The 120,583-nt window shown below is 42.0% G+C and overlaps 3 protein-coding genes across 7 annotated transcripts; 1 reads left to right on the top strand and 2 right to left on the bottom strand.

Moving 5' to 3' along the window:
- Nucleotides 1-1,769: 1,769 nt before the first annotated feature.
- Nucleotides 1,770-64,715, bottom strand: ATP10B (ATPase phospholipid transporting 10B (putative)). Of its 4 annotated transcripts, none has more exons than XM_033139804.1 (23): nucleotides 64,512-64,715; nucleotides 57,116-57,227; nucleotides 54,839-55,134; nucleotides 52,920-53,114; nucleotides 37,856-38,093; nucleotides 36,485-36,570; nucleotides 35,817-35,923; nucleotides 30,094-30,225; nucleotides 28,575-28,702; nucleotides 25,137-25,389; nucleotides 23,895-24,124; nucleotides 19,063-19,242; nucleotides 17,162-17,765; nucleotides 15,871-15,977; nucleotides 14,556-14,682; nucleotides 10,700-10,884; nucleotides 8,570-8,885; nucleotides 7,527-7,603; nucleotides 6,687-6,812; nucleotides 4,492-4,692; nucleotides 3,711-3,791; nucleotides 3,519-3,623; nucleotides 1,770-3,052 (listed from the first exon to the last, which is right to left on the bottom strand). In XM_033139804.1, exons 3-23 carry the CDS (start codon nucleotides 55,114-55,116, stop codon nucleotides 2,828-2,830), a joined length of 3,981 nt encoding a protein of 1,326 aa, XP_032995695.1. In that variant the 5' UTR covers nucleotides 55,117-55,134; nucleotides 57,116-57,227; nucleotides 64,512-64,715; the 3' UTR covers nucleotides 1,770-2,827. The 4 variants fall into 4 exon arrangements, with proteins under 4 accessions (XP_032995695.1, XP_032995697.1, XP_032995696.1 ...); XM_033139806.1 differs by having other exon boundaries at nucleotides 1,771-3,052; nucleotides 37,856-38,060; nucleotides 64,512-64,714; XM_033139805.1 differs by lacking the exons at nucleotides 54,839-55,134; nucleotides 57,116-57,227; nucleotides 64,512-64,715 and adding an exon at nucleotides 49,684-50,469 and having other exon boundaries at nucleotides 1,772-3,052; nucleotides 52,920-53,043.
- Nucleotides 64,716-101,866: 37,151 nt separating this feature from the next.
- PTTG1 (PTTG1 regulator of sister chromatid separation, securin) lies at nucleotides 101,867-104,831 on the bottom strand. Its single transcript, XM_033139803.1, has 5 exons — nucleotides 104,695-104,831; nucleotides 103,857-104,026; nucleotides 103,061-103,151; nucleotides 102,294-102,443; nucleotides 101,867-102,027 (listed from the first exon to the last, which is right to left on the bottom strand). The coding sequence occupies exons 1-5, from the start codon at nucleotides 104,783-104,785 to the stop codon at nucleotides 101,954-101,956; spliced, it is 576 nt and encodes a 191-aa protein (XP_032995694.1). The 5' UTR covers nucleotides 104,786-104,831; the 3' UTR covers nucleotides 101,867-101,953.
- A 2,146-nt stretch (nucleotides 104,832-106,977) lies between these two features.
- Nucleotides 106,978-119,858, top strand: SLU7 (SLU7 homolog, splicing factor). Of its 2 annotated transcripts, none has more exons than XM_033139801.1 (16): nucleotides 106,978-107,076; nucleotides 108,703-108,876; nucleotides 109,711-109,864; nucleotides 110,215-110,295; nucleotides 110,477-110,641; nucleotides 111,275-111,343; nucleotides 111,776-111,823; nucleotides 112,501-112,632; nucleotides 112,950-113,047; nucleotides 114,249-114,316; nucleotides 115,152-115,291; nucleotides 115,978-116,139; nucleotides 117,022-117,126; nucleotides 117,240-117,311; nucleotides 118,112-118,222; nucleotides 118,584-119,858. In XM_033139801.1, exons 2-16 carry the CDS (start codon nucleotides 108,713-108,715, stop codon nucleotides 118,761-118,763), a joined length of 1,749 nt encoding a protein of 582 aa, XP_032995692.1. In that variant the 5' UTR covers nucleotides 106,978-107,076; nucleotides 108,703-108,712; the 3' UTR covers nucleotides 118,764-119,858. The 2 variants fall into 2 exon arrangements, with proteins under 2 accessions (XP_032995692.1, XP_032995693.1); XM_033139802.1 differs by lacking the exon at nucleotides 106,978-107,076 and adding an exon at nucleotides 107,121-107,194 and having other exon boundaries at nucleotides 108,710-108,876.
- The last annotated feature ends 725 nt before the right edge of the window (nucleotides 119,859-120,583 follow it).

The following is a 120,583-nucleotide window of genomic DNA, read 5'->3' as shown; positions in this document are numbered from 1 at the left end:
GCTGCCCTGTGCATATTGCATGGAAGAGGGCTGTGGGGCAAGGCTCAGGAGCTAAGGTATGCTAAGGTAGCTTTGATGGGGTGGATGAGGGCCCAGGAATTGAGACTGAATCCTGACAAGGCAGAGTGCTATGGTTTGGGAACGATTTATTTAATTAGTCATTAAGAAATGGATATACTGTCCTTTGTCAAAAGGCCGCAGGGTGGTTTGCAACATAAAAATAACATAAGCAACACAAAAACATAAGAAACAATTATATCAGTACAATGCACAATAAAAACGGCAACATCCAACTATTCATAAAATACTGCAGTTATAATTCCCCCTCATCCAAAAGCCTCCTGGAAGCAGTGTTTCTTAGGGCAAACAATGATAGTAAACCACTGCTTTTGATGGGGCTACACTCCACTTGAAAGAACAAGTACATAGTCTGGGAATATTCCAAGATCCATCTTTGTCATGGGAGATCTTAGGAACCAAGTGGACTATAAATATGTCAAAAGAAATAAACAAACTGGTGACTGATTCCACGGGGCCATTTTTGGGTGGAGGTAATTAGTTGAGTGGGAATATCTTTTTCCTTTCTTTCCATGTAGTGAACAGCAGGAAAAAGTACAGGTTGTATCTTGTTTTGGCACTGTCGTTCAACACCAGCAAGCTAAGCAGAAAGTGACAATGCTTATTAGTTTTGCAGCTCTGGGTCATATTTGTAAATCATCGTATGGTGCTAACAGCCTTATGAACTAGTTTTCAGCACAGATTGACCAGGCCTGTGGGCAGAGCTAAATCCTTTTAGGAATGTAACATTATTTGCTTACACGCATGTGGCTGGCTGATCTGTGTAAAAATCAATTCCTAAGATAGTTCTCAGATTCTGCCTTGGCTTGTCTTGTTTAGATTGTAAACTCCCCATGGGAGAGAATTTAGCACCCTCTGCTCACATGGCTTCTAGCCTTATTGCAATCCCTTCTTGGTTTGCCTGATTGCCACTAGTGTAAGAATAACTAGGTACAGAAAGTTCCAAGCCAAAGTGGGACACAATCCAGCTCTACATAGAGGGAGTAGAATAACACCATCCTGCCAAGCTCCAGAGAATTAGAGTTCAGTTCTCATCTTTTCCTGCTCCACTTTGCAGGAGAAGACAAAATTTGAATGTGAGAAAAGCCCACCATGCCTGATCTTCTTCCTCCTGTTTTCCCCTTGGGAAGTGATAATAGAGTTCTGATCCCTTACAACCCCTATGCTGCAGACTAAATCAAATAATCAAATAAAAGGAGGGACTCCCAGCTCAGGGGTTGCTATTTAGCTCCTGCTTAAGATCAGGGTGGTATGTGCCACCATCACATTTCCTCATTACCTGGGGAAATGACAGGTTGGAAAGATGGATCATGCCAAAGTCCCTGGTAAGATCTTTGTATACATTCATTGGCTGAAGTTGGATGTGGTGATAAACTATGGTTCATTATTGCATGAATGAGCCTTGTCCTTTTGTGACACGGTCCTCACCTCCTTTGGTGCAGCCATGAAGAAGTTAGAAGTCTTCACTTCCAATTTTTATAAACTGCAGTTTAGTGCTATGGGCTGCCTGAGTCTAGCTCCTCTCCCAGGAGAGAAGATGACATGAACCACACCAGGAAACCTCTGTTGCTGTGACTGCCAGCATGTTTTCACCCCTGCTCCCACAGTGGGGACAAAGAGAGCCTCCTAACATAAATGAGGACCTGGATTTAGTGAACCCTAAACTGTGGTCAATCATAGATTTAAATATAGTTTACTGAAATAAGTCAATTCCATAAACCTCTGTTTGTTCAGATTTAGACATAATGATAAACTGTAGTTAGTTGGGTTTTTTTAAAATTAAAAACTTCCGATCTCCTCATGGGTCTGCTGGAGTATGGCAGTCCAAGGCTTTCTCAAGCTCATTCAAGTAACAATGAACCAACGTTTATGATTATGTCTGAATGCAGCCATTTGCTCTAAACTCCATCCTCATACAGGTGGCACTTGGGAGTGCATCGCTGACAGACAACTGTGGCAGGGCTCACACGGTTTATGTATGGCAGCTTTTTAACCTTCAGACTGCAGGGACCCTTGTGAAACTCCAGCCTGAATAATTATTTCACAATAGAGGAGCCGATTTCTTCTTTAAGAGAAAAACAAAACCCAAAGGAGCAGAATGCTATGGAAACAAGCTTTAATGTTCTCCTTCTGAATCTGCCCTCAAATCAATGTGTGTTTATAGTGAGTGAATAAAATAGGAAAGATGAAGAACAAGATTTCCAAATCAAATGAGCAGAAGATTCTGCTTCTACATGCTTTGCTTTCTCTGTCTCCTTTTCTCTCTCTTTCTGTATAGCAGTGGTGGTGAAGCAAACACTGTACATTTGTGCTAGTTCTAAGGCCTCGTTGACAGCTGGGGAAAAGTTTTGAGACCTGACAGTTAACTAGATCCATATTCGAGTGCTGAAGAGGAAAGCACCAGAAAAGCAGTTTCCCCCTCTACTTTGAAATGCTCAAAGGTTGCATCTCAAAGAACTCCATTACACAGCACAACCACAAAGCCTTTATGTTCCAGCCAAGGTACACAGACTTGATGCCTCCCGAACTCCAGAAAGAGGTTGTGACAGCACGAAAGGTAAACAGGCTGTCATGGGTTTTAAGCCTCTCTTCCAGAGACCATCAGAAATCAGAAGAAAGTAGCTGATCAGAGGCACAGCAGGTGATAGGGAGACAAGAAACAGCACACTAAGTCTGTTGGAATCCATTCTTAAAGCCCCTTCCCGCCATTACCCAGGAACTAGGTTGTTGCTGACCAGGACATGGAATTCTACCCAACAGTTACAAAAAGAAGCATATGTTCAAACCTTGGAAGAAGTGCTATGACTGGAGTAATGATGGATATGAAATAAAAGCTCGCCTGCGACATCTCAAACTCCATAATCCAGTAGGGATTGGTGGGAGGGTTGCAGTTGACACATGTAGCATTGTAAATGGTTGAGAAAATGAAGTACAGAAGAATGCTCACAGTGATCGTAACTCCATGGGACAAAGTCTGTGGACAAGAGGGGAGGGAAAGAACCATTATGGCAGCAAGTTTGGTCACCAGGATTCCAGTACAGGAGAAAAGGCAACAACTGCAAATGTTCATGTAGAAGCAGCCAGATATAGATGTGTGCATACATACATACATACATACATATTTATATATACAGTATTGATGTGATTAACAAACTAGAGTATTTTTCATTTATGTGGCAAAACATTTCAGCTTCCGAAACGAGGAAAACTCCATTGTGCAAGTGGAAGTCCTTCCACAGGGCTTCCATTAATGGGACTCCTTAGCTGAATCCTGATCTCTGTTTTGTTAATCACAATAGCATGTATATTATTTTGGAGACTAGCCAAATCTTAAAAGGGATGCAGAACAAGCTAGCACAGGGTACATAAGTTATGATAATCATTTCTAAAAGCAGGCAATCAGAAAGCTATAATAGTTACTGAAGGGTTTATATACATACCCATGTTTGAATTTCTAAAGCTTGGTGAAACAGAATAGTAAGGAGAGCGACTGTATTGATTGTTGTTCCAAAGCTGAAAATGTCAATATCGGAATCAAGATATGCCTGGAAAACAGAAATAGTTGTAGGCTTATTGACTGACACAATTTTTGTTTCATTAAGAGTCGCTTAGAGAGTGCCTTAAATACTTACTAGATAAGGGACAAAGAAGCAGATAAGGCTCTGATAAAAAGATTCCAAAATGGCAACCCAGAATGTCAGAGGCTTGTAAACCTGCAGCAAATCATAACACAAAGAGAAACACTTGATTTTTCAGTCAGAGGTAGTTTTTTGTTTGTTTGTCTTTAAGGTTGCAGTTGAGTCCTCTGTGAAAAAAGAGAGTCAAAACTGTCCAGTTTCCCCCTCCTTGGGGAAGCCATCTGGGAGGAGAATAACCAGACTGAAAGCTTTCCTTTTACAGCACGGGGCTGTAGAAGCACCCATTCAGGCATAAACTGTGTGGGATGGCCTTCAGCAAGACACAATCCCCCAATTTATGTACAATGGGGCAATTGTGAGGATAAATGAGATATGGATGGTAAATAACTTTCAATACAAATAGTACCATGCACATTAAAAATAATAAATAACCTAAAGTTTCAGAATAAAACAGAATCCTATTGAGATACTTTATAAAACCAGGGAATAGGGTACAGAACATTATGTTTTCTAAAATGCTTCTGAAAATTCTTATTCTTCACATTGCATTTCTTTTCCCAGTGCAAGAGAAGTCACCTTAAGTGACTGTAGACTGTTGCCAAAGTTCAAGTTGTACATTACAGTTTAGGTGGAGGAAGACTGCACAGAGGGAGGCTGCTTAACCCTCCCCGCCTTAAAATTGCCCTCCCCAAACTGCTTTTTCAACCCACTACGTTGAAGGATATGTGAAAAGCTATAGGGACTTGTGAGGCTTCATTGAGCAAGAAAGGTGTACCTCTGAGTTTTGTCCGCTCTTATAAAGACCAGGCAAGCTCAACAGAGTTCCTGCAGAAACATCTTTATCCAGGATTCCGGAAAGTATTGGAGGCACAGAAGTGAAAAACAAGTTGAAGAAGATCATTTGCCAGTAGTCTATCATGGCGGCCCCAGAGAATGCACAGAAGAACTGGTACCAGAACAGCAGGTTGACGTAGGTCTGGTGGGAAAATGTTTAAAAGGCAAAATACATTAGCTGTTTGTGCTATTCAAGATATTTCCACGCACACTTTCTTACATGTGTATGGACGATAAGCTCCTAGAACACGTTACAGCCTGCGCTGTGACTCAGTTAATGCTTAAGTACTTTGATTTAAGGCAATTCAGTCCAAATGACTTCAAAAAATCCAAGTATTTGATCTTAATCAGGTTTTTGATCAGTCTGAGAAGCTAACTACAACTGAGCTCTGAAATTATTTTTAAAAGAGAAAAAGTTGCATTGGGAGTGGGGAATTTAAATAAAAAGGCAGTGAGGGAAAGGGTGCTTGACCGATATTTCTGCATGATATTATTGCCTCCTTTTTCTTCTCTCTAAATCGTCCCCAAGTTGCTATTCCTATCATGAACTTCTAAAAGTGTGTTTGCACTAGGTTTTGGACTACCATAGACAGAAATTGCTGCCCGGGAAATTTAGAATGGGGAAGCAGCTGGTGGGTAAAAGGTTTGAGAACCTTTTGCACTAACGCACCCACTTTCTCCTGAAGCTCCAGGGACAATGTTGTTGTTGTTCAGTCGTTCAGTCGTGTCCGACTCTTCGTGACCCCATGGACCAGAGCACTCCAGGCACGCCTATCCTTCACTGCCTCTCGCAGTTTGGCCAAACTCATGTTAGTAGCTTCGAGAACGCTGTCCAACCAGGGACAATGCACCAACCTAATTGCCTCCAGCAAGTGGATCTTGGGGTGTGTGTGTTACACTTGCTTTCTTAGTAGCGAACATCTGTATGCAGTTAGCCTCATGCGCTGATGGCCAGGAACTATTTATTTGCTATTCAAAGGTTGTTTTCACAAATTTAAACTCTGCTCTTGGAACAGCTCTTCAGTTTAAACATGTTCAACACCTTTTTGAATAGAATACAGAAGTGAGAAAATGGAAAAAGGAGAGAATATCTAGTGTGTGAGAGACCAAACTGCAGGTGGAAAGCCCCCAGTGCAAAAACAAACAAACAAACAAACAACCCTCATGGATCTAGTTGGCAAAGAAGGCAAACTACAACCCAAATATTGCTGTTCCAGTTGACATATTCCTGTTCACAGGAATGGGAAATCTCATAGAGAAGGGTGAGTTCATGTAATACCTACCACCAGATCATTTGAATAGGGTGGGTGGGGCTGCATTAGACACAACCTTAACTGCATAGAAAAATAGTATCAAAAGGGAAAATGGAATCCATGGTGGATGAGAGGAGGGGAAATGTGGGCTTTTGAAAAGGAAGTGATGGGAAAGGAAGACTCATGAAATGAGTTTATTAATGTGATACAGCTCTGACAGTTCCCATGGAAGACTTGCTTCTCTTCCACTCCTTCTCGAACCTTAGCTTTGGATCTCCAAAATGTGTTACCTCCTTATGGAAATATATGACTTGAAAATGGAGGTGTGGTGTGTGTGTGCGTGTGTGTGCAACAGAGCTTTCCCATTACGTTGGTAAAGCTGATTACTGTTGTTGCTAATTGCTAGCATGTGGCTTTCATAAAATTAAGTGTATTGGCAGGCTTTTCAGCCTAATACAGAGCCAAGTCCCATTCTGAGTAGATATAATTTACTATTCTGTATGCAGAAACATAGCCAGGATGATACCTATGGTTGTCGGAACATCTTTTTTGTTAAATCATTATTATTTAAGGAAGGGGATTATGACTTAGAAGTGTCTCCTTCTCATCTTTTGTGGAAAAAATGGGAATGAGCCTCTGTAGTCAACTTAAGGGCCAATCTGTTTTTATTGTGCCTTTTTATTGGATGGTTATTCATCATTTCAGGCTCTGAATGTGATTTTTAAATGGAATGTTCTGTGTGGTATTTTTGGAGCTTGTAAGCTGCCTGGCATGGTTCCTTAATCAGTACAAATATGAACCTTCATTGTCATCATCATCTGTGGCTATGAGAAGAAAGCATTCGCAGCTGGCACAGAGGCAACTGAAGATGCCTGAAACTTACCACGTTTTTATAGAAAAAGTATATCACCAGCTTGCCTAAGCGGGAATAGCACCAATGTCCATGAACTAGAAGCAACTTCTTCAAGTGCTTGAATTGAGATATGGCAAAATCACTGGCCATGACAGCCTGAAACAGAAATGAAAAGAAGCGATTTATTTCCTTCTCTTTATCTGACCCCAAAACAAACCAAAGACAGGCAAACACCAACCAGCTGGGCAAAAGCAACGACTGGGAGGAAGTGCAAAATGTTTCGAGTTTGGCTTAATTTCAAAACTGGCTATGGTTTCATTATGAAACTGCAAGTGCTTGCCTTTCCAAGTCTGTCACAAGAACGTAATCACATAGAAGATGATCCTATTCCAATAAGAGGATAGGAGCAATTTTGGATGAGATTGCCTGAAGTACTAGACACTTGGGGAAAGTGCTCAAGGATTACTATTTAATTCACCAGTTTTCTACAGGCAGTGGAATCCTGTGTGGAGGCTGCCGGACATGGTAAGGTTTAAATCGCAACCTGCCTCTGGGTTTCCAGTGACTCAGCATCACTTCTCTGCATTATTGGGATAACAAGCAAGGCAGGGGACTGTTTCTAGCCCTGGACATTAGCATGAGGGGACAGCAATATATTAAGTCAAGGCAAGCACATAAGCACTTTGATTAATTGTTAAGACAGGACATTTCACCTTGGTTTATTAGCATATTATGTCAGATAGCCATAATGATAGCTTACGTTCATGTTATACACAGAATACACCCTTCTATAAATTCTGAACACTGATGACAAATGCCCCAGCAGTAGCTGCCAAAGACAAAGGAATACACTTCAGTTATTATGTATACCTGCATCCCTTCTTGTCCTGAAATACCGATTCCAACATCAGCTGCCTGAATCATACTTACATCATTGGCACCATCACCTAAAAAAGTGGGAAACAGCAATAGCTGAAACAAATTGTAAGTTAATGCAAAGGGCTGTATTCAACATAGCAGTAAGTTGCAGGTTCCATATGCAAGGATTTCTTCTTGCACAAATGCATGTTCTTCTGCTAAATTTGTTCTGGGTCCGTCCCCCCCAACCCTCTGTGGCAGGCTTGGGGATGGTGCAAGGTGAGGAGAAGGGGAGGGCATCCCATTGCACTAGTGGTAATACTTACACATGTGTTGAATACCACCCTTGATGTCAAATGATTAAGAAGGCAACTTGGGTTCACACAAGAGGCTAGTTTCAGCCTGGTGGAATTATTGACTCACCCCCTTTTGAACAGCTGGATGCCCCCTTACCACAATGCCATGCCAGTAGCTGCTTTTAAAACTCTGTTTGGCTTCAAATGCGCCTTGTCAAATGGCTTGGGGTCTACTGCTTGAATAAATTAACCATATAAAGCCTCTTGAGCTCATGAGTCGAGTTCCTCAATTCTTTGGAACGTGGCTAAAATGCCTCTATAAAGTTGTGGTGTTACAGCAATACCTCAGAGCTGCGATCAGTTAAATATTATGAGTAAGCCAGTTACACTCACACCTGACACCACATTTCAAACAATCTGGTATTGCTGAAGGCTGATTTACACATGCCCGCACATCACTCGACAATTTGCGCTTAGACATGCAAACAGCTGCTATTGACAATAAATGTGCATGATGGTAGATGAGGCGATATTTAACAGTTGGTGTTAGATCTGTGATGGTGTTAGATCTGTGATGGATGCAAGTTAGTACATAATGCGTCACTGGTTCCTCTGAGTAAATGGACATTAAACGAAGTGTGGCAGAGCAGGACATATTTGCCCCTCTGGTGTAGGATACGAGATGGCTTTAGCACCCACATTTCAAGCTAAATAGCAGCCAAGTCATGAGATCATGATGCACAAATGGCAACTACTCACCTATTGCCAACGTCATAACTTTTAGCTGACCCCGTACAAGTTTGACCACCATGCTTTTCTGCAAGGGGGTACAGCGGCAGCATAAAACTGAACGGCAGTACTTGGTTAGTTCCAGAAACTTATGCTCAAGTTGTCCCTGGAAAATGGTATTCAGAGTTCTTCCATCAACCACCAGACCAATTGCAGGATCTGCAGTCACAGTGGTGGACATAGAAAATGGCAGCTTGATGCCAAAAACAGTCCAAGCTATCCCTTGAATGCTTTGTGCCTTCTTCACTTCTTCCAATGTGATATCCAACAGTGATTCACATGTTTCCTATGAAAAGAGAGTTGTGTAAAGTTTTATTCTCCATTGCACTATAAGCAGGACTTGTTCCATTATTAGAAAGTTTTGTGCTAACCTTAAAAAAAGAAAGAAGAAGAAGAAGAAGAAGCCCACAGCCTTTCATTTTGTTTGAGTATCCCAAAGACTGGTGAATCTAAACCAAGTGTTGACTTACCAAAGCCTTCCAACAAGTCACTTTATCAAACATTTGGTAATGGTAATTTCAATTTTCTTCTAATACCCTTTTTGAACTTGACTAAGTCATGACTTATCAATGCATCCATAATTTGTAGCTAATTTGTATTATACTAATTATTAGCTTATTTATTTATTTATTAAGAAAAATATTTACAGTATATACTTCCATAAAACATAAAGCACCAATAATAAAAAGTACAGATTTTCATTAAGGTGACTCTCTAATCAAAAATATGAATTAAACAGCTGCAAAGGCCCATTGGCATGCCCTTGTTTTACAATTTGAGAATTGCCTTGTTCATTTATTGTTCATAGGATATGCTATCCTCAGGGAATACACAGAAGTAATTTTAGTAAGTTGATAGCAAATGCATTCAGACTGATATCATTGCATGTATCTGAATAGACCATTCTACTGTATATAAATGTAGCAGCATAGCTGTTTTACGGTCTGATGATTAAAATGATTTTGCTGGAATTGGTGCTCAAAGTATTAGGTGATAAAGATCCCATATCATATCAGTGCATTCCTTGTTTAGGGGCCCAATCCCAGTACTAGAAATAGATGGATAACTCTATTTCTGGTCTGTGTTAATTTTGGATGAATTCATTCATTCATGTCTGCTCTGTCCTGCTTCCACATTCATCTGCCTTTCTTTGTGTTTTAAATCTCCCTAAAAGCTAGTATATAAACACACATTTCAATATGCATTTTATCCCTACATGGTATTTAAATAAACATTTTATCTCACATTTCTAAATGTATTCCATCATAAACTACATTTTAAATACATCTGGTATGCTTTTAAAGTTGAGAAGTGTACTGCACCCGCTGGATAAGAGTAAAATCTGAAGGGTAGGCATGTTTTGGTCTGCAAATTAGTCTGGGAGCTTTGATCAAGTCAGAAATTGAATTTTCAGCACCTCTGATAGCTCTGCCCTGAACTCTACAACATGTGACCAGCCAATCAACAGGTGCCTGGCACTGGGGGGGATGTTAAGCCCACAGGTGCTAGATACCCCCCTCCCCAGATTTCTGCAGTCAAAGGCAGACAGCACAAACCTGTGGTTTACTGAGTTGTTGTTGGTCCATCAGATTTGGCTGCTGGGCTACATTTGACTTGGTGGGTCACTAGTTGTGCAAGCTTGCCAATGCCATAAGCATCCCCTGCAGAAATGAATTAATTGGAACAGGGTAAAGGCAACATTTCCAGTTTAATTGTTGCCAGTGAAATGTTATCTAGCAAGTAGGCTTGCCACACGCTCTTATTTCATAGAACAGTTACTTATTTCGTAATACAAATTTAGCAAGGGACAGATAGCAAGCCTTCTAGCTAGCAAAACCTCAACGCTATTTGGAGACAAGGCTTTTTGCAAATTGCCAAATAAGTGTGAAATATTAAAGCCAAATATTTGTCTTCCATGCCTATAAGATCTTCCTGAATTCTGGTAATACAGCATAGTGCAGCTTCAAAAGGATCATTTCCCCAAATAACAGTCTGACCCATGTTTTTCCACTTTAATGCTGCATTAAAGATGAAGGAAGCTTGCATGGCAGATCATTAAACAATTCGTCATAGAGTCCCTTGCAGGCCATTTGGACTCACCTTACTTTCAGTATTAATGGTAAAGACTGTGTCTCTTTGGTCCAGAAGTTTGCAAGAATATGCAATGTTGACTGCTGTTTCCTGCTTATCTCCAGTCAGCACCCAAGTCTGGATCCCTGCCTCTCTGAAAGCAGCAATGGCATCAGGCACGCCATCTTGCAGACGATCTTCAATACCAGTTGCTCCTGGTGAAAAGGAAGAATGGGGAACCAAGCTTTGACTGAGCATGCAGAGTGCACTTTGCATACAAAACTACGTGACACTGTTACAAACCTGTCTGTTTATTCACCTACAGCAACAGTTGCTAAATGCTGGCTGTTTTCCTTTAATGCTTTTGGATTTACTGATAATCTATGCACCCCCCAAACAACAACAACACCCCAGCAATTTAAGATATAGGAAAGTAAGTTTATGCAGTTTTTCCTGCTGCATTTCCCCTCAAAGGTTCTTCAAGGCTAGAAATCCTCAAAGGGGCAGACTCTGTCACAGAATCATTGTGGGTGGTGATACCGGGCCCCAAGAGTAATTTAGTACTGAGGATGTGCTATCATCCCCCTGATCAAAATGCTCAGGGAGATCTTGAGATGAAGAACAAAATCAAGAAAGCATCCAAAAGAGGAGACGTTGTAGAAATGGGTGACTTCAACTACGCTCACATAGAATGTCAACATATGTGTTCTAGTCATGACAAAGAGGTACAATTTTGAGATGCCCTACAAGACTGTAGCCTACAACAGTTGGCATTGGAACTGACCAGAGTGGGGCAACCCTGGTCTCATTACTGAGTGGCTCCCAGGACCTGCTTCAAGAGGTAGGCATTGCATGTCAATATCCTGACCCCTCCCATGATAAATAAAACACAAGACACCATAAGTAAGGTTAAATGGGCAAGAAAAGGCCACAACTTTATTGGTTATGGATGTTGAGCGGTATTGGCTTTAGGCATTGGACCTAACTGTAACTGACTATATCCAAATCCAGTACGTCGTGCTGGCAGTCCGGGAAGGGTTAACCACTGATGGGAGAGCCCTGCTGCTGCACATCAGCTAGGAACTCACCCTGTGATCACCGATATGGGGCGTGCTTTAGGCCCTCACCTTCCACGGCTCCGGACACAGCCACGCCCCCCGGACTCCTTTAGCGAAGTACCCTTCAGCATTTGGGGGAGGTTATGGCCCAACCTCCCCCCCCACTTCTAACCTTCCTGAGATATTCCAATGCCTAACCACCAAAACCAAAGTTGTGACGAATTGCTATGAGGTAGGCGAAAACCACCAGGTGGAGCCAATTTGCCAAGTGGGAAAATTCCTACCAGGCCCCTCAACGGCGACCAACCGAGGTCCATAGCAAGGTCAAGAAGAAAACTCAGCCTAAAGGGTGGGTGGGCAGGGGAAAAACTGGATCAGCTAGGAGCCCAGGAGAAGAGGCCGAGCTCTGGTCGCGCTCCCACTTAAATGCAGTGGGCACGCCCCTGCCGACCGCGCCGGTTGGCCAGTTGGGCAAGAACCTCGACCAGAGCTCGGCCAATAGTGCCAGGGGATGAAGCCATCCCCTGTGCACGTGGAGGGCTTGTGCTAACTGCAACCCCCCCTCCTTTCTAAGGGCGGAAGGGGCATTGTTGAGCCAATTGGGAGCAGTGATCCTTCTCTGTTTATGGGAACAGGTTTTAGCATGCAGAGTTAGTTAATTTGCTCCTACAACAGCCTTTGAATGTGAGGAAAATAGAGAATCTGCTCTGTGTACAGAACTAAGTTTTGATTCAGCCCATCATACACATAATTTGTGCCAGCACTTAAGCATCAGTGCACAGAACTGCACAGGTGGTATCTTTTTGTTTTTTCCACCCACTCATAATCACCAGATCATAACCTATGTCTTTAAAGATGTCATAGCATCACAAGAAAGATACAAAACTGAACTGAACATTGACCCTTTTAATTCACTAAACAGATCAGTTCCTTGTCACATTAAAGAAAGGAGGGAGGTTATATTACATTTCTTTGTTTGAGATGCTCAAAAACCAAGGTAAGAAGGCTAAATGAATGCTAAAGGTAATTAATGACTGAGAGAGTAATAGCATCTCTCCTGCCAGAGGTCAGAATTAGGTTATTTGCAGTGATAAATGAGAGCTGAGATAGGTCTGCCTTTTTCATGTGCTTTATTACAACTAACTTAACTCCAAATGAAGTTGCCCTTTCCTGAAGACATCATCTAGCCAGGGAAATCTGAGAGTTCTTCTGGTAACAGATATCTGAGTGAATATTGCCACAATTTGTATGTTTGCCTGAGGTCAGGAATGGAAATCAATACAATAAGTATTGAATAGTAAAAAGCAATTTATTGCTTAAAGCATGGATGGCTAAAAGGTGGCAGAGGCAGTAGAGATTTATACAGGTGCAAGGGCCTTGCATTGTCTGGTCTGTACTCCTACTTGTTTTTCTGATAATGTAATGCTTCCTAAATTCTTCTTTCTGTAGTATAGAGACAAAGGCATCAAGGCATGATGTGCAGCACATATGCACTGTAGCATGCACTCAAATGACACTGTTTCACACTGTGGGCATTTGGGGAACAATGACCCAGAAGATCGGCTATTGCTGACTTAAAGCAAACTAACAAAATTTGGGTAGTTAAACTACGTCATTAACTGTACTTCTAAAGGACATGGTTATTTATAACTCTAAAGCTCTGCTTAGAATACTCTCTGTTCCAGTGGCACATAGATTACATTTTCTAGTTCATACATCACATAGAAGTGGAGAAGGAAGAAGCTCCAGCAGCAGGGTCTGTCCAAGACATTTTGCTACCTGAGGCAGATGACAAGTGGACACCCTTCTCCAATCCTATGCAAAGAAACTGATGGGACTGGTAGTTGGGACGGTATCCTCTACTGCACCTGTGGACAACAGGCTGGGAGGTGTGTTGTAGTGCAGGCCACATGGCACACACTCTGTTCTCTGTTCTGTTCTGTGCTCTGTTCTCCAGCATATTGCTGCTGCTCCCCATCCCTATCCCCTGCTGCCTGAAGTAACTGCTTTGCTCTGCCTAATGATAGGGCTGGCTCTGACCAGCAACATCACTTAGAACTGTAAGTACGTAAGTTCTGTGAACCTCACTTTGTACATTACAATTAAAGTAATAAATTACTTCTGCAAAGCACACAAAATGTTCTAATTTTACAATGCATAACTGAGGAAAAAACTTATAGTGTAATATTAAGACTGTGCAACTGTATGGGTTTAAATGTATACAACATGCATACTTATACAGAGGAAATGGATCAGATAAGATAATCTTAACTGTAGGAAATGCTATTGCATTTCAAAACTCAAGCTCAAAACAGCAAAACAGTGATTGAAATAGGACAAGGTTCACCTAAGATGATTGCTGTTTTGCCTATAGGCAAGATAATATATTCATGGATCAAGCATTTATTTCACATCATGAACTCACTGGTAAGCTTGCAGATACTGTTTCTATCTACATACATAAGTATAGGTGTGCTTTGTATGTTGTTACATCAGGGTTGAGAAACCAGTGGCATTCCAGATATTGCTTGATTATAACTCCCATCATCCCTGATCATTGGTTGGGCTGATGGGAGTTGGCATCCAGTAACATCGTGAGGGCAACAGGTGTTCCACACCTGCCTTATTTAATTTGCAGGAAGATATTAAAGTTGAAATTTGCCATCGATTGCAATGTTAGCTTCATTTCAAAGGCTGAGGCTAGTTTTTAAATTGTGACTCACTTCCAAGTAAATATACTTATGATTGGATATAGGCAATTCATCCCCTTAAGTTGCCAAGGATATAACATTACACTCTAGTTTGTAATGAATTGTCTTAAAAGTTACCTAGTAATGTGAGTTTTGTCTCCAGATGTTGCGCTGTTTGCATGAGTAGCTCATCTCTGTTGTCAATAGCTGTTTCTGCCTCACGACGAAAGTTGGCCCATATCTGAAAGTCATCTTCACTTAGGACCTAGTACAACACATGCTCACAATTACAGATGGCAAAGACATTAGGTTCCCGTTGTGTGTTGGATTGTTTGAAGTAAATGTTTCAAACACAAATGTTTCTATCTGACATTTAGCTTAGTCAATAGACCGGAGTGTTCTGGATTGGCTGAAGGTGCAGTGCCACACAGCACCACAGCCAACAAGCAATACAAAGACAACCAACATGATATAGGATTGCAGTTTAAGGTTCAAGCACATTTCCTTGGGAGTAGATCTCATTAAACTCAGCATGTTTACTAAGAAGTGTGCCTCAGTGAGTAAATTGCAATCCTGTATCCATCTGGAGGTTGGCCCCAATGAACACGATGAGACTTATTTGGCTTGGGATGTTGTTCTGGCATCCAGAGAATGTGGGAGAAAAAGAAAGCTGCACAGACTTGTGGGAATATGTTGGGAATGCAAATAATGGTTTCAAGTCTGAACTATAGTTACTGCAAATCATGGTTTAACGCAGTGTTTTTCAACCTTTTTTGGGCAAAGGCACACTTGTTTCATGAAAAAAATCACGAGGCACACCACCATTAGAAAATGTTAAAAAAATTAACTCTGTGCCTATATTGACTATATATAAAGTAATTCTCTTGAATTTTTCAATTTTTCCCACGGCACACCAGGCAACATCTTGCGGCACACTAGTGTGCCACGGAACAGTGGTTGAAAAACACTGGTTTAACGCAATGCCTGAAATAATTCTAAGAATGAGATGCAAATTGACTTCTGTGTCATGATGAGCAGCTTCTCCTCCCCCCACCAAACACCCATTTCAAGATAATGTGAAATGTTAAGAGGAACATTAAAACCTAAACAACCCTTCCCTTCTTCCAGCTCATTGGCTCCAGACCATAATCCACAAATGATGATCTCTAGAGCAGCCTTGGAATGCTTACACAAGCGGTGATGGGAATTCTTCACTGCTACTCTAATAAAGCAGAAAGAAGTTGCAGGTTTCAGGCCATTTATATCATGATTAATCAGCATAGGAGGAGTACAGAAAGCTACATGAAAGAGAATATTTATTTGATTAGGGATTTATAAAAGCAGTCTGGAAAGAGTCATAAGAAGAGCAGAAGCAGAACACTGGTCCTTTAGAGTATTGGCCCTTTTAGTAAGATTGTTCAGATGAAGGAAATAAAAAAAATCTTCTGCTTACCTTCTTAGCTATGCATAGAGTTCTCAGGCCATCTCGTGCATAGAAATCTAAATGTTTCTGCGTTTGATCTCTGACTTTTCTTATTTTCTTTTCCAGGGCTAGGTTAGCTGTGAAACACAAGCAGATTGCTGCTTATTACAGTTACAGATTATGCCAAATCACCATCTCACACCTGTAAAAGCATGTTAATATTACAAGGATCTCTTCCAAGCCCATAAATGTGAAGTGTGTTGTCTCTGGTGCATAAATGTCATGTATTGTTAGAGCAGCAGAGCTGCTTTAGAAGCCCCCCTACTGTGCTCAACCCAAATATCACTTTTCTCTTAGGATCCAGTTCTTAGAAGACACACACACACACACACACACACACACACCTTGTGAAACTTTAAAATAAGCAAATATTACAGCAGGGATGCAACACTCCATATGTTGTCAGACTCCAAATCCCATCAGCCCCTGCCAGCATGGCCAATGGTCAGGGATGATGGGAGTTGTAGTCTATGAAAACCTGGAGGACCCCAAGCTCCCAATTTCTATCTTACAACCTGCATGAATCATAGGGGGAAATGCAAGGCTAAGAGCTAGAACATGCTCCAGGGAGATCCCTCAGGATCTCTTCCACACTACAATTCTATGATTCCATAGAATGCAGCATTAAGTCCTATTGAAATCACCCTTTCAGCACTTAATTGTAGAGGGACTTTAGTGTACTTGATTTTCTCTAGCCTGGGACCACTATAGTTGATATCTCACTGCTACATAGGACTTTTTCAAACCTTTGCTTGTCCCATCACTAGAAAGCATGGGTCTGAGTAGTTTTCCACTTGTCCATGCTTTCTAGGCATGGATCCAAGCAGCTCTGCCCTTGCCCCACTGCTTTCCCCAGGAAAACCCACTCTTTAAGTCAATCTTGAGAAAACCCAATCTGGAGTGAAAGTCAATCTGGAGAAAACCCGATTGACATTTGCTCCAGTGCAGCAGTAAAGAACTGGTTTCTCGGGGGGGGGGGAGCTGCAGGGCAAGGGCAAGTCTGGATGTCACTGCCTATCTGTCCCAATAGTTAGAGCATCACAGTGTGCAAGATAATTGTGGTATTATTGCAGATCTCATAAAGCCTATTCATTTTGGCTTCCTAATTACGCTGCTCTACATGTTATACACTCTCTCTGCACTACGACTTGCATGGTTAACACTTCTACTTCCACTGTAATTCTGTAGATGGGATCTATATTTCATGCAACCTAGGCTACACATTCTCAATAGTTTCTTGGTGAATGCAAAAAAAAATTACCCCTGGAAGGTTCTTCCAATAAGTCCATTATGACAGAGTCAGCCCCTTTGGTGTAGACAATTATCTCGCCAGTATGGGGATGCCTCACCACCACCGACATTCTTTTTCTGTTGGAGTCAAATCCCAAAGTGAACAAGAGGTCAAAGGTCAGGAGGGTGCCCTCTGGCAGCCTCACAGTCACTTGTTCAGCAGTCCTGGACACTAATGTAAACTGGTAAGCCCGGGCTGCATGGACAAGGGCAGCTTCATCTGGGCTTTCAGCCTCATAACAAAACTCTACTTGGGAAGCTCCCTGGTTAGCTGCCCCACAGATCTCTGCTGGAGTGGGATCGCTGTCCCCAAAGGTGTCTTTCCCAGTGATTGAATCTCTTCTAAAACTGTAATCATCTGCTAAAGTGGAACAGCTTCGAGAAGAAAAATAATCTTTTGTTTCGGAATCAGCACAGACTCTGGTGGTTTCTGTAGTCAAACTTTCTCCTAAGTCTGAATTTGACTGAGCTGATGAAAGAGACTGGCTGAGGCTTGCCAGCTTTAGACGCTGGAACAGCTGGTGAATTTTCTCCAGGGACAGTCCTGATGGTTTCATCGGTGACGGAATGGTAACCTTGAAAGAAAAGAGGGAATCAGGATTAATTATAGCTGAAATTATATACTACAACACAACGGGGGCATTTTCTAACCAGTAGAACACTGCTATCACCATACGACACAAATGTATGCGTCAGGTGATGTCTCTAGTTACAATGAGGGGCTCCTTAAGGGAGCATCTAGATTTAAGAGGGGTTTTGTTTGTTTGGTTGGTTGGTTTATATTCTTAGTATCAGAGAAGGAGATGAAGATTGAAACTCCTTACAATGAGCAAAGGTACAGAGATAATTAAACAGCCACATGTACCTTTGAGAATCCTGTCATATACAAAAACAAGACTGTCAACCAAAGTACTGTATTTCAAATCAGTGAATTACCTCACTTTTAATAGTTCCTCAGTTAATTAATCAATTTGCATATATTAATAGTGCTTTTTCTGGTGATCCTAAATGAAGGCGACAGCTTTTCTTCCATTATGTGTTCACAAAGAATTTAAGAAAAGAAAAGAAGCAAAAGGCTCCCATTCGTTGGGCTGGATTCTGAGCTGGGGGTGTGTAACGAGGCTGGAGGAAGCTGACGTTCCTTTCCTGTTATCCTCATGGCAGCCCCCAGTCCCCAAAGGCTACACTGAGGCTTAGGGGACCCTGCGGAAAGTCCTGGGGTTGTGTGTTTAAACTAGTGATTTCTGAGTTATGTTTATCCAGCCACCCTGTGCCCTTCAGGAATAATTTAAAACATAACATGGCCTTCTAATGGGTATCTATAGCTTATTCATAACACTCAGAACCTCCTTTTGCAAGGCATGGAAACAAGTGGGTGGCACTGGGGTTATTTGGAGTAGGAGGAGGTTGAGCTCCATTCGCCTTGGCTCAAGCAAGAGTGTTTTTTCAGAAGCTCATAACAAAAAATAAAATCTGTTTTACAAAGGAAGCAGCTACCCTGATGAACTGGAATGCATTTAGAAGCTGCAATTAAGGCTTTAATCATTTAATCATGCCAATTAATCAATTGATGTTTGCAGCCATAATCAAGAAATATAGGGGAATACTATTTCACTTTCAAATTAGCATATTCCTTAGGGACATGAGGATAAGTTGTTAGGCAGGAAATACGAAGGGAGACAGAGAGGATTCTGCAGAATTATTGCAGACTAAAGGGGAAACCCCCCTACCCTTAAGCAGCCTTTTTTTTTAACCTTCCCCTCAAAAGCAGACTTTTTTTTACCTCCTCAAGTAAGTTGTCATCATAAAGCTCTCAAGTCTTTTATTAAATTCAACTCATTTCCTAAAAGAGACGCTAAAGTGAGAGATTACCCTTTGTCTTGGATCGGTTGCTGTAGAGACCACAACAGTGTTGCAGAGGGTCAGAGCAAGAAAAAAGTCTGTGATGGAGGAGGTGGTCTTTGCAAACATAAATGGTGTCAAAGATTCAATCTGGCACGATGCATTTCTCACTTTCATCAGCAGCCTGTTATCTGGGGTCACGTCCTTCTCCTGGAATACATGTTACTCAGTTTTTTTAATATAAAAAAAACCTTCACATTGTTAGGATTGTGCGAAAAGCAACCTTCTGCTGGGTGTTCTAGAGTTTCAAAGAACATTGCGCGTACAGAACCACAGCATTATTATCAGCTTCAAAACCAGCGGGTACTAAAGCATCAGAGAAATGGCAGGGATTGTGAGAAGGAAGTTAGGCCCATGGCCAACCCAAGGCATTTGGACGCCTGAGGCAAAGGATAAGATGCCCCCTCCCCAATTCCCTAAAGAGGATGTCCAGACCAGCTAGTCAATCTCATGGCAACCTCCACCACCACACCTGAGGGCAGCACAGGCTACCTTAGGGTAGTCAGGGCAGGTTGAATGATGCATATAATGTCAAAACTTTGCTTCTGTTTACCATATCCTAGCCTTTGCTGCCTGGCGGTGACGCCTCCCTCTGGTTAGGGTTGCTGGCAGCAGCACTGGTGCCTCACTGCCACTCATCTGGCTCTGACAGCTAGAAGATCCTGTCAGCCTTGGTGTGTCAAAACGTTAGCAGATGTCTGACGACACTGACCCCTGGCCTGGCAGAAGTCCTTATAAGTACTAGGGCCAGAAGGGGAACCACAGCAGTGGCGACTGGCATCCTTGTCAACCAAGGTGAACGTAAGCACGTCTTGACTTGTGGATTGTGGCCAATTTGGGAAGCTCCTTTGAGCAGGCACGGGAGAGTTCAGTTTGAATACATGCAAGGGTCATTTCTCTCACTTTTTCAATTCCCAACACAAGTGAGCTTTGAAAATATCTTATGGCAAGGATGGAGAGCCAGTGTGGTGGTTAAGAGCGGTAGACTCGTAATCTGGGGAACCGGGTTCGCGTCTCCGCTCCTCCACATGCAGCTGCTGAGTGACCTTGGGCTAGTCACACTTCTCTGAAGTCTCTCAGCCCCACTCACCTCACAGGGTGTTTGTTGTGGGGGAGGAAGGGTAAGGAGAATGTTAGCCGCTTTGAGACTCCTTCGGGTAGTGAAAAGCGGGATATCAAATCCAAACTCTTCTTCTTCAGTGACAGTGAGAAAGAGGGGGTCACAATTGCCTGTGCAGATCTGCCCACAAGCATCTGGGTCAGGATTGTTGCCTCAAAGTTTTTCTTTTAAAAAGTCTGGATTTAATTTTGGTGATTCCTTTGACAGCTGCTAGTGCAAACGCTTTCTATTAAACCTCAACATCGGATGTGCTGGTTTGCCGCTTATCAGATTTCTTGGCAATAGACTTAAGAGGCAGGTGTTTGCAGGAGATGTTGTCCTGACCTTTAGTCAGGAACTACTGCATCTTTTCAGCAGTGTTAAATTCTTCCATTGTCATTCTACCTGAGGCTACCACTTTTTATGCCTTGCACATAGCGTTACGAAACCTGACATTTAGTAAGCAAAACCCATAAACTGTACTGCATGAACCTTTGGGGGGGGGGGTAATGAACGTGGTGTCTTTTAGTATGAATCAATGTTTTGCTTAGTATTTATAGAAACCATGACGTACATTTGAACGCAGCCTGTACAATCTGCCAGTGTGCATTTTTTTAAAAAAGAACCACACACCACAAAGGAAAACTGGTTACTGCTGTTAATGCTTTAAAATATTTAGTCTGTTGTTGTGTGTGTATTTTAGCAGGAGCTTAGGGCTTATTCACACTTCCTCTTGTCTTGCTGCTTCTCCGCTGGGGAAACTGCTCTTTAGCACTCAATTGGAGCAAAAGGCAATAAGGGTTTTCTCCAGATTGCCATTTGTTCTGATATATTGCTAAAGAAGCTGGTTTTCCCTTGGAAAGGAACAAAGCAAGGGAAAACCACTTGGACCTGTGCTTTCTAGGCACAGCACAAGCAGAAATGTGGATGAGCTTTTCGACTGCACTATGGCATTCCCAAGCTCAGCCCAGGAACATGTTTCCTACAATTTATTTTCACCCAGAATCATACTGTTTGATGCTCCCCACTCTCCAACATGATACAAAGTTCCAGCTCTGAAAGCTTTGAAAAAGGGATAGATAGATAGATAGATAGATAGATAGATAGATAGATAGATAGATAGATAGACAGATGTTAGTGAGGGTTTGTCCACACTTGAGTTCAATGTGTTTATGAAGCTGTTTGTGGTCCCATTCATATAGCCCCATCCACATGACACCCTAAAGAAGAAGAGGATTTTGGATTTGATATCCTGCTTTATCACTACCCAAAGGAGTCTCAAAGCAGCTAACATCCTCCTTTCCCTTCCTCCTCCACAACAAACACTCTGTGAGGTGACTGGGGCTGAGAGACTTCAAAGAAGTGTGACTAGCCCAAGGTCACCTAGCAGCTGCATGTGGAGGAGCAGAGACACGAACCCGGTACCCCAGATCACAGGTCTACCACTCTTACCCACTACACCACACTGGCTCTTAAATAGTTCCCTCCTTGTAAATGTGGATTTTCCCAATCGAGGCTTAATATGGTAAGATTTTATGATGTTTTATTCTGTTTTTAATCTGTTTGGAGACGCCCAGGGTGGCTGGGGAAACCCAGCCAGATGGAAATGGTATAAATAATAATAATAATAATAATAATAATAATAATAATAATAATGAAACCCCAAACTGCTCCACTCGAGGCAGTGGATGCATTGCTTCCATTTTTTTTTCAGGTGGTGGATCAAGCATCTATTACTCCCCTTTCCATGCTGGCTACATCTCTCTAACACCAGCTCCATAGGCGTTAACAAGAAATAATAAATAAAAACTAGAATTTGTGCAACAGAGAAAATCTTTAAAATGTTGATTTCTCCAGATCTTTCTGTATCATTCCCTCGTCACTGATTTCACTGTATGTTACTGTATTGATTTGTCCCACAATAATCTGCACCCCCCCATGCCAGTTCCATGGTGCCTCTTTCCAATGAGCTCCAGAAAGGACAACTGTATTGATTTATCCTCCTGTTTTAGAATTGGAACCTGCTGGCCCTGCTGTCGTTTTTTCTGTTTACCTGCCTTTTCTGATAACAAAAGAATTGATAGCAAGAAGGATGGTTGTGTTTAGTTTTGCATATTGTTAAGGAAAGTGCAAATTAGATTATGGTTACCAGATTTGTTCCAAAGAATCCGAGTACACATTATTTTTTTTTTTTGGAAGCTGAGTAGCAACAGGAAGTCAGTAGTGGGGATGGTGAGGCAAAAGACCCTGGGCCCAAACACACATGCATATTGTATAAATGGAATGCAAAGCCATTCTTTCGCACCCTGTGAAACATAAATGTGCAGAGGTTTTTTTAAAAAAAAACTGGGCAACAGTGCGCCACCCACCCGTGACTCCCGAGCCTTCCCCGATCTCCTTCCCCCTTCCCCCTTTGTTTTGACAGATCAGGGGAGCCTCGGGAGTCATGGGTGGGTGGCCGTTGCCCAGGAGGAGCAGCCTGGTAGTGCAGTTGGCTCTGGCTGGCCTCAGGAGTTGCTAGCTGCCCACTGCCGTGGCGCCCGCCATTTTTCCTGCACCACGGCACTAACAGGCTGGCTCTGGGCTGCTGAGGCTGCCGCTGCCATGCTTTCTGGGGACAGATTTGCAAATCTGGGTACATTCCGGGGACGGAATTTGTCCAGGGACAGATTTGCAAATCCAGGGACTGTCCCCAGGAACTGGGGATGTTTGGCAACCTAAATTAGATAGGTCCTCTTTTAAATGTGAACAGAACTGAATTTCTCACCCATCCATAGATAATTGTGGTTTCAGGTGGCTTCCACAAAGATAAAGGGTCAACCTGATTAATGACCTGTGAATGAACCACCAATTGTTCGCCATCAAGCAGCAGGCTATGCAAGAACCTAGGACTAGCTCTTTGCATCTCTTTGCTTGGTGTAACAGAATAGCAATGGCCAAATGAGAGGAGATAAATCAGGGAAAATTTGCCCTGGATTTGCGTATCACCAGGCCCAGAGCAGGCCTCCATAAATATATAGCTAAAGGTCCTCAAAACACATTTTGCTTGCGGCCTCTGGCAACCACCTTGCAGCCTTGCATTTCACCTTCCTTACCACAATTACAACTTAGAGCAGAGGCTTTCAACCTTTTGGGGTCCACAGCTCCGTTGACCAACTATATTCTTTCTGCGGCTCCCCTGTGGGAGTTATGTCACCCCTTGCCTGCAGAGCTGGCAGCCTCTCACCCTTTTTCAAACGCCTCCCCTTGTGGAGTGTTCCCTCAGCTTCCTTCCTCCCCTCTCCCCTCTCCTTGGGAATCTTCTAGGCAGCCGCTGCCACTGCCCCTGGTCTCTGAGGTGTCCCCCACACCATTGCAAAGAGAGGTGCCTCCTCACACTGCCCCACAGAGGGCAGCCCCTGGCCAGACCCAGATGCACCATTCACCTGGGGAGCTTGTAGCCTGGGCTGCTGCAACAATCAGCTGTGTAAGCCTTTGGGAGGCATATATGCAAGAAGGCATCAGAGGAGGGAGGGAAGGAAGGAAAGAGGGACAGAAGCCAGTGTTGCCCGCGGCACCCCTGATTATAATTCAAAGCACTCCAGGGTGCCATGGCACACTGGTTGAAAACCACTGACTTAGAGCATGGCCCCATTGCAAGCCCTTACTCCCACAGTGCAGGAGAGAGACTTTATAATTAAAAAAAGCAAAAGGTGTTACTTACAATGGTACTGCTAAATGCCACTTGAGACTGAGAGGTGCCACCCAGAGATCTCTGCCTTGTGTGCCTTGTGTGTCCCTGAAACCGAGCCCGAGCACTCTGCCACCTCCTTAAGGGCTTAGCAGTGCTCGTCCGCCTGAGAATTTCTCCACCTTCATTTGGAGGTAGGCTCAAATATTTCACGCAGTCTTCAGTATCTGAATCCAATTCCTTGTACGTTTCTAGTCTCCTGGCTATAAGAGATAAAATAAATGTGCTGCATTATCACCATCATTATTTGAAGAGAGACTCGTCCCAGACAATCCTTCTGTCCAGCTTCATATAGACCTCCTCAAACCAGACCCCCTGAAGGTTGCAAGGCCATGATTCTGTCCTCACCAATGGAGGACAAAGTGCAGAGTTTCAGCATGTGCATAACGTGTAGGAGCAGCGCACAAGCAGAGCTCTTAGCCCATTGGACTGGATCGGGTCAATGTAGTGTAGTGGTTGAAGAGTTGGACTTGGTAGACGAGGATGCAAATCCCCACTCAGATGTGAACCTTGGACCCATTGCCAGCTCCCAGCCTCACCTCCCTCACAGGATTGTTGGAAGGAGAAAAAGGTGAGGGGGAGAAAAATGTATATGCCATCTTGAGCTGCTTGGAATAAAAGCAGGATTTTTAATAAATAAAGCAAGGATATCAATGAAACAAAGAAATACACAACAGCCTAAGCACCTTTGCCTCTGGCATCCTGGGCTTGCTTCCCCACTCATTTCATGCATAAAATTCAGGCTCAGAATAGGGCTATCTAGTACTCGTACCCCTACATAGCCCTGCATATAGCTGGAGAGAGGGCAAAGGGGACGGTGGGAGTTTGCTTGTACCTTAGAGGTTGTCATAGAGCAGCAATGGAGAGTTGAAGAAATGGGTCACAAAGGTTCCAATTGCTGGAGGCTCCTCTGCTGCCAGATGGCTGTACTATGTGACCCAGCCTCCCTACCTGCAGACAGGTGGGCACAAACACCCTTCAAACGGCTTGGTTGTACAGTCTACATCTCCCACTTCCTCAGTGGCTGCTGGGGGATACAGGTAAAGCTGCTCAAAAACTTTCTTTACATCCGTATGTGCTAAACATGACTTTACAAAGGGGAAGAAAGCTAAGATCCTCTGTCTTCCAAAGCAACTTCCAGATTATATGGCAGAAAGACCATGTTTCACACTCAATGTAGCCCAGGGTTATAGAGAGACAGTGCACATGTCTTACCATTTTCCTGATGTGAGAATTCTCTCCCATCAATTGTACAACGTCGAAACACCATCTTATTCTCCGTCAGGGTCCCTGTTTTGTCAGAGAATATGTACTGGATTTGCCCCAGGTCTTCAGTGATATTTAGTGCTCGACACTGTATGGGTAAGTCTAGTTCTTCATTGTACAGGTCGATATCATTATGAATCAAGAAGACTTGACCTAGCTTGACTAGTTCAATGGATACATAGAGGGAAATGGGGATCAAAATCTGAAAGAGAACATTGCCCAGAATGTTAGAAATTCATTGGAAGCAAGTTTTCACGCTGGCTGCTCTAACAAGACTTCCTGGAGGGAACTAACTAAAAAACCCAGTAGATAAAAGTTGACAGCAAAAATACCCACACATTTTCTCATTGCTGTCTAGGCTCCACAGTGAATGTGTTGGTTGTGCCCCTAAAGCCTTTGGATTGCCAGACACTAGCTAGAGATTTGGACAAGACACTAGCTAGAGATTTGGACAAAAGAGATTTGGACATTGAAATGAACTGCTACGGAGAACCAAATAACTTTCCACCTTTATACAGGAGTGATGTACTGTCAAGAGATTCATACTACAGGACAAGGATGCATGACTGTGCAACAGAAGTCAGCCATAGCCAGAAAAAACTTTCCATACAAGAGTGTAGCAACTAATATCCTTGGAAGTATGAGATGTTTCAAATGTGCTAACAATTGTGCTTTGGTATCTACAACAGGGCCAGTTCACACTTCCTCTTGATCTACTGTCCCCCCCCCCCCGGAAAATCACTTTTGGAGCAAACAGCAATTCGGGGTTCTCCAGATTGACATTTGCTCTGATTTAGAGCAAAAGAGTGGGTTTTTCCTTGGAAAGGAGTGGGGCAAGGAGACAACTGCTCAGACCAGTTCTTTCTAGGTATGGGACAGGCAGAAGTGTGGATTAGCCCTCAGTCAAATCCACACTTCCAGGCCCAATCCAAAAACCTGGCTTTGGCCTTCAGAACCCTTCACAGTTTGGGCACACAACACCTGAAGGATTGCCTCTTTTGACATGTACCCTGAGATTGTCATGAGAGGAATGTGTCATGACCTTCAACTAGAACAATAAGCCTATTGACTTGTCAGAGGAACATGTGAAGCACCTGGTAATGAGTGAAAGAGGCTTTTCAGGAGTGGCACCCCAGTGGTGGAATGCCCTCCTCTGGGAAACCTACTTAGTGCCTACTTTCATGCCTTGAACACCAGGCAAGTACATGTTGGTTTTTTCTAGATATTACAAATTTTGCTGCAGCTTTTACATCTTCCTAATTTGGAGAACTTTTTGCTATGGGGTGGCCTATAAATATAGGAAACAGACATGCAGTATTCATGTGGTAATAATACACAGACATATTAACAGTAGGCTTATATGAGGTCAAACTCCCAGAGGTATCTTCTGGAAAGCTAATATTAATCTTAAACACAGTCTGTAACGAGAAGCTTACATTGCTCATATTTGTTATGAAAAACAAAATATGTCATCTCTCCCTCCCCACCCTTGCTGAATGGGCTCAGTTACATTTCTAATGTAAAATATAGCTTCCCTTTGGAGTTCTACAAACAGCTCAGAAGGTTGTTTGTCATTCATAACCATATTTATTTATTGACATGCCATCAGCTACTACAATAAAATGGAAAATAAATGTCTTTTTCTTATCTCTCACATGGGCCTCAAAAATCACTATCTGGACACATCTCAATCCCAATTTATCTTTTTATCCCTACACTGATACTGAAATTTAGTGCTAATATTTAGTGTCATGGGAATTATTTATTTTTTCATTAGCCAGTTTGGTTGAACTTTGTTGGTTGAAGTATCAATTAGTTGAAAAGATAAAATGGAGGACTGGGGCCATGCACCTTTAACAGCTGAGGTGAGTTAACTTGCTACTGAAAACCAAAAGAATATTAGCATAATGGATTAAATGGGCTCCTCTACATTTGTATGTGAGCACCCTAACCTTTAAGGCTGCCATCCTGAAAACTGGGATGCCAAAATGGGATCCAGGTGGATTTTTGTTAAATCAACAAAATGTCTGGGAAAACTTGGATGTATGGCAAGTAGGGCTTTTTTTAAAAAAAGAATATTTCCTGATTTTCACTTTGGGGAATATGGCAACCCTACATTTCCTCTTTCTGGCTTCTGCCCCTGGACCATATCAAATGCCACTATGGAAAATCCCCCAACCTTCAGGACCAGCATTGTATTTATCTAAAAGCTTTAAATGGGCTGAGAGGAGCTATGGTGAGTGACGTGAATGGGACCTCTGGCCTTCCCTTTTGTGCTTTCTCTCCAGTCCAGATTTGGTCCCTGGAGCTGTATCTGCTCCAAAGGGCAGAAGCCACATGAAACCTGCATGTTTCGCTCCACAAAGCAAACAGCAGCTCAGTGATGGTGTGATCTGAATGGAGAAAAGGCTACAGTGGACAAGGTAAAAACAACACCCTCCTCTATTGGCGGGGCAGCTGTGATCTGATTCTTCCCACCCATGTACACGACTTCAACCTTTTGAAAAAGTAGCAACACAGGATATCTGATCATGGGGCTCCCAAAGCAATGTCTGGCTGGGTCATTTGTTTTATATATTAGGTTTCTAGTATATAAAGGGAGACAGGAAGAATATTTCCTATAAACAAGGAGAAGCCAAATAGTCTACAGCAATGTTCTAAAGTCCTGCAGTAATATTGCAGGATGCGGCTGGGAGGATTAATACTAACACTGTAACATTCCTCTCTGTCTCTAATAATGTTGTCTGCTGGAAAAGCAACAGAGAATTTATACAGGACTTTTGCATGCTCAAAGTGCTTCATATGATTACTTCAGTGATGCTTATTAAGGCAAATTAAGGCCCGGGGGCCGAATCCGGCCCAATCACCTTCTAAATCTGGCCCGTGGAAAGTCTGGGAAGCAGCATGTTTTTACATGAGTAGAATGCATCTCTGGGTTATTTGTGGGGCATAGGAATTCATTCATTTCCCCCAAAAAATATAATCCGGCCCCCCACAAGGTCTGAGGGACAGTGGACCGGCTCCCTGCTGAAAAAGTTTGCTGACCCCTGGTATTTCACTCCCCTCTCCCCAAGATGGGAGGGGGAGGCTGGGAGTGAGAGAAAGAGAGGGACAGGTTTGTCCAAGGCTGTTGAGTTCATGGCTGAGATGAGCTAATATACCGGTAATGATTTTTATTAATTTATTATTTATACCCCGCCCGTCTGAGAACTGTGACTCACAGATAACACTCAGACTCATAGCCATATCATTGCTCAATTTACACAGTTTACAGTATAAACTTATCAGTTACTTGGAAGCAAGCACCCTTTCCCCCAGCCCAATTTCAATCAGACTTAATCCTCATTCTTAAACCTATTTCCTCATTAGCAATAAATACTTTCCCACCTGTAAGAGGATTATCATTGTCAGGAACATGTAGAAACCCGCAAGAGCTGGAGCAAGATAGCTGCCATTTATATCGGGAATGACAAACAAGGGGTATTCTAAGAAGAGCCCATTCCAAATGCCATGACCTGCATAAAAATACAAACTACATTAGAAGAATAAGCCTGCAAAAGTGCACACTGGGCACAAGGGAGATTACTCAATTCATATACTGCCTGTTAAGTAGGAACACAAACTTTAGCAACAATTACATACAGTGGTGCCCTGCTAGACGAATGCCTCGCTAGACAAAAAACTCGCTAGACGAAAGGCATTCGCTAGCGGAAGGCTGCCCCACAAGACAAAAAAGTCTATGGGGCTGCCTCGCAAGACGAAATTTTTTTTTGGCGCGAAAACATCCGCGCTCCATTGCCGCTTTGCTAGACGAAAAATTCGCTCTACGAAGACACTCGTAGAATGAATTATTTTCGTCTAGCGGGGCACCACTGTAGAAGTAAAATAATAAAGCATATAAGAAGCTGGACCATTACAAAGCTACAGTTTAGGGATTCATCTTATGAAGGGCCTCTAAATAAACAGAGTCACTTTATTTCACGTTCCATACAATTGGTTAAAAAAAAAGGACGATTGCAAGACCAGTGCTTTTGTTAGATTGTCAATTTTTAGTTGCATCCTTGACTATGTACCAGGATATTTGCAAATATAACAAATTATTATTTCTATTTTCATTTCCCTTTCTGTTAGAATAATACACATCTTTTGGTAACGCTATGGGGCCTCTTAAATTTAACGTACGGTAGCTTAGGGCTCCAGCATACGCTGAGCTGTCCCTGTTCCTGAATAGGCTTGTAAAGGATTGTGCTGTAAGTCACCTGTGTTTTCATCCCACCTGGCCTGAACCCCTTATCTTTTTCTGATGAACACCCACCATCCACCCGGAAAAGCGATCAAGTTGCAATGTCAGTTAAGTCAAGAAACTCATTTCGAGCTGAAGTACCAACAGTAAAATATAATAATTAAATCTGTGCTGTTGTTCAGCTGAAGATGATTCTTCACTTCTGGGTCCTTCAGTACTAGTCTGGTTAATTTACTGGCTTACTGCCATGTCATGCCACATTTCTCCAGGGCACTTTATGCTGGGAAAAGGAAACTCACTATGAAACCTCGCAACGCATAGCGCAGTGTTTTGCAACTCACTTGTGTATTGCCACTTAGAAACCAGGATACAATTACAGGAACCTTTACATGACCTGCCAAATATTTATTTGTGGAAGGCTCAATAGTGTTGTTTTCATCAGAGTTTGATACCCCTGCAAATCGTGGTCACAGTAGGACAGGATTATCGTAAAATTGCTACAAAGCAATCCTTTTCCCTGCTACATATTGAAAGCAATTGGTTCTCTCAGCAGCAATCTAGGAAGCCCACCAAAAATAAGCTATTCATTTTAGCAGTGAAGCACATTACTATTGCAAAGGCTTCTTGAAATCCAGGAACAAAGTTTCCATCATTACTCCATACCTAGTGCTCCAGTGAGACACATGATGAAGAGCAGCCCCACACAAAAGAATATATCAATATTCAGACGTTGTTCTATTTTGCTGCGTTTATAACGAGGACCTCTGTTGTTTAACATGGCTTTTGTTTCAGGGCCTTCAAGAAAGAGAAGAAGAGGAAGGAAAAGTCATACGGCTTTATCATCTTAAGAATGGTTGAAAGCTAGACTTTAGATAAATTCATGTATACAACATTAAGTCTCACATTGAATATAAATGACTTGTAAAAAGGACTTTATGATCTGAAAATAAAGATGATGTATGTACTTTTGCAACCCAAAAAAATCTTTAATAAAGACATTTAAAAAACAACAACACACGAATATAAACAGTTTGGCTTTCCTGTGTTTGTGAGGTCACCAAGTATTTCAAAGCAATTTTTAGGAGGGCACTTTTAAAAAACAGACATGCATTTGTGCGAGAACTTTAGAAGTTCTAAAAGAGGAGTGGGGAACCAAATGAAGCCCACCAGCTTCTTTATTTGGCTCTTGGAACTTTTTTGCAAGCCACATCCCTTGGTGGTCCTGCTTCACACCTCAAGAGCTTCTGCTTGGCTGGAATGTGTCCTTGAACTCTGATAATCCCTTTAGGAGGATGGAGGGGTGTGTGTGAGTGTGTATTGAAGCCAATCTGCTCTAAAAAGATAAATTTTACATTTGTTGCTTGGCCCACTTTTGCCTCTGGCTCTTGTGAGATCTCTAATCCCATATCAGATTCCCAGATGAAGGCCCTGCACACACAAGGTGCCTTCAAATCTCTTACTTGGCTTCTGTACCTGTTTATTACAAGCTGTAAACTAAAACCTCCTTTTTCTTGTTTTAGGAATTCTAAGGTCACACACACACACACACGATGTTCATAAATGTACAAGCCAAACACATACATAAGTATATAAACCACGTGTCTGAAATAGTACAGGAGAACGATCCTGAAGCCATTTTGAGTCTCCCAAATTGACCTCAAATATTTCTCTGCGAGGAGGAAGGAAATGGGAAAAGCTTTCCAATTAGCTTTGGACTGTAGGGGCTTACACCTCCCTGTAAATACAGTCTGGCAAGTATCTGTTAGTTAAGCTGAGCACACTATCAATATGCGCAAGGGATTGAAGAACTAAGTATTTACCATCTCAAAGGAATGGCCAGGCTACCCAGAAAAGGCAATCAGATAAGGCATTATCAGGTATCCTGGCAGACAGGAGAGAAGCAACACACTCAAATTAATGCTGGGGACCACCTCTTTCTGTGATGTATGTATGATGTTTTCTGGAGGGTGGTCTTGAGCTACAGGGTAGGCAATTTCAAAAGTCTATATAAGAGCTTGCCCACCAGTGTTCTGGGTTCCTCTCCTCCCTCCCTGCGTGGGGGAGTGGGGGACCCTGTTGCAACAGTTTAATAAAGATAATGCTTACTAGCTGCTTTTCTTCTCAATACTCTCTGGTTGGCCTCTGTTATTTTCTCCTACAGATAGAAACCTACATAAGGACTCTATATGGGCTCTTGGATACCCATAAGGGATAAAGGAGCAGTTTTTTCCTTATAACATTCTTTACATTCATATAGATATAGATATAGAATCATAGAGTTGCAAGGGACCCTGAGGATCATCTAGTACAACCCCCTGCAATACAGGAATATGTGGCTGTCCGATACAGGGATTGAATTATTTGGTTATAGCATCCCCTCCCTGTAGCTGGGGTCTCTGGCACAACACAGGATCAAAGGAAATAGGTGTGAGAATGCAAATGTGAGACTTCCCCCTCTTCTCAGATAGAAAAGGAAAACAGAGAAGCTATGGGGTTAGAGTTAGGAATGGTGTAACCAGGAAGCAGAGATAGGAACCCTTAGCTGGGTTGTGCCCTGCAGTGCAAAATACGCATCAGAGAAAGGATGGCACTGGGCTCATTGTTGCTGCTGCTACGGAATAAGCTGGCACATAGGCTCAGGTTGCATCAAATTGTGCCTCATTCCCAAAGGAAACATTAACCGTGAGCAGCATTCCTGCAACCCCTGGAATCTTGTGCAGCTGCTCAGCAGAGTTTGGGGAGGCGGGTAACAATGTATTCACTTGCCACTAAAACTGCCCTCCTTATTAGAACAAATTAGTATGTGGAAAGTAACCAACAAAATACAAATCTTTAAAAAACGATTAAGGGGGTTTGCTGAATTTACAAGAACCTTAGTCTAGTGCCTGCCCTAGGTAAATTGGTATAAAACACCACTAAGTGTATTTTGAGTTGTACATAGTTTGTACACACTGCATGTTGACCAGCTCTGCCATTTACAAAAGAAGCCAGAGGAAACCAGTGTCAGCAAACTCACCTACACACTCCTCCCTGAAGCCCCTTTTCAATGTTTTAAAAATGGATTCAGCTTGTATGTATGCATGTAAAATGGGAGAGTGTATTATTTAGTCAGTAGTCCTAAACCCACTTATACCAGGGAAGTAGTCCCATAGAAAACAGCAGGACTAATCTTCAAGTAAACATGCATAGGGCTGGGCTGTTGATTGAATAAATGTACGTTCAGCTCTCTAAGAATAAAAAAAGGGTAAGATGTCCACCTGCGTGGGGAAGCTGCTATAGAACAGCCAAAGGGAAAAAAAACATGGGATGTGCATGTATATGTTTGTACACAACCTAAGGCTAATATTGTTTCTAGGGTAGATGCCTTGCTGAGGAATAATCCACCAGGGGAAAGCAGAGCTTTATCCCAGCAACCTTTTAAAATGAACAGAGAGGAATTCTCACTGCCGTTCCCAGAGGTTCTGTGCATTAAAAGGAAGTCCCTCCTCACACATTATATCATTAAAATATACAATTCATTGCCAGAATATATGTTATGATGCTCACTACCTTACCTAGCTCTAAGGGATTAGACACATATAGGATCAATCTATCAATTGCTATTAGCCATAACAGTTAAAAGGAAACTTTGTGCTTTGAAGCAGTAAATCTCTGTTTAACAGGTGCAGGGAACATGCCACAGATGATGCTTGTCTCCATCATGCTCTGCTTGTGAGCTCCTGAGGCCCAGGGATGTCGTAGCCATTGAGGCTACTGATGCAAGGCACCATAGCCTAAGGAGGGCGCCTGTGCCTCCAGCCCCGCTGGCAGTGCCGCTCTCAGCCACCTCTTCCTGGGCTGCAGACGCGGGGAGGCCGTTGGTGAGCCTCCCGTCGGCGCTGCAGCCAGGGGTCCCTGGACGGCAGTGCTGCGCTGCCGCTTCGGCCGAGCAGGTGGAGGCGGAGGTGGAGCACAGCTGGCAGCATCCCCACCTGCCCCTCCGTGCCCTCCGGCTGCCCGCCGCGCCTGGCCCTGCCCGGTGGAGCGCGAGTTCGGCGTCCCTGCCTGCCATGCCCTCGGCCGCCCGCTGCGCCTGGCCCTGCCTGGCGGAGTGCAAGGGATCTTCGTGCCAGGGTGCCGGATTTCCTTAAGACAGCCCTGCTGAGGCCCATCTGGTTGCTGTGGGATCTGATCCAGCAAGACAACTGTTATGTTCCACCCAGTTCTACACTAAAGACTAGAGATACCTTACTTTAAAATCAGCACAGTTTCCTAGTACTACAATATTGAGCATGTTACTCAGTGAAATACATTTTACAACCAATCTACCTCCTGGAAGTATTACTTGAATATACTGTTTGGGGGGACTGGTAAGCTCGTGCAACCATTACCATTACTATAACCTGCTATAACTATTACCATTATTAGTGCAGGATATTTCTTTTTGAGTCACTTCCTTATAGTCAGCAAAGAAAGGGATTTTGTTTCAGTGTCTGAAAACTGTAGAAACATACACTGTTTTCACAATGAACAGCTACTTGAGGTTAGAAGAGACAAAGTACTTAAAAGTGTTAGAATCTAATTAGATGGCCGACTGATTTTTAAGTATGTTTGACTATTTCACAGCAACCAAATTGACTTAATGAGAAGCTGCTAGTGCACTTTCTGTGTGAAAATAAAGAAAGCCCAATATGTCAGATCCAGCAGTGAGTAATTTTAATGTTACTTAGCTCTTCTTGAAGTGAATCTGAAGTACCAACAAAACAGCAGGCCCAAAAAGAAAATGTGTACTAAATTAGAATCAAATTGCTCCAATTTCAGTGGACGGGTATTTGAAGTTCTAACCACGAAACATGAAAGGGAAACCAGACTTTATTCTGTACCCCTCATGGTGATTTCCGAGTTCCCTGCTTTCCCTTGCTCTGAGCATGGCCGCTGTGGAGCTGTATGTGAACAAGATATCAAGTGACAGTCCCAGCATCAAAGGTCTCAGATGCAAATAGACAGTTTTGCAGAGGGATTTATTAGGAACGAATATTCCTAAAATGTGCCTTTAGGTCCTCCACAGTATTCCTAAAGGCACAGTCCTAAAGTCAGGAGCTGTCATTGAAACAGGCATAGCATGGGAAGGAAGTTAGTTCAAAATACTCTCTTTTTGGAATGACAGTCTTGATCAGGATCACAACCACAGCTGCAACTTTCTTTTTTCATGGATGTCCAAGGGCATGCAATTGGGTAACATGCTGACATTCCCAGTTTACTCAGAGCAAGTTGCATTGTTTTCAGCAATACTTCCAGGCAAGAGAGCACAGGACAGAGCAGTAGATCAAAAAGTCTTGGAGCCCTGGAACCCCTAAAAAGGGAAAGGCAACCTGTGGCCTTCCAGATATTGTTTGACTCCAACTCTCATTCAACAGCTGCAGCCAGTACAGTCAATGACCAGTTGTTGTCCATCAACATCTGGAGGGAACCAGAAACAAAATAGGAAATTCTTTCCAGTAGCACCTTAGAGACCAACTGAGTTTGTTCTTGGTATGAGCTTTCGTGTGCATGCACACTTCTTCAGATACACAGAGGGAACCAGGTTCTTCCTCTATTATAAAAGCTCCTTCTTCACAGTGTACTCAGTTCTCTTTTAAGTAGCTTCTCTGGGTACCTATTCTGGATCACCAAGTGGGGCAAGCCATGTTTGTCTTCCTTCAGACTGTTTGTGGCCATTCCTGGTTAGGTATTGCTCAAATATAACCTTTTTATTTAATTCCCCTCTCTTTTATAAAAGTTCTCAGGGTGTCTTTGCTTAAGAAGAAAATACAAAACACAATTAAAACACAAACAGCACAAATCTGTATCTAAACATACTCACGGGTATGGCAGCCAAACAGTATCATTGATGCACATTTTATCCCCATAAACTGACCTTTCATAAAGCAACAAGTTTAGCTAAAGCCACTCTTGCCCTCCCTACCATTTACAATGGTAAACCCCAATGGCAAACAAATGAGTGTCTAATATAGACATAGGTCTAAGGGAGGACTGGGAATGCCAAATCTATGACTCTACTGCATGGCATTTCAAATCAAATCATTAATCCCACTGATTAAAAAAGGTAAATCCTTCAAATATGAAGTTTATAACAGTTTATACACACAGTTGTTGTTGTTGTTGTTGTTGTTCATACTTATAGTGCATTCCTACATGTCTACTCAGAAGTAAGTTCCATGAAATGCAGTGAGACTTACTCCTAAGTTAGTTTATCCAGCATTGCTACCTTGATTACATGAGACTCTGCGAGTGCAAAACAAATTTCAGGTTGCACAGATGACTGTTGGGACAAAGGAAATATCATATTTCTGGGCTGAATAGATGTAAATGCACTCTCTCAGCAACTGGGTGGGGAAAAACATTACCTGCATAGACAACAATTCCTATTGTAACCTCTGTGTTCCTCACTGTGCATCCACGAAGAAGGAGACTTTCATTGTTAAAACCAATTCGTGTGAGGTCAGGCTGCTCCCTACAAGGAAGACAAGGATTTTCCATTTATTTCTTGGCTCTTACAGTGCAATCCCACACATACCGGTATCTACTAAAAATTAAGCCCTGGTGAGTTCAACAAGACTTATTTCTAGGTAACCATGTACTGGACTTCAGTCTTACACACACATATATATCACATTTCTAAACCAGAGGTGGCTAACCTGTGGACCATCATATGTTGCTGGACCACTAACTCCCATCATCCCTGGACCATTGGCTATGCTGGCCAAGGTAAACAGAATCCCCAAACACCTGACCTCAAGTTAGCCACCCTGTTCCAAGGCCATGCTGTGGCTTCAAACCAGAACACAAGGGCAGAGTTTCTATATTACAGATACCCTGCCCAAGGTCCACATCAGATTCACCAAAGAGTGGTTCTGTAGAGCACTCTTTATGCTCAGTGTATGAAGATCTTGGGAGGTTCGTTCCGCTTTCTGTTGTGCAACAGTGCCAGCTGTGCAGGTTATAGGTAGGTAGGTACAAATGAAGTTTGTCTGAGACATCTATGAATGTAGGGATAAACATTGCAGTAACTTACACATAGCCTTTAAATCGATTGAGATGGTTGTTGGGTTTTTCGCAAACAATTGTGCTTTGGAAAAGTTCTGGTTCAAATTCAGCATTCTGCAACAAAACCAAACCCACAGTGAGTTCCTGTTATGTCAGGAGCAAATCAGTGCACTATTTCTGAAAGAATAACAAGCGGTGTAGTGAAAAAGGAACATCAAGCATTTAAATTTACACCAGAAACAACTGCCACTTAACAGTGTAATTTACTGTGAGCCCAATATTTGTTATTAGTCTGTCAGGTTGAAATGTGTTCTAATTTTGAATACAGTTATAATGTATGTGTGTTTTCAGGCCTATGTATTTATGTGTGTGTATTTGTATATTAAATCATTGCTTAGACATCAATTATACAGTGTTGTAAAATGTAGCATCAAATGTATTTGTGGCTGCACACACACATCTTCCTTAAAGAATGAGTAGCAAAGATAATAATGTGATTCTGAATGCATGAACACCACCAACAAGGCCTCACCTGCCAAACATAAGGTCTGAGGTGGCTGATATTGGGAAAAGTACTCAGGTCCAAACTATTTAGCATTTTACATGCTAGTACTAGCACATTGAATTGGGCCAGATTTCTAAGGTTTGGACACCTTAATTTTACCAGCTTGAGTTTCCATTCCCCGGCATGTCCAAACTTCATTTTCAGAACAATCAAATGTCTCCCTCTTAGATTTTGAAAGCCTCTTTCCTTTATCTCTTTGAGTTACTATGTGATTCTGATCTCCCAAAATAGAAGACCATTTCTTTTTGCATTACAATGTAAACCTGCTGATTTTATATCTGCTTGGCCCACCTTTGTTTCACTGCTCCACCATGCTTCTTGTCTGCATTAATGAGGGATTTGTTAAGCGCCACACAAAATGGCTGGCATTCCACCAGCTGTGCCAGCCTGGATTAAGGCACACTCACTGCTGTAGTTATATAGTTTTGGAGAGGCACCTACCTATGTATATTATATATAGGATTACTATAGTGTTAAAATTCAAAGTGTAGCAGCCATTATTTTATAAACAGTAGCCATCTCTCTGCCTTGCTTTCCAAACACAGTAATTCAGTACCAAAGGCTTGAGGCTGGTTCACATGACATCTCTTCAGACCACTTTGCCACACAAAAGCTCCGAGTCATGTTTGATCTTGCACCTGAAGCTAACATGGTGGCAGTTGTGGAAATGGTCTTGTGTGAGCTAATCAAAGCACATTTTACCATATGGGTTTGCTAGAAGTTATCCTGCTAAAGATTCCCTCCAGCTGGACAGTTCTTAAATTTCTTTGCATACTGAGGTGCCACTAAAAGAACAGAGGTAAGACAAGTTGCAAAAGTAGCTTCCAGGTATACCTGATTAGAGAATCCTTTCACAACTTGTCTTTGTTTAAGGTTCGTCTCGCCGTCAAGATTTGATGTCTCTAAGTGACAGATCCCATTCTGATCAGAGGTGTGGAGCAGCAGGATGTCTGCAGGGATGGTCTCATTACATTGCAGCTGCACAAAGTCTCCCACTCGTACCTCTTCCCAGCACGTCTCAATGTAGGCTTTTTTGTTCCTGTTATGAGAAAAGACACCACAGCTGAATGGCCTGTGACAGGTCCATCAAGTCACAGAGCATCTCTTTTCTTTGTGGTACAGGAGTGGCTGGTGAAGTGGTTCAAATGGGATGAGGAACAAATTCATTATTATTTTTTGCATTTTTATGAGAAATTTTGTAACTGACATTTCTCAAAGCAGTATGTGAACCCTAAGTATAAATATCCCTTGAAATTTGCATATCTCTGAATTTTATGATGCAGGTCTCCGGTGTGTACCAAAATGCACTTACTAGGGGAAAGTGTGCATATCTATACATATACTAGTGAAACTAACATACAACAATTCACTCTGTTAGGGGAAACTGAGTGCAAAAATGTGCATGTTAGTTAAAATTACATACAAAAAAATGTGTGTACCTCCTTGTGACTGTGATTTTATGAACACCTTTTAATATTGTGTTTTTCAGTTGCTGTAACTTGTCCTGGAACTTTATGGTGAAGGATGATGAATTTTCATGAAGATTTTTTTTAAAAAAATTGCTGCAGAAATGAGAACTGAATTTAACATCTGGAAAATAACAAACTGAGGGAAACTGAAATTGGCATATTCACCCATCCCTAGTTGAAGCCAAATGTTTTACTTATTGATCACAGACATATAATAAGTACAATAATGTATGTTTGTTTTTAAAACTCTTGAATTATTTGGCCAAAATTCATGATAGCAGGTGACAGATGAGCACCTCTGAAGAGGGTGTTCCATAACTGTTCCATAAGTGCAACAGAAAAATCCCTCTTTCCTGTCACTACTTGACTAATCTCTGAAGGGCCATTGAGGATTATTTTAATGAATGGGCAGATTTGTATGGGTATACCAGCCTTTGGGATATTCTGATATTCAGCTTTATATAACTTTACAGGTCAATGCCAGCACTTGCAATTGTACAGTGGTACCTCAACTTACGAATTACTTGACATACGAATTTTTCAATTTACGAATGAAAAAATTGCCTGCACGCCTACGAATTTTTCAACATCCAAAGGACATCCGTTGGCGGTTTTAGATGGGGTTTACTCAACTTCCAAATTTTAGATGCGGTTTACTCGACTTACGAATTTTTCCGAATTTTTCGTTTCCAATGCATTCCTATGGGGAAATCGCTTTTTTCGACTTACGAATTTTTCAACCTATGAATGTGCATTCGGAACGGATTAAATTCGTAAGTTGAGGTACCACTGTACTTGGAAGCATATAAGAAACCAGGGAAGATGTTTAATACCAACAAGACAGATTCCATATGTTTAATCCTAGTCAATTATTTGGCTGTTGTGTTTTCAAGCAAGTGAAGCTTCTGAGTAGCCTTCAAAGGCAGCCCCAACAATGATGCACTGTAGAAGTCTTTGCATATTCGCAATTGCCTGATAGCTGCAGCAATCTTCAAGGAGTTGGGAAGGTTTAGTTAATGGTGGCTGAATGATCACCTTTTTCAAGGTGGCTAATTTTATCTCTGATGTAGGTGAAGTTAAGAGACAGTGTTCATGGTTTCTTGGTAAATTTCATAGTTGCTTTGGTCCAACATTACCTGCTTATTGTTGTTGTTTAGTCACTTAGTCATGTCTGACTCTTTGTGACCCCATGGACCAGAGCACGCCAGGCACTCCTGTCTTCCACTGCCTCCCGCAGTTTGGTCAGACTTACGTTGGTAGCTTTGAGAACACTGTCCAACCATCTCGTCCTCTGTCGTCCCCTTCTCCTTGTGCCCTCCATCTTTCCCAACATCAGGGTCTTTTCCAGGGAGTCTTCTCTTCTGATGAGGTGGCCAAAATCCTGGAGCCTCAGCTTCAGGCTCTGTCCTTCCAGTGAGCACTCAGGGCTGATTTCCTGAAGAATGTATAGGTTATCTGCTACCTGCTAGGAATTGATTCATGTGAAAAAGGTTTCTGCAGAGCCTCTCCCACTTGGTTACCCAAACAGCTATGGGGTGATTGGAACAGCTACTTAGTACTGCCTAAAAGCCACCAAGTTTTCAAACAATGCTGAGGTATTTTAGAGGTACTGTGGCAGGTATCTTTCTCCGCTGCCTGGTCTCTTTCTTTAATCTTCCATTTTGTGTTCAGAACTTGTTCAAAATCTATGTCCCTAAGCTGGGAATTTGTAACAGGAAATAAATTAAAGTTGGTGATCACAGACACAGTGGTTATGACTCTGACGTCCGCTGAAAAGGGAATAGATTGCACCGAATCAATATTTCCATCAAGAACATGGACAGAGAACAAAATGCGTATTTGTTGGGAAAACAGAACTGTGATGAAGGATTGTAAATGCTTTAAAAGATAGGATTAGAGACTCAAATGATCTTGATAAATAGGAGAGTTAGCCTGCAATCGATACAATGAAGACAAATGTGAAGTATTGCACTTCAGGAAGAAAAATGTTTCCACTTTGCTTGGTGTACTTGAAAGTCTTGGATACAGTAATGACATTCCAAGCAAGTTGCCTGGGTGCAAAGGAACTGACTGAACAGGATTCTACCTTCCCTTCTTTTCCCCTGCAGCTTCCCCGTGTGCCCTCAAAATCTGGTTCAAGGGCAGATTTTGGGGGTGCATGGGGGCTGCAGCAAGGAGAAGAGGAAGGTGACATCCTGTTCAGAGAGTTTGCTTATGTAGTGTTAAATTCCTCCCATAGAGGCAGAGGAACACAGGAACATAGGAAGCTGCCTTGTATCGAGTCAGATGATTGGTCCATCTAACTCAATGTTCTCTCTACATCAGAGGTGGGGAATCTCCTAATTAGATTTGCCAGACCCAATCTATTTACTGTCATTTTATTTATGATTACATTTCTATCCTGCCCTTTCCCCCTCCCACCACCAAAGGAGCAAACCCACACACCTTCACCTGGCGTGGGAAAGTCCGAACCATGGCTTGAAATGTCAAGCTGTGACATAATAATAATAATAATAATAATAATAATAATAATTTTATTATTTGTACCCAGCCCATCTGTTAAGTGTGCTCCCTGCTCTTCTTTGACAGCCATGGCTTGAGCTGTACAGTGTCTTCCTTCACAGATGTAGCTTGAATTCACACAAGTGAGGAATCTTCTTCACCTGAGATCATGGTGATATCAGGGAACTGACAGGTGGGTGGATGTGCCCAACTGCAAAAGTTGTCTGCAGAGCACAGGGGAGTTTCAGATCTGGTCTGCTGGCCAGATCCTGTCTTCCACCTCTAGTCTCCACTGGCTGTAATTTTGCACAGCAGGGATTTCTCAGATCTTTTCCTAGAGACCATTCCCAGTCATAATAGACATACATATTTGTGTCTAGGATTTGCTCTTGAAAATACTGTTACACTAGATGCTGGCAGAAGGTGATGACATTAACTTGCAGAAGTGCCTGGAAGGTAGTGAACTGGATCCCAGGTCCTTTGGGGAGTCTTTTAGCAGGAGAGTGAGGAAAGCACTCTTTGCACACACTGCATAGATCATTTCTGAGTGCCAGCATAGGTCCATGCAGGTGCTTCAGATGGTTCTGTACAGATCCAAAAACTACCAGCTAAATGATGAGGAGATCCACTGTACTTACAGGAAGGCACTGGAATATTGCTAAGTGTTGCAGAAGGTCTACCTCCATCTGCTAATTGTGGTGTGGGCGGAGCCCATATGATTTGTGGCAGTATAATGTAAGAACTAGTTCTTCATTCTGGAGGTCCAGCTCTGAGGGCCTTCTGGTGGTTCCCTCACTGCGAGAAGTGAGGTTACAGGGATCCAGGCAGAGGGCCTTCTTGGTAGCGGTGCTCGTCCTGTGGAACGCCCTCCCACCAGATGTCAAGGAAATAAACAACTATCTGACTTTTAGAAGACATCTGAAGGCAGCCCTGTTTAGGGAAGTTTTTAATGTTTGATGTTTTACTGTGTTTTTAATATTTTGTTGGGAGCCGCCCAGAGTGGCTGGGGAAACCCAGCCAGATGGGCAAAGTATGTATGTCTGTACAAACAAACAAACAAACCTGGGTTTAAGAATAAAGGGAACTCCAAGTTTCCTCCAGAACCCAATTAGATTCACAACATGGAACCATGTTTTCACCTCTCTCTCTCTCAAAAAAAGTTTGGATCCCTTGGAAGCTGCAGCCCATTACAGTAGACCTTGTGGGCATGTGAATGTGGTCTCCTGAACTCACTGTCACCTTATTTCAGGTGGGTAAGAAACACAATGGGTGGAAACAGCAGGGCCAAGTATGCTGCCTTGATATCTGGACTCCATACGCTGGCTGCACCAGTTTGCCAGCACCAATGCACAACTCCTACACTGTGCTGTTGTGCCAATACGGTTCTTTCCTGCTGTGATGAGAGCAATGTCAGACGTTCAAAATGAGGTTTCAAAAGTATTTTAATCATGAAAATAGGGAGGGGAATATCTTATACAGAAGCATGTTTAAACATTGTCTGTTGAGAGTTGGTTGTGGGGAGGGAGGATTTTCTTTGACCCACTTTAGGCACAGCATTAGAAGCAAAGGGTGTGTCATAGTTCTTGATGAAAGAGGCACCTGCCGCTTCTGTCTGGGGAACAGCACATTATTTCCACCTGCTTTTCTGCCAGAGAAATAAAAAGTACGAGGCTCTCTGGCTGATAAATGAAAACAGCTAAATTAATTCATTGCCTGGAGTGATTTGAATGTCACAGCATGTCTGTTATTATCATTATGTGAAGTATCTGCTCCCTTTAGGACTGAGCTCTGGTTAGCCACTGCTCAATGGAAGCCGTGCTGTGCAAGTCACTCAGACCAGTGAAGATGATCAAGAGATCAGGAGAGCGAGACACTCTTCTCCAAAGCAACTCCTAGTGCCCTGTGATGACTCGCCTCACACTTGGAGTGGCAGTGCTGTAAAAACTAGCTGCAAGCCAAAATAGCTCACCATGTATGAGCCAAAATAGCTCACCATGCTGGAGATGCTTCCTGCTGACAAGCCTATGCTTTAGGTTAAACATTATAATAAATCCCATTGGAGCAGCTCTGCAATGAAACAGACGAGCCGTTCATTTGTCCAAGAGCATGTCAGGTGCAAGGGCCTGTGTGTTCTGTCTCTGCCCCTCCACCACTGACCTTGCTTACAGGGTTCCTCCCTGCGTTCAGGAACCCTGATCACAGAGTTTTCCAGATCTCACCGAGGCTTGTCAGCATTTTCAAGTGAATGTACTTTCAAGGCCCGTTCAGACCTTGCCATTTAATGCAGCGAAGTCAGGAACAGACGGTCTGGGGTGCATAGCCTTGTGCCTCCAACATAATATCTGAATGGAGCTAGGCTGACAGGGTGAAACTTCATGGGATGTTTCCAGAATGGATGGGCATCTGTTGGGAATGGTTTAGGAATGGAGGCTCTGGTGACTCACAGCTGTTCCATTCTGTGATGCAGAAGCCACCATTCGATGGTGCTGTGAGGGAGCCTCATGCCCTCCCAAGGGATTCAAAGGCATGCAAATACGGAGTTGGGTAAATTGACTTTCTGTGAATGGGTGCTGGCATCCGTCTCGGGTGTCAATGGAGGAATGCAACTTTGTGGGTGAGGTGAAGCTGTTGGAAGGTTGCAGTGCCTGTTGTGGCTGTAGAGACCGATGCAGGCGAGACATGTTTTGTTGCATCTGGGGCAGATGAAGGCATCCAGGTGTGTTGCTGCAGATGCACCATGGCACTTCTTCTCTCTTCACTCCTCACAGCAGCCATTCCTCCTCTGGACACTGCTATGGATACATGACTTGACTGCTTGTCTCTAGGCACTGTGGTTGTCTGCAAGGGATTCCCACACGATGTTGCCAACTTTCATGTCATGTTTGCAGACATCTTTGTAACACAGAGTTGGTTTGCCAACTGGCCTGGTGCTGGAAGCCAGCTCCCCGTAGAACATGTCCTTGGGGAACCCTGAGCCAGAATCTAACTCATGCTACCCCAGGATAAAAAACATGGATCAGAACATTGCTTAATATCCTTGTTTGTAACCAGAAATTAACCACATTTGTGTAGTTTCCTATACAGTAGTTTAACACAGCCTAGAAGCATTTTATTATGGTGTGTACAAGAAGGGAAGAAGTGTGCAAAACATTACTTATTTTTGGTTTAAAAGAGGATGGTTTATTAGTATGCCATGTCTGAACCGGGCCAGTGACTTGCTCTAGATCACCAAATGAGCTTCAAGTACACATTCATTTCTAAATAAAATAAAAAATTCCTTCCAGTAGCACCTTAGAGACCAACTAAGTTTGTTCTTGGTATGAGCTTTCGTGTAACATTCATTTCTGTTTCTCTCATGCACACAATCACACACTGCTTCCATTGACTGCACATATTAGCTTCAGGTTAACACATCATGTCAGCCTAACCCACCTCACTGTTGGAAACAAAAAACATAACCCAATGAAAGTTCAATTCTTCACCCAAGTCAGTGTGCTACACAGAAAGCACTCATTTCTATCTATGATCACACACACACACACAAACACAGAGAGAGAGAGAGAGAGAGAGAGAGAAATCCTAAAGCACTGAGAGATTTTAAAAGCAAGTCCAGACAACTTGCAGCAACTTATCCGCAGGCTACACAGCATTACAAATATGCCCCATAAGATACACAGTGTGCATTCATAAAACTGCCTCAGTATATACTGATACTATTCAATTTGCAATTTATATTTAGTTTGAAAAGTGGTACAGGGGCATAGCCCTGAAGTAGCTGTTTTTCAAGAAAACCAGGAAAACTGCACCACATAAAAATGACTATTGCTTAAATGATAATCCCAGGATACAGTTCAGCTGGGAAGGCAAATAGCTTTCTTGAGGACAAAGTCTCAATATCATCATTTTTTTGGGGGGGGGGGAAGGGAGGATTTTGTAGAGCCTTGTTAGTTGATGAAAGACAAAAGAAGCCTTTCTGATATACTCCTGTTCTCTTATGAATATTAATCTATGAATCAACTTTCACAGAAGTCTCAAGGCATTTATAACAATGCAATAAAAACAACTAAAATAGGTTTTAAAGCAACATAAAAATCAAGATAGATTTAAAAAGCATTGGTGGGACTAGATGATCCTTCCAATTCTATGATTCACCAGAGAGCCTCACCAGCAGAAACCCTGCAGGAAGACAGCTGCTTGTGCAATGGGACTTTCTTCCCTGTCCTTCCCCCATGCACACCCTGAAATTGGCTTGGGTGGGGCGGGAGAATCTCTGGAACAGTGTGTGGGAGGAAGAGAGGCGGTATCATTTCACATGGCAAGTTAAAATGCTTGTACATTTGAAGTGTTTGTCATAGTGTGATGCTAAATCCCACCATACACATATAAACAACCAAGGCAGAGACCTACTCCTTCCCTCCCTGTCCTCCAGCTAGAAAAAGCCTGTTGAACCAAAGATGCCTTTAATTATTTCCAGAAATTAAAAACAGTGAGCACCTGTTGCATCTCAACAGGAATGCTGTCCCACAAAAACGGGGGCAGCCACAATGAAAGCCCTGGCCTAAGTTGCTGTGGAGTGGGCTTCTGATACTCTAGGGCCTTCAAGGAGAAGCTGCATTCCAGAAAAGCATCCTACAGTGACCTACAGAAGCTGCAAGGTCACTAAGTGCCATCAGGACCAAACACGGAAGTTGCCCTCCCCTGTTGCTTCTTTTTCCCCCAAGCACCAGTGCCATTTGGGCATTCAGTGATCAAAGGTCAGAATATGTTTCTTAGCCTTCTTCGCTATACAAACAAAAGGACTCTACAAATCCAAACAGATAAAAGAAAGAACAAATAAAATGCAAACCAATTTATGCTATAAAATAAGTGGTGTGACTTCCGCAAAGGGAAAGAGCCAGACCTTTATTTTCCCCTTGCAAGAAATGGTTGAAAGTAACAAGAGTTTAGAAGAGAAGTGGGAAATGCTATGTCTGAAAAATAGGGGGAATCAGTGGAAAATTATTGAGTAGACTACAAATAAAGAAATTGGGAATGAAAGGAAGAGGGGCTGTAGAAGAAAGGCGTGTTAACTAGTTACATAGAAGCCCAATGACCTCTTATGTAGTGAAATGGCTGAGGGTGATATACCACACAATAAGCCCCCATTTCCTTTGTATGGCTATTAGGCCCCTTAAATGCTACCCTAGCTGAGTGGAATTGCTCTCCATGGCCCAACCACATGCACAGCAGGGGACAAAAACAGAGTCCCAAACATAAGATTTATGTGCAGTGCTAGGAGAGGGGAGCTATCAATTCATTTAGGGTAGAAGAAGCACACTATTGGCCCTTGTCCACCCAGGATGAGTTATTCAAATGCTACCTTCACCACAGTAATGGGAAAATGGCTCCCATGTGGCTAGGTTAACTTTAAAGGGATTCAGTTTCTGCCTCCAAAATGGTGTTTTTGTTATTTAGCTGTGCTTCACTCTGAGGTCCCAAGGTGGATTACCACAATTTAAAATACAATATTAAAAAATGGTTTAGCAGCAGTTTACTATCACAATAATCGAGTGGGTCCTAAAATATACATCTTAGGTGTGAACATCCGGAGTAAAAAGGTGTGTCTTCACCATTCACTGAAAACTGTATAGTGAAGAAGGGTAGCACCACATAGTGGACACTGCAACAATCCAATATGGAAGTTACTAGAGTATGGAGTCCAGTGGTTAAATCATTTCTGTCCCAAAGGGGCTGTAGATGGTGAACCAACCAGAGGTGGGGGAGAAAAGAACTTCTCGCCCCCGAAGCAATCCGAGTCTCCTGTAACAGTGTTGGATTCAAGCTGCATCTTTTTCCTTCCAGGGGACTGCTACCCCATCCAGAACAGGCCACCTCCCCACCTCCTGAACATGAGAATTCGGGATGCATAACACTTCTGTCTTTTCACTGCCTCTGAGCACCGGTCTAATAGCTCAACCACATTTCCCAATTCCAATGGAACAGAGAGACAGAGCTGGGCGTCACCTGCATACTGATGGCTCTTTACGCCAAATCTCATGATGGCAGTTCCCAACAGCTTCAGACAGATGTTAAGTAGCAAGGGGGACAAGATGGAACTTTGCACTTCTCTGGGTGTCTCAACCCAATCTGAGCAACACCTAGACTTCCTAGATTCTGCCCAGGCATTGGCCTTTGTCTGAACCCAGTGCACAGCCATATAGAAAACTATATTCCTCTTCTATTGTAAGGCAGGTAGGCCTAGTTTTTTTTTTTTTTAAAGACGTAATGGGAGGGCAATCAATCCAGACATGTGCAATAAATGCTTCAGTGTAGTTTTCCAGAGGTGAATGACACTCCTCAGTCACTAAGAATCATACAGCACATCAAATAAAGGTGTCTTAAGTTTCATACGTTACCATAGAAACTATGACAAAATTTCTAATGCACATGGAAAGTGTTTAATTTTATATTTTTCTTTTTGCCTTCATGGTTGACAGGGAGCATTGCCTCCCACCATTCATAAGATATCAGACTGACCAATTCTAAAGACAGATCTTCCCACTTAATCCTGACCACACTGTGCCACAATCAGACACTGGATACACAGCAGAAAATTATTGCAGGGCAAATAGCTCTAGATCATTCATGCTTGTTTTGAGCCAATCTAAACTGAAGTTGTACTATCCTTGTAGGTGGGACAAATTTGAGATGCAATTTTCCTCAATTTTTTAGTAACTTGAAAATGCGAGAGAAAAGAATTTCTTTCAGAAATTGGAAGACAGTTCTGTTTTCATATTTCTGATGGAGTTCTAATGCGGTGATGGATAATGTAGATCTCTGGCATAAAAGAGACACTTCTTCTCTCACTCACTTCCTGATTTGCAATAAGCATGGTTTGTTATTTGGTCTGAAGTTGGCAAATTAGGTTACTGTAAACCATTGTTCGGACGCCGGTGGCACTGTGGTCTAAACCACAAAGACTAGGGCTTGCAGATCAGAAGGTTGGCAGTTAGAATCCCCGTGACGGGGTGAGCTCCCATTGCTCGGTACCTGCTCCTGCCCACCTAGCAGTTCGAAAGCATGTCAAAGTGCAAGTAGATAAATAGGTACCGCTCCGGCGGGAAGGTAAACGGCGTTTCCGTGCACTGCTCTGGTTCACCAGAAGTGGCTTAGTCATGCTGGCCACATGATCCGGAAGCTGTCTGCGGACAAACGTCAGCTCCCTCAGCCTATAGAGCGAGATGAGCGCCGCAACCCCAGAGTCGTCCGCGATTGGACCTAACGGTCAAGGGTACCTTTACCTTTTTAAACCATTGTTCACCTCAAAGCCAGAATGGGAAACCCACTTCACAGTGTGGTTTCCAGTTCTGTATGGAGGCAAATTATTTTGGGCATTAAATATCATTTGCCCTGTTTGGATGTATTGAAAAAGGATTGTATCCAATTTAAGGGTAGGCAACACATTCCGTCAGTGCAAGGATTTCCACTTGTATAATAGAACTTTCCCCTCTCTCCTCCCATTGTGTATACCCTAAATCCCTGGAGCAGATTTGGGGGGAAGATGTAGGGTGCATGTGGGGAAAGGAGAAGGAAGAAACCTACAATGCAGAAATTGTTGAAATGACAGAATGCATTGGTTGGATACTGCCCTTGCTATGGTTATTAAGCACCAGGAAGTGAGGGAGAAAACTGGAGCACATATGGGGAGATGGGAGGTAGAGAAGCAAACATTTGAGCATAAGGCCTTCCTGGCCTAAGCATGGCTTAGCTACGATGCCTGCTCTGGGCTACTGTTTCCACTCATGTTATCTTTGGAATAGTATAATAAGAGTAATGAATAAACCAAGAAACCAGGAAATGAACTACAAAAAAACCCCTGCTCTGATGTGGTTGACAACAATTTCAACAACTCACATTTTTCCAATACGTCCTACACAATTAACACTATTATTTTTCAAAAGATTGAGGTGTAAGGTTGTAGTACGTTATGAAAACAACAATTCTCCCCTTTTATCTAAAATAAGAGATATTATTGCTAGAATTTTACAAAGCAATCATGCACAGAAACCAGGAAACACGCTGTCATCAGGCAGTCTCTGAATTTGTCCCCTTTCACCGAATGCACTGCTTTTACTAACACAAGAAATCCTTAAGAAGAACACTTCCCTTCCAAGTTATTTTGAAACTAGAAATGTTTGTGTTTATGAATTACAGATCAATTTTTAGCCAACTATTCTCTGGCAAAAGTCTGAGTGCGCAGAGGGACATTTCAGTCCCCTCCAGATACAGTTTTTATTGTGCATTCATGGTAAGTTATGATGACCATGCTATTGGAGTGGTCATACATGGTCCCACTTTCAATATTGTTTGTACCAGCAAAAGTATCGAGGCCATACTGCTTCATTTCCAGTCAGTGCACACCCTGTAACTTCCTGCTGAAATTCCATAACTTTTCATACCACAAACATTCTGGGCATTTTTTTGCCCCACTTTTGTTTTGCTATATTATTGGGAAAGCATTGTAGAACTAATAAAGCAGAATAAACACATCATTAATACACTATTATTGCATCAAGAACATGTTACAGAATCCACCCACAATAAGGACCCGCAAATAGTTATTCAAACAAAAAGACAAATACGCTTTTTTATCTAATATTCCAATGCATGTTTCTGAAGCATTCCCCAAATTGAATCCAATGACTTATTTACCTTCTGTATACCAGACAGCCCATGCTATTGATCTCTTTGTCCAGTTTGAATCTCCGAAAGTCCTCCCAAGCATCCTTGATAGCTGTGATGGCCATGATCACACAGACTGGGATCACAGATATCCCAGGTTCAAATGCATTGACCACTGGCACAAAATTGAGTACTGCAATGCCCACAAAATATAAATTAGCAAATCGATGAAATTGTTCATATAGGTTTTTAGGGATAAAGGACAGAAGGGTGTATCTTGTGGTCTTGATCCTGTTGCCCACATAATGTCTGTTTGGGTTTTCTTTCCACGTGTCTTCAAAGGGCAAGTTAGAAATGACGACTCTTTTTGCTTCTTCTTTCTTTTTTCTCCTCGTCCTTCTCTCTCCAGGCTCCTCATTCTCAGAATCAGAAGCAGCACTCTGGCAGCATGGTCTTCTGAACTGAAAGATGTCCCTCAGGAATTTTATAGGGCACATTTCCTTGACATCTTCCTGCCCCTTAAAAGCCACACTTTCTTGCACAGGTTTCTGAAAATTTAAGCTTTAATCTTTAAGTAGATTCGCTGTATGGCAAAGTGCCGGGCTGAGTTTAACTAAAGCAATTGCTTTCACTTGCTTTTAGTCAACACCTGCTGGAACACTGACGTCACAAATGCACACAGGTATCACCCTCCTATAAACCGGTTTTCCAGTCATCCAAGTGAGTGATCCTGGGTCCTAGTGCTTGCTCTTTGTAGTGATGAATGAGGACTTTGTTCCTCAGATATACACTTGTATAGAAACTTCCTGAATCTCACTGTGAACAGCAGACAATGTTTCAGCCTGTTTGTCTCTTACTTGAATATTTGGGACATATTCTTAATATCACAGGTTAATATCACGCACACACACACACACACACACACATGCATGCATACAGGGCCCAAAATCAATCAAATTTCTCCACAAAGAAATTCTATGCAACAAAACTAAACTACACACAGACCAAAGCTGAATTCTACAGCCTGCATTATTTGCACAAAAAAGAACATTTGCATATTTGTGTTTACTTTTCGTAATATATTGTATTTCTTGTCACCATGAGGATTCCCAGCCTCTGGAAATGTTATTCCTTCGCATTCTGCTTCCTTCTTGTTGCTTATGTGGGTAGCCAAAAATGAAATAGTCCAGTTGGGCCTGGACCAGGAAGTGGAAAGGACGAAGAGGAGTTGAATACAGAGCTGCTGAAAACAGGTTGCATTTTTATTTTATGAATAGTTTTCTGTGGTGTGGTGTTAGGAGGGCAGGGGCCAAAGCATTGTAGCACTTGTAAAAGACCCCAAAAAGACAGAGAACAATGCAACCTTCCTTAGCTATTGATGTGAGGCACACTTCCAGTTACATGACTGTTCCAGTTATAGCCCAAAGCTCCTGAAACTTCTTAAGGAGTCCTCACAAATAGTTTTCCATTTCCTCAATGTTCATTGGCAGTTGTAAAAGCATATACAGTGGTACTTCTGGTTACGAACGCTTCTGGTTATGAACACCGCTAACCTGGAAGTAGCTGCTCCTAGCTGCAAACTTTGCCCCAGGATGCAAATGAAAATCGTGCACTGGAGGCCCCATTAGCGAAAGCGCGCCTCAGGATAAGAATGGTTTCAGCTTAAGAACGGACCTCTGGAACGAATTAAGTTTGTAACCAGAGGTACCACTGTACAGATCTAAGGTAAACAGTAAAGGGACTGGCCGAGGGAGCCGGTGTACAGCTTCCGGGTCATGTGGCCAGCATGACTAAGCCGCTTCTGACGAACCAGAGCAGTGCACGGAAACACCGTTTACCTTCCCGCCGGAGTGGTACCTATTTATCTACTTGCACTTTGATGTGCTTTTGAACTGTTAGGTTGGCAGCAGCAGGGACCGAGCAATGGGAGCTCACCCCGTCGCGCGGATTCGAACCGCCGACCTTCTGGTCGTCAAGCCCTAGGCTCTGTGGTTTAACCCACAGCTCCACCTATCTAGTGATAAGCAAATACTACATGGTTTGATATGAATTAGGATCAGAAAATCCATATAAAATAGAATATAGTATAGCTTAGTTAATTCTGAGCCCAAGTCTCAATATTTAGAAATGCAGCAAAACCCAAATATCCTCCTGAAAGTCTTCTAATCCCACATTGTGATTAGGGATGGACAAAACTGTGAAGGTTGGGTCTCAGTTAAGTTTCTCATTTTTTTAAATCTTAAATTCAGTTTTCCACATTTCCATAGCAATTTGTGGTTTGTAAAAGAGATCCTCATGAAAATTCACCAGCCTTTCATTGCAATTTTCTCCTAATAAACAGATTTCCATATGCAATTTTGCCTAAGATACAGTTTTGCAAGCCATTTCCCCTAATAAAGAGCACTTTTGTGTGCTACTTTCACTAATATGTGTGCTTTTATGCACATTTTCCCCTAACAGATGCACAATGGGTGGTATTCAGTGCAGCTTTACTTAAATTAGATCCATTGAAATTAATGAGAAAGGTTACATTAGGTCCATTAATTTCAGTGGGTTTATTCTGAGTAAAACATACAGTAGTTGACCACCACCCATTCCTTGTCTGGATAACTTCATTACAAAATTCAGAAAAGTATTAAGTTTGAAGGATAGCAGTATTCCGGTTTGCATTTTGGTTCACAAAGTGCAAATTAGGCAGTTTCTCATTAAAACACAAAGTGCCACTTGTTGGAATGCTGTAACGGCGTTACAGGAATCAGAGACCCTAGGAAATAGAATTCCTCCCTGGTGCCTAATTGCTTTGTATGGCCATAAGAACATGAGAAGAGCCTTCTGGATCAGAATGATGACTCATCTAGTCCAGCATCCTGTTCTCACAGTGGCCAAGCAGATTTCTCCTGTAAACGGGAGCACAAGAGCACTCTTGGTGGACACTAGGTGCATTGGAAGCTACATATCCCTTTTGTCAACAGCAACAAAAATACACAACTTCATGGAGTTATAAGTGTCTCCTGCAGAAGCATGCAGACTGGTCGTTGCAGTCTGGCAGGAATTCAAGTAATCCCAGCATAACACTAGAATGGTTTTCTAATATGTTTACTGAAATAAATATTTAAGATGCCATCTAGAGCCAGAAGCAGGATTTCAACATTAATCTTAAAGCAGAAATCACCTACTACAGAATATGATTGCCAGTTCTTTAATTGTAGTGCTGGAACGGAGATATGGAGCGTACCGGTAATTTAATGAAGCAGAAGAAGGCTTACCTATTGTATGCTTTAGTTTTGGAAGAATTGATCCGCTGATCAAACCTGTATCTCTTAAAATCTTCAGCACCATCTTTAATTGCGATAACTAAAAGCACAGCAACTAAAGGTAGCATTGTGATCTCCCTGTGGAAGACTTCCAGCTGTGGGAACCAGTTGATGATCACCAAGAACAGGAAATAGACATTGGCCAGCCTAAAAAAATGGTATACCATTAAAAGAGGTTGATAATTTTACATTTGATTTCCACTTCCTAATTTGGTTCTTTTTGGGTAATTAACAACAACAGGAAAAGTCTGAAACACTAATTCATGGGTAGGCAAACTAAGTCTCGGGGGCCGGATTCGGCCAAATCGCCTTCTAAATCTGGCCTGCGGATGGTCCGGGAATCAGCGTGTTTTTACATAAGTAGAAGGTGTCCTTTTATTTAAAATGCATCTCTGAGTTATTTGTGGGGCATAGGAATTCGTTCCTCCCCCCCCCCAAATATAGTTCGCCCCCTACAAGGTCTGAGGAAAAGTGGACCGGCCCCCTGCTGAAAAAGTTTGCTGACCCCTGCATTGGATCAATTAGCTTCTTGAGATGCCCACCCCCTCAAGGGCTGCAAGCTGCTGGACTTCACTAAAGAACGGTCTGCCAAGGACAAAGGAGATGCTTAATCTCCCCATATGAGGCCACTCCTTGTTCAATCGAAATAGAAAATCAAGTTGAGACCATGATCTGAAGTATATGTGGGCTAGTGGCGCTGTGGGTTAAACCACAGAGTCTAGGGCTTGCCGATCAGAAGGTCGGCGGTTCGAATCCCTGCAACGGGGTGAGCTCCTGTTGTTTGGTCCCAGCTCCTGCCCACCTAGCAGTTCGAAAGCACATCAAAGTGCAAGTAGATAAATAGGTACCGCTCCAGCGGGAAGGTAAACGGCGTTTCCGTGCGCTGCTCTGGTTCGCCAGAAAGCAGCTTTGTCATGCTGGCCACATGACCCGGAAGCTGTCTGCGGACAAACGCCGGCTCCCTTGGCCTATAGAGCGAGATGAGCGCCGCAACCCCAGAGTCGGACACGACTGGACCTAATGGTCAGGGGTCCCTTTACCTTTACCTTTAATGTATTGGGTTAGTCTCTTGGTTATTATGGCAGCCATGAAATACGGGGCTTTACCCTATCAGAAAGATCTCAACACTAATTCTATGTCACCTCAAGAAGCTCAGTTACGGAATTTGCCATGCAGTGCACTAAGTAGAAATCCCAACCCATTCCTAGATCCCAAAACCCACAACACACATGCTACATATGTGGTCTGTCACCACATTTTTATATACTATATATTCATATACTAGGGGAACATGATGACAGAAGCCAAATTTCTATTTATCCAAGTGATTAGACCTCCACCTGCAAATTCTCTATTAGTGGTCCATAGCTGTGATAGGAATGGAACTCCTGCTTCATCCAACCATATCTCTATAATATATGCCAGACAAGGATCTTTATCCAGGATTCAGTTATGGATGAGTATAGTTTTTTCTGTTGTTGTAGCTGATTAGCATTAAACATTTGACATAGTGGACTGTAGTCTTTGCCACAATATATTTAAGTTGCCATTGGACTCTATTGATATTAATGTTGTAGGTGTTTGGCTGTATCGAATATGGTATATTTTGTGTATATTTTTTTCAAGCTAACCTGACTGAACCCTATGAGAATTGGAATGTTAAATTCTGTTAAATTCTACAGTGCACTACACTGATTGAGTTTTCAGATTTAACTACTGTAGGTTAGACTTTTTTAAATCAAACTACCCCCACCTAACACTTTTTTTGCTTTGCTTTACTGTTCTAGCATTTCTTCTGAATGACTTTCCATCCCTGAAAATATATGCAAAACATTTTTTTATCTATATAGTTGTGGTGTGTATACTAATACCTGTGAAACTGCTCAAAGAGATTTTGAGGTATAAAAGTCAGCAAAGTGTACTTGGTGGTCCGTATCCCATTTCCAGAATAAACTCGACAGACTTTCTCTGATTCCTTTTGAAATCTCTCATTACTGGGAAATACAACTCTCCATTTGTCCAAGACGTATTTCTCCCTCTCTTTGTCAGCTGACAGCAGAGGTGCTGATTCCAGCTGAGTCTGGGAGACCTCTTCTACGGACCACCGAGACTGCCAACGATACCAAGCAGAGTCTACTGACAGAGCCATTTTCACCTATGGAATTGCCTGAAAGAAAAACACATAACAAGGGCTGAAAACCAATTCCAGTTTGGGAGGAAATGCATTTCTTGCTAGTGAAGCTTAAGGGCAGTAAATGAACATCTCAAGTTAATGTACTGGCTGCCTGAATTTCAAATATTGTGTTTCCAGAACAAATTGCATAGGCTAACAAGTACAATAAAAATACTTTGAGAAGAGAAAGAACAAACTGCTTAACTGTTTGGAATAAATCACAGTTTTGTTGTTAAAATGCATACAGGGGTTCTTGCAATATCCATACACAGATCATTTCATACAAACGGAGTGGGAAGGTGATGCCAACATACAGTGAACTGAGTCACAGCAGATGTCAAAATGTTACAATATGAAAACCAGGGGGAAAGGATGTCTGGCATGCTGTGGAATGAAATATGCATGTAGTTGTTTATTAGATCAAAGTCTAATAAACTGCATGCTTCCTCAGTGCTGGAAGTGATCACAACTAGTGGAGGGAAGAAACCTAGAAGAAAGCGCAAAGCAGCAAACAATTCTAGAATCCAGCCTATGGTCTAATTCTAAAATAATAATTTAAAAATCTACTTCAGTTCAGGCACTAAAGCCACTTACAAAATGACTTATGTGCCCAAAAAGCATTGAAACTGCAAGCAAAGGCATGTCCTTTAACCCTACACCATGTAAGCCAGAGGTTGCCAACCTGGTGCCCATGGGGGCCGTGGTGTGCTCAAGGTCTTCCTCTGGTCACTGTGAAGTGTCTGAGCCTCCCAACACACTGCCCCCTTGGTCAGGAAGTGGTGGTGGAGGTTATGTTTTTCTCCCCTGAAAAATTGTAGTCTGTTCCTTATGCTGAATGTGGAAATGAAAGGGTCTGAAATCACCAGAGCCACCAATTCTGAAGACTTGGTGCTGTTTCATTGCTTCCTGCAATTATGTTATTGCCAGAAGTGGCTACTACTCATTATAACCCAATGGAACATTCATGTTTGGGGAGGTAGTATTGGAAGCGGGAAGCTGAGTCTGAGAGGATAGCCATCACCTTCATGCTATCCCTGCGAGCTGTTTGAGGTGCTCAGTCAGGCTGCACAAAGCACAGGCACCCTGCTGTCTTGAGAAAGACCAATAAAAGCAGTGAAAATATCAGGATGCACACCCAAGCGAAATAAATCAGTGTTTTGCATTTTAAATTAAACATTCTTGTTTTCCCACCTCCTTAAGCAGGAGGCAGAGCTGGCCAAACATACTGAGATGTGTCTGAACTGAAGGGCAACCCAGTCAGATGGGCAGGGTACAAATAATAATAATAATAATATAATAATAATAATAATAATAATAATAATAATAATTATTATTATTATTATTATTATTATTATTATTATGGCAAAGGAAGACAGGAAAAGCTGGCTAGGCCTAGACTTCCTTTTTTTTACTTCAGCAAGCCTCCCCAGTCATAGTCATAGTTATTTATGCTTATCTTTAAATTTTTGTTGATTTTATCTGTTATACCCATTATTCTGTTGTTGTTGTTGTTGATGATGATTTTTTTATTACCTGCCTTTCATCCCAAGGTCCCAGGACAGTAATTCACAGCACAGTTTAAAATAGTTTTAAAACATACATTTTTTTTTTAAAAGAGTGGGTTTAAAGTGTTAATGAATTTTAGTTTTCTAAAGTTCCCCTTCTGGGTTGTTTGATTTGTGAAGTGTCACACTAAGTTGCCTGCCATAGGTATACTAACTTCAAAGATTGTCCTTTAACTAAAAGAAATAATTAATTTCCATTTTCACACCCCATGTTCATTAAGTATCTCAGTTACCAGACTGAAACTTTCTCATTAGCTAATTTTGACCACATCAGACTGGCCAGTGTCCAGCTGTGCTCTATGTTCCAAATCTCTACTGCCTATAAATTAATCAGCCAGGTTATTATAATATGGTCTCAAAGGCCTTAAAGGGATTTTCAATTAGATAATGTTATTACAGTCTTAACTCACCTTGTTCTGAAATTGTTTTCAGTGAATTTTCATCCTGACAAAATTACTTGCATCCCAAAGCGTTCAGTCGGAAGAGACCTTTCACAAGTAGGTATCATCACAAAGCTTCCAGCTAAAGTAATGCAAAGGAGACAATTGAGATCAGAATGTGTTATGCAAGGCATTTTCAGAGGCTTGAGGAAATATTAATGGTCCAAAGCCCTGGAAAGTCTCTGTTAGAGTAACTGCTTTAATGTAGGTCACAAATTATAACGAAGGGTACATTATAAGATGGGGTGGAAATAATCAGACTATTGTGGAGAAGTGGGTAGCACATCCATTGTAACAGGTATGATTTCCAGGCTGTTAAGTTGCCTGTGTCTGCCATGTGTAAAATATAAGCTGGGATTTGCAAAACCATTGGTGAACTATTAGTGGTGTCTCTGATACAGCTAGGGGTCTAACTGTATGTTATGTTAAATGTGTCTCAGGAAGTGTTTTATCCCTTTTATGTTATTATTCTCAGTGATTTTTTTTCTGGGGGTACGCAAGGGTACGCAGTACAGTCAAACCTCGGTTGTCGAATGTAATCTGTTCTGGAAGCCCGTTTGGCTTCCGAAATGTTCAACAACCGAGGCGCAGCTTCTGATTGGTTACAAGAGCTTCCTGCACTCAAGAGGAAACTACATCAGATGTTCAGCTTCCAAAAAACATTCAAAAACCAGAACATTTACTTCCGGGTTTTTGGCGTTCGGGAGCCGAAACGTACAATAATGGAGGTGTTTGGGAACCGAGGTTTGACTGCACCTTTTTTCTCCTAGAAGAAAAGCACTGATTATTATCATTATTATGGCAATTCATTCAAAGAGACTTACAAGCACAATAGAAAAAATTTAAACCAACTGCCAACTCCCAAGGATGTAGCGGCAATTTTCATTGGGGACACAGCACATGGGGAAGAGAGGCTTAACCTTTCTCTCCCCTGTCACAAAGCTGAGGTAACTCTCCAATCAGAGCACCCCCCCTCACCATGGGAGGTAAGAAAAGCAGTGCCACTCTGCCATGTGCTATTGCCTGCCACTATGATACATGTCCTTGGAAGGACATGTCTTTACGTTTTAGGAGCACAGTTTAAAAGCTTGAGTGTACACCATAAACAAAACATAAAGTGCAAAGCTGCCTTTATATGATATTTGGCTGAGATAAACTGCCTCAACAAACATGCCTCGGTAAGAACTTGCTTCTCTAATAAAGAGTTTTAAAATGTCCCATCTTCTCCAGCAGTCAAAGGTGTGTTTCACCCATCGTGATTCATTTATGACTTTTGCTGCACTTGTTGTCACATGACTGAAACTCGCACACCTGTTCATTATAGCCTGCCCAACATATACAACACTCAATTGGGGATTATTGTAGCCACCTATTAAATGGGCCATTTTTAGGTATTAAGATTCTATTCATACTCAGTAGGGAATATTGCTTGCAAACACTTATACATGTCTGTAGCTTGTCTATATCCAGCTTGTGGCTCTGAAGAAAATACTTTATTGCTCCATACAGCCCCTTTCTCTTTCCTACTAGCAGCTAAAGAAAATAAAGGGGTTCATGTTAGGTTCAATTTGCATAATTATTGTGAGCCATGAAATTTCACTTTTTGTGTGTGTGCACACATATGCACATGTACAGAAAATGGATTGCCTGGAAACAGAATTTGGAGTTTTGCTTTCCTATGTTGATATTCAGTGTTAAGTACCGTATATACTCGAGTATAAGTCGACCCAAATATAAGCCGAGGCACCTAATTTCCCTACAAAAATGTGGGAAAGCTTATTGACTCAAGTATAAGCCGGTTCACCTTTGCCACTGTGGTAGAGGAGGAATGAGCAGCCCAAAGCAGCCCTTTGGGCTGCTCCTTCCTCTTCCTCCTTTGCTGCTGTGGAGCTCACCCCGTCGCAGGGTTTCGAACCGCCATTCTTCTGATCAGCAAGCCCTAGGGCTCTGTGGTTTAACCCACAGTGCAATGTTCCCTTGTGTTATACAGAGAAGGCTGGGATCCTGTCCTGTTTAAGCAGGAGCCAGGGAAAGTGAGCACCTGTGGGGTTTTAATACTTCCTTAACTGATAGGCTTTCTGCCTTCTGGGGTCTAAAGTTTGCATTTATGTGAGCAGTTCAGGAATGGAACAAGCTGCCTGGGGAGAGTAAAGAACCACCGTTCTTGTACACTTCTTAAGGAATGGTTGACTTGAGTATAAGCCGAGGGCAGCTTTTAAAGCACAAAAAGTGTGCTGAAAAACTAGGCTTATACTCAAGTATATATGGTATACTCAAAATAGATCCACTGAAATTAATGCCCATAAATTTCAATGTGTCCACTCTGAGTATGACTATCACAGAATATCATGGGTTACAGTTTATACCTGACTACCTGGGTTACTGAATAATTAGCAAAAAATACATCTGGCACCTGAAGTGGGAGATGGTGCGCAGACTACCAATGTATCAAGGAAGAAGCTCCTCACCAACAAACCAAGCCAAAACAACACACATAGTTTCTGCATCTAATAGGGGTGTGAGCCATTCTAAGCTACAATCAATCTCTAACCAGCTATGGATTTATTTTACAATCTAAATACCCTGCCTACTAGTTTCTTCTATTAGACGTCAAGCTTTCCTGCCTGTACAAATAGCTCTCTTGAAAGCAGTTACATTTATGAACAGTTTGTGTGCTGATCACACTGCCAGCTGTCAGCAGACAAACAATCATTCACACCAAGGGAAGGAAATTGATGCGGGGGAAAAATGGCTCTCCAGCAATGTCCCCATCAATCCAAATAGAGAAAGAACCATAAAGAGTTCCTTGTAACCTAGAGCCTTATTAATGACTCCCCAGCTTTGTTTCTAAATACATAACTTCCCTAGTTTTATTTGATGACAGACATAAAGAAAATGTACCCTCAGGGGTAGCTTTAGAAACTGTGGCAGTGAGGCTGTGGTGCAAACAGATCCTGATCTAGGAGGGATATTGTTTATTCTAAACATCCATAAACAGTTTCCCCAAGGCTCCAAGGCTTGAAATTCACCCAAGTCTTGTTTTCAGGTCAGAAATAGGACACATTCCTCTCCCCATTTCTCACAGTACATCACTGCACAACAAACTTGCATATTTCCCCTAGGCTTCGATTTAAAGTACTATTGCCAGGTGTGTGTGTGTGGTTTTAGGTTTGGCATGTTATAAGCTGCTTTGGGCACAATATGGGGAGAAAGTGGCACATGAATAAATGGATGATTATGAAAACCCATGCTCATTTTCACAGTTACCATTGCATAAATTACAAGGGCAAGAGCAGGGCAAGTTATCAGCAGAACTAGGTTGGGTCAATTGGGCACACACCTAGATAGAAATGCAAAGTGGGCTTTCTAAAACTGTGTACAGTGGTACCTCTGGGTAGTCCAGAGGTCCGTTCTTAACCTGAAACCGTTCTTAACTTGAGGTACCACTTTAGCTAATGGGGCCTCCCGCTGCCGCCGCACCACGATTTTTGTTCTCATCCTGAGGTAAAGTTCTTACCCCAAGGTACTACTTCTGGGTTAGCGGAGTCTCTAACCCGAAGTGTTTGTAACCCGAGGTACCACTGTAATACATTTAATTCATACAGATAAATGGGTGAAGACAAAAAGGGAAATCGATGCCACTTCCATCGTTACTGTTGCAGTAATTACAACAGAGCAGGGCGAACTGTCGGTAGCATAATGAGGGCGGGCCAGCTGCACACACCTTAGACGAAGATGCAAATGGGCCTCCCAAGGTCATATAATGTACTGATAGTTGTTAAAATAATGTGAAGCACAGATGGTAGATGAAATTGTCAGATAGCAGCTTGGTGAGATTCTTATGAGAGCAGCGTGTCAAGCGGAGAAGTGTCTTTTATTCTCTTTATACCTGTATCCTAACACAGTAAAGCACATTTAGCTCAGTCTTGCTGGCATGGAAGGTGCCTGAGTGCCTTACCAACCAACCCCTCTTTCCAGGGAACTTTGAGAATTGTAGCTCTGTGAGGGGAATAGGAGTTGCCTAACAATTCTCAGCATCCTTAACAAACTGCAGTTCCCAGGATTTTGGTCTGATTCTGCTTCAAGTGCTATGATACTGTTTTAAATACATAGTGCAGATTGGGCCTATAACGTGGGCAGGTGAAGAGAGAAGGCCTAGAGCTGATGTCCCCAATGAAGTACTCATATGAAAGCCTCCCCCAGCCCCTGTCATAGCTGTCAACTTTTCCCTTTTCTTGTGAGGAATCCTATTCGGAATAAGGGAATTTCCCTTAAAAAAGGGAAAAGTTGACAGCTATGGCCCCTGTGAAGCCTTTGTTTGCTTTGTTTCCTACCCTTCTCTCTGGTTTTTTTTATATGTTTTTGTTTTCCCCTGCCCTCAAGGGGTGGATCGGTAAGTTCCCCACTCTCTTCTGTTTATGTTCATCATCCTTCTCCAATGTTTTCCCCCCTCCTCTTGGGGGTGGTGGCTTTTCCCACTCTTCCTGGGGAGTTAGTATTTGTTTTCCCAGCCCTCATTTCTGGAGTCCATGGTGTTTGTTTGTTTGTTTGTTTGTTTTTCTTCCTTCTGGCTTGCCTCCCTTCCTTTTAGTGTTCAAGAAACACACATACACAGAGTGTAAGCAAGCAGGGAATACTCCCAAGAATTGTGACAGGGGGTGTCTCCCATGGCAGCCATTTTGTGGTAGTTCTCATGGCACTTTTGAAAATTCCAGCTGTATCCATTGCTCAGAAAAGTTGGGGACACCTGGCCAATGGTTTGGTTTTTTTAAAAAGCACCATGGTTGGGTTGTGAAGAAACTTATGCAAGATATTGCTACTTTCCCACCACAAGAATGACCCCAAATATTGCCACAAATAACTGAAGTTGGTCACTTGCAGCCTGCAAACAGCATTGTTTGGGGACATTTTGCCTCAGTTTAAATAACTAGTTCCATCACTGCAGACAGATATAGCAGGGCTAAAGAAAACATGGCCATAATGTTGTGAGAATAATTCATACCAATCCAAAGTCACCTCTGTATATTTCTGCTTTTGCTGCGTTAAGCATTTCCATGTTTGTAAACCACTGAACTTCAAAGTTTGCTGCAGGGGATGCTACAGGGTGTTCCTTGTTTCAATGTGTAACATGACGGAAGATGGTGCTCTGGTTCCAAAAAACACAGCAAACCATACCAAAAAGGACATTTTAGACAATAGAGAACCTTCCCAACATACAAATCATGCCCCCTTTTATCCATGCCTACAAGCTTTACATGTAACTGGAATAAAAGTCAATATGGATATTCGGTCACAGATGCTTGAATTTTTACATGCTTCAAGAATCATAGTTGTTTCCAACTATGTGCGTTTTATTATGGTGTTGTAAGGTTGTCCTAGTTTGAAGAGTGTATGAATTTCTATTTTTAACTCACCATAACTTTCCATAAAATGCAGAGCAACCCTGTCCATGATTATTCAGAAGTGTTCAATGGTCTTACTCGTAACTACAGTAAAGCAAGTCAAAGATAGGTCTGTCTTCATAGGTACAGTCTTCAATTCTACTTCAATATTATGAGCTACATCATCCCTCATATATAGGGACTTAGCAAGAATAAAGTAGCCTGGTTTAAAATGAAGTGCTGTTTTCAAGAGGATGACCCCACAAAAGTGGAAGGCCTGGATGCAACCAGATAGAGTTCGCTGATCTCATGACCTATTGACCCCTGCAGCCAATGAGAAAGTGACATATAAAAAGAGAAAATCTATGTGGTAGGGCTTTCTTGACCTGTCTGGGGATTGAAAAGGCATGTGGAATATCTGATCAGCTGGGAAAGTTGTCAATGACTTTAAGGAAAGAACTCCCCCCTGTCCCCCTCCCCCACTGCTCCCCCCCCCCCATTACGCTATTTTAATCTATTTGTTAATGTAGTTAAAAATGGCTTATGTTAATTGGGGCATTTTTAAGTTTGGGGTCCTGGGACAATGGAAAGATATTCAAGGGTGGGAGCAGCAGTTTTGTGGGAAAGGGTTAGATGAGCAGAGGAAGTGAACAATTGCATTCACTCCTGACAAAAATGTTTCAGAATATGAGTCCTTTTATTGGATTGTATTTTTTTAAAAAAAAATACTTCAGATTTTAAAAACTGAATAAAAGAAGAAGGATGTGCATGTCAATGGCTATCAGCTGTGAACTCCCTGATCAGAGGCAATATACCTCTGAGTAACAGATGGTGGGAAGGAACGCACAACAAGCGATAGTCTGTTTCCACACTGGCTGTCTACAGTTGGCAAACCAATGGTCCTTAACTTGACCTGACTTGATAGCTCTTCTTATATTTTTAATCCAGGATTTGATAAATGTAAATATGCATTTCTAAACAATACTCCTGCTGAAGTTTATTCATTAAGGAAGGCACTAACCTTTACCACCACTAAATGCAAAAAGCCCCTTAGCATCAACAATAAAGATGCCAATAGGTTGACCTTCCATGCTTCCCCTGTGCCCACGCCTCTCAGTAAAGAAGACCCCGAGGGATGCTTATGCAGCTGTAAGGGCTCCAGCAGGCTGACAGAGTACTTTCCCCTCTCATTTCTCATCAGCATTCACATCAGTGCTTTTGGCTAATAGACAGGCTTCTGCTTCCAGATACACAGCTAAAGATGAGCATTCGTGCCAACTGAATTAGACCTTTCAACCAGAGACGCTTGGAATCGGTACTCTTCACACATCACAGGCCATCTGAAACCTTCTGCTCATGCTGTTTCACTGCAGCAACCACATCCCATGCTCACAGAGAACAAGAACACGGGCAATAATATAGGAGAAGCAGCCATGGGCTGTTCTCTTTGCCAGGCTTATATTAAATAATGCATGCTCATCCAAGAAGCATATTTTGGCATATCCAGAGAGCCTGCTTCTAAGGATACGCTACAAAATTTGATTAAAAATATTGTTGCTTGCTTTAGTTGGGTTCTTTTTGGGGGGGTGTATTGTGGGCACATTCAATAGTAATACAAGACTAAAATTTGAGAATGGAAGGTGTGGGTCATCTGGCAACTGTCTACCTGGCCTGGAATAAGCATCCTCCCCACTTGAGTGACCAGACCAGGGCCAAATGAGGATGCAAGGCAGTCTGAGGTATCTCCTGGTCCCTTGGGATGCTGGTGGTGGTTTGGCACTGGATCTAAAGGCTGCTTGTGGAACAAGCTTAAGTGGAAGGTTCCTGACTAACGAATTTGCAGGCTGCAGCTACAAGCTGGGTCAGAAAAGGATCAAATGAAGCAATAGCCAAACCTCTGCTCCCACATAAGGTAATTTTTCCTGGTCATATTTAGGGGGGACAGGAGTCATGAAATCCGCAGAAAATGTAAACCAAATGATAACTTTTTCCTATCAACTCTGGGGACAGAATTGTTTTTCCTCCTTCTTCAGTTCACTCCATTATATTGAGATGTTCTTGAGATTACACACAGTTGTAGCTTCTGAAAGTGAAAGGCAGTTTCCATTACAGATGAAAAGTCAATTTCAGTTAGAGTTGAGCTGAAATGAGGGTGGAGGGGGTGATTTTGGTTTTGAAGAGTTCCCAATGTGTAAAACTTTTATGTCCCATTGCAAAAGGGAGTGCAAGTGTGCAGCTCCAAGACACAAAGCATGAGATCAGCTGCTCCAAAACAGAGAGGGCTGACCTTTTAGAACAGGGCCATTTCTCTTCCCTCCCTCCCATATTTTCCTCTGCATGATGTTACTCTGCATCCAAATCTGATTGGCTATGTGGCACTGTATTGTCATCACATCAGCCATGTGGGCCTGGATTGGCTGGAAATGAAATAAAGGTGGGAGGCAATGGCACCAGAGCAGCAACAAGGTGGGAAACCAAGTGTCTATAAACAGAAATGAGGCAGGACTAAGGGTGTGGGGCAGGTTGTGTAACTGCTGCACATTATGACGAAGGACAACTTTTAACATCCAAATGTTGCAGGCAGGATTCAAATCTGGCTGCTTTTGGTCAGTTTTACTTTTTTCCTCCTCGATACATTTCTGTTTTGCTCTTTGCAAATGGCATATTCACAAACTTTCTCAGTGGTGTTAATGCTTGAATTATATGCTTGGCTTGTGGCTATACTTCTGGCAGGCTTCTCTGCTGTTTGGATAGCTTCATAGTCTGCGTGCCAGCCAGACATCATAATCCTGCATAATTTGTGATAACCAGGTGGCAAACCTTCAATCTAAGCCATGTACAAGTGTAGGTGTTGCATGTGCAGGCCACCTCATTCTTTCAGCCAAGGCAGCAGATTCACACATGGGTGCAAAGCAGTGTTATTGTAGATCTCCCATCCCCAGTGAAATGAATGAGAAAGCCATTGCAGGGACAGAGGCTTCTGTTCCTTGTTTGAACCTGAATGCTTTTCTCCAGTATAAGGATATTATTCAAATGCTATGAATGGGTAAGGTTCTACTTGGACATGCAATTTCCCCATGCAGTTAGACTAACATGAGGAAGAGTGCAGATGTGCTGTCCAGTCCCACCCCTTCCAACTCTCCTTTGTGTTGAAGGTCTAATGCCTGCAATACGCAATTTAGGCTCCTGATCATGCATGATTCTACGTAAAATGCATTGTGGTGGGTTCTCAATGTACAACAGGCATCCTGCTGCAGACATTTGCCTTCCAATTTGTGGAGGCTGGTGGGGCTGGGTGACAGGGATGTTGACAGAGGAGGCAGAGAAAGATAGCATTTCTCCACCCTTCTCATCATATGAAGAATCATATGCATTCATCAGGGGAGGAATGCAGCTGGTGGAGGAGAGAGAAAGAGAGAGAGAGAGAGAGAGAGAGAGAGAGAGAGAGAGAGAGAGAGAGAGAAGAATACCATTGAGTACTAAACCTTGTGAACTGTAATTTCTTCCTTTTCAAAAGGAGCAGAAATCTTTCCAGCCTAATTTGGGGTCTCCTGGATATTCATTATCTTCCATGTTGCTTGTTGATGGCTCTGCTTTGCTCCCAAAGCAACTAGCACAGGGCTAGAGCTGCCCATTTTCCTATTACAGGGAATAAAGATCACTCGTGGTTTTATCACTTAAAACCTCCATTTCCCCGTTTTGCAGTGCGTTTGGTATAGCAACTGTAACAATATACATAAGATAAAGGCAATTATATTGCAATAATGTTTTAAAAAGCTTGATGAGTTCACCGTGGCAAATGACTTGGACTCTGTTGTCCTGACAAATTTAGTCGAGAGAACGCTGGGGAATGAGGATGTAAAAAATATTTGACCAAAAGAGGGCAGAGGAGCATTGTACAGAGTGAGGAAATGCAGAGACACATAATCAGCCTAGTTACTTGGGTTTTTATTGTGGCACCTGGAGCACATAGGATTTTATTTTTTTATTTTTTACTTTTGCACCAGAAAATATTACACAAATAGTTGGTTCATTGGGTTTCCAAGGTTATGGTAGTTTGCAATGAATTACTGCTGGCACTGTAGTTTGGAAAACACACACACACAAAAAAAACTTGAATAAAGAAAGCATTAAAACACAGAGTATGAAGGGGGAAAGGATCTGTTCCGTATGGTAACAAAATCCTGTCATCTTGTATGTGCATAATCATATCCCATGTACACGATTCCCCCCTAAAATACCAATACTGCTAGCCTGGAAAAGAGAACAATGTATTAACATGGCTGTAGCCTTCATCCCAGAAAATGTTGCTTTCTTTTATCAGGGTTTTAGGGTTACACACATTTTGAACTCGTCAGCCTTGAAAACATTCTTTTAATTATCTGCTTATGTTGGGGTGGGGACTTCATTTTCATTCCTGATACTATTTAGATGATAATGTGTGTGTGGTGGGTGGAGGGAACTGTTCCTAGCATCTTTTTATAACTTATTTGCACCAGTCTAGTAATAGTAGACTATGTGTGGAAAAAATGAACTCCCCAAGTGGATCATTCTTCCAGATCTGAATCTGTTTGCTTAGACACTTCACTGCTTCTGCCTCTGTTCAGCTTCTGCTGTATAATGAACATGCTACAAAAGACGGAGAGACCTACTGTATTTAGATAGCCATATAAATGAATCAAGTCCCATATATGGATTATGGTACCAGGTTTGGCATTGGGAAAACATGGAAACTGTGCAGCTGGAGAACACATCCTGAAACCAGGGGTACAGGAAAGGGGGTGCGGGGGTGCGGTCTGCCCCAGGTGCCACCATGGAGGGGGGTGACGAATTATCAAGGAACAATTACTGCCCTACTAGGGCATAGGAGGCCTGTCCTCTTTTGCACCGGGCCACCCTTTCTCAGGGAGAATGCTGCTTCCTTGGTTTGCCACTTGGTAGCCTTGAAGGGGACGCGGGTGGTGCTGTTGGTTAAACCACAAAGCCTAGGGCTTGCTGATCAGAAGGTCAGCGGTTCGAATCCCCACGACGGGGTGACCTCCTGTTGCTCGGTCCCTGCTCCTGCCAACCTAGCAGTTCGAAAGCACAAATTGCAAGTAGATAAATAGGTACCACTCTGGCGGGAAGGTAAACAGTGTTTCTGTGTGCTGCTCTGGTTCGCCAGAAGCAGCTTAGTCATGCTGTATGCCAGCTCCCTCAGCCAGTAAAGTGAGATGAGCGCTGCAACCCCAGAGTCGTCCGCGACTGGATCTAACGGTTAGGGGTTGCTTTACCTTTACCTAGCCTTGATGCTTACATCACTTAGAGTTAATGATAGACTTCTTTGCAGGAAGTGCAAAGGCCAAATAGGTGGGTTTGCTTCCTTATTGAAAAAGTGGAATGAAACAAGGAGACGTTGCAACAATGAGCTTGTTGGGGTGATGTAAAGAGAGCATATGTTTGCTAAGGCCAGACCAGGTTTTCAGTTTAAGCTTCTGTTTAGCTACCGTATATACGTGAGTATAAGCCGACGCAAATATAAGCCGAGGCACCTAATTTGACCACAAAAAACTGGGAAAACTTATTGACTTACGTATAAGCCGAGGGTGGGAAATGCAGCAGCTACTGGTAAATTTCAAAAATAAAAATAAATACCAATAAAAGGCTTGGAAAGAAAGGGTCTCTTACAGGGAGGGCTCAGGGGGTAAGGGGGCATATTGTGGGTACATTTCAGGGGGCAAGGGGAGTATTCTGGAATGGATTAAGGGGGAAGGGGGCAGATTCTGGGAAGGTTTCAGGGTGGGTGGGGCATATTTAGGGAGGGCATGAGAGGCAAGGGGGCATATTCTGGGAAAGTTTCAGGGTGGGCAGTTTCTAGGGTGGGCAGAGCTGGGATGGGCAGGGGTTAAGAGGGAAGGCTTGGAAAGAAAGGGTCTCTTTACAGGGAGGGCTCAGGGGGAGGGGGCATATTCAGGGAGGAATTAAGGGGGGAGATTCTGGAATGGATTAAGGGGGAAGGGGGTTGATTCTGGGAATGTTTCAGGGGTGGTTGGGGCATATTTAGGGAGGGCATCAAGGGCAAGGGGGCATATTCTGGGAAAGTTTCAGGGTGGGTAGTTTCTAGGGTGGGCAGAGCTGGGATGGGGGAAGGGGTTAAGAGGGAAGGCTTGGAAAGAAAGGGTCTCTTTACAGGGAGGGCTCAGGGGGAGGGGGCATATTCAGGGAGGAATTAAGGGAGCAGATTCTTGTAAGGTTTCAGGGGTTGATAGTTTCAGGGTGGGCAGTTTCTATGGTGGACTGAGCTGGGATGGGATGGGGGCAAAAGCAACAGGCTCTCTGGGGCTGAGCCGGCTCGCGCGCCTGCTCGTCCTCCTCCTGCTCCCGCTGCCCCTGTCGCTACCTCTGTTCCCCTTCGGGGAGAAGGGACGGGGGGAGGAGGAGGAGGAGGCGATCCTCGCACAGAGCAGTGACTGCTCTGTGCAAGGCATCGGAGAGGAAAAACATCGAGGAGCACTTTCTCCCCACTTTTCCCTCGCCGATGCCTTCCGCAGAGCAGGCACAGGATCATAGAGTCTCAGCGCAGTTTCTACAGTGGGCAGAGCTGGGATGGGCAGGGGTAGAGCAGGCACAGGATCATAGAGTCTCAGCGCAGTTTCTACAGTGGGCAGAGCTGGGATGGGCAGGGGTAGAGCAGGCACAGGATCATAGAGTCTCAGCGCAGTTTGTACAGTGGGCAGAGCTGGGATGGGCAGGGGTTAAGAGGGAAGGCTTGGAAAGAAAGGTCTCTTTACAGGGAGGGCTCAGGGGGAGGGGGCATATTCAGGGAGGAATTAAGGGGGGAAGTTTCTGGGAAGGTTTCAGGGGCGGGTAGTTTCAGGGTGGGCAGTTTCTATGGCGGACTGAGCTGGGATGGGATGGGGGCAAAAGCAACAGGCTCTCTGGGGCTGAGCCGGCTCGCGCGCCTGCTCGATACTTGTCCTCCTCCTGCTCCCGCTGCCCCGTCGCTACCTCTGTTCCCCTTGGGGAGAAGGGACGGGAGGAGGAGGAGGAGGAGGCGATCCTCGCGCAGAGCAGGCACAGGAGGAGGGATCAGAGAGCAGGCACAGATGGGGGATCGGCAGGGCAGGGGAGACAAGCAGCAAGAAAGGATCCCTTTCTTGCCGCTTGTCCCTTTGCAGCCGCCCGCATCACTTGAGTATAAGCCGAGGGCGGCTTTTTCAGCCCAAAAAATGGGCTGAAAAAGTCGGCTTATACTCACGTATATACGGTAAGTGGCCCATATCTGCTTGGCTGCTGTGAAACCCTGCTATCCTGTCACCTTTCTCCTCAGAACATGATGATATTCCCAAAGCTTGTTGCCTCTGCTGTTGACACAGAATCCTGTAATCTGATGCCCATGTCTAACACCAGAGCTGTGTCACTGCTATACCTCCTGCTGGCTGTAATTTGTCTGCTTCTGTTGCCTGTTGCTAGTAGCACACTCCTGGAAACAGGGCAAAGAAGGAAGCAGGGGTTAAGAGCTGCTGGTGCATCTGCAATGGCCAAGAAAGAAAGAAAATAAAAGCACAACCAGTGGTCAGGTGTTGTTGAAGACAGGTAACTGTTGGATGGTGTGACCTCGGTTGTCAACAAACGAGGCTTAGCAACAACAGATGTCAGTGAAGCCAGGCCATATGTTGTTACACAATTGCTCTGGAAGCTGACACAGTTCCAATTACAATACATCCCCATGGAGACGGGTTCTGCTAATGATTAATGACTCTTGATCTCTTGAGCTGTTTCTACAAGAGCACTAATATTTGACATAAAAGCACAGAGCTTTGCTTTCAGAGTTGCTGCATGTGTGTGCTGGCCACCACCTGCTGTTCAGGGACTTTTCCCTTTAGTAAACACAAGGAAGGGTGAAGGAAATGGGGAGAAAATGTTTGTATGTAAGTAGAAGTCCATGTAAGTAGAAGTCCATGTAGGTGAGAGCCAGTGTGGTGTAGTGGTTAAGAGTGGGATACTCGTAATCTGGGGAACTGGGTTCGTGTCTCCACTCCTCCACATGCAGCTGCTGGGTGACCTTGGGCTAGTCACACTTCTTTGAAGTCTCTCAGCCCCACTCACCTCACAGAGTGTTTGTTGTGGGGGAAGAAGGGAAAGGAGAATGTTAGCCGCTTTGAGACTCCTTCGGGTAGTGAAAAGCGGGATATCAAATCCAAACTCTTCTTCTTCTTAGGTATAGCGACAGTATAAACAGATAGCCGCTGCTTGGGTGGCAGTGAGCAAGGGACAGGCACTATTTTGCAGGACTGCTGGAATGAATTATTCAAGTCACACTGGTTGTCATTTTCCAGGCAGAAACCTTTCCCCTCCGGTCATTGGTAAATCCCATCTAGGAGATTACCTGCCAGAGAACACCATTTCCAAATCTTCCAACACTCCACTTGCTAATTTCCAGGGCATCTCTGCTTGAAATGCATTATTTACAAGAGAGCTTTGTGTGGAAAGGTATTAAAGAAAGTTGCATAAGCCTTGCAAACCTGACTTAAATTAGGAGCAGAGAACAAGGATCTGCAACATAATTTTTGCAGCTTGGCTACAAAGAGGCCTCGTCACTGTAGGTGAGCTTGTAAGCATCAGTCCGGTACCGGTCTTCAGCTCTCTGTGCTCCTGTTTCATGGTTACATTTCACCATGGAAATAGAACAGCAGCTCCCTTTCATTCCTAGGAATGTGCCCTGCACAGCACTTCCTGGGCTGCCAAGAATGTCAAAACAAATAAGATATGGCAGTCTTTCTCAATGCTCTGCCGATTCTTAACGTTAAGGGAACACCAGCCAGCAAGCAATGAATTTCATAACAAATAAAAGCTAATTGCAAAACCAAGAGCTGTGAACTTGGGACAGAGACCAAAACCTTGAAATAATTTTGGTTTTTGAGCCTTTTTAAAGGAGGGGGGAGGCTTGAACTGTGCAGTTGCAACAGCTGCTAGAAAGGTGACGTGACTGCAATAAATGGCTTTTGCTGTTTAGCAGCTACGGAAGGCAAGGATGCGTGCTTGCGTGGAATGGAGCTGACCTCACCAGGGTCTGCTTCCAAACCCACCAGGATGGGATTGGTCCTCTTCAGTTGCTGCTCCAGAAGCAACTGGTTATACTACTACTGCACCACCTGCCACTGTCTGGTAGCCCAGGGCAGAGTTAATTGTTGCTGGACTACAACTCCTATAATATCCATCCTGCTTACCAGTGGGCAGGGATGATGGAAGTTGTAGTCCAACAACAAAACCTAGGGACCCAAGGCAGAAGAAGGCTGGTCTAGGGGACAATCACTGCTTAGATCTGGCCACAGATTAAGTACAGTGTAAATCCAAATCTTTAGATCTTGGCATCTCGCCTTCTAATTTCAGATGTATGAATGAAGGCTGTTCAGCAGCGAAGGAGGCGTATTTTACAAGTGTTTATTGCCTCTTTACATACCCCTTGGCACTAAAAACAGGGTTAAAGAAATGGACTTGCAATGCTTATTGGCTGAAATAAAGCCCTGCTTAGATCTGCAGAGAAAATACAGACAGTGAGAAAAAGCTGAAAAGTGAGGAGCCTTGGAAATAACTTTTGTTATTTTAAAGGCTTCAGACTAATGATGTATGAAATGGAACTATTAATAGGGAAGCACCGAAGAAAGTTATGAAATTGCCAGAATCATGTGGCTTCAGAAATTCTACCAGGGACAAAGAAGAAAGCACACATGGTTTTTTTTTTGGGGGGGGGGGGTGTTCCCTTTTCTGGATCTCATCTGAAGGGAATAGATACATGGCCTATAGTGAGATGCATACTCTGACTTCCTTGCTAATGGGAAGGGGGTGTTATGGGTCTTCTCTGTTGTAGGAGATGCCTGTTCAAAGTCACTGGCTGAGTACTTCCCCCCCACTCCACAGCATTTCATACAGATATCTTAAAATAGAAGCATTTTCCAATCAAGATGTCACAATTTGGGTCACTTGATAATTCACTGTGTGTTGTAAACCAACTTCTATCATGAACCAGAGACACTCTGTTCTTTTAGTCCTTGTAACTGAAAATGAGAATTGTTAGCTGACATTTTTGATTACCGGTATGTCTGAAAGCAGCACTGAGCTTGTCTGGGGCTTGGAGAAACTTGATATCAGAGGCGAGAATTTCAAAGTTATAGGATTTGTTGAACCTCACTATACCTGGTTACTCCAGTGGTATGAAATTTAAAGAACTATAGGCCAGATTTCTTACCTCCCCAAGGGTTGTATTCCACTAAGTCCTCCTATGAGCACTTTACCCTAGTTTTGTTTACACGTTACTTGACTGGAGAACATCTCAACATTTGAAGAAGTATAACATTCAAAGGATGGCTGTGTTTTGGTTCACATATTAGGTAAATTCATCTTTAAATGTGATGAACTGAGGTCTTCTCCATCCCTATTTTGGGGGAAGCCAGAAGAAGAGAAGGAGCAAGGGGAGGTGTAGTACTCTTCGTAGCTTTGTAGTAAAGAATTGGCTTTATATATGCAAAGTCCCAAGTCTAATCTCCAGTGAAAGGACTTCAGATCAGAAAAATGGGATGGACCTCTGCCTGTGATCTTGGAGGGTTGCTGCCTGTTGGATTACTACGAAGAAGCTAGCTTCCTTAGCAAGACGAGTCATGAACCTAAGATTGGTGTGAGCATATATGGCACTTCTGCCTCAAGACTCTTCTTTACACCTAATTGGCTGCAGTAGTGAGAGGTATAATTGTTGCCAGAGAAAGTTAATTCTACTGTCTGCAGGGAGGGCCAAATTGTCCTCTTTATCCATCTAGGAGTGGCACTTTTGAAAAGCCTAGAGGCACCATTCAGACACCAATTCCTGCCTTCGTTAACCTGCCCACCCACCTGGTGCTGACTGAGGTAGATTGTTTCATTTTGATTGTTTCAGCACAGTGTCCACGCAGTCTTAGCAATATATCAGCATTAAGTTTCCATTTGTCTCTGAAGCGCCCTCTATTGACGATTTCTAACAGCTCTTTAGACTGGGATTCATAACTATTTTCTGCAGTTAACAACAATGCCATTAAAAGTTTTTAAAATGCCAGTGCAAGTCACACATGGGTTTGCCTTGCTAGGATGTGTTCTTGAACTCTGATCATGTCCGTTGGCTGCTTGGGTGAAGGATAGAGAGAAGTGTGTAAGTCTCTGTAGAAACTAGCCTAATGAATGAAGGTAAAATTTATATTTTTTGCTCTGGCCACTATTGATTCTTTCCCCACCCCACCCACCATTGAAATGTGGTCTTTTGATGATTTCCCAGATAGGAACATGGCCCTCCATCTGAGAAAAATATATGAACTAATCCTTTACCTCTTTCATCCATTTTCCTAAATGCGAAGGTAGCAAGCAGCCCGTGCAATTGTTTTAGAGGGCAAAGATACAAATTACAGGAGTTTTCACAGATACTCGCCCCTTGTTTTCTGCAGAAAAGATTCTCTTTCTCCTCACTCCCCCCCCCACAATGTATAAAAATTATAAGAAATGGCATGTGAATCAGGAATCATAACACAAAAGCAAGAAAAAGGGGCACAGCCTCCTGCAAATTTTGAATGTGACTTTCACTGTGTTAAGAAAGAATCTTGGCATCGTGAGTTTGACAAATCTAAATCTGATCTCCATTTTTTATGCTTCCGATAGCTCTGAAATGGAAGCACTTGACATCATTTCTAATGAAAGGAGCATCTGGGATATAATCAGATTCTCATCTGAATAGCAACTAGGAGATAACACTTTTAATTCCATATTTGAATGAAGGCTGGTTAGGTGGTGTATTTCTGGTTTAAGTATCCAGCTTGTTTTGTTCTGGATCGCAGAACATTAAGATCTCAAATGGATTTTTGGCCAATATGGCAAATGTTTTGCTATTGGATCCAAAGACAGAAGTAATTTGTGCTTTACTAATGGTTACGGAATCAGATAGGCAAAGCTATGATTCCTGTCACCATGGCAACAGCAAATGACACAGCTCATTCACCCAATGTGTACACACACACACACACACACACACAAGTAATTTTGCTTTTTTGTTTGGAAAGTACTTTTTCTTTAGTGTTTGGAAGCTTTTGGAAGGAAAAGTATCCTAAATGTTTTGAAAACAGAAAAGACAGGAACTGCTTTAATAGATCAAACCAGGCACCAGAATTTTGCAACCAGCAGAGGCTACCCAGATACCTGCTGTTAGATGATGAAAAGCTCCTCATAGAAACACGTCTCCCCTTCCCTCTGTGCCATTCATGCAACATGCATGTGAACAATGAGCTGACAGGCACTTATGGCCAAACTATACGTGAGACTCAAGTGGTACAAAATTTGCCCTTATTGTTGGGGAGGGTCTCACAAAACACAGCTGCAAAGACTGCACACTAAAGCAGAAAACCAGGATGGCAAAGAAAGCCTAGCCCCTTCCCTGCATGCTCTTTTTTCCTGCTAAAAATTACACAGGCACCCTGTTGCTTTTCGCCCCTGAAAGGGAAAATCTATAGGTAGTTGTGCCATTTCCACTGTCTGGCAAAAAAAAAAAAAAAGCAGCTGAACATTGATGTTAGCAGAATAATAGCATGAGGAGGAAAGGGCTGAAAAATCTTTGGCCTCCAATGATCTCCTCCAGTTTGCAACCCCCAAGGCTGCATTTTTTGTAAAAACAAAAGACATACTGCATACAACAGAGCCTCGTGTGAGGTTTAGCCCTTACTTCTGTTAGACAAAGTCCTTCACTGGAAAAACCTAGGCCACATAACCTCTCCAGAACAACATTTTCTGGAAGTTTACCTCATGATGCAGCACATTGAGTATGCAGGGATGAAGGAAGTAGGCAGCAGGACTGGATGTGAGAAAGACAAATGTGCACACATGTCGCAGTTTGTTCAGGTACTGCTTAGCTCATCTTTCGTAGAGATAAACCCTTTGTCTTTTTCGAGAGTTCCACCTAGCAAATCGAATTAGTGTACAATAAGGGTTTTTCTTTTTCTTTCCAAAAAATGCATAGCTGGTGCCACCAGGCATCGCTGAGAATGCTGATGTGAAAGGAAAGAAACCCTGGCAAGTAATTAGTATGAATGATGTGCATCTGCTTTCATGCAGATTCACCTGGCTAATTCCAAGGAAACCATTCATCTACATTAAGCTTTTACCTGAATTCATCACTACTGAAGTTCTGCTGCTGGAAGGAATATTTATAGACAGATTTTCTGTGAAGTACTAATTTCCCCCCAAAATGAAATAATGCAATCCATTTTCAATTAATGAGAAAAGGGAACAGTGTAGTTTATCAAGGTTTTCATATTATTATATCAACATTACATCAGTTATTGGCTGATTATTTGCAGAGAACACAAGAATCAAATCTTAAACAGCGATTAACAAACATAACATCTTTCTTAATTTTTATTTAGTGCTGAAAGGGGCTAACAACCTTTGCTCTAACTTGCATTTAATGCAGTTTGCAAGAACAAAGATAGGAAGCTTTACAGTATGACCTAGAACAACCTATATCCATCATTCTCTCTCCCCCCCCCCGCTAAGCAACATCAGCCATGACTGCAGTTCCTGAATTCATTACTATTCTGTAGGAGTGTTAAAGAAACCTAACACTGAATACCTAAAACTCCACTACAACAGATATCTAAATGTTACACAATTTAGGTCCAAAATTAACTGTTTCCCTCAAAATGTACTATAACAAAGAAACAGAGCTGTGTGTCAGCAGCACACCAATGACACTTTGTTCCAAATTCCATAACAACTGATCCCTACTGCTTCATGTAGATCTTAAATAGCACTGGCAACAAACACCTCCATGTGGCACCCCATAACACAATCGCCAGAGGCCCAAAGAACATTCTCCCAATTCCAAGCTGTGGAACTGACTCTGCAGGCAGGACTGGAACTACAGTAAAACAGTGTTCCCATCCCTCAGAGCTGGTCAAGGATGATACCATGGCCAATGGTATTGAAAGCCATGTAAAAGTCAGGTAGGAGAAATAGGGTCTCACTTTCCTTGCCCTCACCTGATAATGGTGTATCAGGGCGATGAAGGATTATTCAGCCCCAAAGCCAAGTTTGGGCCCAGACTGAAATGGGTCTAGATAATCAGTTTCATCCAAGAATGGCTGCCGCTGCTCCCCTACAACTCAAGAAAAGGTGTTGGTAACTACTGCAGACTAGTTGGCAGGTTGGCAACTGGAAGAGGGGGCATTCAGTGACATTAATGCAATCCTGGCCCAAGGCATTTTTCTGCCTGAAGTGGAACCCTGCTAGGACCAGGACATTGAAACATCTTGCTGCACTTGACACAAATTCCTCCTTCATCTATCACCTCTTCATGGTGCTGCCTGAAGCAAATTGCTTTGTGCTGTTGCACTGCAGAGCTGGCCCTGTATTAAGGGACCTGAGACTCTGGCATTCTGTTTTATTGAGCAATTTTATAGGCCATGACTCTTTATTGTTGGGGCATTTTCCTTTTTTATATAGTACACTTGTGATTGCTGCAGCTCCTTAGATGAGATTTCACTGGATTTTAGTAATTTTAGACTAGATTTCATTGTATCAGAAGTTTTTAATGTTGTATGTTGCCCCAGGTGCAAAGAACTGGACTGTCAGTGGAGGCGGCTGGATATTTTATGTTTGTCACTTTCACTCTTTCACAGTGTTTCTGTTTGCCTTGGATAGTGTGCATATCAATTCATTGCAGCAAACCATATGTCTGTTTGGCTATAGTACACACCTCTTATTTCTGCCTAGTGTTCTCTGTTTTAGCATACAGAGAACATGGGAAATTTGTCTACACTTATATTTTGTGCAATATACTTTTGAGCAATAAAGTGATATTTAATACCTGAAATACATTTATTTCAACTATTAGTATTTTAGTTTGGCTATTCAACTGAAATGTAACATCTTAGAACAATTCTCTATAGGTCGTGTGACATATAGGGTGGTTTTAAAATCATTTAGGGAAGTCAAGAAGGGTGAGAAACAAAGCCAACCAATCAAAACATTAAGTTCTCTGAGATATTCCTTGTAAATTTTCTCAGACTATTCAGACTATTTCCCCCTTTCTGCATGCTTTTAGTCATTCTTGGCTCTTGAATAGATAGTTGACAAAAAGTTCAATGAACTGACAGTTGGTATCAACAGAGACAGCGGAATCTGCGAAAACCAGGGCGGAGGAAGAGAGCACTGCACTGAGTTGCTGTCTGTGCTCTGTGCTTCCAAGAGAGATCCCATGCATTCTATCATTTATTAATGTCTGCTTGTTACAGTGTGCTGTTTACTTGAGCTTGGACTAGCCTGAGGCAACAGAGGAACTGATTGTCCTCCGTTGCACAACATAATGTTTTGACAATTGCACATTCATTGCCTAATCCATGGAACTGACATTTTTCTTTGCATTAATTATCACTTCACTTTAACACTGTGCTGTGGAGCCCTTCTGGGATTCGTAAGATAAATGAGGGTGACTTGGACTAGTGGCCTCTGATACCGTTTTATTTATAGGTGCTAAAGAAGGCCAGAGACCTTTATTTCATAACACTTTAAAATGATGTTCAGGTTTGTGTAATAAGAATTTGAGAACAATTTCTAACACCTGCACTCCTCTTCCACTGCAGATAGATAGATCCAGGACTGTGTAGTGTCTACTTTCAGAAGAGCTTTTCTGGATCAGTAAAAAAGCCCATCTAGTAGTCTAACATCCCGTTTCCTACAGTGGCCAACCAGATGCCTCTGTGAAGCCCACAAACAGGATGTGATGGCAGCAGTCCACTTCTCTTGTTGCTTCCAGAAGCTAGTGTTCGGCGCCATCCTACCTCTGAATCTGGGTGATTAACATAGCCACCAAGTCTTGCAGTTGAGATACATTCCGGACATTGGGATATTTTGGCATACAGTATTATGGCATTTAGCTGCTGATATATCATGATGTTGAAAACCAGATATCGCTGAGCCCTACCTCCTACCTTCTGCCCTTTAAACGTCACTAAGACTCACTTATAACTGTCATAGTTTGAGGGAGGTTTGAGGGCAGAAGGCAAACTAGGTATGGCCACAATCCAATACAGAGTCAAGCATGCTTAAGGGTGTTTTGTTGATTTCATGGGACCCAAGCCTGGATTTCAGTAGATCTGACCACACTTAAGAATGGCCTGAAAATATAGGCATGTGACCATTCTTACTTAATGAGATCTGCAAAGCAATACTAAGAGTGTTTATTCTGAAGTAAATCCCAAAGTGTTCAATGGACTTTACTCCCAGATAGGTGTCCTTAGGATTGTAGCCTATGTGCATTTTCACACATGGCACTGGAAACATCTTTGAACCACTCATACTACTTGTTTGCAGTTTTGCCTACCAGCAATGTGGTCAAAAAAGTAAAGGCAGGCATTTCAAATTTATGTTGCATGCACTGTAGGTATCATATTTCACAGGGAATGAAAAGAACTTCATCTAATAATCACCAGTGTATAGCTTAATCATAGAAAGAACATTTGAAAAGTTTCTAATTTTAAAGTTCAAGTTGACACAAAACTTTAGAATTTTGTGCCAGAGCTGCTTGTATTGAAAGAGAAAATGTGAAAGGAAATCAGCTTCTAACATTATTAAAATTACAGAGTGAAAAATACCAAAGGAATGGCTACGTAAACAAGGTTATTCAAATGACTGAACATCCAATTAATGTCTTCTCCTACTCAAAAGTACTAGGTAGATGCATGATTCATGTACAAATCATATTCTAGCAAAGACTAGATCATCTTATGATATGCTAATGGAGCCCTTCAAAGTAATCTACAATCCTATGCATATCTATTCAGAAGTAAGACCCACTGAATTCAGTGCAACTTCACTTCAGTGCTCCCAGGTGTGTATAGGATTGCAGCCCTGGATATTCCTGGAAAAGATCAATTATGCTTTTAATGTAATTTTCCATAACTGCCTACTCAAAGCTTCAAATAATATTGTCAATTTTGTTTTCTCTATCTTTCTTAAGTCAATTAACTGGAACCCTTAAAAGGGGTGAAATGTAATTTATAGAATGAACAGCTTCAAAAACCTGGAAATGGGCATGGTGTTAAGATTTCTGCAGTAGTTTTACCCTTGACAAATTCTGCAGAACCAGAACCTTGAATTAAATGATTTCATACTCCATCTGCAGTAGTCTCTAGATACCATGCGCTACATTTACATCAAAAAGTCCACAAATGAGGAAATGCACCTTGCCAGACTATGCCAGATGTCAATATCAGATTTTTAAAAATAATTTTTAAGGTTTTTTTTTAATAAAAAGAATGTTATTCTCAGAATGGATACTTTTTGAAGTACACAAAAGTTGAAGCAGTTTTTTTCCAAGTGCAAAGATACATTAAAAAGATCCATAAAAAGAGAAATTAATTCTTTTTACATCAAAGATTGGATAAACTAAACTGCAAAAATTATACTGATTTATAGTTTGTGTAAATATAGGTTGTGCCTGTCTTGAAAATGTGTGTAGCATTTATATTACAATCCTCCAATCAAGAGAATGTGTGGAACTGAAGATTCACTGTGGAACCGGTGGATCACTGAAGAAAAGGGGGTTAAGGAGTGCACTATTCTGGACCACATCCCCCCTTTTCTTTCTGCTTCTCCATGTAGTCATTGCCTACATTTGCAAACATTTGATAAACAATGCAACCATTATTTTCCTCTTCACCTACTATTACTTTCTAAGCTCCTGGGTCTTGCCCTAGTGCAGTTGGAATGGTGATGGTTGCTCTTAATTTCATAGAATCATAGAGTTGGAAGAGACCACAAGGGCCATCCAGTCCAACCCCCTGCCAAGCAGGAAACACCATCAAAGCATTCCTGACAGAAGGGCCATCCAGTCCAACCCCCTGCCAAGCAGGAAACACCATCAAAGCATTCCTGACAGATGGCTGTCAAGCCTCCGCTTAAAGACCTCCAAAGAAGGAGACTCCACCACACTCCTTGGCAGCAAATTCCACTGTCGAACAGCTCTTACTGTCAGGAAGTTCTTCCTAATGTTTAGGTGGAATATCTATCTATGTATCTATCTATCTATCTATCTATCTATCTATCTATCTATCTATCTATCTATCATCTATCTATCATTTCTATACAACCCTTCATCCAATAGATTCCAGAGCAATGAACAACGTAACACTAAAATACATAATAAATCCATAGTATTAAAAATAATATTAGTCTCTAGCTAAAAATGCACAGTAGTCTCACAATGGAATCTTGACCATGTCTATTCAGAAATAAGTCCAATTAAATTCAATGGGGCTTGTTCTCAGGTAAGTGGAGTTAGGATTGCAGTCTTAGTCATTATAGAAATTCAAATGTCTGGGAACTGTAGGTAACTGAGTGCATCTCTTTCAGAGAGCATTCCACAGGCAGGTCACCAACACCAAATCAGCTTCCCCAAGAGTTGTATCTGGAGAAGTGCTTCAGCAGAAGATAAAACAACAGGAACCAACATTTGGAAGGTAAAATTACACGGTAAGCTTTACTTTCATTAAATTATAACCACATATTGCCTTGATATTCAGATTCCAGGTTTGATGCATTATGTTCATCTCTCTCCTTTACTAGGCACAGATTTGTGGTTTGCCTTCAGTATCACATTTCAATAAATTGGTTTAGGATGATCACAAATGAATATGCACTTTTAATTCTGTGTTGTCACATAAAGATGACTCTCTCTCTCTCTCTCTCTCTCTCTCTCTCTCACACACACACACACACACACAAACACTTGTGATTCAGAACTCATTCAAACAAAACATTTCAACATCAAATAAGTTTGAAATAATCCAAGCAACGAAAACATAACAGTAAACACAAATAGAATTAAAGCAGGTCCCGCATTCTGAATTAGATCAATGGTACCTCTAATCCAGTTACTCATAATCATTGTTGATTGTATCTTAGCCAATATTGTTAATGGTGAAAAGATGAACTACAACTGCACATCAAACTATACAGAAGTTTTTTTTGTTTGCTTAATTTAATAGAGAAGGAAATGAGAACCAAGAACACCACTGCAAGCAAGACGTCTGCTAGGCAGCTTACTTTTCCATCAGAGCAGCTACTCCTGTGTGTAACCATTACAGCTCATTGTTTAATTTGAAGTTTATTACTTTTCTTTATCTTTTGGTCTTGTAACACAGCCTGCAAAACTTTATTATACTCTTTCACTTTTACTGTAAGTGACTCTCTTGTGTTCTTTATGCCCACAGCAATATTTTCTCTGCTTCACCGCAGAAATCCATGCAGTTCCTATGGGACACTCTGAAGTTATTTATTTGCTCCTACCAGTGGAAATAACTGTACTGAAGCTGAACAAGCTAATGCCATTGGTGTGACAACAAGCTTGGTGGGTTGTGGAAATGCTTTATAAGCCTACACAAGTTAACGTATCCCTGTACCCTCCAGCAGTATTAGGGTTGTCAGGTCATCACCTGCAGCTCAGTCCCAGGGATGCTGTGTGAAGCAGGGAGCTACTGAATCATGCCTGGAATCCAAAGGAGTGGAACCTCTTGAGATGGAGCTGAGCCGAGTAACAGCAGAGGGTGGGACATGGCTGAGGTAGAGCATGGCTGTGCTGGTGACTCTGGCTGCAGCCTGATAAATATGAAAAACTGCCTGGCACAGTGAATGGCAAAAAGTTGCCCCCCCTTAATTCTTGCCCTTCACTTTGAGACTCCTTCTTCTAAGAAGAATCTGAGACCCTGAAACTTCAGGTAAAACACTGTGCTCTCAGACCCTCCAAGTGTCCATATTTTCCAGGGACGTCCCTGATTTAGAGATGCTGTCCCAGTTTCTGATTTGATCCTGGAATGTCCTGCTTTTCCTTAAAGGTAAAGGGTAAAGGGACCCCTGACCATTAGGTCCAGTCATGTCCGACTCTGAGGTTGCGGCGCTCATCTCGCGTTACTGTCCGAGGAAGCCAGCGTACAGCTTCCGGGTCATGTGGCCAACATGACTAAGCCATTTTTGGTGAACCAGAGCAGCGCACGGAAACACCATTTACCTTCCCGCTGGAGCGGTACCTATTCATCTACTTTGACGTGCTTTCGAACTGCTAGGTGGGCAGGAGCAGGGGCCGAGCAATGGGAGCTCACCCCGTTGCTGGGATTTGAACCACCAACCTTCTGATCAGCAAGCCCTAGGATCTGGAGCTATCTGAAGGAAATCCTGTATGGGGAATTTTTTAAAAATGTTTAATGTGTGTGTGTGTGTAGGCCTATATTGGAAGCTACCCAGAGTGGCTGGGGCAACCCAGTAAGATATGTGGGGTACAAATAGTAAAATTATCATTATGGAATGGGATGTCCCTATTTTAATCGGAGAAATGTTGGACAGTATGAGCTCTACACATCCCAAATTGTACTTAATCAAGCCCTGGCAATCCTAGAATGGCTACAACATGTACTGTACAGTATTTATTCTGTGCACCAATTGCTAGTGCTTGCTGGATGTATCAAAGTCTAGGGCAGGCAGAAGAAGGGAGGTATAGCGCTTGCTAGCCAGTAGATAACCCTTAATGAGGAAAAATAATTGAATTGGTTCAGGTGTGGGTGTGGATGTGAACTGGGAAACAGCCCTAGTCTAGTCTTGTCTTAGTACAGATAAGACTCCTAACTGTGTACAAATGGTATAAAAACATCACATTGTTTAGAAGAATGTGATGTGGGGGCATGTAAATAATGTCAGCAATTTATTGGTACCCAGATAACTACAAAGTTGACTGGAACAGCATATATGTTCTGAGGGCTGAAGCAGAAGTGGTGGCAGAATTTTTCAGTGCTCAAACATGGGGAAATGGGATGAGGGAGCAATTTTAGCAAGAAGCAAGAAGAATCACACAGGGGTGAGTTCTGCAGCTTTGCAACCTGAGAATTCTTCTATGCAGTTGAGCGCTAGGAGGGTAACCCAACCCTCAGCTGCTGAACGGTGTGGCTGTATGGGGCAGCAAAGTCACACCACATCCGCAGCCTGCCATGCATGACAACTAGGATGGAAGGTGGTGGGGGGATCCTGCCAGTGGTACTTTTGTCCACTTGTACATCTGGTGGGCAGAAGGGGATGTGCTGTACCAGTGGAGTGACACTTGTTACCTCAGTTGGCAGAGATAAGCAGAAGGACACCTCTTCTCAATCCAACTCCCCAGCCTGTTGCAGTGGAGGCCCCCCCCCCGACTGCTCTGAAATGACCTTAGCTAGATGAAGACCACGGAGAAGTCAGCAATGGGCTTGATGGCAGGTGAGACCTCCAAAGTTGTGCCCCCCTTATCTTTTAAAATGGAACAATTTCTACACATTTGGAGCAGTGGTTGAACTGCTCTGTTGCCATCACATTTCCTTTGGTTCACAAGAGAATGGCTGCTGGTGGAATGGCTGCTGGTACTCATTCCTTTTTTTCTGGGGGTACTCAAGGTATGCAGATTTTTTTTCTAGAAGAAAAACATTGGGTATCCTGTACTGAAGAAGCAGAATAAATGCAAACTGGATCTCCAAGATAGCATGCAGTCCTAAAGAACCACATATTTCCTTTTGCCAGTGAACCTGAACATAATGTATCTTATGCAGATTGCTCATCAGTTTACATAATTACACACTCCTCTTGAAATGGTAAACTTTGCTTTTGATGTCCCTAATGCAAAAAACAAAAAACGTTAAGATGCACTGCTGATTTGACTTTCTAATTCTACAGTTCCTGTATAAAATCATACAGGTCACGCATCACCAAACGTTAAAAGCATCACTGCAGAGACAAATGGAGTACCGGTATATTATGGCTGGAAGCAGCGCCCACAGGCTATCCCAACAGCCTCTGCTGGCTTTAAAGCACCAGAAGAGGGTAGGGCTGGAGAAGGAGAGCAGCTGTTGCTGTACATATGCTCACTTTGGTGGAAAAAAGGCTACCAGTGGCTACCAGTCACAAAGACTATGTTCTACCCTCACTGTTGGAGGCTGTAGGCCTCTGAATACCAGTTTCCTGGAATAACAAGTTTCATTGCAGTCCTGCTTGTGGGCTTGATCATAGGTATTTGGTTAGGAAAAGTCTTTATTTTGCATATCTGTAATTTTTATCAGCCTAGGCTCCTGGAACTTCCAAATTCTGGAACATGGGAGGGGGAAGGGGAGAAAGGAGAATGGGAAGTTGGAGAGAAACATTGGAATGACTTTGCAAAAATACTTGCAATGCTGTGTTAAAAAGTATTGCATACAATGCCTTGGAGTAAGGAAAGTCTTTGAGGCAGATCTATAGGCTATAAGAAAGCAAAGTCTATTCAGTGTTCCATTTAAAATGAATTAAAATGGCAAGCTCTTTCTATTGCAACCTTTTGACATGGTTTCCCCTTTGCTATATGCTTTTCAAGAGTCCCTATGCCATTTTCTCAGTATCATTTGATGCAGGATAAAAGGACTAGACAGGCTTGTAATCTGTATGCTTATGATAGTAGTTTTGCACTCACAAATTCCTAGCCGGTCAGAATTCAGAAAATTATATTTCAGAGTTCCTGGATACCTGGCTGGAATACTGATTTTGAAATGTTACACAACATTTCTTCAGCTCTCTACAGATTGCCATAGAATGCTAAGTATGAAACAATGTAAGTTCTGAAACAAAATGGAAGCAAATGCACAAGACAGGAGTAGATGAAGACAATTCATTGCTATGAAGCTTAATTTAGAGTTAGGGTGATCTGTATAATCTCTCTTCTTCCATTTAAAAGATATTGTGTGTAATATGCAGGACACTCATTCCACTGTTTAGAATCAGAGCCAGAGAAACTAAGGGCTCAACCACACTTACCTGTTGCCCTGCTTTTTCCAGGCACAGGTCTACAATTAAAGGCTCTATGTCCAAGCTCTCTCTCTCAATCTCTCTCTCTCTCTCTCTCTCTCTCTCTCTCCCTCTCCCTCTCCCTCTCCCTCTCCCTCTCCCCCTCTCTCCCCTGGAGCTTTCCCCACAAAAACCCACTCTTTAAAGCTGAAGGGCAACCAACAGCAATTCAAGCTTTCTGCGGACTGCTATTTGCTCCGATGCAGCTTTAAAGAGCAGGTTTTCACAGGGGAAGCTCTGGAACAAAAACAAAACAAACAAATAAAAATGGACATGGAGCTTTAAAGCATGGGCCGTTCCTGCAAAGGGTGGAGGAAGCCCTAAGCAACACCTGTGATTATCTTGATAGCTACTTAAAAATACCCCATGATCCAATTGTTATTCAAATTGTTCATGGCTGTACACAAACATGGTGTGAAAAGACTGGAGTTGTAATACATATTCCAACTATGGGAAAATCTGGCTTCCTCCCGTATTTACATTACAAGTAACAGATATGAATGCTGACTTGCTTTTGCCTGTCTTCCCTCTCCTTCCATTACTGCACTTCCTTCTCTCCCTGTTTATTATAAACCGACTCTTAAATTATCTCTCTAGCTCTTGAAAAGCTATTTTATACTTTTCCTTGTTTGAAAACTTGTTTGTTTTTGATGTTTATCTGTTCTTCAAGTTACTGGGCTTGCAGCATCTTCCTTCTGTACTGCTGGAGAGTGCTTCTATCTTCTTAACAGATGCTTGGAGTATTTTCCTCTCCCAGTGCCACAGTACACATGTTTCTTAGATGTTTCATTTTGGTAGGAACTACTTTTGATATCCTCAGCTCTGTCCCTCCCGACAGATAGGTCAACTATCATCTCAGAGTTAAATGACAGACTGAGAACCTAAAGTATAAGTCATACTTTGTAACCACTTGGATCAGTTATTGCAAAATGGAGCTGCTCTTAAATTGTTTGGAAACTAAAGCTTGTGGGAAGAAGTGGGCACAGATAATGCCACTTTCCCCAAATGAACATCTGACAAGTGCTATTATTGTGGCACTATGCTTTTGGAACCCTCTTCCGGGGGGGGGGGGTGCAGCTACTTAGAGCCCTTCCAAAATTTAGGAAAGCTTTTGAGAAGTTTCACAACAGCAACCACAACCCATGATTATTATTACCCCAAATATGCTGTCATTATGATTTTATTGGCTAATGGAGAAGAACACCAGAAGAACCCTGCTGGGTCAGGCCAAAGGCCCATCTAGTCTAGCATTCTGTTCTCACAGTGGCCAACCAGATGCTCCTGGGAACCTTGCAGGCAAGTCCTGAGTGCAGCAGCACTTTCCTCACCTGTGATTCCCAACAATCAGTATTCATTGTTGCCTCTCACAGTGGAGGGAGGTAGAACATAGCCATTGTGGCTAATAGCCATTGATACTTGGATGTTTTTGGTAAATCTGATGGTTTTAAACTTGGATTTTATTGGGGTGGGCGAGAAGAGGTGGGCGAGAGCGGCACTGCTGGCTGGTGGGTGAGAGCGGCACTGCTGCGCCAGTAGCCTCAATGGCTAAGACATCCCTGAGTACTCAGTCAAAGTCAATTGAATCGGGGTCAAGAGGAAGGATGGGCTCCATTCTCTTGGTACAGCTCCTTAGAACTGCTCCCAGGTTTCTTCTCTTAATGTACCACATAATGCATGAAACAATGTGGCATCATTTAGAGTTGTGTAACAGAAGGGCACTTTAGTATAACAATTTATTCATCAGGATTATTTCTTCTTCTGCTACTTTTGTTATATACCCTCTGTTATGTAGTGTCCTTGCAAGAAGGGCTCTGAAGTTAAGGATAAGTCTTTGGGCCAGCCTCTTTGCTGCCAAATCCTTAGATTGTTGAAGCCTATGTCCTTCTAGATTGTCAGCACAGAAGCCTTTTAATCTACAAATTTTTGGTTCAGTGGCTGCAGTGGAAAGGTGCTGTTTAAACAGTAATGTCTTGGTCTTGGATACAAATGACAGAATGATAACTTTGGTAATTTAAGACATCAAATCTCGTTATGTTTTGACTCCGTGTAATATTAAGATAAAGTTCGAGGTTCTGCCAGCACTACAAGTAGGACAATATTTAGTGAAAATCCTATGACAAACACTTTCTCCTTCGGATTACAGGTCTCATGTTCTCTAACCGAAATGTACTAACCAAATCCTGTCTTGTGGGAAACTGTGCTGATGCCTTTTCAGAGCCACAGGGATGCAAACAGCAGCCTGTTAATCTAATTATCTTGTGCAACCACTTTAGGCAGTACGGTTAAAAAGAGAGAAAACAGCAGTAGCGGCAATATGACTGCATTATTAAAACCAAATGCAGATGGGCTTTTTAAAAAGATGCCTCTGCTAGATCCATCAGCAAACCCTTTTTTCCAAGAGCTCAATTATGAGTCAAATTTAGTGCCATTTCCCTAACTGCAGTATCAAAAGAGAAAGAATTTTGAAAACACAAATCCTTTCCAACATTACAAAATTACCACCCTCATTCATAACAGGTGGGTAATTGAATGACGTGGATGCTGAAATGCTAACATTATGCAATTATTTGATGGGCCTTTTGTCATGACTCCTGACCAATAAAAATGGAGCTACTCCTCCTTCTCTCTCACACACTAACACAGTGAGGAAGCAGTCAGTCCCTCTCTGCTAATTTTAATAAGCCAGTAGAGATAGAGATCAAGGTGGCCACATGGAAAAGAATTTAGCTACCAGCCCCTTGCCTACATCAGTGTTTTTCAACCACTGTTCCGTGGCACACTAGTGTGCCGCGAGATGTTGCCTGGTGTGCCGTGGGAAAAATTGAAAAATTCAAGAGAATTACTTTATATATAGTCAATATAGGCACAGAGTTAAATTTTTTAACATTTTCTAATGGTGGTGTGCCTCGTGATTTTTTTCATGAAACAAGTGTGCCTTTGCCCAAAAAAGGTTGAAAAACACTGCTCTAAGGTGCTACTGGAAGGATTTTTTTATTTTTTTATTTTGTTTTGACTATGGCAGACCAACGCGGCTACCTACCTGTAACTGGTACTTTTGTCTTGAAATACAGTTCCTTTTCCTTATTAATTCAGCTTAATAAAATAGAAAAATGGAAATAAAGGTGAAGGATTTGTACATCTGCTTTTTAAGAAAGGAGAACCGGGAGGCTACATCCAATTGAGCGAAAAAACCACCAACCAGCAGACTCTTTTCACCGTAACAAGTAGCCATTTTAGTTCAGCATCGCTGCTTCTGACAAATAGCCTATTAATTGTGTGTGGACAGTTGTAGCTTTTATTTCCCCCAAATGTGTGCATGTAAAAAAAACAAAAAACACCACTTATTGCTTTATTTAAAATATGACCAAAGTACTAGCTTGTTAGGTAGGTTTGTGACAGTGCTGTAGTCTCAGGGAGGGGAGATACCATGCCCTCCATGTACCAGGTAATGTTCTTGTTTGACTTCTAATGGCTCTTTCTAAAATTAGCTTTGCTAATAAAAAATGTTGCCCTTTATTTCTGCTCTCCACCTCACAAGAGACTCGTCTGTTCCAGGCTGTGCTGGAGATGGTTATAAAAACAGCTAGATTTTATACCTTTCCAGATTTTGTTGGACTACAACTCCCATCATCCCTGACCATTGGCCATGCTGGCTGTGACATGGCCAACAGCATACGGAGGGCCTCAGATTCCTCGTCTGTGTTGTAGAACATTGAGGGGGAAGGGATAATTCCTGCTGACATTGTTGTACATCCCACATAAATCTTAGCCCTTAAGTACTCTTCCCACACCGTCCCTCAGGTGTCTCAGTGAAACAGATGACACCACAGGACTTTCACAACTCCAAACAAGAAGCTGAGACTATTCCACAGCTAGAGAGCAGATTTGTTTTTTTGAAACAGGAGGGATATTCCAATCCAGTTTTTCAGGAACCTAAGACCTGCTTCATACAGGATGCTTTTCCTACCCAGGTGTGCACAGGTATAGGGGTTAAAAACCACCAAGTACACCATTGCCATTTACAAGGACCACATGCATATATGCATGTGCTGAGAATCCATTGTCGGTTGTGGCTTTCCAATACATGATGAACCTATATCAAAATAAATAACTGACTTTTCTCTGTCCTTGGAGTGGGAGGGGGGTATCTTGTGTGTAGTAACTCCTACTGTTAACAACATGCTACAAAATATCTACATTTTGTAAAATAGTTCTATCCCAGGGCGGAAAAGCAGTGAATGATGTGATTCATTTTCAACTTGCTTAATAGACTCCTTGCCATGTGCACCTCGGCATTCTCATCCTCCTCTATTATTCTCTCTTTTCCCCCCACCTTAAATTAATATTAAGGAACTGGACAGGCAGCCCTGAATACTAAAATGCTCTAATTATCTACTGACAGCAGAAAGGGAGAGAGAGATACAGACAGAGAAAGAAACTACTGCTTCTCTTCCATTTCCCTTCAGGAAAGAATCCCTCGGCAAGTCCATCTTTCTCCGTATCTGTCCAGTGCGGCAGTAACATCACTGCCAGAAATAAAATGGTTGCCTTTGTATGTTTTGTTTTGTTTCCTTGGGGTCAGTATCTAATCGCTACAGCTTCTGCTGCAAGCACTCCAGCCACCAAATGATAATGAATTCCTGTTAATCCATCTCATGAGGGCTGAGCTGGCACCAGCACCCTAGAGGCAAGTGGTCCTGCATCTTATTACTGAGCTGAAAAGCCCCCCCCCCCCCAATGTCTCTGGATAGATTGCTGCCGGTGACTTGCTTTTGCTTTTGCAATCTACCACAGTATTCCTCCATTCCTTTTTGTTATAGTGAAGCCCCAGCAACAGGGGCTGCTACAACAACAACAAAATGTGTGTGTGTTTGTGTGTGTTTCTGTATGGGGAGGGAAGGAGGAAATCCCATGACTGCTTCTTGCTTTTACAGCTTTGGTATTTGTTCTGTTATACCTGAATATCAGCAGTTCAAAAAGAGAGGCGGAGGTTATGAATTTTAATTATCTCAGAATCCTATACTTGGCTACCTTGTTCATTCTCCATTTACCGGTAGGTGCAAATAAGTGAGGGTCTGCATGGTTTATCCTCAGCCTCTCACACGACTGTCTCTGGTTAGGGCTTGAGCCATTCCAGAACAGAAGTGTTGTTTCAGACTTGCAGCCGGGGCAATGGGCTCTTTCCCCCTTCTCCACCCTCCTCCCCTCAAAACATAATGTGCAGTTTGAGCTAAAAAGCTTGACTGAGGGCTGGATTTTCTAGGATCCTATAAGCAGTTAGGGGGTTCCATCAAGCCTATTTCCTCCCAACTATTTTGACATTCCATGGTTCAGCTGTGCTCACATTTGCTGGACTGACACAGTGTGCCCAAACTCCACTTCCATTTGTCATAGTCTAGCCCAGGGGTCAGCAAACCTTTTCAGCAGGAGGCCGGTCTACCGTCCCTCAGACCTTGGGGGGGGCAGACTATATTTTGAAGGGGGGAAATATGAACGAATTCCTATGTCCCACAAATACTCCACAGATGCATTTTAAATAAAAGCACACATTCTACTCGTGTAAAAACACGCTGATTCCCGGACCGTCCACGGGCCGGATTTACAAGGCGATTGGGCCGCATCTGCCCCTGGGCCTTAGTTTGGGGACCCCTGGTCTAGCCCCTGACCATCAGTAACCAAGTGGATTACATTGCAAAGCTAATTGCAAGCCACTCTCTCCCACCAGCCTCAGCCTTCCCTGGCTGCAATATGGGGATAATGAACTGTATTGACATTGGAGGGGGGAAATCACATGGAATAATACCAGAGTTAGAAAATGCTGAGTTAACCAAGCATGTTGATGGTAATAAAATATTGGATTTCTCCATTGTTTTCTACGGGCATTTTCAAATAGGAAAAACCTATAGAAAAGTCCAAGAACACCATGGAATCCCTCAGCTCTCAGTTCTATACCAGGGAAGACTAAAAATTACAGTCCTTGTGAATCCGGAATTTCCCTCTAAAGATAATAAAATTAGTTACTCTAGGGGGGGGGGGTTCCCCTTGTGTATTCCATAGGTCCTGAAAAGCTTCAGAAATTCAGACATTCAGGGGGGTGTGGACGTATTTTTATTTGTATAAGTGCAATGTTCTGTGCACCTAGGGAATCCTAAGCATGTCTAAATCTTAGGTTGGTGTCCAAGAATGCCTGGCATGCTTCCATATGGATGTAGACACTCGACTACCTGAGTTTGCTATTAAAGGGAATCACTATAATATTTTTGCACGTTTCTTTTGAGAAGCAGGGCCAGAGGATTCAAAACTATAAATCAGTGACTCTTGGCACTATTGTGATTTAACCCCCATTTATATTAAATCACATTAAGGTCTCAGGAAAGCTTGCTGCCTCTGGCTCAGTCTACAATACTTGGTGCTTTGGGACCTCATCTAGAAAGATCCTTAGAATGTCCACTATCTAGAATTTAAAACAAGACGGGTGACAATCCAAGCAAATGAGCACATCTAGTGGCTATCACAACTGTATCCCAGGAAGCAGCCCATCTTAACCTAAAAGACATAAAGCCAGAGAGGGGCAGCTTCTTAGTATATATATTTGTCAAAGCATTTACTTCACAGTAATGGCATTTACGCCAAACTGCGAGAGGCAGTGAAGGATAGGCGTGCCTGGCGTGCTCTGGTCCATGGGGTCACGAAGAGTCGGACACGACTGAACGACTGAACAACAACAACAACAAAATGGCATTTACCTCTGAGTAGGCATGTTTAGGAGCCTATCCTACTAAGAATCTCTCTGTCCCTGCCCCCCCCAACAGTGCTGGGCCTCTCTTTAAGCCCCTGCAGGGACGGGGAACATCTGCCAGAGCCAATAGCTCTGCTGCTTCTCATCTTGTATTGGGATTGCAGGGACTTTGTGCTGTCCAAACCACTCCTGAGGTTGGGACTTACTTTTGAGTAGACATACACAGACGAAGGCTGCAATCATAATCCCACTTATCTGGGAGTGAACCCCATTTTTTCAATGGGACTTTTATCTGAGTAGACAAATTTAGAATTGTGCTGCACACGTCATAACCATTAATTAGACAATAGTTAGTCATCGTGATCAGGGGCAGACCTACATTTTGGGGGCTCTGAAGCTGGAACGGTCAAGGGGAGGAGAGGCTTTGCAACCTGCAATGAGGTCTGGGTAACCACTGGTTATCTTCTTCAACATTGGGTTGGGATCCATGACAGATCACCGCACCTTTACAACGTCCCAAAGTTTTCCAGCCAGTAGCACAGATGTTGTAAAGACCCCAAAATTTTCAGCAATTTTAAAGTCACTCAGCTATACAAAGATCTCAGTGCCAAAATCTCCAACTATAATTTTGCTCCAAAATGCATGTCCTCTTAATTCACTCTGGTTTGGCTGGTTGGTTGGTTGCTTGCTTGCTTGCTTCACAACTACTAAACTTTGTGAGAGCCTTATTTTAAAAACAGGTGCCTGCAATGTGGGTTTGTATCCAGGATATACACAGTTTATGATTTTGAAGCACTGGCCTATATGATCTATTCTGAAAAGGCTGCTATCCAGCTTTCTGCCTATCCACCATTACTTGTCTTTACTTGAAGTAGATCCCAGTGACAAACTGCAGGCTGTTTTCTGTTACATGTCTGCCCTCTAGAGGATTAAAAGGTCACTGCCTTCCAAGGCAGTCAAAAAACTGTATTACAGAAAACATATGGTTACATATAACTTAGGAAATGCTTCAAAGATGGTATCATATAATGAAATCATTAACAACCATCCTCATCTTTTTTTTCAATATTTGCAACTCAGAACTATTGTTTATCCCTTAATTATCAAATACGGTTCTTTAAGAGGACTTACCAAATTTGGAATAAAAACAAAATAAAAAATAAATAAAAATCCTTCCAGTAGCACCTTAGAGACCAACTAAGTTTGTTTTTAGTATGAGCTTTCGTGTGCATGCACACTTTTAATGTTAATGTTGAAGGAATACCAAACACACGTGTTAAACAAAATTCATAACATTATTGTGAATCTAGAGAGTTTGCCCAATTTTATCAGTCCAAATGGGAAAAAGAACTAGGTCAGAAAGTACCAATAAATATACATAGATGGACATTGCTGAATGTACCACAGATTATGTCTAGTGTAAACCTTGATTTTTAAATGGTATCTCATGCCTAAACTTCTTAATCGTACTACAGTATACACAAAATGGCAAATACTTTTGTTGGAGATGTGAGATATGTAATGCCAACCTTTTACATATATTTTAGAACTGTCCTAAAATAAGAAATCTTATTTAAAAAAATTAAAAACACCAAAGATTATACTTTGCTAGCACATTCATTCATCCTTTTATTTGGTTGTAACAGACGCAGTGCCAACAGAAGTAATGTGATAGTACTTAATAACTGTAGTCCATATAACCATCCCTTAAAACTGGAATAAAAGTTGTCCTCCAACCATGGAAGACTCCCAAATTAAACTTAGTTGGTCTCTAAGGTGCTACTGGAAGGATTTTTTTATTATTATTATTTTATTCCAAATTTGGTAAGTCCTCTTAAAGTACTGTATTTGATAATTAAGGGATAAACAATAGTTCTGATGTACAAAAATCAGATGTACAAATCCTTCACCTTTATTTCCATTTTTCTATTTTATTAAGCTGAATTAATAAGGAAAAGGAACTGTATTTCAAGACAAAAGTACCAGTAACAGGTAGGTAGCCGTGTTGGTCTGCCATAGTCAAAACAAAATAAAAAAATCCTTCCAGTAGCACCTTAGAGACCAACTAAGTTTGTTCTTGGTATGACCTTTCGTGTGCATCTGAAGAAGTGTGCATTCACACGAAAGCTCATACCAAGAACAAACTTAGTTGGTCTCTAAGGTGCTACTGGAAAGAATTTTTTTTATTTTGTTTTGACTATGGCAGACCAACACGGCTACCTACCTGTACCCCAAATTAATGTTTGGTACATGGCCTGTATGGGTAAGACAGATGTATGAATCTTTTACTGAAAAGTGGGTACTGGTGCAATAAGACATGAGAAAACTCAGGTGCACGTGCTTTGTTAGGAAGATTTACAATTTTTTATTTTTGAACTATGGCTGGTGAAATATTTGGAATTCTTACCCCTTCAACTAGATGTATCAAATTTTTCAAGTTCCTTTTCTTTTCTTTCCTTAAAATGGTTGGCATAACACTAAATAAATGCTTTGGGGGGGGAAATAAATAATTTTTTCCGAGCCCTTCAACAAGCTTCACCTTCACCAAGGATGAAAAGGACTGCAGGGTTGGGGAGGAGGAAGATTATTGATTTAATCAAGCAAGCACAACCTGAGCACCTCTCCTGGCATTCAGAAGCGTTACTTTGACTATGGAGGTAGAGCATAGCCATCATGACTAATAGTCATTGCTGGCCCTCGCCTCCATTAATTTGTCGAATCCTCTTTGGAAGCCATCTTCCAAAGTTGGTTGGCCATCACTGCCTCCTGTGGTAGCAAATTCCATCGTTTAACCATGCACTACATGAAGAAGGGCTTTCTCTTATCTGTCCTGAATCTTCCAACATTCAGCTTCATTGGAAGACCAGGAGTTCCAGTGTTAGGAGAGTGTGACTAATGTCTAGCAAAGAGAAGCGCTTGCGTTGTTTGACTTTTTAGTTTAAGAAACTTGATTCGAGGGTTACTACCGTACAAGCTGAACCCTAACACAGCTTCAGTGATATTCAAAACAGCTTTTCTAATCACCCTTAAAATGTATGGGGGCCAAGACATTTCTTATTTCACTTGCGTTTACAAATTGAAAATGCAGAATTATATTGCCACTTGCATTATTTTCACAAAGAGCTCAGGGAACAGACTAGGACAAAGTATGGAACTTTTCAATCAAGTGATCGACAAATAACTTCAGGAGGACTATGAATGCACTTTTGAGAAAATAGTAGTTTTTGCTGCGGAGCAATGACCCAGAATATGCTCTCACCACACAATGACTAAGCAAAGAGAAGGCATGCAACAGAAGGTAAAACCTTCACCCACAGCAACTTATGAAAACATTCTCTAAAATATGTTTCAGCATTCAAGGACACCCTTTGTCCTTGGCACTCTACCTCTTTAGTGTCCTATACCAATAGGCTTCCTAGAATGGATCCAAAAATACCATAAGCACACTCCTTGTACTTGTCCTTGGCAATAGTTTTCTCCCCACCCCAGCCCCCCGTTGAGCTGAAACTAAGGGTACACAGCAACACCTAAGCTTATTTGCAATACCCCACCTAATTTCCTTTGGTTCCATCCATATTCTGGCTGGCCTTGTGAAAGTGCAGGCAGTTTTCTGGGCTCTCCCTCTCCTGCCCATGTAATTTTTTTCCATCTGCCACTCCTCACCCTCGTCAAAGTGGTGCACAGCTACTTCTAGAGATCTCCACTGCCCTTCCCTTTCCTCTGTTGGAAGGGCTGTGGAAATCTTGGTTTATTTACTCATGTTTGGTGGGAATGCCCCCATGTTGTTGTTTTTTTAAAAAATGGAATACAGAATTCTCCATTATATCTGCCATTACAGGCCCAATCCCTTTCTCCAAATCCTGTCTTAGTCTTACTATCTTTGGACAAAGACTTAGGTTCCACCCTGCAACACAGAGAACTAGTAAGCTTCTTACTGACCACAGCACAATTAGCAATAGCTCAGCAGTAGAAGAACCAGACTGAAATACCCCTGAGCACACGGGAAAATAGTATCTGGGATACAGCAATGTTCGAGCATCTTACCAGATACAGGAGGGCAATTAAAGGCATGATGAATAAATACACCTTCCAAGAAATGTGGACCCTTTTATTTCACTATGTTAATGACCAAAATCAAGACCTCCTCATACCAGCCACTCCATATTCTCAGTGGAGAGGTTACCTTAAGTAATATGTTTGAATGTTGAATGTGCAAGTCAATGGATAAAACAAACACCATTAGATGTACTGCTGGATAAGTGTTTGGTGGTTCTTGTATTTGTATTTGTTTAAAAACAGATGAAAAATTGTAAAAAGAGAAAGAGAGAGAGAAGGAGAGAGAAAAGGAAGTACTAGGTTTTTAAAAACAGAAAGCAAGTTAGAAAGAGGAGAGGACCTTAAAAGACATTCCATCTTTTAACAAACTATTGAAGATACACTTACACTCCAGTTATCACTGTGTGCATGGGTACATGGAAAGAGGACTAGATGCAATCATTCTTGCTGCTCTATGAGCACTGCTTCCCTTCATGTTTACACCTCCGTGGTACATAGTACATCTTCCGGTTAGCTTTTGGGATTTGCAAGTGAATAAGAGGCCTCACACAGCATTCTCTTGAGTTTTATGAGTGGCTTGTCAGTTGGCATGAGCAGGGGGAAAAGGGGTGAATTAAGAAGCCCTGCTGTCTCCAGTCTAGCTGCTCATCTAGAGTCGGATAGATGCATGCTGAAGTCTCTTCCACCTCTGAGCACATTCCTCTTCTCCTCTGTCCTTTCAATGGTTTCTTTACCAAAAGATTGTTCTGCTTCATTTGCTAACATGAAGAAAACCAATACAATACCATCTCGCTTTTACAGGAGTCTGATGGCAGCACAGCTCACTCAACAGGGTGTGAAATTATAATCTACTTTCCTAAAGACATTTCCCTACCTGCCACACCATCCTATTTTCCACCATTTATTTAGAATTTACAGCTTTGAGGTGTTATTGTACTGGAAATAAGAATCCCGGAGGGACAGCTACCTTCATAAGCAAATCATCATATACAATGGAATGGTTTTACATATCAATATATTAAAAGGAAAGCATTGCAGAGCAGGTAAGTCAAGGGTCTGAAGTCTGTTCATTCATCCTCAAGTTTTCTTTGATAATACATTGTATGGTTAAGTTAGCTTAATGGCCCCAAAGCTAAGTTAATGATGCGTTAAATTTTAAGCACTTTCTTTGTCATTGTACATCTTAACACTTAACAAAGTTATCATTATGAACTTGATTTCCAGATTTCCAAAGAAACTAACCCCACACTTCTAGTGAACACGGCATATGAGATGTTTTAATTGAAATTAATTTAACTAATCAGCATTAATATTGCTCTTTTATAACATAATTTGAAATTCAGACACTATTCAATGAATTCAGATTTGGAGTAATCAGTTAGCAAATTACAGTGACCTTGAAATGGCGTCATGACACTCAGTACAGAGTAAGTTCTTGTTACAAAGGTATGTGGTTTTTGTATAGGGCAATGCAATTGGGAATTTTTTGTAACATATCAGGACCGCAAGCCCAGGCTCAAGCCCATAATCTATTACAATACCTGATATCTTCAAGTCCATAGCAAACCAGCATAATGTTGCAGAGCAAATCCCCTATCTCCTAGCCATACTTTATTTCACTTCTGTACTATACTGTATGTATCCACATATCACTTTAAAAAGCCTTTGCACCTGCAGTTTAAAACCTGTGGGTCAAAGGCACTCCATTAATATTGAGCATTCTTGACAATTTTTGCTATTAAGGTGACAGATTCAGGCTGCAATCCTACGCATGCCCACCTACAAGGAGAAAGCTCCCCCCCGCCCCCGATAAACAGATGGAACTTGCTTCTTAGTAAACATGTTTAGGACTACACTGTTAGTGTGCCTCATAACATGCTCTCAAAAATGTACTTTGTCATCATGTTATAAACTGTCATGGCAATAATTACCTGTTTGGCTCTGTTCTAGAACCTAGAGATGAAACCTATAGAAAATTGTGGTTTAACTACTTTGGATAAGAAGTTTCAGGTATCTTCGCTAGATATCAGAATATGCTTTGGGGAAATGCACGAGGGTTTTTAGGGGGGGAAATGAGTTCACTCTAACTAGCACATTATTGCCAGCTGGCTGCACAGTTTAAAAGTTTATTACCTTGATCACGTTAAGTACATTCAATAATGGTGCACATTTCTGAATAACAGAAGTGATAAAGAGTGTGTGACCTTGACTATTTGATAAGCTTTGCAGAAGATTTGGATGTGTGCATGAGCCCTCAACCCAGGTGCAATGGGGATGCCCTCCAACTGTATGATTATATGGGTCAAGCCATCAGATTGAGGTTTCTTTAAAGGGGATTGTACCCTAATAGAACCCCCATTAATCCAGTATTTACATACAGATTCTCCTCCATTGTCAGCTATATCATTTGTGCCAGATTCAGCCAAGCACCTGTTGGCATTTCATGTTCATTTATTTGATTTCTTACCCACTTGTATTCCCTTATATTCATTGGAGTTCTGGAAACTAGCCGTCCCGTTCTGTGCCCCATACATGCCATTATTACTCCCGTCCCAAAGAAACTAACCCCACACTAGCTGCAACCTATGGCTATAAACCATATTACAGAAAACAATGTTAAAAAGTATAGCCTCTCCTTTCGTGTAACTCCCTTTACCTGCTGCAGGCAGGAGACAGAACTACTGCAGCTAGAAGTGGATTTCCATTCTCATTGACTCCATCATTTGTATTCTCCCACAGGAGTCACAAATTAAGAATGCTCAGTACAAACACATTCATGAACAGCTGCTTTAATATAGACCTGTATGGGATGTTCAGGTAGATAACACTTTAACAGAACAGGGGAATCCAAGTCACGTTTGTACTACTAGTCAAGGTTGATAACCTGCATTCACTGTTACAAGCAGGGTAGATGAATGTATTTGAAACCATCTTTGCTGTGATTCCTACAAGACCAGGCCCTGACTGACTCCCACTACAAAAGCTGCTACTGTTGCAAGGGACAGGACCAGCTGCCTAGAGACTACTGATGTGGGCGTTTAGTTTCTGTAGCAGTCAAGACTGAATTTTGGAGGTGATTAATTTTTGCTATTATTGGTATTGTTTCTGTATCTTTATTGTTAGACTTTGCTATGAGCATTTTCTGAATTATTTGAGGATAGTTTAATTTTTTGGTATATTTATTGAGGTGTTTTCATTTATTATGACCACTTAAATTGTGTTATATTTTTGTAATTACCCTGTTTCTCCTAAAATAAGACATAGCCTAAAATAAGCCATTGCAGGATTTCTATGCATTTGTGAAATATAAGCCGTTCCCCAAAAATAAGCCATACCCCGAAAATAAGCCATAGTGACATGGTACCTCCCATTAGCCTGGAGAGGCGTGGCTATGCAGCGTACCGATGCGACACGGTTAAAATAAGACATCCCCTGAAAATAACCATACTGTGTTTTGTTGAGCGAAAAAAAATATAAGACGGTGTCTTATTTTAGGAGAAACACGGTATCTACATCTGCACAGACAGCATGGTTTAACTATGGAAAGGGGGTACACAAATAAACAATGATGACATTAACTTATCCCATTTCCACAATACATAATTCTGATCACCATCAGAAACAGGCAGAACTGGGATGCTTGTTTTACTCTGATGTCATCTAAATGAAACCTGTGACTTCAAGTTTTCAGTACAGACAAGGAAAAAAGCCCCTGTACAACCCAACTCAGCTAAGATTAACTTCATCCCATTAACTTTAAAAACCCAGAGTTCTTTGAAATATGTGGTACATCAAAATAGCCACACGATGGTACTGTGTAGCTGTCTGAGAAGCTACTGAAACCATTTGTAAAACAGATTGCAGCTTGCTGTAAAAAATATTAACAGTGACCTGAATTGCGAATGCTGCGAGTGCTTGCTCCAATTCTGCCTTCTGCGAATACTTCATTTGACATCTTGGCCAGCCACATATTAACAAAGTGAGATACCTGAGGAATGCTAAACTAGCGATAGGAAACCTGGGGCCTTCCAAACATTGGGCTCCGTTTACCATCAGCCAGCACAGCCTACAATCAGAAATGCTAGCTTTGGTCTAGCAATATCTAGAGGGCCATAGATTCCCCAACATAAGCAGTCATCATTTTCCTGTCAAGACTGATTCCCTTTTTCCCAGGGCACTTGCACAAAACTTCCCGCCCATATCCTGAGGGGAAGTTACCATAATCGCAGGCTCCTTTATAGGTTAGCTACCCATTATGCAGTGGAGCTAACCCTGCGGCAAGGCAAGTGAACCAAGTGTCATCCCAGCCTTCTTAAACCTATCCCTTTGCACTATAGATTGAGGAGTTGGGTTTGTGAGGAAATTCCTTTGCACTAACCATAAGCAACAGAAAATGTTGGACCAAAGGAGAGAGCAGTGTAAAATGCCCTATGTGAAATGGGAGGAGGGAGGAATAATGGTCATTAGCTCTGCTTGGCTAGTTCCAAGACTTAAAGAGGTCTCCTATGATAGCACTTCCATGCAAATAAATGAGCCAATGCTTTAAAAAGCTTTCTTTAGGATGGGGAGGAGGAAGATTCTGCCTAAGGTAGGAGAGGTGAAGGATGACAAAGCAGGAGAAATAAGCCTAGTGTGGACTACCCATGCTTACTATGAAGACCTATGGATTAAAATGGAGCTTATTTACAAGTAGACCAAACATTTTAACTTGATACCCTAATACAGCCTTTCTCAACCTTGGATCCCAAGATGGTGTTGGACTATAACTCCTCTCATCACTAGCTAGCAGGATCAGTGGTCAGGGATGGTGGGAACTATAGGCCAACAACATTTGAGGAACAAAAGCTGAGAAAAGCTGCCCTAAAATTTTCAGCCCAACGTTAACCGGACTTGATTCAAGTGCACCGAGTACTTTCCTGAAACTAGCTTTCACTTAATATGCTACAAAGGTTCTTCGACTGTCATTCCTTATTTTAAAAAAGAGAAAGCCTCTTCATCATTTCAATGGGTTGTTGAAGGAAGGTCATATTGCTATCCTTGAAAACTTTCCTGGCTGAAATCTCCAGATGACAAGTGGTTAATTATTTAAACAGACATTTCCCAGGAGATGCTGGTTATGCTGTTCTATCCCCCTGCCTGAATGGAGATAAGTATGGTGTTGGAAGGCTTTTGTCAAATCAAGGTAGGCAGATCCAAAATTGCTTTTGCTTCCCATAGCACCTGAACACTTGTCAAATCACAGAAGTGGCATGTACATGATTCGGTCATTCTACAGTAGCCAACATCAACACTCCTTTAGAATGAAGTCTAGGCCACACTGCTGATCAGAATTGCAAGTCCCGCCTCATTGGCAGCCTCTTTCCAGTCTGGGTACAGCACCATGTCGGAACTTCAGACCTGGACTTAACTGGACTACCAAACTCACGATTCACAGATCCACATTCAGGTGAGCAAAAGGCATGAAGCAGACATAGCAACAAGCCACCAGATGACTGAAGCTGCAAGACCAACCATGTTTAGGAGCCTCCTTCACAACCCTATTTGTAAATTTTCTCCTTTTGTCAAGGAGAGCAATTGAGTCCTAATCTTAACTGCATTGACTAGCTTTGCCCAACCTTCTGGTTTCTGGCAAGTTTTACTTCGTTTTGTTAAGTCAGTTCATTCAAAGTCATCTTGCAATTTTAATCCAAGTCCTTTATTAAGAAAATTAATACAGCTTGCTCAAAATTCAGCTTAAAAAGAGATAAGCCTGTTTACATATTATAAGGGAGGGGGAAGATCAACTATTATTTCATCCAAAGTAGCCAGGAAGTCTTGAGTGGACTGCAGGGTATCTGAAATATTTAAAAAGCCAGTTAACATCAAGTCTGATACATTCGAATTTTAATATTTTCATTTCTATTGTTCATGGTTACATTTCTAATCTCCATTTTTTTCCCAGTGCCCAGTTTACCCTAGTCACCCAAATGTTAGGCAGTTGTTACTGGACAACCACCAATTGCTTTTCAATTCTTTCTGTGTTTGCTCTGTTCCAACCCTTACAATGTAGCATTACAGCTACTCACTTTGCTGTATGCAAATCACTTTTTTTTTTACTTACCATAGCCCCATGAAATGGAAGGCTCTTTTGCAGGTAGAGAGATTGTGCTTGCAAATCTGTCAGAGGCATTTTCAAATACCATCAGAGGAACTCCAGTCAGGGGCATGTGGCTCAGCCTGTGCTCCTCGGGAACTTCAAAACTCTCAAAGTCTGTTCAGAAAGAACAACAGTGGTTAGCACTGTCCCTGCGCATCACTCTCCATTACTAGGAGTGGGGCAGTGACGTAATTCGCTCAGCTAGCAGGGCTTACACCGCTATTGAGTAGCACACAAAGAGCATAAATAAAATACATCAAGACTGGTTTTTTATTCACATTTCCTCAACTTATTTGTTATGCCTGGCACCTTCTAGAAAAGAAATCCTGCAACTTACGTGTATTTAATGTGTGACCATTCAGTTTAACAAGCTTGGCTAATGATGATGATGGTGATGATAATGACGATATTAATAATTATGGTAATAATAAAAATAATGATGATGATGATGATAGAACAGACGGACATCTGGGGGGGAAAGTCTTTGGCAATCCCACCTGCCACTGAACCAAATACATTTTGACTATACACAATTTTGCCTTTAGGTGTGATCCCCTGAACATAACCCCAGCATGCGTTGCAGCTTACGGTATAGAAGTTCAGTTAACAAGACATACAACAACCTGTGACACTCCAGCAGAACCACTTCCTGCTTCATATCTTTGCACTGATTATCAATCAATCACCCCCACTATGCCAAGGAAACCAAAATAATTCTTGGCAGGCATTACCTAAAGGATCATAGGAAAACAGGTTCTCCTTTTCTGGATAGTCTTCAGTAACCATGCTGCTGCTTTCAACTCTGTTTGCAGTTTCAGTAGCCTTAAATGAGGATAACCAGAAAATGTGGTTACAACAAAGTCTTACAACAACCAGACTAGAGATTTCTCCAGTTAATATGCTGAATCTTTGCTTCCCACTGGTGTACCATGGACCACAGCTTGGGAATCCCCAAAATCATGTTTATTATAACACCATGACTTCTTGTTCCCAACTCCTTAATCAAGGGGGAATTAGAAAACAGGCTGCCTCCCCATTTCTTCCCTTTCCCAGAGCCTTCCCTTATCTTCACTTAGAAATCCCCTTTCAGGTACCACCCTGGTTTTTGTTCTTGTTGTTGTGACCAGCAGATTTTCCAGTGTTCTTAGCTTTGATCAATCATCCTTGTGAATGCATTCTTCCTTCATGAGCTAGAGAGAAAGCTGGTCTCTATGTACACACACCTCTCTTTTTCCTGCTATGTGCCAGTCATCCCCCTATTTCATACCCACCAATGTACTACTTTTCTGGAAGAAAAGTTTTACGTAAGATGAAAGCTTCAGTTACTCAAGAGGCTAGTTTAAGGTGCGCTGATCATTATCACTTGCTGAAATTTTGACAGATTGGCACACCTCTATGATCTTTTCTATTCAGCTTGCCTAAGCTGCAGCTCTGATTGTTTGCTTATATCTGGGACAGTTCTCCAGCCTAGGAATCATTCTGTTTTGAGAATCTAATGCAGTCCTATGGAGTATTAGTTCTACTAACCTTTTTCGTAGAAGACTTTTTTCCTTTTGGGAAGTTACTCTTTGTTGTTGTTAAAGGCCTATTCAAATTTCCTAGAACCTTCCTGACAGACTGGGATGCTGCTGGATTTACGTTAGCTGTCCTTCCAACAAGTGGAGTCTTGGGGCAAGACCTTTCAGCAAAACTCTTTGCTATGGAAGAAAATCAAGTCAGCCAACATGCTTGAGACCCAAAGTACCAAAACTTCTTCATTCAAGGGCACCACAGACAAAACAAGCCAGAAAGTACGTTTATCATGTCATATGGACCCAAGTTTGTTGTTTGTCTCTCCAAACAAGCCAAGAGCAGTAAACCAAGGTTTGTTCTTAGCTTATAACTTTTGGTTCAATTGGAGATAAAAAAGTACATGTTAAGTTGACATGACAAACCAGGCCCTGGTTTGTTTCATCCAAAATGCAGCAGGAATGCCCCAGGAAATTCTTAGCGTGCTGCTTGTTTCAAATTAAAGTTAAACCATGGTTTGAACATGGGTTAATGTGACAGGAAAGACAAGGAAATCATAGCCAGTGCAGCTAAGAATACTCCATGAGGCAGAATAAAGGAAAAGCCAGCTAGTTCTCATTTTTCCTTCCTCCCGGCCTCCTGTCCTTCCACAAAGACTTCATCATCCAGTATCTCTAAGCTGAGCTGACTTGTTATCATTGCTGCCTTCAAAACAGGAGGAGAAAGCTATAAAAAGTTGATATTAAGCATTCTGAATTATTAATTCAAGTTCATCAGCATCTTTAATGAAGCTTTGGTTTAAAATAGGTATTTCTGTTCATTTATACCATTTAAATTCACAAGAATACAAACTTACATGGTGCAGATACCAATTGCATCCGACCCTTAGAAGAAGCAACCATGCCAATTTCATCATTCTCCTTTTCTATATAAATTTGTGTCGCCATCACTTTGACATCCAAGGATTGCTAGAACAGATATATACATTATTATTTCGTGTTTTCTTGAATGCTTAACCTTCTGTCATCATTACAGGAGTCCAAGTATGTCTCACTAGTAGTAACTCAATCACTTTGGGAAACACCTCCAGAACCTTCTGGAGCAAAGGCGACCACTGGTTTAAAGCACTTCTTTAAAGTGTTTGTCTTGACTAGGTACAGTGCACTGGTATGTGCAGATAACTGTTAAACACTAAACAGAACTCAAAATGCAAACAAAAACTACTCACTAAAGCAGTTTAGAAAAATAAATAGTAGTGGTGACAAAAAAAATTTTGTTGTTTTTTTTAAAAGCACTTTTTTAAAGTGTCTATTTACATTCTGAAGTTAAGAACAACAGTGAACTATTGCTGCCTACTCAGAAGTAGGTCCCACTGAGTTCAATTGGTCTTATTCTCAGATAAACGCTTAAAAGAATGCAGCCTAAAATTACAGGTTTTGACACATATACTAAAGCAATACTTTCCATGCTACCACATATCCTTGAGTGCCAGTATTAAATGCCAGGCATTAGCATTATAGCAGTGTAACCCAAAAAGTAACAGCAAAAAAGGGAGGGGAACCCTACAAAGTGTATTCCCACCCACATTGTTCTCCATCCCTTTAATGCAGTATCACTAACTTGCCTGACCATGCACAGGAGTACTCAGCAAGAAGGCACAGAGAAATCCAGGACACCTACTGACTGCCCATCTTAAGTACAGTCAGGACTGGAGTCTTAAGTTGCCCTAGACCTGATTGATTATTTTAACTATTATTTCTAACTCTTAAAAAAAAAAAAAGCCAGCTTCTCTTTTAGCATTACTTACCTGCTTATAGAATGGACCAAACGAAACAAAGAATCTGACAGCAATAAGAAAATAAATATTTTAAGATACAGAATTTTTAGAAAAGCAACACAACTTGTTAATAAACCTAAAACCAGCACACTTGAATTAGAATAGATAAAGACGAAACATTAGGAAGCAATAACAAAAAAAGGAAACAAAAATTTAGGGCAAACAAGCTTTTAAACCTCGCATCCACCCATTCCTAACACTCACACTAAAAGCGACACACCAACTGCGACCCAACGAGCTCTGTTTTCACTTTTAAATCATGACCCTCCTTCCCCATTGGTCGTTATTCCCCGCGTGAGCCGCTGCTGATTGCTACCTCAGTAAACAAATGGCGGAGGAGAGGAGGCGGGGTTTCACGCGTTTCCGGCTTGTTAAAGAACCCAAGACGAGGCAAAGGGACAGCAGATGAAGCGTGCTAGTTGCATGTAACTGTATTTCCTACGGGAGCAGTGCACAGTGGGAGTTGATTCCCAGCTACGTATGCATAGGATCAAACTGCAAAGCCTTAGCAAGTCACCCTTGCTCGCTGCACTCGTTGGAGTAAGACAGGAGGTCCTGGAGTCCAGCACTTTAGGAGTATAAATAATAAATTGTTGTTGTTACTGTTACCATTGTTTCTATTTATTATTATTATTATGGGCGGAGGAGGAGGCAGCCCTGTCGATCTGCTGCAACAAAAACAAAGAGGGTTTAAAGGCTTGCAATGCTAGTCCTACTTTTCCGAAGTCTCATTGTACTGGGATTAACTCCCAAATAAGTGGGTAGCCATATAAAGATTGAAGCCAGCCACAATGCTTAAGGCATAAGAGTCCCATCTAGTGCAAGGAAGCATATGCATACGGTCACTGCAGCAGTCCTGTCCAGGAGGACTGCTTTGCTCTAGTGGGGGGCCTCCTACTGCCCTTACAGGACTGCAGCCTTTAGCTCACTGTTTACCAAGCTTGGGTCTCCAGCTGGTTTTGGACTACAACTCCCATCAACCCTAGCTAGCAAGACCAGCGGTCAGGGGTAATGGGAATTGTAGTCCGAAAACAGCTGGAGACCCAAGGTTTGTGAAACATTGCACTTAGCTACTCCAGAGGAGGTTGCTGGACCAAAACCCCTCGTTGCCTGGCTTTCGACCCTCGGGGCTGTAATCAAGACGCGCACCGAAAACAAAGCAGCCTGGAGTCATTGTGGGACTTAACCCCGAGTAAATGCACGTGGGGATCGGGCTGCGTTGGTGGGACAGGGCGGGGGACGCCAAGAGGCTTTTGGAATCAGGGCGGTGCTCCTTTAAGAGGAAGGCGGATGGAGCGGCGCGCTGCATTGTGGGAAGCGGAAGCAAAGCGGGTGTGAGGCCTGCTCGGTGCCGAGAAGCCTGTGGCGTAGAAACAGCGGCGGTCGGGGCTGGCAGCTTCGGTAAGGCTGGATTTTGTGGCTGCCCTGCGAGTGTTACCCGGCGTAGGAGACTTTACTTGCCCCATAGGATAGCAGAGGCCGGTTCCAATTTCCTGAAAGTTGTGTTTATTTATACGGAGTACGTATTCGGGATGTTGTGTCTCCCTGGGCGTTTAAAATCCCGGGAGCCTCCGTGGTGGCTGCTGTTTCTCCTCTTTCCTTTGGGTTTCGGTACATTCTGTGTTTTCACAAAGAAGAGTAAACAAAGGCCCCCTAGGCCTCTCGTCAGGACCTTCTCTGGGGGTTTATTTGGTTTACCTGTTTCAGCTACGTATTTGTCGCGGGAAACAGAAGAGGAATGTAAAAAGGACTTTTTGTGCTTCTTTTCGGCTTCTTGAAGTCCTTGGGGGGGGGGGCGGTGTTAAAGCTGGGGCCGACCGTATAGTGAGCTCCTGCTCTAGCCTCCCGCCCTCCTTCCACTTAAAGCCACCTCTCCGTTAAACGCACAATTCCAGTTGCCATGTTGATTGATCAGTACACTAACAGTGCCTGAAATTATTTATTTGCTTCCAGTTGCTTGGATCAGATAGATGTTCTTTTGTTATGATGGCTAAGCAGGTAATAGTTGAGGTGTTCTCATTAAACTATTACTAATGAGAGGGAGGGGAACCCACATAAACATAGTTATGTACTGGTATGACTAATAATGCTAACTCGTTGGTTCATAAAGATATAAACATCGGTGGCTAAATCCTGCTAAAGGAGTCTTCTAGGGCAGTGTTTTTCAACCTTTTTGGGGCAAAGGCACACTTGTTTCATGAAAAAAATCACGAGGCACACCACCATTAGAAAATGTTAAAAAATTTAACTCTGTGCCTATATTGACTATATATAAAGTAATTCTCTTGAATTTTTCAATTTTTCCCACGGCACACCAGGCAACATCTCGCGGCACACTAGTGTGCCGCGGAACAGTGGTTGAAAAACACTGTTCTAGGGATCTATGCAGCCACAGAAGGAGTGGAGAAAATAGCTGGGAGGCTTATAACTCCCAAAGCATCAGATAGGATAGATAGCTTTTGGTTTCATGTTTGCCTAATTTATAGGATTTATAGGAGGTATCTGAAGAAGTGTGCATACACACGAAAGCTCATACCAAGAACAAACTCAGTTGGTCTCTAAGGTGCTACTGGAAAGAATTTTCTATTTTGTTTCGATTATAGGAGGTAGTAACTTATAGGAGAAGGGTTATTTAACAGTCACATTGGTAGATCTGTCTTCAGTTAGGATGGTGTTGAGCAGAGTGTGGTTATGTTATGACACTATCTGCATGTTAGGGTTTTGGAATCATTTCTTGGATTCATGGAGAGCTTATGCGTTATCCCACGAATCCCAGCTGCTTCTTTTTCTGTTATCTCTCAGAGAGAGAATGGTGTTATATTTCATGTGGTAGCTACTTTTTTCTGATGGCTGTGGCCTGGCTCCAAATACAGTACTACAAGAACACCAGTGAAGGGGCAATGGGAGAATTAATACATGCAAAATACTGACAATAGTTAACAGTTTGAGATTATTCATAAGGACATGTATTAAAACAGTTTGATCCATTTCTGTGGCTGATAAAACCTGCATTTTTTTATTTTTTTGGTAAAAGATCATGGAATCTGGTAGTATGGAAACAATACCTACTAACCCTCCTGGAGGGTCAAATGGCTTAGAAGAGCCGAAGAAGATGACCAGGGAGGACTGGAGAAAGAAAAAGGAATTGGAAGAACAGAGAAAACTGGGCAATGCACCAGCGGAAGTAGATGAAGAGGGAAAGTAAGTCTTGTGTATCCCTTTGTATCTGCTAGCAGTTCCCTTGTAGTCCCTTCAAACTTGCACTTCTTTTATGACTTTGTTGTTGTTTTTGTTTTGTTTTGTTTTTGTTTTGAAGTTAGGAGATATGTACCTTGAAGGAATTTCTTTCATTTTGCTTGATTTTGGAATTTCTATAGCCAATGGGTAATGAAATGAATGAACTGAAATGTGTGGTTTATTCCTGCCTTCAGCCTGTCTAGCCTTTCCCTAACCTTTCCAGAGTGGGGCAGGCAATTGAAGGGATTGAAATCTTGAAATGTGAGGTGTTTTTTTTTTAAAAAAAAAAAAAAGCAAAAAGGGAGGGCTTAAGCTCAGTAGTAGAGCGTCTGCTCAGAATATCGATCTGCGAGGGGGAAAGACTCACTTCCTATATAACATGGTATCCTTTTATTGTTAAGAGAATTGAACATGGTTTTGACCCTCCATTGACTCATGGACCCTTATGGAGAGACACTTTGTCTATATACTTGGAGGCATGTCCCAACTGAGTTCAGCTGAATGTCAGGTTTCATGATAGAGATAAGGCAGCATATAAATGTCAGAACATAATAAAAATAAATAATGACATGATCCTAACTGTTTCCACTTAGAAGTCTTCTTGATCTCTATCTCAACATGGGAACCCTTACTGACTTACAGTCACAAAGCATTCACAACATTATTTTGAGAATATCTGTAACATTTACTTGTTCAACAATGCAACCATAACACAACCATATTTATTCAGAAGTAATTCCCAGTATGTTCAATGGGGCTTACTCCCACTTCAGTGTGTGTTTTTTCTATTTATTACAGAGACATCAACCCTCATATTCCTCAGTACATTTCCTCAGTCCCATGGTATATAGATCCTTCAAAAAGGCCTACACTAAAGCATCAGAGACCTCAGCCAGAAAAGCAACAAGAATTTACATTTCTAGGGGAATGGTATAAGCGAGGAGTCAAAGAGGTAGGTCGCCATGATGGGAATGCTGGCACTCTAGAATGTGAATAAATCCTAATCAGTTTGCTGTCCTTTATTTCTTATCACTGGCATTCAAAAGATTGAGTTCAGTGATAGTTTGTCATCTTTCTGAGTATCAGATGTTGCAGGATAGATTTACACTAGTTGACTTGCAGGGGTACACTTCAAGCTAAGGATGAAGTTCTCTGCAATTATCATTACAGATAATTAATTGTATTGTAGAGCTGTTTCTTTTGCAGTCAAATGGGGCCAACTATATTCTGATCGAGACTGAGTGGATGAAAGTAGGTGTGCTGTTGATAGGAAGTTTTTGTTTGTTTTTGTTTTTTGTTAAGAATTCTCATGCAACCAAGTACCGCAAAGGAGCATGTGAGAACTGTGGTGCCCTTACACACAAGAAGAAAGATTGCTTAGAGGTAAGCATTATTATTATTTTTACATGAAATTGGATAAAAATAACTGTGAATCTTGCTAACATCCTGAAAAATTAATTTCCCCCAAGCTCTCTGATACAAAAGAATGAATAATAATGTGGCCAGTTCCTTTTCTGAAGAGCAGGAACAATGCAAAGTTTGTGATCTATTTCCTTCCTTGCAGAGACCTAGAAAGGTTGGAGCCAAATTCACAGGAACCAACATTGCACCGGATGAGCACATGCAACCACAGCTGATGTTTGACTATGATGGAAAAAGAGACCGTTGGAATGGCTATAATCCAGAGGAGCATATGAAGATTGTAGAAGAATACGCCAAGGTTGATTTAGTAAGTAGGGTGGTGTTTTTTTTTTCTTTAAAAAGATTCTGACAGTCTCTTGGGAAGTCGTGGCATATATCGATGTTAAAATAGGTCACTTTTTTATCTAGAGTAGAATTAACTTGCACACTATTTTAAATACCACTAGAAATGTTTAATGTGCATGAAAAGCTGCCTTTTACTCAGCCAGACCATTGAGTCAAGAGTGACTTTCAAACAATGCATTTGTTCAGTGCCACTGTTTCGCTCATGTAGCATACTTCAGCTTGTGCAAGAAAATGTCCACTTCCTCTTCTTCCTGCAGACCACCGTGGATCTTCAAAATCTCCAAATTGTTGGGGGGCTCTCAAACAGATTTTGGGGGTACACAAGGGGAGGAGGGGAAGAGGAAGTTTTGTTGAGCATGCAGAACACCACTCACACAGCAGTGGATAAATACCACTTGTCTAGTGAAAGATTCCCTCTGGTGGGAAGAACTTCTGCTTGCTAAGGGTTAATAAGTGGATTGTTCATACTGAATTTTAGTACCAAACTAGACAGATTTAATTTTAATTAAACAAGATGGATGTTTGCATGATGAATGAAGCAGTTGTGCAAGCTTTCAGTCCAATGTGAGAAGTAATCCTGCTTTCATTTTAACAGGCTAAACGCTCACTGAAAGTGCAGAAGCTCCAGGAGGAGCTGGCTTCAGGAAAGCTGACAGAGCAAGTGGTAAGTGAACTGAAAACAATAGTACCCTGTTTTACCACAAGGGATGTATGTCCCCCTTTCTCACATGTCACCTCTGCTATTAAAGGTATAGGGTGCTGCTGATGGCACAAATAAACACTGGATCAGGCTTAAGGTAGATTTAAGCTACAGCTTTTGCTATGAACAAACCAACAGGAGTGCTTACTCATTTGGGCGTGCCCTTCATTTTGCAGAAGATACTGAATTTCTTCACTAGGTGGCAGTATAAAGCCTACTTTTAATATTAAAGCTTCCTTTGAAGGGGGGAACCAGAGCCATTTCAGAGTATTTTCTTTCAGCTTCCTCAATAAAGTTAATTTCAGTCTTATGCTTTTTAAAAACTTTTTGAAATTTAAAACTAAAATACAAAATGGAACTTATGTAGTGTGCTAATGCTACTTTTCCTTGCCACAGAACTCGCCGCGACATAGATGGGGAGAAGAGGAACCAAATTCACAAACGGTAAAGAATATTTCAAAAAAACTCACAAGATACAACAGAGAGAATTGTTTTTTCACAGAAAATGGCTTGGTGTATTATGTGGTAGGCAACTGGATCATGCTAAAGGACCAAATCTAGAACTGAACATACCTCTGTGAGCCATTTTGATAGGTGCTTGGAACCACCCACCTATTAATCACCTGCCATCATATGTGATGGACCAGAAACTATTACTGTTACAAGGGAAAGTGAAAAATTGGGGGTGTGGATGGATCACCTCTTTTCCCACCCCAACCAGATGCCTCTGATAATCAGCATCACTTTATGAAAAGATGGGAGGTTTGTGGGTGTTTTTTAAGCCTTTTTGCATAGAGACAACAAAATTAATCAGCTGCCCTTTCAGCTCTCTGTGCTGCTTGAGTAACATGGACCAGTTAGAAGGATGTTTCGCGTCTATTTCTGTATCTAAGTGACCTGTCCTGCAAGGCTGAAATAGCCTTTGGCAAATCTAACCTCACTTAGATCCTAATAAATTAAAACATATATGACTCTATATAATTATTTTTTTATTTACAAAGCACTAATAAAATTGTGTGAATTTTTTTAATAGTTTAAAGGTCTTTGCATTTTAGATTAATTGTGCAAATGAGTTCTACACCTACTGCTCTTTTGAATAATGCATCTTACTATGTTTTCAGGAAAGAGATCATAACAGTGAAGATGAAGATGAAGACAAATATGCAGATGACATTGATATGCCTGGACAGAATTTTGATTCCAAAAGGCGTATTACAGTCCGAAACCTGCGTATTCGGGAGGATATCGCTAAAGTAAGCAGATTCACATTAAGCCTTGTCATTGTGTAGCTACTGTCTGTGTTTTACTGGTGGATTAAGAAAAGTACACAACATTCTTCTTGCCTTCATCAAGCTTTATTAATTAATATATGCAACCAATTGTCTCTTTTAGATTTCTCATCCTTAACTGAAAATTTATTGCTTAGTGACATTAAGAAATCCATTTAACTTAAATTGAAATGAGGATTTGATTAGCTGCATGGACATGTTGGCATTAAAAGATCTTCAAGGGATGGTTGGCTCTGTTACCTGCACTGAAGCTTCAAATCTGTATTCTCCTGTCTTTTCAGTACTTGCGGAATCTTGATCCCAATTCTGCATACTATGATCCTAAAACCAGAGCAATGAGAGAGAATCCATATGCCAATGCCGGAAAGAATCCAGATGAGTAAGTTTGAAACTAACTTGCTCGGATAATTTAAATGTCTTGTGCATCCTTTCAAACATAAATATTTGGGTACCAGTGAAACCTGTACATGACAGTGGAAGTTGTGAGAAAAGCTTTCATTAGTACTAATTTGATACTGGGGATTTCCTGGGTGGCATCCAAAACCATGTGAATGGACCTCCCTTTTCCCTATCTGCCAGAGGTTTCCCAAACCAGGTTTTAGGGCATGCAAGGTTGGGGAGAATCTGTTCTACCACCAATATCCATTCCGCTGGTGAAGAAACACTGTTGGATTTCACCCATGGAAAAAATTGATTTGACACCTCCATCACCCCTAATCATTTGGTTGAAATTAATTATTCTGTTGAAGAATGCTGCACAGACATTCACATATCCATGTGCTATCCCACTAGGGGAAAGTGCTCTTGAGCTTCTGGGGGGACTGATGCCCAAAAGCTTAGGTCTCTTTCCTCCAAGCTTTACTTTGTGCTGGAGTAAGGAGTAAATAAAAAATTATCTTGAGTCTCTCATGCTGTTTGTTACCATAGCCAAGCTTGATATGAGACCATGCTTTCCTTTCAAGCCTTCTGTATATAGACAGAGGGTTCAGTGAGAGACATGGTTTTCCCTTTTGAGTTGCAGTTTGGGAAAAGTAAAAGAGCTGAAATCTTGTGTGGTTTTTTTATCCACAGCAAGGGCTGGTGAGAAACCCCTGCCTCTAAGACCCACAGCACACTTGGGAGGACTTTCATGGGGATGGGAGAGGGTTGCTGGTGAGCATAAATAGAGGCTGGCTTGCAAATCACCAACAAATGTGGGCCCCAGATGCTGTGTAAGAAAGCTCTGTTGCATGAGGGTGGCAGTACATTTCTTTCTTGTGTGTGGTTTTAATCTGAAAGTGGTTTCTCATACTGCATTTTGATAATGGATGATTGCTCTGACAGCGGTGCGTGCAGTTGAGTCTCCTCAGAGACGCAAGAAGCAGGCTGGATTTTACAGATCTGTGGCAGAGCTCGTCACTTGTGTTGCTTTTGGGGGTGGTGCGGGGACTTGTGTTGCTTATTGAAGCACATCTTTGCAAACATGGGAATGGCTGCTTTCAATGAAAGTGTCCTAACAAAGAAGAAAGAACTCATATTGTAATGTAAAACCACTCATACTTCCTGTGCATCCTGATTACTTACAAGGTCTTTCCTTCCAGGGTCAGTTATGCAGGTGACAACTTCGTTCGTTACACAGGGGCTACCATTTCTATGGCACAAACTCAGCGTAAGTACTGAATCTGCCAGACCGATGTTTTCTTCAGTTGTACCATCCACTGCTACTTAATGAAACATGCTTTAAATGTGGGTTTTGGCAGTGGAAGGAACTATTCTCAGTTTAATCTTCAGTGGAATTTCAACTTTGGGTATTTGGGTGCCCAATAGAGGAAAAGGGTCCCTATTCAGAGGAACACCCCCCAATACCTCCCCTTTATCAAAAAAAGAAAAAAAAACATGTGCTAAGGGGTGCATTTGTGCCTCCTCCATACTGCCAAAGGAACACTGGCTACAGAGAGCATCATGCAGTTGTGAGTTCTCTTAGGCTTCTGAGCCCAGGAGTTAGGCTGAAAGGAAGTAGCTGTTTGCTCACTCACTTCCCTTCAGCATGGGGTATAAAATGTAGGGGGGGGGGGGCTGCAGTGATCCAGGTGTCCTCCAAGCCCAATGTCCCCTTCATATCCTTAGATAATTCTCCCCAAACTGCAAACTCTGCCCCTTGGAAACCATGAACCCTCTGCTCAAAGCAAGTGGGTTCCAGGCCAGCTTGAGCAGATGAACAGTGGACAGTGATGTTGCAGGCTGTTCCTGAAGCTGGCTCAGTAGAGCCAAGCCTAGAGAGATTCATGGCAGCTGTTCCTGGAACTGGCTCTGTGAAGCTGAGAATCATTCATGGGAATAGAAGGGAAGAGTAAAAACACAGAACCTTACCTTTGCCTTGTCTTCCTTTACCCCCACTTCCCCCATAATTATTTGGTTCCTGTGTGTGTGTGTGTGTGTGTGTGTGTGTGTGTGTATCAGCAAATAGTTATTGCAAACATTCTCTCTCCTTAATTCCTTAAAAGTGTTTGCCTGGGAAGCCTATGAAAAAGGCTCTGAAGTTCATCTTCAGGCAGATCCTACAAAACTTGAACTCTTGTATAAGTCCTTCAAAGTGAAAAAAGAAGACTTCAAGGAGCAGCAGAAAGAAAGCATCCTGGAGAAGGTAAATCAGCCTCATATATAAGCACCAGCCTAGTAGCTGAAGGCAACCAGAGATTTTTGCATGCAGCAATAGAAATGCAGCAAGCAAGATTTACTGAATTGCATATTTTAAACAGAATTGCATATTTTGAACTGCTATTTGTAAGGTTTTATAAATAAATAAATAAAAACCTTCATTTAAGCCCCTTAAAAAAATCCAACACACAACAGGGAGTAAATAGGTTTACAAACCAATCTGATTTTTGAGGTGGAAATGGATTTATAATCTAACCTTGCTGTGCATTTGCTTAAAAAAAATACTGCTAGAAATTTATGCAGTTTTGCTTGTGTTGGTGTATTCTATTCCACTGAATAGAAATTTGAAAATGTTTTCAATACACATGCACATGAACTTCTTAAAAGCAGAGTGGACAGGCGACGTCCATTTTGCGCATGTACAATTGATGTGCAACCCCTGACACGCGGGTCATTGTAGACCTGGAAAAGGGCATGCCGGGCTTCTGTGTGCTCCACTGACCAGAAACACAACCCCGTGTAAATCGGGTTGCCTGTATATAAGGATAGTGTAGTGCCTTACAGCTGTTTCCTGCAATATCCAGAGAGGGATTCTTGATTAGTAAAATACTGTATAGTTAAACTGTAGATAATCCTTTGCTAAAGAGTTTTCCAAACTTTTATTTCTTACAGTATGGAGGACAAGAACATCTGGATGCCCCACCGCCTGAGTTGTTGCTTGCTCAGACAGAAGATTACGTGGAATATTCTAGACATGGAACAGTTATTAAAGGTCAAGAGAAGGCTGTTGCTCGTTCTAAATATGAGGAAGATGTAACTATCAACAATCATACAGTAAGCATCAAGAACAGGAAACCTTACTAAAAATAAGGCTACACTTTATATTTTTGAATAAGGGTTCTGCTGCTCAGAATTATTCTGAGCTGTGCTCCCCTTCAGCTGCAAGCAGCCAAATTCTGACCTGCACACACTTCATAGGTATGAGTTGAGTTCTCCTGTGCTTACATGGTCACTGCTTCACTGTAAAACAGTTGGTTTTAAAAGTTACTTACTACAATGATTCCTTTGCAGGGAGAAGCAATAAAAGGTGCCTTCCCTCCTTCCGCCAGTGGGATCTCTCCTCAGGATTAAAAGCTTATTTGTGGGCGGAAGGAACCTTCTTTTAACATAGGGTGACACCTAGATCCAGCCCCATCGTTTCACTTAGCAAATATTTGACTTGGAAACTTAAAAAATCAGTCTTCAAAATCTGCAGATACTGTACATCTGTTCAGGGCGCAGTTCAGCAAAAATGAAGCACTTTTATGTCCCATTTTGGCAGCAGAATTATGCATATGTTCAGAAACTCAGTCAAGTAAACTAAAACATCAAAAGGGCTGAACTTTGGATTGCCCCAGATGTTGCAACCTTTCCTCATAGGGCAGTTGCTCTAATCCTTAGTCCAGCAGCCTTTCTTCACAGTGTGGCCAACCAGATGCCTCTGGGAAGCCAACAAACAGGATCTGAGTAGAACAAATCCTTCCTAGGCTGAAGATTTGACTTTAATAGAAGTTTAATAAATCCTCTAAGTAGATTTCATGCTTTCAGGGAAAGTAATATTTCTCAAAAGTTTAGTTGTATCCTGAACAACATTTATTTATTTCTATAACTTTACATCAGCACAAGCAATGGTAGTAAAAGTAACTGATTTTACTTTTCTTTTTATTCCCCCTGCAGTGCATTTGGGGTTCCTATTGGAAAGAAGGCAAATGGGGATATAAATGCTGCTACTCATTTGTAAAGTATTCATACTGCACAGGAGAAGCTGGAAGAGAAATCGCAGTAAGAACTGGCCTAAGAAATAAATTTTCCACTTCTAAATTAAAAAAACAACCAGGCTAATACTTGTATCTCCTGTTGAATTTTATTTTCTCTTCTATTTATTCTCTCTACAGAACGCTGATGAGGAATTGCCCATTGAAGTGCCTGAGGAAGAGTACATGACCAAACAAAGAACTCTAGTGGAGGTAGGTTGCCTTTTTCTCCTGCTTGCTTCCCTTTACAAAAGAAAAGAAAAGAGAACCCTATTGGTGTGTCAAGGGGAAGAGAGATATTTTTAGTTTGTAGAGCAGGAATGGGGAACTGGATCCAGCCAGCAGGCCAGATCTCCATGCGCCCACTGCAGGTCACCTGCCATCACTAGGTGAAGTAGTTTTTCTTTGCAGACAAACTTGAACTCAAGTCAGGCTGCAAAGAAAGGTCACTAGCCAATACCAGCAGGGGTTGTAGTCAGTGCCAATCAGCTAAGTGACGCTTATTAAAACCTCTGCTTTTGGCAGGAATCAGTTGCGCTTGGGAGCTCGGATCAGAAGTTCTTTAATGACACTAATCTCAGCAGAGCTTGTATTTGGCATCAAATTTAAAAGGTTCCAAATGCAAGTCCTCCTTAGCAAGAAACAACTGGCAGCATTCTTTAAGGCTCCCAATTGTTCTTTTGCAGCTGTGGCTTCACTTGCTCCACACCTGATGTTACATATGTCTGGTGTGCAGCAGATGGATGTGGTTTAAGGAAAACTGCCCCATGGGCCCAGTTAGAACCACTTGCCAGGCCTCATTTGGCTTGGGGGCCGGAAGTTCCCCACAACTGATATAGAGGAATAGTTCTCTTTAACTGCAAGATCAGCCTAGTGGTTATTCAAAATAAGAAAGCACAGCCCATGTAACATTTCATCCTTCAAAGTCTCAAACATTCCCTAGCTTCATTTACTACAATGTGTTATACGTGGGGCTGCCTCTGAATACTATTGCTCTTTCCCACCCTTTGCAGATGCATCAGGAAAAACAAAAAGAGGAGAAGAAGAAAAAGAAGAAAAAGCACAAGAAGAGTACAGGTTCTGATAGTGAAGAAGATAGAAAGAAACAGGAAAAATTAAAGAAGGTATGCTTGAAATAAGAATCATCTGCCAGCTGCATTTTTCTTGTTTATTAGTAATTTTCAAACCGATGGATTCCTTTTGTTAGCAGAGGTAAAGTGTTGAATATAACTTGGTGACTTTTTAGTCATACTCTTTTGGGTGAATACTTGTGACGGTGTTTAGACCAGTAGCCAGCAACTGAAATCCCATGGACTAAACCTACATTATGCCACATGATCACCGTAATGCTGAAGACAGTTTCTCTCCGTTTTCCATCTCCAACCCTGCCTATCATTTAATGAAACCTCACTCCCTGTATTGGATCTTGCTGGCTTCTGTGAACTAATGTCACACAGTTATGGATTGTGTTTTGTTTTCCTTTAGGCACTGAATGCTGAAGAAGCCCGTCTCCTTCACGTGAAAGAAATAATGCAATTAGATGAGAGAAAGAGGCCATATAACAGCATGTATGAAAGCCGAGAACCAACAGAGGAGGAAATGGAAGCTTATCGAATGAAGCGCCAGCGGCCAGATGATCCTATGGCCTCGTTTCTGGGGCAGTAACTTTTATGAAAGAACTTGCAAGCCCACAGGACTTGGGTGCTGTTTTTATATTTGATCACCAAGTGGAACACCTGCCACTTTTCTGTATTGTATTGTATTGTGTATGTGTATATAAATATGGCAATGTTTCAACTGAAAAAAGAGTGTACAGTTTACATCTTGTGTTTCATTTGTTTTGTCAGCCATAACCTGCTGATTGCAGTTATGGTGCCTAATAGGTTTATTAATTCAAAAAGGCAACATTCTTCTCACTCAGAAAGTGTCTCATGCCCAAACAAAAAATAGCAGGAGTCACTATCTAGAGTTTTTTTGTATCCCAAAATGACAGCTGTTCACAATGAAAAGCAAGCTGGCCTTAATAATACTTGCTTGGTTTGTGCATTTCTGTGTCCAGTAGAATTTGCGTTTTGATGCAGTTAATGTGCAGTGCTGTTACTGCCTTCATACTGCCAGTCTGCTCACTGGAGAGCCAGTCCCCCAACCACCAAAACCCCATCTCCAGTTCCTCCCGATACTTCTGCCTTTCCCTTGCAGCTCAAGCAGCAGCCCTTTTCCATCTTTTCTGTGCTCATACCCCCAAACTTGGGCAATCATTCCTCACGGTTTGCCATGCTATTGAAGTCTGCTGTCACTTCCACTGCCGCTGCCAAAACATGGACTCGCATAGTATTATTTCATCTTCTGTTGCCCTTATTACTGTAAGCCCTCTTTAGTGTCCCTGTCCAATAGGAGAATTAATTTAAGGTTCAGCTGCTTTGTGCAACCTTAAAACCCCACACGCAGTAGCCGCAGGGCCAGAACCAGTGTTCTCTTGTGGGAAAACCCTCTCCCTCCCTTAGGCACAATTCTGCCTCTTGCAGTTCTGTTCCTTTTATTAAAATGCGAATTTATTTAGTTTAAATTGCCTTGCCCGTTGTGCTCCAGTGAAGCTTGCTAAAATTTTGCAATGTCAAAATTGAGACTGCAAGCTTTAAAAAGCAGTTCCTGTCTACTTTTCTGTCTATGAAACAAGTGCCAGTGGAAGGCTCACATTGCCTGAAGTGTCATTTTAATACATACTAAATAGGTCACAATATAGTTTGCCTTCTCTCGTGATTCTATGATTTTATATATGTACTGCACGACATCTTGGTGCATGGTGTTATCTGCAAAAGTGAACTAGCATTAGTGAGCCAAGCCTATTCAAATGTTGGATTCTGCGCAACATGAATTATTTTGATAGGCTTAGTTGATACTTTTAGATCCTGGTATTACTGCTTTTTGTTTATTTGCTGTCTGGGAAATTTTTTCTTTAAAAAGGCTTGGCTGGACAAACAGACAATCTCAACAGAACAGCTAAAATCTATCCGGATGAAAGCAAATGTAGTCTAAGCTTAGCATTTTGTTTTTCTAATAGAAATGGTTTATAGTATATACTCTCTAGGGATGTTGCACAAACACTCCCAGACTTCACAAGAGGGATGGGCCAGCACAATATGTACAGTTTTCCAGTAACTAACAAATATAGCCTTGATTTTATGGACATTGGAGCAAAGGGGACTTTGAGAAGGGAGCAGTTGAATCACACAAAAGAGGTGGAAACCTAATGCCCAGGATCAGAAAGGAGCAATTCAATACCCTTTGCATCATCTGAACAAAGCAGTTGGTGGTACCTGGATAAAGGGCATCACCAGTCTAAGGTGGGAGAGGGTGCAGCTGTAACCAGGTTGCACAAACTACAAAGACTCATGCATGAATGTGCAAAACCAAGGGTGGGACGATGTCATTCGCATTCACCATTAGAACTTGAGCAACATAAAAAGCAGGCATGATAGCATGTG

The sequence above is a fragment of the Lacerta agilis genome, chromosome 2 (genome assembly GCF_009819535.1).
Source record: "Lacerta agilis isolate rLacAgi1 chromosome 2, rLacAgi1.pri, whole genome shotgun sequence".
Taxonomy (NCBI): domain Eukaryota; kingdom Metazoa; phylum Chordata; class Lepidosauria; order Squamata; family Lacertidae; genus Lacerta; species Lacerta agilis.
Note: the sequence above shows the minus strand (reverse complement) of the source record. Positions and strands in the feature narration are given on the sequence as shown.

Coding starts and splice junctions, on each gene's coding strand:
- ATP10B (XM_033139804.1), bottom strand. CDS start 55,116: ATGGCTCTGTCAGTAGACTCTGCTTGGTATCGTTGGCAGTCTCGGTGG. Junction 14,683..15,870: donor CTCTATGCATAGCTAAGAAG/GTAAGCAGAAGA, acceptor GTGTTGTACTAG/GTCCTAAGTGAAGATGACTT. Junction 3,792..4,491: donor AGAGCGGACAAAACTCAGAG/GTACACCTTTCT, acceptor GATTTGCTGCAG/GTTTACAAGCCTCTGACATT.
- PTTG1 (XM_033139803.1), bottom strand. CDS start 104,785: ATGGCGACACAAATTTATATAGAAAAGGAGAATGATGAAATTGGCATG. Junction 104,027..104,694: donor GCAATTGGTATCTGCACCAT/GTAAGTTTGTAT, acceptor TTTCTTCCATAG/CAAAGAGTTTTGCTGAAAGG. Junction 103,152..103,856: donor AAAAGTCTTCTACGAAAAAG/GTTAGTAGAACT, acceptor TCCTCATTTAAG/GCTACTGAAACTGCAAACAG.
- SLU7 (XM_033139801.1), top strand. CDS start 108,713: ATGGAATCTGGTAGTATGGAAACAATACCTACTAACCCTCCTGGAGGG. Junction 108,877..109,710: donor GAAGTAGATGAAGAGGGAAA/GTAAGTCTTGTG, acceptor TATTTATTACAG/AGACATCAACCCTCATATTC. Junction 117,312..118,111: donor AACAAAGAACTCTAGTGGAG/GTAGGTTGCCTT, acceptor CACCCTTTGCAG/ATGCATCAGGAAAAACAAAA.